This window comes from Lontra canadensis, unplaced genomic scaffold, assembly GCF_010015895.1.
Source record: "Lontra canadensis isolate GAN:19392208 unplaced genomic scaffold, GSC_riverotter_1.0 scaffold112, whole genome shotgun sequence".
Lineage (NCBI taxonomy): Eukaryota > Metazoa > Chordata > Mammalia > Carnivora > Mustelidae > Lontra > Lontra canadensis.
Window position 1 is genome coordinate 4620171 of NW_022631106.1, and position 144179 is coordinate 4764349.

Below are 144179 nucleotides of genomic sequence, written 5' to 3' on the forward strand. Positions count from 1 at the left end.
AGATCTGTGCAAGCATGCCTTTACAGTGACCTTTGGAGAGATAAATTAAACTCAAAAAGCTTTAAGAAGTTAGTTCAGATCAAAGAGCAGTAGGAAGTGGATGAAGATGGTTGGGTGGATATTGGTGTTTTTTTTTAATTAAAGAAATTTTTAGTATATGTGTTGCCGAAGCGAGCACAATTAAAGAAATTTTTTAAAAGATTTTTATTTATTTGACAGAGAGAGAGATAGAGAAAGAGAGAGAGAGCACAAGTAGGCAGAGCAGCAGGCAGAGGGAGATGGAGAAGCTGGCTCTCCGCTGGGCAGGGAGCCTGATGCAGGGCTCCATCCCAGGACCCTGGGATTATGACTGGAGCAGAAGACTGCCGCTTAATTGACTGAGCCACCCAGGAGCCCCAAGATTGGCGTTTTATATGGCACCTCCTTTGTTTCCAGGTTTGAGTTTGGTCACATTTTTATTTCCAGTATGGTAAGTTATTGATTACATTCTAGAATACTCTAGAAAATATACATTTTTTGAGGGTATTCCTCATTTCCAACTGTTTCTAGAAGCATTTTTGCCATGATCCTGAAGAGCAGTGGAATGAACATGCTACCCTCAAGTATGCCACTTGGGTAGATTGATTAGTTTGAGTTGTGGATGTTTGAAAAACAGCAGGTACAGGGAGAGGCTTTCTCCAAACTCCCTTTATCTGCCTAAAGATGGATTCTCCAAAAGGAATTTGGCTGTTGTACATTTTCCCAGGAATTTCATCCACTAGGAAAGACTGACTTGTCATGGGAAAGGAGACTAGACATTGACACCAGACAACTATTATCTCTCATCTATTACTCTAAGAGCCCATTCATCTTTCTTAATCCTTTCCCCTCCCCTTTCCTTTAAAGGTGGTAGTTCATCCTGAATTCTACACCACCTTGGAGAGATACTCACTTAGCTTCCATGTTTGAATGAGGCACCCATGTTAATAAGCTTCTGTTTCTCTCTTGTTAACTTTTTATTATAGGGGTCTCAGCTAAAAACTCAGAAGGGTAGAAAAAAAATGATTTTCCCTCCCCTACAATCCCGTTAAATTCTCTTATTTATTGGGCTCCCAAAGATACAAAGAGACTTTTTGTAGCAGGTGCTTAGCAACTGCCCAGGCTCGCTTTATAAATATTTGTTGAATTGGTGAATGGGTGTGCCTTACATGTAATAATGGGATACTATTCGGAAGTTCCCTGGAGGTTGTCTTTTCGCTTTCTGAGTGCACTGCATATCAGAATTGAGACATCACACAACAGAGTTTAAAGGAAAGGGAGCCTCTCATCCACACCTGATGTCACGGGGCCTGAGGAGGATGACACAGGATATAGGTATGTGTCTCTTCTACACAGATGTGTGGCATTCACATTCTAGATTTTATTTAAGCCTTTAAGAAAGAAACATAAAGTTCATTATCCCAAGTGTTTTCTTTCACACAGGAAAGCCGGGGCTCTGAAAAGCTTCGTGGTTGACTATCTAGAGACAGAATCTTATTTTTAAATATACCAGGAGATTCCAACATTCAAAGTACCACTCTTAATAACCTTCACTTTGCAGAAAGTAGCTTTTCAGACAGCAAAGTATTTCTCCACTGAGACGAAACAAGTGTCTCTGGCTAAAAAGAGAGAGAATTTCATCTCATGCACATAATCAAACACTCACACCACTACATGAGCCCAGTTAGCACAGATCTTTGAGAAGAGGGCTCCAGACTTTGGCTGAGGACTGTCTTTAAAAACAAAACAAAAACGAAGCTACTTTAGACTTGAACACTTCCAAATACGGTAACTTTCAAGTCAAGGGTACTATGAGTGCTGACTTTTCAGAGGCAACGATTTTGACCTGAAATGTCACTACAAAAGTAAGGGTCAGGAGTTGTACAATGCAGATTGCAAAGGAGAAGTTAAAATATGAATCTATTATAAAAATCCGTAAAAAAGACATAGTGCGAAACGTCAGTTCTAACTCTTTTCTATTACGAGGGATTCTGTAGTACCTAACAGTGGAGCCCTTCGAGGCTCCCTCTCTGGAGCAAGCACACGCCGCGACGAGGATCCCCCCAGCTGCTGCGTGTGGGGAGAGGACGGGCGCCACGCTGTGGTGGAGGGGAGCCACTGCAACCTATGGACAACTGCCTCCTCTTGGTCAGCTTCCACGGGACCTCTGTCTGACAAATAGGAGTGATCCACAGCCTGCTGGAGTTGTCTGCTAGGACATGGGGATTCCAGCTTGCTCCTTCACACGCACTTAACAACCTCGTGAAGCTCCCAGTTCTGTGTGGCAATCCACAAAGTTAAATCCCAGATCCTCCAGAGCTTTCCAGGGCAGGAGGCAGAGATTGAAGAACAGCCTTGCACTTGGCCATGATCTTGACCTTCCCAGCAGAGCTCCCGTTTTTATTTTTTAAGGTGCACTTCCCCCTCCTTTTTTTTTTCCGTGCACTTTCTCTTAAGCTTAATTCCCAAGTCCTTCGTGAGTGTTAACGATGCCAGAGGTATTGTCCAGCTTGATGACTGCATGATGAAGGGGTTATTCCCGTAACAGGATTCCATTACATACACTGATACTCCGATATTCCAAGAGACCGCTTCAGATCAGCCAGTAGAGAAAACGATTCACCAGTTTTTTGGATAGGGTTCATAAGATCCTTGTAAGCATAGTCTGTGCTATGATGTGAAGGTCAGTCTCAAATCAGGTAATTATAATGTGTATACTTAGAAATCCTGTCATGTGATTGGATTTTCAAAGTATTTGGGTGGAAAGAAAAAAAGGAGATGTGAGATCCTAAAATATGAACCAGGGATCATTGGAGGGAAGTATTTCAGGTGGAACTCTTCATGTCTGTCCTGCCACTGATTCACCCACCGGAAAGGCCTGTGGCCCATATCCCTAAGGCAGAAGAGCTGTCATCCATACAATACTTACTAAGTGGCATTTATTCTATTCTAGGCGCTGTGCTAGGAACTAAGGGTAAACAAGTGAATCAAATTGATCATCTTTACCTTCACCGAGCTTTCGGTCTAGTGGAGGTAAAGTGGGATGATTAAATGCTAAGACAGAAAAGCATGGACTGATATCAGAGGACATAAAATAGGAAGGCAGGTGCCAGGTAAGACCCTCGAGTCAGTTACCTTTGAGCAGAGAGACCCTAGGAGGAATTAACAAGTTGAAAGGCAGAGAGGAGAAAGAACAGAATGTGCAAAGGTCCTGAGGTGAAAGGGAGCCTGGAGATTTGGTCAGAGTTCATAAAGCATTGGTAGTGGGGGTGGGGGAGTAAAGTAGTGAGAGTGAAAGGCAGAGGTCAAATCAGGTAAGTCACTGTAGGATTTTAATCTTTCCAAATGGCACTGAAAAGTCACTGAAGGACTTTAACCTGATAGAGGCATGATCTTGCCTTCACTCATTTAAGGGGAACAGTAATAGGTGGTGTTATCACTTTCAGGGGATGAGCTCCTAGATATAGGGCCCTTTGAAAAATGGCTCAACCAGGTCCTCCTCAGCATGGGGGTGTAGCTTAATTCTTATTTGGTTAAGGGGAAAGATGAAAAGACTTTTAAAAACTATGTCTTTCATCTTCCATTTATATAAAAGAACACTTTTCTAAATGTAAGAAAAAGTTGCTAATCTTTAACTACATTAACATAGACTTATAAAAGTAGAGTGATACTAGAGTCTATAATTTCTACAGTTACTCTGGGCAGTAAGATCCCAGACATGTAGATTTGTCATTCATCTTCTTGTTTATGATGCACAATCTTCCTTTTTTAAAATTGTTTTTAAAGATTTATTTCAGAGAGGGGAAGAAAGAGAGAGAGAGAGAGCATGAACACAAGCGGACTTATGGGGAGGGACAAATAGAATCTAAAGTTGGCTCTGCGATGAGCTTGATACAGGGCTCAACTTCGTGACCCTGAGATCACCACCCAAGCTGAAACCAAGAGTCAGATACCCACCCGACTGTGCCACCCAGGCACCCCTGATGCACAATCATTCTTGAAAGCATTATGTGTACTCGAACTCCTAGAAATTATTGCCCAAATGTGCGCTTGCCCTACTATTATTCCACCAAACTTGTAGAACTGGCCTGACTTGCTTACTGCAAATAAAACTTTATTTTGCTATGGCTTTTTGGGGGACAATCCCTGAATAATCTTCCACCATTATATTTAAAAGAGCTTGAGAAAATAGCCTGCCATTTATCGGAAACTGGTCCCCAACCAGAGGGTGTGCTGAAACCAGTGTTGGCATGGATAGGCTGATTTAAATTCCTTCTAGACTCTGATTTGATTTGTAAATTTGGATACATCTGTTGGCTGGTTTGTTTGTTTTTAAACATCTCTGCATCTACAATTCTTCAATTACAAAATGGGTATAAGAATGTTTATCTCTTTGGGGCTTTGTGATCATTGACAAAAAATACAGATATAGTGCCTTGCATGGAGCTTCCCATGCACAGCTACACAATTTTACAAAGTTAATTATTTGCTGCTCCTTTCGGGGAATACAAAACACATATCTTTTAAAAAAATTTTTTTTAAAGTTTTTATTTATTTGACACAGCAAGAGAGGGAACACAAGCAGGGGGAGTGGGAGAGGGAGAGATAGGCTTCCCTCTGAGTAGGGAGACCCATGTGGGGCTGGATTCCAGGACCCTGGGATCAGGACCTGATCAGAAGGCAGACCCTTAAGAACTGAGCCACCCATGCTTTGCCCAAACACATATCTTTAATGAAGATTTCCAGTGAATTTAGATAGGGAGGCAGATTTTTGGTTGGCTCAATGATTGTTTTTAAGAAGACAGGACATCTGTACATTAAGTTTTGTTGCACTTTTGAGACACTAATGCTTTATAAAATATTTAGTGAGGTACTCTGTGTCTTCTCCTAGAATCTTCTCATTTGATTCTGAACTCGTCCCTGCATTAATTTCAAAGTCTGAAGATGACCATTTTCCTTTTACGCATCTATTCAGGTGGAGAGTGTTTTCTTTTTTTTTTTTTTTTTTCCTCTTTTCTTCTTTTTTTCTTGTGTCCTCTGCTGACATCTCATGGATTCCCTATGTCAGAACTTTGAAAAAAGAAATCTGCTTGAAATTTTGAAATGCGAGTGCTTAACAGTAGCAGTCGTGTTTTGACATTCAAAAAATTTGAAAAAAAGAGAAGGATTTAATTTCCTAAATATCGAAGGGAAAATTGTTTCAATTATTTGAGTGACAACCGGTCTGCCTTTACGTTCGTTTCAGTTTCTGCTGATAAAGATGCTGGGACTAGAAGACTGCAACCAGGGAAGTCTAAGACTCCCTTTTAAGAAGGCTGCGCCCCGAATGCGGGGGTGGGGTGTGGGGGGAGCGGTTGGCCCTGGAAGCTCCTTCAGATCCAGAAGGAGATTCGCGCTCACTTTCCTTCCCTTTCCTAACCACAAGCCGTCCTGTAATTAGAGGAGCAAGTCAATCTGAGCTAGGCAAATCACTGGCTTTTCACGAAATAATTATATTTCTGTTGCTCTCGGACATGTGCACCTCTAAGCCTGAAAAACAGAGAGAGATTTTTTTTTTTTTCTTTTTCGTGATCGGGGACAGGGGGAAAAAGGGGGAATCGACGGTGGGACAGGGAGTGAGACCCAGGACAAGGTGGAGGGAGAAAGGAAATGATTCCGTGGGACCGTGGGAACACGGAGTCCCGCACAGGCAGTTTCAGCGCGCAGACAGAATGCTCCGTACAGTCCGCGACTTGATAACCCTAAGAAGGGGAACTAAATGAGGCTTTTCTCAACTTTCTGTACCCTCCACACAGCTCCACAGTGTGTCCCGGCTTCCTCAGCTCCCGGGCCGGGAGCTCCCCCACCCCCGCGGGGCCCGGCTTCCCTTCTCGACCCCAAGCCTGCGCCGCCTCCCCGCGTGGCCAGCGCACCCGCCTCCCCTCGGAGGTGCCTGCGGTGGGGTGAGGCCGCGACGCGTGGGTCGCGCCGGCCCCTTCGTTGGAGGGACGCCCGACGCTGCCTCCGGGGCGGGGACAGCTCCGGCCACCTTGCGCGATTCCGCCCAGAGCTGGCTGGTTCCGGGGGTGGGGGGTCTGGGCGCGCGGTGCCGGCGAGAGGGGAGCGCGGCCCCGCGTCGCCCGCGGGCTTGGGCAGGTGCGCGGCGCGTCCGCCCCGTGCTCGCGTCCTCCCGCCCCGCGGCCCGGGCGCCGCGCCCGCCCCGCCCCCGCTCCGGCCCCCGGCCCCCGCCCCCGGGCCGCCCCGGGCAGGGCCTGCAGCTGCGGCCGGCGAGCGGCGCACCGGGCATGGGTCGGCGGCCGTTGGCGGAGGGCGGCTGAGGGTGCGAGCCTGGCCCGGCGGTGTGGCCGTTCGCAAAGGGGACCGAGCCGTCGGCTGCAGAGACCCGGCTGCGCGGCAGGCGGCAGGCGGCGGGCAGAGGATCTCTGCTCCGCACTGTGCGCGGCCGAGCGGGCGGCGCTGCCCGGGGAGCGATGCGCTGAGCGCACGGAGGGCCGAGCGCGGCGTCGCCGGCGGCTCGGGGAGTCGACCCATGGAGCTCACTAGCACCGGGCGGAGCCTGCGGCCGCCGCCGCCGCCGCTACTGCTGCTGCTGCTCCTGCAGGTGGCGGGGCCAGCGGGCACCCTGGCTGAGACCCTGCTGGACGCGTCGAGGGCCATGGGCGCCAGCTCCAGCCCGCCCAGCCCCGCGAGCGTGGTGGCTCCCGGAACGACGCCGTTCGAGGAGAGTCGACTGCCAGTGTTCACCCTGGATTACCCCCACGTGCAGATCCCCTTCGAGATCACCTTGTGGATCCTGTTGGCCTCTCTGGCTAAGATAGGTGAGCGAGCTGGACCCTCCAGCTGGGGTGAGGGCGATCGGGTGGGGAAGTTCGGGTGGGCGTCTGAGTCGAAAGGGACCCGGGGAGGAGCATTTTCAGGCTTTGATTCTGAAGTGGACATTGGCCTTGAAATAGCCCCAGACTATGAGCCCATCCAAACTCAGTGACTTGCTGCTTACTTTTGCCTCAGACGCCAAGTGGTATAGCCCTCTACCAAAGCAGAGATCTGTTTACTGAGGGAGGAGGGCAGTGGGCTGAGGTTTAGTCCTGTCTGTCATTGGGAGAGAGGCGCAGGCTAGTGCAGAGGTTTTAAAAGTCAAAGCCTTGGATGATCTGAGAAGAAAGAGGCGCCTGGGCCAAGACACAGACCCTGCCCTGCACCTGACTAATGAAGTGCCTGGGAGGGGACCTGGGGCAACTGAGAGCCTGCAGCTGTGACAGGAACACCCTGTCTCCTCCCTCCTTTGGGCTAAGGCTGTCACTCTCCAGGAAGCTTTTTCTTAGGCCACTGAGGCCAGTGAAGTGAGATGCATATTTAAAGACCATTAACCCACTTTTGGAGCTATCTCTTTAACTCTCATTTGGAAAGCAGAAGCTCAGAAGGTATTTTCTCATCTTCATTCCCCATTCCCCCCCCCCCCCAATAAACTTTTGCTGTGATCATGGGGCTTTGCATTATTTTGACTTTATATTTTAACTACTTTTTTCATTTTAAAATGTCTCAACTACTGTTGTAAAGATTCAAAGAAGTTATTAGGTCGAGAGAATGTTTGCATTATTGCATATGTCTTCAGTATTTGTCCTGGGAAAAATCCTGTGCTGTGTGGTGAGGCAGGTCTCCACAAAGGATTGAAGACACCTTGTCTGTCATCCTTCAGCTTATTGATTGGTGGGAGAAGGTGCCGCACACACAACAGTGACCTTAGTACAGGAAAGTGCTAAGTAGTGTGACAAACTCTGAAAAGATAATATGGCAGTGTAGGGAGGCAGAAATCACTTCCTCATGCAACAGAAGCATTTAAATGGGATTTTCAAGGATGACCAGGATATAGTTAGTTGGAGAGGAAAGGGAATAATGTTGTAGAGAGGAATAAACAGAGGCATAAATAGGGGGGAAAGCACAAAGCAGTCCAAAGAGCTGGGTTTGTACGATGGTGGAAATTGGGGTACGTAAGCCTGATGTCAGATTAAATTAATTAGATTCTATTAATGATGACCAAAGGAGGCACATAATGTTTAATGACTTTGCAGTCTGCCATTGCCTGGCTTTGACATGGTTGTGCTAGTTGCATGTTTTAATTCCACCTGAGAAATGGAAACAGAGGAAATGGATTTCCCCATCTATCAAGTAGGTATGTGCATTTGCATAAATTCGTTGCCTGTAATAATAAACTCAGGTGCTATGTCCTCCCATGGTCCTCACAACAGCCCTGCTGCATGGGAAGGACAGTTATTAATCCCCCGCCCCACCCCCCACCACACCCTTGGTAGAGGTGGAAGCTGAAGCTCCAGAGAGTTGATGTGAGCTGCCCATAGACACACAAAGTGGGGACCCAAATGCAGGCTCCTGGGCTCTCTCTCTCCCAGCCTCCTTCACTGCCCTGGTGCGTTTGTGCCCTGTTTCCATGACTGCTTCTTGGTTGCCATTTCTATTCAATTACAACTCTTTGTTTTGATCTCTGCTTCTTATTATTTTAATCTAATTAATTACACTAATAACAGCCGCTGGTAGGCTCTTAAGTTCATTATCTCTAATTTTCACAACCATCCTGGGTAGGTATGATTACCCCGTTTCCTATACGGGGAAGCAGAAGTGGAGAGGTTCCCTTGCTGGTGGGTGGGGAGCCAGAATTCCACCCAGGTCTGTCTGATGTCTCATCTTCGTGTCTCTCCTAGAGGCTTGTTTTGTCAGGAGGATTAAATGAGACTGCCTGTGTTTAACATTCTTAGAAAATCCTGGGCATAGGCTAAGTGCAGAGTAGTGTCATCACTAGGAGGAGTGGAAGAGGAACTGCAGTAACCTCATGGGGTGCTCTGGCACTGTGTTTCCTTTTCCACTGCGCTGGGCTACCTCCTGCCTTTCTCTGTTTCTGTTTTAGGATCAGCTTTTTCCAAGTGCTCTTATTCTCTTTCTCACACTTGTTCTTTTTCTATCTTGATCTATTCATCTTGTTGGACTTTACTCTGTTAATTGTATGGTATCTTATTAAAAGGCTCGTTTGAGTTCATAGGTGTATTGATCTGCCCGTGGGCACTATTTTTTTTTTTTTTTTTAAACCCAGATGTATTTACATTCCTTGGCACTTGGTGTTCTCCCAATCTTTTAGGTAATGCGCCCCCCCCCCCCCCAATTCTCAGCTTCACTGGCTACCATCTTCTCTTTCTCTCCTGCATCTGCATGTGACACGGAAATGGAAATAGTGTTCATGTCTCCGAACCAGAAGGGTTTGAGCAGAGAGACCCGAGTAGAGACTGCCATGGGTGGGTTGAAGGATAAAGTTCCTGGAGTGGAAGGTATGGTTTTAGAATCCCCAAAGCTGGTCCTTATGGTGTTTCCTAGGTTCTTCCTATATATAGTCGAGCCCTATCCTCCTGCTGCAGCTCTATCTGTCCTTAGAGGCACCTGGAAATGTGCAGATACCCCCCACCTTCTCCCCCAGGCCCTAAACTTTCTGTTGGCTTTGGGGAAGACTGTCCTTGTACTGAGGATTGCCTTTCAAGCCCATTCAGCAGTTATCTAGTCATTCTAAACTTTTGCACTGGAAAAACTTACTTTGGGGTGACTTATATGATTTAATTTGCTTATATTTGGGGCAGGATAATGAATTGAGCTGTGCCAGGATCTTGAGGTGATGAGATAACAGATGGGTTAACTCATGAGAAATGCCATGGTTTCTCTTTGGGGCACTTTTATGCCCTGAACCAAGTGTACCTGACCTTACCTGCTGCAGAGAACATGGAGACACATTGCTAGTGATTAAACTGAACAAAGGTAACAGGTTGCCCCAAACGGAGGCTCCAAATCACATCCGTGGGAGGTTTAAATCATGCCAGACGGTGAATTCAGCATGGTTTGCTAGATCGCAGCCCAATATAATCTTAGAAATATTGCAGTCAGAAGTGAGCAAGTGCGGGGCGCCTGGATGGCTCAGTCATTAGGCGCCTGCCTTCTGCTCAGGTCATGGTCCCAGGGTCCTGGGATGGAGCCCCCATGTGGGTTGGGCTCCCTGCTCAGTAGGAAGCCTGCTTCTCCCTCTCCCTCTCCCCTTGGTTGTATTCCCTCTCTCACTGTGTCTCTCTCTCTCTGTCAAATAAAATAAAATAAAATAAAATAAAATAAAATAAAATAAAAAAGTGAGCAAGTGAATTTCTGGCAGTGTTGAATGATTCATCTTATTGTTTTTACTTGATTATCAGGGAAACTCAATTTCTGATTTATTTGGTTTAAAAGAAATGATGATAATGTGATTGCACATGTAAAGTAGGTTAAATAAATAAAAGAACATAGAATTTAGTACAACCTTGAATAGTTTTTAAAGTTTTGGCAAGAAACATTCCCTTGTTTTTCACTTAGATCCTTACACATGTGAACCTGTATTGTTCTTTATTTTGAATATTTATATTTCGGGTAACTGTTGATTTTTTTTTTTTTTTACAGCTATAAATGCACACCTTGCTTGGTAAATTCTATACATAGGGATGGAGTTCTGCAGCTTAGAATAATAGGTAGCCAAAGAATTAGAAAGAGAAAAATTTCTTGGAGTGTTCTAAGAGGGTCTTCTCTGATTTCCTTGCCCATGAAGTGGATCAGTGGGATTTGTCCTAAGCTGGGTGAGCTTGGGTATGTGTTCTTCCTCTCTTCAAAGTTAAGGGACAGAGCACTGGGTCCCTGCTGTTTAAAGCAACAGGACTCCCTTCTTTGTCCTCAGTGGTTTCCCAGATGTCCCCTCACTTATCTTGTCATCTTGAGCTGACCTGTTTTCCTCTTCCAGGTGTCAGCATGAATCCTGCCCTTTTCATTTCCTTTATACCTAAACTTGGGGTTAGGATGCAGAATTTTCCACTTCCCTCTACCCTGCTGTCTTGACATTAAATAAGTTGTAGTATTGTTGTAAGGAAAAGGCAAAGCAGTTTGGTCCATGAGGGTTTCTCCTCTGGGCTCCAGTCTATCCTGATTTGAAATATGAAACCAGGTAGTTTCTTCAGTTGGTATCTATCTGTATCACCTGAGATCTCCGTCTCTTAGAAGAACCTACCCTTGCCCTTGATCTGTTTCTCTTTGTTGTGTTCGGTTTTCCTCAAGCAGCAGCTGGTTGGTCAGGGGGCGAAGCTCATGATCTTCACCTGTTTGTGAACATTTCTGAAGCTACGTCTTCCTGATGGCATGTGTTTGTCCTTAAGCTAAGAGTTTTGATCCTTTCTGTCTCATAGTTTCCATCTTTTCCCTTTGGGCTAACCAAAGGGTGAAAGATGACTACAACAGCTTTCTGGAATTCTTTTCAAGATCATTTCAGGTGCCTTCTAGAATTTTATCACTCTAACAGAGGAATATTTTCTTACCTTTTCAAAGAATAACACGTAAGTTTTCACCAAAAATGTTACTTTCTGTGGCAACTTCCACTATGACAATAATTATCATCAATGGGATACTTTTTTTTAAAAAACAGAATTCTTTCACATATTATGAAGCCCTAAAATCATATAAAGAACTTTTTGTATAATGTGTTTGTTCTTTGTAGGGTTGTAAAAATTCACCTGTAAAACCAAGTGAGTTTGATTTGTATGTGGATAGATTTTCATCAGTGATTCAATTGCTTTTAAAGAACATAGTTCTATTTGGCTTATCTATTTCTTCTTCAGTCAACTTTGGTATTTGTGTTTTTATTTTTCTGGGAAATCATCATTTCATCTGAGTTTTTAAATTTATGGGAAGGAAGTTATTTTCTATTTAAAATAATCTACTTTAACTGCATTTATTATTCTGCTTTTTTATTCCTAATACTGTTATTTTTGTTTTTTTTTAACCTTGACCAAATTCTCAGAAGTTTATCAATTTTATACTTTTTCAAAGAATTGGATTTTGATTGGTTTCTAGTTTATCACTTCCTTCTCTTTATTATTTAGTTACTCCTACTTTATTGGTGTGTATTTTGTTATTTTTTTCCATTTCTGAATTTAGAGCTTAGCTCGTTAGTTATTGATTTTACTTGTTTTCTAATATGTCGACTCCCACCTTACAAGTGTAGTTAATCCCTGAAAGAACACTTATAGTTGAAAACATATTTAATATTACTTTCAATAATTTCAATGATGAATATTTTTATGAACTCTGCTCTAAAATTGGCATACCCTTACACTAAAATGACATCAGTCTTATTAAAATGGACAAAACGCTTTCAATAGTTTATTTTAGTTATTATGACTCCTTTATTTATTATGATTATTATTTTTTTAGTTATTATAGCTCCTAAGAAGCCATTTCTCTTCATCAGTTTCTCCTAAATATGGCTATTTCCTTGTTTTCACTAAATTCAAAGCTATGATAAACAGACATTTAAGACTAGTACAATGCATAGTCATGATAATTCTTAGTTTATGTAAATTCATCTTTATTGCAAATTGCAACAATAAAGAACATGACAGAGACTAAAGAATTCAAGGGAGAGATGCAGATGAAATTGTAGTTTCCTACGAAACTGCATGAAATCATTATTGTTATCAATTGACAAACCATTATATTCTGAGAGAAGAACTTAACCCACCAATATCAGTGATAAAGCTAGAAAGAAAACTGATGTATCTCATCAGGGGCCCTCAGTCACTGATGTGTATAAAATCTAATTTAGTCTTCATGGAATCAAAGAAATGCCTCATGAGCTGAAATAGGAATATTAAAAGAAACTCTTCTTAAAGATGGTTTCTTGTGATCCAAATGGGTATATCTTTGAAGGATAGCAATATATGTATTGAAGGCTAGAAATACTATGCTCCGTCCTACTTTAGTTGCATTGTACAGTTTTGATATGTTAAGTTTTCACTATTGTTTAGTTCTCAGTATTTTTAAATTTCCTTGTGATTTTTAGAAAGGATTTTATTTGTTTGTTTGTATGTTTGTTTTTGAGCGAGAGTATATGAGCAGTGGGAGGGGCAGAGGGAGAGGGAAAGAATCTTTCAAGCTGACTCTGAGCTGAGTGTGAAGCCTGATATGGGGCTTAATCTCATGACCTGAGATCAAGACCTGAGCCTAAATCAAGAGTTGGTCCTTTAACCCACTGAGCCACACAGACAACCCCCACCTTGTGATTTTTATTATTCTAGTCCAATAATTATTTACAGTGGTAGTTTATAGTTAGTAAACATATAAAGATATGTGGTTATTTTTTATTTTATTCATATTTTATTACATTTTGTTTAGATAGGCCTGATACTGATTTTTGATATTGATTGGGATGTTCTCTGTGGTTTAATATGTGCTCCTTGTTTATTTTTATTTAAATTTTAGATAGTTAACATACAGTGTAATATTGGTTTTATGAGCAGAATTTAGTGGTGTATCATCTAATTCTATGGTCATTTTTAAACTGCGTTTTCCACACTTGCTTGAAAAAGATTATATATTCTCTGGTGCAGAATTTTATACAGGCACATGTGCACATACACAGACACACACACATACACACGTACTAGATTAAATTTGTAATTATACTGTTCAGATCTTTAATAGAATTGCCAAGTTTTTTGGCTTTTTTATCTATTAGATTATATGGTACATTAAAATCAATCCTAAGATTGTGATACCAATTACGGTTCATAATTTTGTTAATTTTTCTTTGTATATTTTGATACTGTTATTAGGTGCATATGAGTTTATTGTTATGTCTTCTGAGTGAATTTGTCCTTTAATTATTAAGTTATGAACTTCCTTATTTTCAAAAATATTCTTGTGGCTCATAGTCTGTTTTTCTTTTATTACTATTGCTATTCAAAATAAAACTAGATTTTGCATATGTCTTTTTTTCTGTATCTGTTTTCCACATCTGAATTTTCCAGATGTATCTCTTTTTATAACATTACTATTAAATCAGTTAGGTAATTTCCTTTCTATATATTTTATTAAACCATCTATAACTGGATTTTTTTTTCTTTAAATTTTTAAAATGTCTGCAATTTCAAAAGTGCAGTTACATTTATTGTGAGTTATATATGTGGGCTTACTTTGTTCTTTATTTACTGTGCTTTTACTTGGAGTCTTTATAGTTTTCTTGTCAGTTTTTGGTTTAGTATTTTTTTTTTTCATTTATTTTTTATATATTATTATACATTCTGTTTCTCTTCCTTTTGTGGTGACTCTTCAATTTTAATGTGATTACCAGATAGCAGGAGTCATGCCAGGTTGCTTTGGCTCACATCTCAGTTACACGTTCCTACATATTTTGTAGTTGTATAATATTGTGTGCATAACTTAAACTCTCTGTGTTCAGTTGCTTTATTGGTTAAATGGGTAAATAAAAGTACTGATGTCGTAGGCTGTTGTAAAAATTAAATTAGCTAATATATGTAAAATCTTAAAATAACTTTTTGAAATGTGGTGAACACAGTATTTGCTATTTTATTATTGGTTTATCCACTTTTTGAATAATACTTAAACTATAAAACTTTTTGACTGCTGTCTGTTGCAGAATTTTAATTTTTTGTCTTATAGTTCAGACTGGGTCTATATTTAACTTCTTCCAAATCAGATTTTAATTTTTAGACCTTATTTCTATTTAATTTCCTCCAAATTAGTTCTTAATTTTTATAGGCAGTATTTACATTTGCAGACTTGCTTGCCAATTTTTTTTTTTTTTTTATTACTTCTTCTGTCTCCCCTTTTCCCCCAGATTGTTTTCTTTTTACTGAAATATGTTCTTTGGTGGATACTTCAGGGAGGGCCTTTGATTGAGAAATTCTCTTGATCTTTGACAATGTCTTTAGTTTGATTACTCTCTTGAATGATTGTATAGGGGTTGGAATATTACCTCTTAAAAGTTGAAAGACATCATTTCATTACTTTCTGACCCCTTTTGTTCCTAAGGAGAATTACGTTATTTTTCTCATTGTGCTTTGGAATTAATCTGACTTTTCTGTTTACTTGTATTTAAGATTCTTCATTTGGTTATTTCTCATATTCTTCTGTTTCCTCAATGTATCTTGGTATTGATTTATTTTGTTTTTGCTTCTTGGAACTTGTGCTTCCATGTTTCCTACTGCTTTTTTCTTTTTTTCATCTCTTCTATTTCTTAGCAATTTTATCAGATGTTTTTCCTAGTATCCCATTACTCTCAGAGTGTTTCTGATCTGTGCTTAACCTACTCATTGGATTTTTCATTTTAATTATATTTTCATTTATGCTGTTCATCTCTTTGTGAAGTGGATCTCCTTTTTGTGCATACTTTTCCACTATTTAATTAATTTTTATTTCTCCTTCTATTCTTTCATTTATTTAAACTATATTCATTTTATAGTTTTTTTTTCTGTTATTTTTAGCTGTTTCTAATTCTTACGTTTGTCACATTTACTGACTTTCCCTTTTGGATATTTATTTCCTTATATAGATTATATTTTTTGTTGTGAGCCTAGCTTCAGCAGGGGATGTTTACTTGGAAGTGGTTTGTTTCCCTTAAGTTATGAATGGTTCTTACAAAAATGGTTTTGAGTTTTCATGCTGGGACCCAGAGTTTTAGTGGGTGGCTTTTAGTACTAGTTTGGTTTTCTTATATGATTCAAGTGAACTTTATACCTGTACGTGGTATAAACCTGGAATTTTATACTTTGTAGATAAATTTTCTTTCTGCTCAAGGCCGTAAAGAGTTGTATTTCCTTCTATTTTTCCTTGGCTATAGGCATCTTTTAGTATTTATTTATTTGACACAAGGTAGCTCTTTGAGACTCTGGAATTTATGCATGAGTGCTTCCCTTACTGGTCTTATGTCAAATTTCTTGTGTTCATGTAGGTGTTAAAATACTGGGTCCTAGCACATAGGGCAGGTAACTTGTCTGGAATCCTCCTGGTTCACGGTAGCTTGAAATCCTACCGTCATCTCTTGCTTTGACTCCTCTCTTTATTTCTGGCCTTCCAGACATTTTCCTTTATTTTGAATATGGCTTGATACTCATCTTACATGTTTGAAGTAAGAGATGACTTTATCTGTGTTTGTATTGTTGGATGGCTCAGTGACATTTTACTTGGCACTTTTTAAACAAATGCTTGCTATATGATGTTTAAAACCCATGGATATGTTCTGCTTATAGAATATCATAATGGACTCTCTTTAGTAATGTAAGGTGAATATAATAAGTGCTTTCCTAGTTTTTCTATGTGTAGGATGTGAAGATATGACTATTCTGCTTTTATCTTCTATGTTTTCATAGTTGGGTGGGAGAGAAATAACTGATCAGTTGAAGAAGTGTTGGACCTAAGTTTTGGAAAAGATGCCCCCCAGATTCGAAGCAGGAAGACCCTACTACAATTCGAGTTCTACCATCAACTTTATTGTATGGCCCTACCAAGTCTTCAACTACTTGGTTCTCACATTTAATTAGTAGAAGTAGGGATATGTATCTGCCCCATCTGTTTAACATTTCCACAGGGATAATATGAGATACTCTGTAAGGGAGGAAGTAATTTATGACAAAGATTTTACTTTTATATAGCGAAAGAAACTTAAGCCAAGAGAAGCATGTGTTTATTATATTAAAGTGACGTGCAGACATGGGTGTATTGTCATTCCAAATGAGGCATGCACAATTACAGGTTACTGTCTTGCAATTACGTCTTTTAAATGTAATGAATCATAATTGATGTACTTCCTGCAACAATCCTGCACATTGTTTATCACCATCCAAGGGCTTTCTGATCTTGATTTGTAAAATTCATCCCTTGTTTGAAGGTGTATGTGTTCCTTTCCCTGGTCAATAATTCCAGGGGAGGGAATGGGAATTCCTTTGAAGGCTATGTGGCTGTGACATAATTGTATTTTAAAGGTGAGTTTCATGTTATTACTTAGCGTTGGCATAGAAAGGCTCAAAGTCAAATTCACAGCTGTATTTAGAAATTTCAACTGAAAGTGAGATGGATGACACATGCCCACCCTCTCTATGTGAAAGTGCTCTAAAGAAGCTTCAAAAGTTTTGTTATCCATAGAAAGTCTCTTGTGTAGTCACGAGGCAGTGGAACAATTCTTTTGCCATATCCCTGTGACCCTTCCACTGGCGATTCTGCTGCTCCCTATTACGAAGCTTCTTTCCTAGGGATCCTGGGGCTGGGGAATCTGATCTGTGTAATGCAGCAGAGCAGAGTCTTTTGTTGTGGCATGGGAGGGTGGAGATGGGTGGGCCTATGTAATCCCTCTATCGTGGTTTCATGAATAAAATAGCAATAGCTAACAAGATTGAAGCATTATCCCATGCCAGGTATTTGAGCTAAGAGTTTTATACCCATTGTATTATTTAATCTTCACAACAACTCAGGATGGTAGGCACCATTATAATCCCCAGTTTTAAAAAAAATAGATGAGGAAATAGGTTGAGAGAATTTAGGTAACTTGTCCAGGGTATCACAGCTCTTAAGGGGTAGAGGTGGGATCCGTGGCCAGTGTACCCCATCGCTCCACTGTGTTTCGCCCTGGAGAAGGATGTTAATATCTGTCTGTGGTCTCCAGAGCACCTTGATGTGCCTTATTTTAGACACTCTTAACCTTGATCTTGACTGTCAGATTTTCACCATAAAATCAATGATAATTACATCCTGCTTACTTCATAGGATCATGGTATAGACCGACTGAAATAATATAGGCAAGCACATTTGACTCCACAGTTAACATTAGACCAAGCTCACCACAACTCGGTGAACTGGTAGGATGGAGGGAAAGGTGGCAGAACTCATGCATGGTACCAGAGCTGCATCTTGAGTCTAGGATTTCTGAATCTCGGTCTCAATTTTGCCACCATGCACAGCTTAGGGAGTATAGAATTCTAGTGGTTTTGAAATGTAGATTTAACCTGTTAAGATTCACGGGTGAAGTGTTCAACCCATAACAGGGGCTACTCTGTAAATTTTAATAGGCCAAAGTTCAACTTCCACAGGTTGACGGGGAGAAGGTATTAAATCTGTTTTGTGTTGCACGCATATGCACACGTGTTGACTTGCACACACATGTGTGCGCGTGCATCCGGCAGACATACACGTACACGTGAATGACAGTCATTGGGACAGAAGCTCCATGAGGGAAGGGACTTTTCTCTCTGACTCACTGTCTAGAATGGTGCGTGGCGTGTAGCAGGTACTGAATAAGTAAGTACGGAGAAAACAAATAACTAAATAACATTTAGAGACACGTTTGCTTTCACCTCAGCTTAATCATATGGCAATTAAGGTAACCACACATCCTGGTTGTCCGTGATAGCCACGATCTGTGTTAACCAAGCACCTGTATTAATAGTGTTTCCTTCACTCTCACGTACCCTCATTTATATCATCCTTTATCTGGCCACTCTACTTATAATGCCTATACTATCCTTGCACGTACTTTGAGTGATAACCTCAGCTCTGTCATCTAAAATCTGAGCTATCCAGCTCTACCACTTGTTAGGTGTGGAGTTTGGGTGAGTTAGTAAGCCTCTATAACCTCACTTATTTCATCTGTAAAATAAGGTAACGATAGTGGCTTCCTTATTAGGTTGTCGTGAGGGTAGAGTTAATGCAGGTAGAAAACTTGCCACCTTCAGACCTTAGCTATGTGGCTAGCCCTTGCATAAGAACAGAGGTCTTGCTTCCACCTCCGAAGCATAATGGCATTGCACCAAGAAGGTCTGTTCTGTCCAGTTATTAACCTGTAGCAAGTTGTTTGATCACCTGGGTGGTCCTGTCTCCTGCTGTTGGTGTTATGTCTGGGGTTCCCTCTAAATCATGCACATTTCATTTTTCATTGTTGCATAAGTTAAAAAACAAAACAAAACATCTATCTGCTTTTGTAAGTTCATTTTCAATGGAAAAGAAAGACAGTGCACACCTTTGTTTGGTCCCAGGTTCCTGTGTTGGAAACTAAAGGGGGAACAGCCAGGTGTAATGGGCAGGAGGCTGAAGAGGGGACCCTGCACAGAAGGCTCGTTCCAGTGAGACCTTCTCTGAGGAGTGAGCTCTCTTCTTGACCCTCCCCCTAACGCCGTCTGAGCTGCTGGGTATACTCAGTGTCCTTCGGGTCAGTTCACACACAGGCTGGGGTGGAAATGTGCAATTCAGCGGATCTTTTTCAAGTCCCTTTGTACTTTTTTTTTTTTTTTTTTTTACAAACCGTGTTTCTTTAAGAATCAAGGCAGAAAAGAGTTTTAAAGCGCTGCCCGAAGTAATTGTTACTATTTAAAAATGGTCACCTGGCCCTCCTATCAGCAGTATTCTAAGGCAGAATCACACTGGCCGACTCTCCGTTTTCTCAAACAGAAGACCTGGATGGTATGGAGAAAGGAGAATGGGAAATTGTGGCCCCTCCTTTCCATCCGACTGAAACGTGTGGTCTTCACGATTGGTAAGCGTACACCATCCATGTCAACCCATCTTCTTAGGAGAATGGCATCATTCCTTGTGCGTGCTCTGCTGACCGGTCTGGAAGGATGTGAAAATGCTGCCTCTGGCTCAAGGAGCTCCCATCTTTAAGGGAACTAGGAAATGTGCATATGCCTGCGTGAAATAGCTCCTGCCCCAGTCTCTCTGGGTCCTGCTGCGCAGCCTTCTGCCAGCGCCTTGATCATTATCTGACATGTATTTATTTATTCATTAGTTACCTGGGTGTGCTCGCTGTCCCTCCTTCTCAAGTCAAGGCTCTGGGGATGGGGGCCTTGGGTCTTTTGTTTTTGTAGACATCTGTGGAGCTGAGGAAGCATGCACTTTAAACTAATGATGTCTACATTCTCAGTACTCTTTTGTATTCTATATATTTCAGCTCTTTCACATTTAAAGTCTCTTTTGATGCTCTCAAGAATCTTCCTTTGGTTTTGCCTTACTGCCGACAGTCATCACTCATTCACACGCTTACATTCCAAGTTCAGTTGTGAGTGCTAATGGTTTTGCTAAAGTGATTTGGTTGATAAGGTAGCTAATTTATGTATTTAATGGCTTTACTCCTTCTGCTGTGATTTTTATTTTTGTCTTTCTTTTCATTTGGTCTTGATGTTTCAATTCTGGTTTTTTTTAATCTTTTGAAAAGATTATATTTTTATTTGAGAGAGAGAGGGAAAGAGAGAGCATCAGCGGAGGGGCAGAGGGAGAGAGAATTTGAAGCAGACTGTGTGCTGAGCACAGAGCCCAGTGCAGGGCTCGGTCTCATGATGCTGAGATCATGACCTGAGCCAAGACCAAAAGTTGGGCGCCTAACGGACTGTGCCGCTCAGGCACCCCTCAATTTTGTGTTTTGAGGACACTGAAACCAGGGAAGTTACTGCTATTCCTGAATCGCTGAACAAACATGTAATTGGCAGGACTCCAGTCTTTCATTTTTCCACTAAATATGTTAGTAGCATTGATTATTATTTTAATAAAATGTAATGATTACGACGATGGTAGGACCATAGAGTTCTTCAGATATCGACATCTTCAGCATTGGAGCCCCTTTGGTCTTTGCAACAATAAGCAAATGGAAAGACACATGGAGGGGCAGAGACCACCGAGTTGGTAATCAGAAGCTGGAGAGGAGGCACAATGAAGGAAAATAGGATGATTCTGGTAAGTTTAGAAAATAGTATAATTTACCAAATAGAGTAGTTTCTTAATTTAGCTCTAGCCACCCGGGTGCACGCAGACCCCGTCTGTATAAATAACTGGGGACTGCAGCTAAGTGTTAGCAACCACTTAATTGAAAAATGAAATTAGGTAGCAATTACTGGTGATTGTGGGTTCCTCTACTATACTTTGATCTCTTTATTTTAAGCAAGTGGTAAATTTGCTTGGAAGGCAGGCTCTCCCAAGAATAAAAAACCAAACAGAACATAAAACTCCAACGCAAGGTGGTTGCGTGGGTGGGGTAGGCTCCCTGGATAAGCGTGTACAACTTAATGATTGGTGGGCAAACAACAAAACCCAAGTTGGCATAAATCATTTACTCACACAGGGGCTGAAAGAATGACAAAGCTGGGGATTTAACATCTGGCCTGGGGCGATAGAAAAAAAAAAATTGCTTTGTCTGTTGACCTGCATGGAAAGTTTTGACTCTCAGTTACAGTAGACCAGAGTCCTGGATCCTGGTGTCACTTCCCTGTCCCTCTTCCTGATCTGCAGAGGGTCTATTCAGAAACTGTCCATAGATCCTGACTCCCTGGGATTCTGTCATGCTCCCTAAAGAATGGCTACACCCAGGGAAGTCTTTACCCTCAGAACGATCTCTTTCAATCTAACCCTTCCTCCACTGATCCCCTTCATCAAAGGGGGTTGTTAAAATGGAAAAAGGAAAAAAAAAAAAAAAGGGACAAGTGTGGGCCGAGAGCCGCAGGGGCCGGTGAAGCTTGGTGAAGTTAAAGATGTTTGGAATCTGAGGCCGTGAAGTTTGCTTCAGAGCCGCAGCATCTCAACCCGCAGTCCTGACAGATTCAGAAGAGTCCTGTGATGACTCTCTGTGTACTTCTCCAGAAACCCGAGTCGAGGACTTTTCTAAAGAAGAATTCTCTGCGTGTCCAAGGGCCGTGCTCATCATTTTAACAGCCTGGATGTTGTTTCCCACCTGGCTACATTAGAAATTCCCCTGGCACCAGCGGGTTACTGGACTTGGCACGGGGAGGCCCATACTTCACACCCAGACATAAAATATGCGAAAATACTCGAGGCACCCTCCAGGGTTGTCGTTATTTCCTGGTCCAGGGTTGCGGCCTTGGTGGGCCGTGAGGGCACCCTCAGACCGCTTCGTTTCTGGGCTGTGTGGGCGATGCGGCGTGTCTCCTCACCTTGGCAGCAAGGTGTTTGTGGAAAAGATGTTTGTAAAACTCCTAGGACACGATCCGAGCCTGCTGATGGCAAGAACTGATCATCTTTGGAATTCCTCCCCGGCCCATCCCACCTGTAGCTTCAGAAAGGAGACGTGATGCTTTGCAAGGAAGTAATCCAAGAGGGTCTTCTCCAGCCGGAAGACCAAGAAGGTGAAGTATAGAAGTGGTTTTGATCTTCTGAAAGCCCATTAGTGGTACGCTCGCTGATATAAAATCAAAAACCATGAAAAACTCCAAAGAAGAAGTGAGAAACATTATTTACAGGAAAGCACAGTGTTTATTATTTGTTCTTTTCTTCACTGGCTTTCCTCACTCTCCAAGCACAATTTCTTCCTTAATCTTGGAAAGGAGGAAATGGATCCGCTTTTTACAAGATCATTAGGCAAAGTAATTGTGGTAGGTATACTTTGCAGAGATGCTAATTAGCTGGGCTCTAGCATGACAGTCTCTTAAAACTGCTGGAAAAAAAACGTAAGCACTTTTTTTTTTTTTGTCCCATAAGTCACCACCAGGCCGGGGCTTGCGATGGTCGCATTACCCGAATCGCTTTTATAGAAATAAGCTGGCGGACGGTAGACCAGCTGTTAAGGCGGAAGCCGGGGAGCTGCCTCCGTGGAGGTTTTCTATTTTATGGTGTGTGTTGTGTGCTTGCCACTGTGGCTCAGCCTCCTTCCCAGCCAGGAGAACTTCTTTAGTCACTGGCCTGCCCCAAATGGACTGGGGCAGTGAAGCTTGGAGAGACTCTGGGCCTTTTTGCTCACCCTCCCAAGCTCCTGAGAGTGGAGGGATCTGGGGCCAGGAGCATCTTTCCTGGCCACCCCTTCCTGCTCTGGGCATAGTTCCCCTCAAACCCCTCTTCCTGTGGAACCAAAACATTATCATTTGAAGGGATAGCTTGCATTCTTTCAGTTTGCAACTTCCATTGAAATCCAGAGAAAGAATAGCCTTCTCTTGTTTCCACAGCGGATTTCTGAGAGCCCCGCCTCCAGTTGCATCTGCCTTTGGCCCCAGTGTGTAGGTCTTATGTGGGACTTGAAATTCTCAGTCAGCATTGAATACAGTGTCTTCCACGAAGCAGGGCAAGCCAGAAGGACTTATGGTGACTCTTGTGGGCGTGTCTACGTGTGTGACACAGGCCCCCACATGCACGCACACACACACTTTTTTTTTTTAAGATTTATTTATTTATTTATTTGACAGAGATCACAAGTAAGCATAGAAGCAGGCAGAGAGAGAGAGGAGGAAGCAGCTCCCTGCTGAGCAGAGAGCCCTATGCAGACCTTGATCCCAGGACCCTGAGATCATGACCTGAGCTGAAGGCAGAGGCTTTAAACCAACTGAACCACCCAGGCGCCTCACACACACACTTTTTAAGTCAGTTATGAGCCATCACAAAGTTGCTAGTTAAAAACTAAATATGAAATTTCTGTTTGTGGATGTTTGCCTAGTCTACTCAGCAAAAATAACTTTTCCAGCCTCGTGGTGATAGACTAAGTCTTTTGGCCCAACTTGTAGAAAGGAAGCTATAATACTGAAAATTGATCTTATCTTGGCAAGGGCCCAGGAATGCCAATAATGAGTCTGAGCGTGAAGAAAGGGCTTAATGCATTTGGTAGTGAGGCAAGGGCGGGCATGAATCCAGTCCTAGGCCCAGTCCTGGCTTGGGGGTCAGATAGGATTCAGCTGTCTTCATTGGAAAGGAAAGTCCAAGGCCCACAGTGCACCCCAGAAGTTCTCTCAGCTTGCAGAAGCGAAAGTCACCAACTCTCACTATGCTGCTTAGAGCCTGTCAGGGAGCTCACCCATTGACAGAAACCTGCTGTGGGGCCCCAAAACAGGGAGGTACCCTTGAGGAGCTGAGCCCTACGCACTTGCTTAAGAGATGGAAAGCCAGTTCCGTAAGCATGGAATCTCAGTGCTAAGTTGTATTCTCATTGCTCCAGTTCCGAAGTAAGGAGTCTAAAATGAACAGTGAAGAGAAAGACGATGGAAGGTTTCCCACCCTCATCTCCGTTGCAGTTTAGGAGCCTCTGAAGTTTGGCTTTTGGATTTGCAGTCTAGACAGGCGGCAGACAGTGTGGCCTCGTATTGCGCATGCGTGCCCAGGAGGTGGGTGGAGGAGGATGCCAGGGGTGGGGGAATCCGGCTGGCGCACTGGGGAGCTAGCACTTGCCCTAAACGAAACGCCTGCCCAGCTCCAGCCAGCTGCCACCTTGCACAAATTGGGGGACAGAAGGCCCCAGGCTGCTTATTTTTCCGAATACTAAACAGAGGATTTTATGTGTGCAGACTCTCAATCTCCAAAAGTTATTCAATATTCAAAAAAACAAATAAGCAAAACAAGGTAGGCCTATAGGCCACGACTGCCCACAGCCTGCCAGTTTGAACCCCGGTCCGCACTTTTTCACGTTATGTGACATTTTGCTTCCAGTATTCACACCTGCTGACATTTCAGGGAGCTAACGTAGGCACTCAGGATCAGTTGGAGTTTGTGGAGTTAATAACAGTCCAAGTGAACACTGTCCTCAGAATGGGATTATGTTACAAAAAAGAGAAGTAAATAATAGTGGGGACATCCTCTTGCCATTGATAAAAGCAGGGAGGCCATTCTGGAATCCCCACGGAAGAGACATTCCCATTTTACACCTTGAATAAGAAGCATGGGCACGGGAAGCAGCGCTGGGAGGGAGGTCAGGCCTCGCGCAGGCCCCTCTCATGCTGCCTCTGACCTTTAGTGAAGTCCCACAGTAACTTCATTATCTACGAAAGGTAAACTCTGCCGAGAAATCAGATGTTATCCGGACAGTTGTTAAACAATGAAGTGTTGCTTCCCTTCGCTAAAGCGTGTCTTGTCATTCTCAATAACACAATCTGGTCCCAGGGACTCAGTAGATGACCAGGTCCCATATAAGAGGCGCTTTCCTTTAAAAATGTGTCTGTGAATAAAATAAGTGATTTTAACAGTTTTAAAGATAATAAAATGGGGTGCCTGGGTGGCTCAGTGGGTTAAGCCTCTGCCTTCGGCTCAGGTCATGATCTCAGGGTCTTGGGATCGAACCCCACATCAGGCTCTCTGCTCAGCAGGGAGCCTACTTCCCCCTCTCTCTCTGCCTGCATCTCTGTCTACTTGTGATCTCTTTCTCTGTGTCAAATAAATGAAAATCTTAAAAAAAAAAAAAAGATAAAAACAAGTCAGGTTATTGTGCTGTTGTTCACTGAGCATCACTTAGAATAAACCTGTAGGAGTGTTGGCATAATAAACACACGTCCTGTGGCAGATTGGAAAATCATGTCTGCATCAAGTCAGCATGTTAGACCTCATTCAGCCGTGTCTGTTCTTTGATATTTTGCTATGGGCATTTTTTGTAGAAATTTGTTATTTGACACTTTGCATTGCAGAAAATTCTGATTTTTTTTTTCTTTTTATTTTTGGACAGCCCATGCTTTGCATATTTTATGGTTCTTGATCATTTCACCATAAATATGTTTGCCACAAGCATTTTGCCACCTGTCTAATTGGCCTTAAGGCAGTTTTGCCATAAAAGAGAAAATCATGAAAAATAACAGGAACATTCATTAAAGAAGACATAATGATATGTGAAAAAATTAATTAAAGTGCCGTAAGGGTATTTGCCATAAAATCGAAAGCCGTGAAAAATAAAACAGGGATGTTTTAAAGGACATAATTAAACATGAAAAAAATGAATGATAAAATTCATTGTTAATGTCTTCCTTCATTTGGAGAGGTGTCAGTTTTCCAAATATAGGATGCACATTTGTAACTGAATGTTTCTATTGAACTATGAAAGGCTTCTACATTCCTATTCATTCCTGACATATTGTTACATGTCCATTCAAGAGACATTCCAGAGTTCTGTGGGAGATGTGTAAGATATATTAATGCTGTAATGCATTTTTAACAGAGCTTTGTTACCATTGTAACCGATGTATTGTTTTCTAGTATAGTATGCAATCCAGGTTTATATTGTCTTATTTCACACTTCCAGGAGGTTTTATCACCGTATTTTTCTAGTGAGTCGATACATACTAGTTATCATCCACTGTTGAAGACCACCATGACCACTCATCACTGTATAGAACATGATAAGCTCTAGCCAAGAGATCAGTAATGTAAAAATGGGAACTTTGTCAGTGGAGTAATGAAACCAAAGTGCCAATGGGTTCTTCTATGCTTCAGAGCAGAATTGCCTTATGGTTAATTACTTAGCAGTGAAAATGTTTGGAAGTAAAAATGCCTGTGCCCAAGATGTCCACAGTGAAAATCCCAGATACACGTTTCACATCCCCACTCTGAGAGCTGCTTGTCAAAGACCCCGTTCGGAGGCTGTGGATCGGCTGATCAGTTAGTTATTTAGGAATATGTGCATGGTGGCAGTACCTATCAGCAGAGATCAGTTTGAGCCACATCTTTTCATACTTGTTTGCTTAACAGTGTTTATGTAGCTATATCAATATTTCCTTTTGATGTACCATAATCATTTTATAAGAACGAGTAGGAAAGTGAGAAACAAAAGTGAAGATTGTCTTCTATTGTGGGAAAAGATACATAACATAAAATTTACCATATCCACCCTAACAAGTACAATTCGGTGGCTTTAAGTACATTCATAGTGTTGGGCGGTCATCACCCCTCTCTCTCCAGAACTTCTCCATCTTCCCAAACAGAAACTCTACCCAGGAAACAGTAACTCCTGCTCCTCCCAGCCCCTGGAAACCTCTGTTCTTCTTTCTGGCTCTACGAATTCATCTCTAGGTACTTCATGTAAGTCGAATCATACAGCAATTGTTCTTTTGTGTTCGGTGGAAGTAAATATTTTAAGGAGGAACAGCATAGCTCTTACAACATAAGCGAAATTGAGGCAGAGGTAGTAGAAGTCAGCATCAGTGATGAAAACAAAAGCCTTTAGGGTAATCAGATACAGACCAGTTGGCTGGGCATTTAGTGGTAAATAAAATAACAAAACTGAAGATTATAGAAGATGATAGGAAAGTTGGAGCTAAGAATGTGAGCCAAGGCTGTGATAAGAGGTGAGGCCCACGATCTTTGCTTTCAGATGCTTGAACCCTAGCAACAGCACCCACGGGGGCGGGGTGGGGTGCGTTTTCCTGGTGTGCCTATCCAGGGCATGGAGAAAAGCCCTTAAAGGAGAATATCCTGATCAAAGGGAAGGTAAAGAACTTCTCTCTTTCTTGCCATGTTTGTTCCCCTGCTACAAACTCTGGGCCAGTGGGACTGCAGAATTGAGTAAACGCTGCCTCCACTCTAAGAAAATGTTCTAGTAGGTGCTGCAGACCCTCAAGTAGATCTGGGAGCTCTAGTGCAGTAAGTAGTCTGCTAAAGGCATCAGCATGGTATGACTGAGGACAGAGAGCCACGTGAGCCACTTGCTGTCCTCTCAAAACATGTTGTTCATGTCTTGGATGAGGAGCATTCCCTTTTCATCACATCGTTGCCTGCGTTGGGTGGTCCTACTTCCCAATACCTTGAGGTAACTCCAAATTTTGGAGGACAAAGCCTAGGTCATGTTACTCTCCCCCTCTCTTGGGTTTCTTGCAGCACCTCCTAGAAGCCACACTTTGGTGCCTACCTTAGTGAGCTTTGCACACATTGTTCCCTCTGCTTGGAAGCCCCTCCCACACCTCTTGGCTATGACAGTTCCTACCCCTCAGTTCCTTAAGGAACTCCTCTCCAGTGAGACATATCAGAGTAGAGACTTACTGTGGTTCCACTATAACTCACATTTCCCTTTCCATAACAAGCAGGACATTTGTAATGACTTCTTTGACATTTTTCCATGTGGATGGTATAAACTCCATGGAAATGGAGCCATTTTCTTGCTGTGTCTCTAATGCCTTGTACACTTGATAATGGTGGGTGTTTGGAAATACATGTGGGTCAATCAATGGAAGAATAAGTGATCATATAAGTTATTTCTCAGGTTTTAGGAAGGATGAATGTTTTCTTTGCAATGATTTTTCTGTAATACACATGACTTCCACCTAATGATTTACAGGCTTTTCAGTCATTTCTCCTACATTATGTGTCTTGAGTACCAACATGGGGTTTTAAAAGTGAGCAGGCCATCTTTCTGCCATCTAGGCACTTTTTTTTTTTTTTTTTTTGCATGGTAGTTATGACTTGGCATTTTGAATCAGGATTTTATAGATGATCTTTATCAAGTTCAGAAAGTTCCTTCTATTAGTAATTTGCAGAGGGTCTGTATGATGGATGGATGTTGAATTTTTGCTAAACACTCTTTCTGCATCAATCCCATAATTTCTCCTCTTCAGTCTCTTGATATGATGGGTTACACTGATTGGTTTTTTAATATGGATCCCCATTTGTATTCCCCAAGATAAAACTTTGTCACAATGTATAAGTCTTTTCATATATGCTGAATTTTTTGCTAATATTTTGCTAAGGATTTCTGACACCATCTACCAGGAGGTAGTGTCAGCTCCCACAGGTTTTAGGGGCTCTGTGCCAGGAAAGGCGTTGGAAGAACAAATGTGTATTTCTTCTTATAAATTACCATATCACGGTACTCCTAAAGGATATCAGCCTGTTACTTTATTTTTGTACTCTTTGTTTGATTTTGATATCAGGGTAATACTAGCTTCATGAAATCAACTGGGAAGTATTCCTACCGCTTCTGTTTTTTTGGAAGAGATTATGTAGAATTGGTATTATTTCGTAGAATTCACTAGTAAAACCATCTAGGACTAAAGATTTCTTTTTTATTTTTTTAGGAATTTTAAATTACAAATTCAGCTTATTTTGTTTTTTTTGTTGTTGTTTGTTTGTTTTTGCTTATTATGTGGCTGTTTAAATTATCTCCTTCATGTTGGGTAAATTATGGCTATTTGTGTTTTTTGAGGAATCAGTCCATTTCATTGAAGATGTCAAATGTGTGTGTAAAGTTGTTCATAGTATTTCCATACCATCCTTTTGATGTTGGCAGGATCTGTAGGGACAGGTTTCTTTCACTTAGCACAATGTTTTCAAGGTTTATCTATGTTGTAGCATGTATCAATAGGTTGCACCATTTTGTGACCAAATAATACTCCATTTTTTGCCATATTTTGTTTATCCACTCATCAGTTGATGGGCATTTGGGTTGTTTTCACCTTTTTGATGTTATCAATAATGCTGCTCTGACATTTCTGTGCAAGTTTCTATGTGGACAGATTTTCATTTCTTTTGTATATATACCCAAGAATGACATTTCTAGGCCCAAGAAGTCTATGTTTATCTTTCTGAGGCATGGCCAGACTGTTTTCCAGTGTGGCTGTACAGTTTACATTCCGAGCAGCCGTGTAGGAGGACCCCTATTTTTCCACATCCTCGTGAACATTTGTGAGTACCTGCCTTTTTGATGATAGCCATCCTAGTGGGTGTGAAGACCCATAAGTTATTTAGAAGAGTTCCCAAGTTGAGATTTTCCTGTTTTTTTTTTTTTTTTAAATATGTGACTGATTTCTAGTTTAACTCCATTGTGATGAGAGAATATATTCTGTAAGATTTCAGTTCTTTTAAGTCTACTGAGGTTTGTTTTTGTGGCGTGGGATATGTTCTATCTTGGTATATGGTCTGTGGATTCTTAAAAGTGGATTCTGCTGTTGCATTTGGAGTAGGATTGATGGCCTAGTTTTTCTATCAGTTGAGAGTAGAGTATCGAAGTCTTTCTAATTGTGTGCTTGTCTCTTTCTTTTGATTCTGTCACTTTTTGTTTCATGTATTTTGTAGTTCTGTTGTTTGGTGCATGTGCATTTAGGCTTGCCATGTCTTGTTGAATTAGCCCTTTCATCATTTTGTAATGGACTGTCCTGTCCTGCTGGTAACTTTCTTTGCACCGAAGCTTATGTTATCGAGTATTAATAGAACTACTCCTACTTTCTTTAGATTAATGTTTATTGATATAACTTTCTCTATTATTTTACTTTAAACCCAGTCTACTTCCCTGTATTCGAAGTGAGGTTTTTGTAGGCAGCATACAGTTGGGTGATACTTTTTAATCTATTCTACTAACAGCTGTCTTTAATTGATGTATTTGGAACATTTACATTTATGTAATTATTGATATGTTTGTTTTAAATCTGTGACTTTATTTTTTGTTCTCTGTTCCTTATTTCTCTGTTTTCTTTTCCTGCCTTCCTGTGGGTTATTTGAACATTTTTTTGGAACTCTCGTTTTATTTATCTAGTGTTGTGGGGAGTACCTCTTTGTATAAGTCTCTTTAGTTGTTCCTCTAGGAATTATTATATATATGTGTGTGTGTGTGTATATATATATGTATATATATACGTATATATGTATTATCTGTACATATTTTGTGTGTGTATATATAGACATATATTTATACATAAAGATATGTATTATAACTAATAGTTTACTGGTATAGTCATTTACCACTTTGAGTGAAGTATAGACCTTACCTCCTGTTACATCTTTTTATTTTTTCTAACTTGTCATAGAGTTGGCCTAAACATTTTCTCTATATACATTGAGAACCACATCAAGTAGTGTTCTAATTTTGGCTTCAGTGGTCAAACTTAATTTAGAAAATTCAAGAGGAGAAGGAAAAATGCATAGAATTTGTTCATATTTTAATTCTTTCTGTTTTTCTTCCTTCCTGATGTTCTAAGATTCCATTGTTTCCTTTTTTGAGAATTTTCTTTAGCCATTATTTTAGGGCAGGTCTGCTGGCAACAAATTTTCTTAGTTTTCCTCCAGCTGAGAATGTCTTGATTTTCCCTTTATTCCTAAAGGATGTTTTCATTGGATATATAATCTGGGTCAGCAGTTCGTTCGTTCTTTCTTTCTTTCTTTCTTTCTTTCTTTCTTTCTCCTTTTTTCCCGTGTGTGAATAATGTTGTGTTATTTCCTTATAGTCTCCATGGTTTCTGACAAGAAATCTGATGTTCTATTTTCCCTCCTGTAGAGAAGGTGTCCATTCTCTTTGGCTGTTATCAGGACTTTTCCCTTTCCTTTCCTTTCCTTCCCTTCCCTTCCCTTCCCTTCCCTTTCCTTTCCTTTACTTTCTTTCCTTTTTTTTTTTTTTTATGTTTAGAAGTTTGACTGTGGGGTGTCTTGCTATAGGTTTCTTTGGATTAATCATTTGTGGGCTTATTTGCCTTCTTGATTCTATAGGTTTATGTCCTTAGTCTGTTTTCTCCCTGTTGTTCAGAACGAGTAATTTCTACCATTCTATCTTAAGGTTGACTAATTCCTTCCTGTTCACTGTATTCTGCTATTGAGCCTACACAATTCAATTTTTTACTTCAATCATTATATTTTTCAGTTCTAAAATTTCCATAAGGTTCTTCTTTGTATCTTCTATTTTTTTGCTCAGATCTCCTATTTTTTTTTCATATGTTTCAAGTGTGTTTGTAATTGTTCATGAAACATTTTTATCATGGCAGTATTCAAATTTTTTGGCCAGATAAATCTAACATCTCAGTCATCATGATAGTAGTAGCTATTAATTTTCTTTCTTTCTTTCTTTTTATTCATTCAGTTTGATATCTTCTTGATTCTTGGTACAATGAGTGATTTTTTTTTTTTTTTACTGGAACATGAATATTTGGAGTATTAGTTATCAGATTCTGGATATTATTTATGCCTTCTGTTTTAGATGACTTCTTATGACACTAAGTGGGAGAGGGAGGTGCCATATTATTGCCAGTTAGGGGTAGATTTTCAGGTTCCTCACTTTACTTGATTGACTACCTGAGGGGGATGCTTCATTACCATATGGGGGCTGGCAATTCTGTATTCTTACTGGTTCTCTCTTGGTACCTATTTGGCTGAGAGGGGTTAGGAGTACCTCCTTGCTGTTCTTCTGGTGGCCTCCACCGACACTCTAGTGGAGTGGTGGCTTCATATCTGGTGGGTAAAAGAGCAAGTCCTGACTCCACTAGGCCTCCTTTGACTGACCTTGGTGAAGAGGATGTGAGAGGCCTCATTATTGCAGGCTCTGGAAGTCCAGATTCTCCACATAGTCTTACTGGCATCATGGAAGAGAGTTACCACTCAATTGTGAAGAAAGTCCTACTTCTGTGCTTTTTTCTTTCTTAAATCACCCCAATAGAGGGGTTGGGGTTTTCCTTATAGTCTAGTAAACATAAAATCTAGACTCCCCACTCAGATTTCGCTAAGACTGAGACCACGGTTTCTTCTTTGGTGTCTGGCAGGAGTAGAGCAGCTATTACCTAAAAGTTTTCTCTTTTCTATAGATGGAGGAGGCTTTTGTTGGGACTTTTGTTGTCTGTCATCATTGGCATTTCCAGCCTGATGGCTTCTTCAAGTCTGGGATATGAGAGGGAAGAAGAAAACCCAAGAAACTCAAAACTGTGTTGTTTTTCAGATCTCAAGGTCCCTAGCTGGTTTTCCTTCTTCTGGCTACTTTTAGAACCTTCCTTTATTTCTAGATATTGTAGTTTTTTTTTCTTTCCTTAGTGGAAGGGTTAGAGGAAAATGCATATTCCATCTTTCCAGAAGCAGAAGTTGGTTCTTTTTCTTCACTCTTCATTGTCTTACCTCCCCCCCACAACCCCATAATCTTTAAAAGGTACCTAATTCAGGCATCCCTAAGTTCTGTCTTAATATTCTCCACTTTTGGGTCACTGTTTGCAATATGTCAACTCCTTTCAAAGAGAGATGATTGCAGCATAAGATCTCCTGGTGTATTTTATAGATTCTTCTTTCTTTTCTCTAGTGCACTAGAGAAAAGTACACTAGTACACACTCTGACCTATATGTAATTTTCTAAAACTTCTGGATTTGTCTTTGATTCGTCTGTCTCACTGAGAACAAAACATTGATGAAAAGCAATCAGTGTTTTTCTCTCTGCACTTACAGAACAAGTTTGGCTATGAGATGTGTGGGTTTTCCACACCAAGCAATTCTCCAGTTTTCTGAGGACACCAACTGGGTGTGCTATAATTCAATTCTATTCTGACATTATCTACCTGGAGTTAGTGTCAGAGCCTATTAATGAAAGGCTCAGTCTCCTAAGACTGTTCCCATTACAGATGCCAATTGTAAGTCCCTGTACTTCTTACTGACCAGCTATAAATTGAGGTTTCCGTGATGCCCTCCTTGGGTTCAGTCATTTGCTAGAACAGCTTATAGAACTTAGGGGAACAGTTGTGTTGTAAGAATGTGTGACTGACATAAATCAGTCAATTCTGTTTTGTTTACTGAATTCCATTGTGTTTATGTATTTATTTCTTTCCATATTCTTATTGTTTGTTTTTACTTATGTACTCAATTTGATTCTATTTATTTTTTTAAAAGATTTTATTTATTTATGTATCTATTTATTTGAGAAAGAGAGAGATCAGGGAGAGTGGCAGAGGCAGAGGGAGAGGCACAATCCCAGGTAGGCAGGGAGCCCCCACGGGGGGGGGGGGGGGGGGGGCTCAACCCCAGGACCTGCGCTGGAGGCTGATGTTTAAGTAGCTGAGCCACTCAGGTGCCCCTGTATTTATTTTTAGGATTGAATTCTTTCACTCAGTCTTTGTCCACTTAGCATTATCATGCAATGCTAACAGCTTGTTGTTATTTCAGATCAAAATGATGTTTCTCACTACTTCCTGTTTCTCATTACCTATTGCTTACTACAATTCTGTTTTTAAAAAGTGTGTATTTGGTTGCTCTGTGAATTGGGATACACGAATCCAGCATTTTTACCTTTGAATGAACTTGCTTATTTCTCTTAATACTGAAAAACAAATTTAACATACTCTGTAAATATTTACCTTTATTTCCCCCCAGCCAAATAGGCCTGGCTCATTTTTGACTATTCTTTACGTTAAATCCGGTGTTTTCCAGAGTTGCTTCAAGAAGGAGCAGCCTGGGAAGCTAGTTCTGAGTCAGGCTGCCTCTGCTGCCTTTGTTTCCCAGGGTACTCAACACGAGCTTGGAAAATATTGGTGGATCTAATAAACGTCATTATTTTTTCTTTACGCTCTCATAAAATACGGAGCATTAATTGGATGGTTTGTGTTTGTCTGCACCTGGAGGCTGCACTGTCTCTCCAGAGGGCTTTCTTTGCGCCTTGCCTATTTCCCCTTTCCCCCCTGGTAGTGTCACTTATTCATTAGAACTGTATATAATTTTTGAAACTTTGTATGGTTTCTTGTTATCGTTGATGGTGGTGGTGGTTCTCTGTAATTCAGATTCTTACATTGTTGCCCTTTTGTGGATCCTGCTATCTGGAAGCTTCCTGTCTTCTCTTCCCAGCATTTGACAAATAGATTATTTTAAGTATAATGAAAAATTAGAGTGAATCAATTGCTTTGTACTCAGCTACACAGAGCTCTTTAGCTTTCAGCTCAGTTTGTTTCAACACTTGTATGCAAAGAGAAATTAAAATAGATTCAGTCTAAGAGGTTTGTCTTAATGGTGTATTTTGTATGGAACCCTAATCCTGTGCCCCTTCTCACTAAGTGAATTTCTACAAAAGTTTAAATAAAATAAACTTTTTTTAAAAAAGATTTCATTATTTATTCAGAGGGAGACAGCAAGAAAGGGAACACAAGCAGGGGGAGTGGCAGAGGGAGAAGCAGGCTCCCAGCTGAGCAGGGAGTCCAATACAGGCCTTGATCCCAGGACCCCGGATTGCTTAATGACGGAGCCACCCATGCACCTCTAAAATAAAACAAACTTTAAAGTACCCATCCTTGCAGACTTATGTGCTAGTAATAAAAAGTGAATGACACAAGTACAATGCCCCAAATACTACTAAGTAGAACTTAGCAGGAAATATAAAGAAGAGACTAAAATGGGGAGGTAACCCACAGCCTAGGGCCAAAGATGCCCCCCACCCCCCATTTTGTACGATCTGGGGGTAAAAATTGGCTGTTATAATTTTAAGCTGTTAAAATCAAAAGAAGAATGATATTTTGTGACATGTAAACTAGTAGGAAATTCTCATTTCCATGTCCACACATAAAGTTTTATTAGGACATAGCCGCTCATACACTTAGGTATTGTCTCTGGCTCCTTTTGTACTATGACAGCAGAGTAAAATCTGGCCTATGAACTGGAAATATTTACTATGGGGCTTTTGATAGAAAATAGTTAGCTGACCCCCGGACTGAGCAGTAGATTATACTTGTGGTAGCTTACGTTCCGCCTTGTAAAAACTGTAAAAAATTTCATCTTGTTTTTCCTGATAACAGATCTATTTCTCCATAACATTTGATGAGATAATGACCCTGGAGAGCAAATTCTGTCTATTCAAGTTCATTTACCCAAGGAAGAGTCGGGGTTGGGGAGAGCTGTAAGTGAAAGCACATTTGCAAATGTTGATTCCTTTGTTTTATTCTGGGAACGAAGAAATTTAAGAAGACTTTTGTTTTGTTTTCCTGCTACGTTTGACTCTCATCATCCATACACCCTACATGCTTACACACCAAACCTTCCAGCCCGCAGAGAGCGTGTTATAAGATTTGAGGTCTCTGCTTTATGTTCACCAGAAATCACAGAACTAAGATCTTAGTTGACCACCCTTCCTTTAATCCCTCCTTATTCCTGGAATAACTGGGCAGATCCAGTAACTACCTTCCAGTTTCAAGCAAAAGGTCACTCGGGCCAATCTGGGGGGGACCTGAGCTTTCATAGAAGAAAGGAGAGGAGCGTTTTCAAAATGTAAACACAGGATATTGTTAAACAGCACCTGCTGGTTTGTTGCTATTCTTTTCTGATATCTGCTGTTAGTTTATATGTTACTTTTCCGACTAGTGTCTATGTTACGAAGTATCCCTTCAGGGGCCAGACGTCCCCCTCCTTGTCCCCCAGCACCTGTCCCAGTGGCCCTTTTGTCTCGGGCCATCCTGCATGTCTGTTTCTGCTTTTCTCCCATTGACCATGTTTCCAACCCTCCGTCCTTAGGATAAGAACCTCCTTGAAGCCCAGTGACAGGAGACCATATCCCATGGGTCTGTGTGGGTCTGTGTGGCAAGTAAACGAAAGTGAGAGGCCATGTGGAGAAGTGGGAGCCACCAGGGAGAAATGGGAGCCACCATAGTGGCCTGAGTGACACCAGTGAGCCTTGCTCACTCTCTGGTCTGTCTGCAGAAGAACCTATTCCTTGCTTCTGTGCATTTCTTTAGAACTGTTTCCTTGGGGCACCTGGGTGGCTCGGTTGAGTGTCTGCCTTTGACTTGGATCATGATCCCTGGATCCTGGGATCGAGCCCCGCATCAGGGCTCCCTGCTCAGTGGGAAGCCTGCTTCCCTTTCCTTCTGGTCCCCCCATTTGTGCTCTCTCTTTCTCTGTCAAAAAGGTAAATAAAATCTTAAAAAAGAACTCTTTTCTCTTGTGTTCTCATGGGGGGGGACCAAAATGGGGGGGCATTCGTGATGTCCCAGGTACAGTGGTGCCTCATCATGGTTATAGTTCTTGACATACGTCAGTGTGTGTCCCCATTTTGCAAGTGAGCGAACAGGGCCCAGGCCTGGTTGTAACCTCCCCATGGTCACGAGCAGCGTGGGGAACATTGGGTCTGAGGCCAGGGACAGTCATCTTATAGCATCCATCAAGGTCCACGGCACACACGACGCCTTCAGGCTGGGTCTTATTGCCCTATGCTCCTGAGAGGAGCTGATTTCACTTAGACTCAAGGGGGCTGTTAGGGCCAGGCCCATCCTTATTACTCAGGGAATGTTGCCCGGAGAAGCAGGACTCAGTGTGAAGAGAAGTTACAAAGATGAGGTTCTCAGGGGATGTACTTCAACTTCTCTGTTCAGCACAGAGGTCAGCAGGGCAGAGGTCATGGGTGAAGGGTGGCTCAACCGGCTGAACACATTTATTCCCCAACAGTGATTGGAGCCTCCGAGAATATGAATAAGAACTTGATCAGAGTGGGTGGGATGATTTGAATCCCCATGTAAAGGTGTTCACATTATTAATTAGAAATTCTCTAAATCTCTTCAAATTAGCAGGATCGCTTTTTTGTTGTTTTTCACGAGCTGTGCCATGCCGTGTCTTTAGTACAGTGTGTAGAGTTTTAAGGGTTGGTTTATTAAACTTGCTGTGATGCTAAGCTTCTAAGACTCATTCTGTCATTGTAGTATCCTGTTCTTATAGTTCAGATAACTTCTGTTTGCTGATTTAATTCTGAACTGTGTGAGGTGCCTTCAGGATGGCTGGCTGTTGTCTTTTAAATAAGGGCTGTCCTCGTGTAAGCCCTGTCAGGTGACCTTCCTGTGTGAAGTTGCTCCTTAGGTTACCACATGTGCTGGTACAACCCACATTCGGCTCCTCTCCCCCTGCTTCCAGCCCCAAACATGGTCATTGTATTAAAGCCACACTGGGCTCCACCATGAATTAGGAGGTGGGTATTTTCCTCCATTTCTTTACCTCCTCAGAGGCTCTTCATGCCTTCTCTATGCATTTATTTATTTATTTATTTATTTATTTATTTATTTATTTTTAAAAGATTTTATTTATTTATTTGTCAGAGAGAGAGAGAGAGAGCGCGCATACATAAGCAGGCAGAGGCAGAGAGAGAAGCAGGCTCCCTGCCGAGCAAGGAGCCCGATGCAGGACTCAATCCCAGGACCCTGGGATCATGACCTGAGCTGAAGGCAGTGGCTTAACCAACTGAGCCACCCAGGCATCCCTTTCTCTGTGTATTTAATGTCTGTCCTTTCAGGAATCCCTGCCAGATGCTACTTCCTCCATGATGTCCTTGCTGATTTCCTCCTTCTCTAACCCCTAGAGCTTGTCAGGGACCTCATCACACAGTGTCTTATATTAGAGTAGGTCATAAACATCAGTTCCTTCACCTTGATTAGAAACTCTGAGACTGGAGATCATGGTGGTTTACATCTCTTAAGTAATAATTACTAGAAGTGCCTTTGAAGGATTGAGTTGGTTGTTTCTGAAGGAGCAGACCTCTGAAAAATGAAACATACTTAGCATTCCAAGTGCACTCGCCTGAAATTGATAAAAGACTTATTTATTTGAGAGAGAGAGAGCAGGCACATGCATTGGGTGGGTGGGGGGGGGGCAAAAAGAGGAGGAGAGAGAATCTCAAGCAGACTCCCTGCTGAGTGCTGAGCCTGACGTGGGGCTCAATTTTATGATCCTGAGATCATGACCTGAGCCGAGATCAAGAGTTGGAAGCTTAACCCACCAAGCCACCCAGACCGCCCCTGAAAATAAAAATATTAAATAAGTTGCAAACTCTGCTCAATCCCAGAGGGGACAGTGGTAACCCGAAAGCTGGGGTGTGATCCCCCGGCCTTGGCAAGACCCTGTATCTCCTTGAGCCTCAGTTTCCACGGAGATCAATAAATTTTAAAAGATGAAAACAACTTCCCTGCCTTCGTTAAAGTTTTTATGAGGATGAAATGAGACGTCACCTTTGAAAATGTGTTGGAGATCACAAAACTGCCTCAACTATAAAATCATGTGGTCTTATTTAAGAAAACTTCATTGGAGGTAGACAACAGCTGTGCTGTGTAAGTATGGTGTACCCGTATCATTGAGCTCCTGATGTAAAGTTGCATTCATGCCTGACCGTGCTTCCTGAGTAGTTTTAAGATCATTTGATTTTTACGCCATACTCTGTAACCAAAGCCTGGGAGGTTTTGGAATAGAATCTTTTGGTTCTGGCAAAGAGAACCAGTTTATCTTTGCCCTAATTCTTGCATACCCCCAATGCTTTGTCTTTATTTTTTCCTTCACAGGTTTCCATCTGTATCACAAGTTGCCCACGATAGTGCCTGAGAGCTGCCTCCTTATAATGGTTGGCCTGCTGCTAGGAGGGATTATTTTTGGGGTTGATGAAAAGTCCCCCCCTGCAATGAAGACTGATGTGTTTTTCTTGTATCTGCTCCCCCCCATCGTGCTCGACGCGGGCTATTTCATGCCCACTCGCCCCTTCTTTGAGAACATTGGCACCATTTTCTGGTATGCTGTGGTAGGGACCCTCTGGAATTCCATTGGCATTGGGGTGTCTTTGTATGGTATCTGCCAAATTGAAGCCTTTGGCCTGAGTGACATCACTCTGCTCCAGAATCTACTTTTTGGCAGCTTGATCTCAGCCGTGGACCCAGTGGCTGTGCTCGCCGTCTTCGAGAACATTCATGTCAATGAGCAGCTCTACATCCTGGTCTTTGGAGAGTCTCTGCTGAATGATGCAGTGACAGTGGTGAGTAACAGGTTCATGCTGTGTCCTCCCAACACCACCAGCCACCCCAGGTCTGCATCAGCTTTCTGACAGTGACAGCAGAGGGGAGAACCACAGGCACCAACCACGCTTGCACAGTCACGCAGCCCTGCACTTAGATGGGCCCCTCACTTGGTTTAAGGCTCTGTCACTGCTGTCTTGAAGTGCTTTGTAAAATGTTTTTTATTGATTATTTTTGATTGATTATTATACAACAGGCCCCTCACTTTCGTGTTGCACGGGATTGCACAGACTGTGTAGCTGGTCCCTGCTTACAAGGTCCTGCTGGTATCAGAGGATCAAGAAAGTGAGGGTGACCTTTCCTATCTGAGGATTTCTCAGTTGGCATTTTGAAAATGACGGTCTTTGATCAGAATTCAAGGACTTCGGGTCCTTCAGAGTTCTTGGTGAGATGTGATGCTGTCGAGAGTGAACATGCAGAATGGAAGCGAAATGACAATGCCCGCCACGTGCCATTCTGGGTCCGGGGATGGTTTATTAATTCCTTTATGATTTCAGGCCAGTTTTTCATTACACTCTCACTTTCTGTCACTGCTCAGCCAGCTTATTTCTGATCCCCACCGCTTTCCTGTGAGTGGATATTTATTCAGAAAATGCTAATTTATTTTTAATTCTCACTAATTAACACATAATTAGAGTCAGAGGCTGTTGTGATCTTCATGTGAGCAGAATTTAGCTCCGGCCCACTTTCTGAGCTCAGGCAAAGTGTAGGGAAGTGGTAAGGAAGCCTCCCACCCCCACACAAGCCTACAAAATGGTCCTCTCCCAGTGAAAGACACTCCGGTGACCCCATATAGCTAAACCCATGAGGGGGCCCCAGTGATGCTGTTTTATTGTGTTAGCCGCCATTAACCTCTTGTGAGGGCCTCCTGTGTGTTTGGGTCTTTGTGACCACCTACGTGGTCATTATTTTCCCCATTTGGTAGGTAAGAATGTTGAGGCAGAGAAAAATTAAGTAACTTACCTAACTTATATTACTTCGTTTGTTCTTCCCATTAAAATATGATTCCTGATTCATTTAAACGTCAGCGTAGAAACCAACATCACTCCCTATTAGCTTATAAACAAAATAAAATATCATTTTGAAGGTTGTCCCTTAGCTCCATGTGGACGTTATTATGTAGAAAGTAATTTATTGATAAGGAAATCCCATTTTTTAGAATAGCTGCTAAGATAGCTGTTTTGAGGCAGCTAAGGTCCCTCACTCAAGTTAACAAAATACACTTCATTTATTCCATTATTCACTAACAGTGATTAGTCATTAACTTACCAATATTAAATTTTAACTGGGAAAGTACCACAGCAATGAAGACATTTTATAATTTATCCTAATTTCCAGAGGCTTCAACATTTTATTGTGACTTTGTTTGCTATATACATGTTACCCTCATTGAGGTAGATCGAGGACATTTTCATGAGGTTTTCTTGGATTTCCTTCATGTTCAGGAAACTTTATAAAGAAATAATAACACCCTGGCGCACTTCTCCTAGGGCCGTCCAACCAAGCCCGCTCAGTTTTAGAGTGACACGCCCTGCCTTTACGCTGCTTGCTCTTCTCTTAAAGAATTTCTCATTCAGATACCTCAGTGTCCATTCTTTGAGTTCGTCGAGACTCAGATCTGAGCCAACAGTCTGGCTAGACCCCTGTTCAAACTGCGTGAAGGCCCCAGGCTTTCCAGGGTCACATCTGGTGCTTCCTGTCAAGAGGCCCCAAGCCGTCAAGTGTGATTTTATGGACAGACAGGGAGGCCTGACCCAGAGAAGGCAGTGGGCCGGATTGAGGGTGCCATGCAGGAAGGAAGACAAGGACAGAGAAAGGGCTTGGCTGCTCTTTAGATGTGCAATCCCTTGTTATAAGGCCAAAGCCTATAAATCAATGACTAAGGTTTCCCGTGAATGAGCCTTCCTGGAGTTAGATACCCTGGGCTCAGAGCCTGTGGACACTTAAAGCCACACCCATAAGATAGCAAGGCAAGCCCAGGGGTTTTGCCTTCCTAACACTGAAGAAAAGGCCACCAGGTATGATATTCCTTGAATTGGCTCAATAGTGGGCTGAACGGATCAGGTGTTAGGAATAATTAGAATGACATTGTAAAAAGTGATCATTTTGCCTCCCTTGTCAGGTACCCTCAGAGTACAGAGGTGGAGATGCTTTATGGATGATTCTTTGATGTCTAGTCTTATCTGTGGGAGAGATTTAAGGAACCCAAGGATTAAGGAACTCATCATGAAAAGTATGGACCCTGCTGCTCACAGTGAAAATGATGAGTTACTAGGAGTCACAACTAGAAGGGTGAAGATTAAACAGAAAAGATTCGTGTTAAAAAACGTAGTCTAGAGGATGAGTAAAATTATAGGTCTGTGCAATAAATTCTGTCCCCAAATCATGGTAGATTCAGTATGTAGCTAGCAGAGTTAAGGGGAGAAAACCTACCATGAAAATGTCTCTGTGCAAAGAGAAATTGACATTATATAAATGGTGGTCCGACAGTGCCATTATCCAAGGTTACAGTAGATTGGAATCGATTGGAGAAATGACAGCTGAAGGAACAAAGGTCAGATTTTTAAATGGGATTTTTGTGCTTTCCCTTAGCTTAAATATTAGGCAAAGATCGCTCAGGTTCTCACTTATGAGATCAGCGCTGCCCTCTGCAGTAGTCCAGAATCAAATGACTTGTGTTCATATGGTAATTTCCGACATCATTTCTAGAACATGTTAATAATGCAAACATTGAATAATCAAATGCATTTTTCAAGAACACTTAAAGAATTTCTTCAATAGGCTTGGTTACGGAGAGCTGGTTCTTTGGAACCAGGCTAGGGGTGGGGTTTATGGCCCAGGCATTATGTGCTATGCACTGGAATTTAACTTCAGGAAGCTGGAAGGTAAACAGTAACCACTTGGTACTCATTTTTGCTCTTGCAAATTGCAGAATATATTTTAAATTCCTTAGGCAAAAATGTTTCTTGTATTTCATATTTTAAAAAAAGGGTGACCTGAAAACTATTTTTTTCTGGAACAGAGCTTTTCTGATAAAAAACCGGTATTCTTTGCATCATTGTGTTACACAATTTCACTGAGTTCTTGCACCTTTTAAATCAAAGGTCCAAATAGAGAATTTCTAATTCTTACAATACTCTAGTATTTTAGGATCTCATACTCTACCACTTGAGCTATCTGAGTGGTTAATATAAGTATTTTAAAAATCACAATAACGAGTAGAATAACCTGAAAGTGCTTTCCCTTTCCCCTTCCCTCAACTGTTACATTAGCCCACCACAAAACACAGGCAGTGCTGGTATTTCAGTCTTCCAAAAATGCAGTTGTCAAGTTGAGGAAAACTTTGCACAGACCAACTAGAGACATAATTGTAGCCAACATGCCTAGTACACGTGCATATGCATATACATATGTAAATTCTAACTCCAGAAGCACTTTCCTACATAGATACCCTTGCAATACAGTTAAAGTATTTAAGAGGAATGAGTTAACTATGGGTTATAGCCAGTGGTAACTGAAAGAATTTTATCTTGATCACTGGGTATCAGGTTCAGTGTAAAGCAGGTGGGAAGGTATGGAAAGCCTTCTGGTTGTCAAGGCAACGTCTCTACCTAAGACATTGCCCCGTAACATTGCCCTGGCTTCCGAGGCAGTAGAATGATTGAACTGGAGCTCCTGCCCCGTATGCTGAAGGTACAGCGCCTGTGACTCAGCTCTGTTCTGTGCAAAACCTGAAGAGCTGTTGAAACTGGCATGTCCCTTTGATCAATTTGATGGACTGAGTTGCCAGAAGATGCCTCTGGAAAAACTATGACAGCATGACAGTGGGAACGTAGGGACCCAGGCCTGATCCACCTTTGGAGTACTCAAAAATGTTCTTGGTGGGGTGGGGAGGGAGGGAGGAGGAGGAGATCTGGGTCCTGTGGACGAGGACTCTCTAATTTTGCTGGGGTAGATCCCCAAGAGGCAGTGCCCACTGTGGAAGATGGCCTGTCCCCGAAGCCTGACTGGATTAGGAGATCATTTTTGTTGCAGGAGGGCAGAGGTGAAGGTGATCTGTGGGGGCTGTAGGAGTTCAGGAAGGCTCTTGAGAGGAACGGTGGCTTCAGCTGGGCCCTGGAAGATGAATAGAGTTTCCCAGGGCATAGGGGCTGTGTTCCTGCCAAGAGAAACCGCGAGAGGGAAATCAGGGGCAGTGGTGAGTGATGGTATTAGGTTTTGTGGAGCCGAGATAAGACCCTCTCCCAGACTGAAGGGTATTGGAAAGCAGTAAAAATAAAACAAACAAAACAAAACAAAAACTCAAAACAACAACACCACCAATCCACCAGGTGTATTAAGCTTTCCCAAAGTCAAGGATTTTAAACTTGAGAGTGACAAATGGAATGGCAGTATTTAAGGGAAGTGAATCTTGTGTTGGCTGGAGGGGGCAATCGAGCAATGGTGAGCTGAGATTTGCTGGTGTGGGCGGGAGTCAGGGAGGGCAGAAGCCTGGGAGTCCGGGGACAGAACTGCAGTGACCAAGTGGCCTGGGGGGAGGGAGGCTGTCTATGCAGAGACGGCTGGTGAGGAAGCCTGCCTCTCTCTTCTGGCAGCAGGTCCCTCTTCGTCCTTGGCTGTTTGGAGACAAGGGGTATATATAGCCCATCTCTGATCCCGTCTCCGGAAATGACCACAGTGTGTTGATGTGGATGGAATCCCGCCGGCAGCCCGCCTCTGGTTGGAAGTGGGAAGAGGCTGCTATTTGAAGTCCCTTTCTTTTCTGGCAAATGATCCTCTCGACGTTTTTAAATCCTCAGGGGAAGGAGTTGCTCTTTTTGTTCCTTCTTACTCAAGTCATTTCCTGGTGCTACAATACCAACTGCTTTTGAATATCATACTGATGATGATGAGAAAAGAAAAGCTCATTCATTTCTAAGTCCCAGTCCACCACTTTCTTCAACGGCAGCGATCTGTGCTGTCATCTCCCAGGCAGCATGGAAAAAGCCAGTCATTATAAGGAGTGACCATTGACCACGAGGAGTTTATGATCCAGCAGAAAAGAGGGGGAAGATGACATAAAACCTGCCAATGTGGTGGGCTCTGATGGACCTTCAGGGAGGCAAAGAGCAGAACCGACTTTGCCAAATCCCACTCTGGCTAGCAGGCTCAGAACCTGACTTGTTCTCCCATGCGTAAACCTTGAAAAATGTACCTGGAACGTCAGGAGACCAGGATTCTTCTATCGCATCTGATATTTTGTGTGCTCCTGGACAAAGTGCTTCTGGAGTTAGAATTTATATATGTATATGCATATGCACGTGTACAATTTTAGTTTCTCAGAAACCAAATAAGGGCCTAGCATGGCCTGTACCGTCAGAGGCCTTCACCCCAGTGTCCTGACAGCCAACTTTCCTGGATAGTCTGGCTGTCAGTAACCCAGTGAGAAGAAGCAGGGTGCCCGCTGGAGTCCTATTTTCCTTGCTGGCTTTGCGGAAAATGTGGTAGGGCCCCAGCCATCACTTCCTGTCTCAGTTGGGTCCTTGGAAACACGTTTGCGAGTAGATTCGCAGCAGACATGAAGGGCCGAGCATTTTTGGAGCTTACAAACTAAGACTATGTAATGACTGTGTGGCTGTTTCAGAAGCCAAGCAGCTGTGTGGGCTCATTCCTTTAGAAGAGGGACACAAAATGTATGAAATTACAGTACCTATACACACAAACACACACAACACAGGGGGCTGCATCTTTGTTCAAGAAAGTTCCTTCAGGCCTCATGTTATAGCAGATGTATGTGGGTGGGGTGAGGAGAGAGGACTTTGGTGCCCTGGGAGAAAGATAGCTTTAGGTGGGCTACTTGCACTGATGGCTGGGGCCCCTTCTGTGGCACGGCCCCACCAGAAAGCCTCACAAAGTAACTGACTTCACAGCAACACTGACCGTCTTTCTCTGTGACCTGTTCCTTTCCCAGCATCGCTAACACAAGCAGGGCCTGTCGGATGACAACTGAGTCTTTCAAGATTATCTTTTAGATGGTACCTTAAAAATGATACTTTAGGAGTGAGTGGCGTTGTAATTGTGACGTCTCCTCTCCCTCACTTTCAGAACTACCTTTCCAGACAACACACATTTATCTAGCTTTCTGTTCAAAGTTATTCAATATCCTATTAAAACATGAGATGGGGCAATACAGTTTTGCCCCTGGCCATCAACTTGGGGGGCACAGAAGAAATGTCTTTGTTAGGAGGATGGGTGGATTTTTCTGTGGCCACAGTGAAAATGGGGACGTCGGAAGGAGTCTTGACCATGTGTTCTCTTTGTCCCACAGGTCCTGTACAACTTGTTCAAGTCTTTTTGCCAGATGAAAACCATTGAGACCATTGATGTGTTTGCTGGAATTGCAAACTTCTTCGTTGTGGGAATTGGTGGGGTGTTAATTGGCATCTTCCTGGGATTTATAGCGGCGTTTACTACTCGGTTCACGCATAACATCCGAGTGATTGAGCCACTCTTTGTCTTTCTGTACAGTTATTTGTCCTATATAACGGCTGAAATGTTTCACCTCTCAGGTATCATGGCGTAAGTATTCTCCTCTTCGTTAAAAACACTTAATGTCGTGACATTTCATTTAATTTACATATGCTAAGCTAGGATGCTGCGGGTTGCGTAAGTTTCATGAAAGAGGTTTCCTTAAATCCTCTTCAGAAAAATTAAAAATGGATTTTCCTACTCATTGTTTCAAAGAAATGGAGACACCCAGCCAAATTTATACTAAAGTGATCTGGTGCTAGAATGGAAAACTACTTAAGAATTACCTCTAGGGTCTTGTGGGAAATATGACCATAGTCGGTTGGGGTTGATTGTCAGGCCCCAAGAATCTTCTGGGTTTGATGCCCACTCAGGGTAGTCCCTGTAGGCAGCAGCCCTTACACTTACTCCAGCAAGGTCCTCTCACCTAAACTGCATCTGGGATTCTCGACTTGCTTAGGATATTCATTAGAATGACCTTAGTGGTAGGGAACCTTCACTTGGTATGCTAGATTTGATTTGAAATAACGGCATTAAGTCATTCAGAGCAAAATCCAATGAATAAGGCATGTCATCATGTCATTCTGACTTAGCCTTTCAAATAAAGAGGCGTGATTATAAAGCAAGAAATGTATAAAGCAAGACGTATTTTTTTATGGCTACAGTTAGCCGGTCATTCACTAACAAATTCAGAAGGACCTTTTCAAGAAGCGTGGTGGTTGGATCGGATTCTAGCCTTCCGAGGGTCACTTTGAAGGAGGTTCCTCGTGGGGTGCGGATGTTTTTGTAACAGAGCTTCCAAAAACAAGCCTATTTTATGATGGCTACACCCCGTATAGGGTTGGTGAGAAATACTTTAGTAATGGAAAGCTTTATAAGTTTTCATTTGGACAGGTATTTATTTACAGCTCGAAAGATGCTCGGTTCTACGCGAGGAGGGCCTGCGACATGTTAAGTTTTGGTGTGGTCAGCCCAGGTCTGGTTCTTGAGGTTTTCTCGTGTGGCCTGATTTAGGTGTTGCTTTGATTAAGGACTTTTTGTTTTTCTCCTCATGTCCCTGCTTTTGTATCAGAAGCAGATTAGATTTGTGGTAAGAGAGGTCAGGTGCCTCTCCCTGAGGAGAGTGGGACCCATTATAATGCAAGCCAGGAGTTAAAGGTTGTGTGGTTTTCTGTTTCACCGAGAACCTAAATAAAGCAACATATTAATCCACTTTGACCCAGTAATGAAATGTTCTGTATCTTCCTGGTTGCTATTCATATCATCTGTCTGACTTCCAGTTTCCTTACTGTGCTTTGACCAATGTCATTGAAAGTGTGTGATCAGCGAGTTACAAGGTCTCTATAGAAGGATGGGGGTGGGACTCCATGTCTGGTGTTCCAGCAATATGCTAATGGCAGTTTGTGGAAGAACCTTGAATCTATTTTGACCACATGCCTAAGGAGGAGTTCTGGAACGCCCATACAGTTGTCTCCATATGTCTGTCAGCTGGCCTGGTGTTCGGGGGCAGGAACTGTGATGGGAAGATCCAGAGTTGGGGGGGATAGTGAAAGTGTTGGAAGGGGTTGGGGCTATTAGTGCATCTTGCTTAGAAATATCCATGGAGGCCAGAGTCCACAGAGGCTGGAAGGTGGTGCTACATGGAGGCCCTGATCGCCTGTGAAGATGGGATTATGGGTTTACTTGCTCTGGGAATTAGGAAGTAAGGGACAAGTAGGACATCCTATTCCTGGTAAATAGTGCAGGTCATTCTCTGTGTGCTTTGTCAGTGGAAAAAAAACATCACCTCTGTTTTCAACTTCAAAGTGATCATTTCTTTTATAGCTTGGTGCACAGAAATGTCCTTTATTACATTGAAACTACTTTGTCACGGCACAGAGTGTGCTAAAATCATAAATTCACTGTTAAATAGGATGTTACAGGAGGTTTCAACATTTTTGGATCAGGAATCACCACACACACCCGTTACTCTGTGATAGCCAGTGAAGGGACAGACTGATGTCCGAGTGTGTTTGTTCGTGTAAGTGATACCCTGTTTTCTAATGTGAGGTGATCCTTATGCTCCTCAGAACCCACCCGTGGGTGATGCTTCTGTGTGGTGTACATCGTAGATGCGCACGACCCCTCCGCATTTGGAAAGTGCACCCAAGGGAGCACAATGTGCTCCCCACGTTGCAAGTGCCATCCTTTCCTGGCCATGTTGGTCCAGGGGATCCACTATAATGATGTAATTAAAATTCAAGTGCACTTCTCTTATAGAACTAGTAGTTTTTTTTTTTTCCTGCACTTAAATTTGCACTGTGTTTAGGAATTCCTGTCATACCTCATGCTAATTGCACGCTTTTGCCATTTAAAAACCAATTTTAAGGTTAATGGGAGGGAAGGCATGTAACGTGCTGAGCGTGCTCAGTAATCTGTCTTGTTTGCTTAAGAGAAGGGAGCGGCCACACAGAAAGGAAGAGGCACTGAGGGTAGGCAGCCAGGGAGCAGAAAGGTTAAAGCCCCTCTCAGAATCTGTAAAATGGTGTAGCAACGTGACGCTGTCCTGCGTGAGTTTGGCTGGCTCTCCTCCCTGTCTCCCTCTCCTCCTTCCTTCCATCCGACTCTCCTTCCTCTCCCTTCCCCTTCAGATTGCCTTTCAGATCCCACAACCCTCTGTGCCTCAGCTCTTGGGCAGGGTCTGAGGCAGCGTGTCCCCGATTGAGATCACTCCCAAGAGCAGGAAGTTAACACAAAAGTCTGATTAAAAAGAAACATCCTTCCACAGAACAGAAGAGTTGGGTCTGGGTTCGAAATGCAGATCAGTGTTTTCAGTGGAGAAGCTCTGGGCAGGACTTCAGCGTCTTGGTTCCTTTGGAGAGATGTCGGAAGCGATGTACTCTGGACATTCACAAAGCCCCGTGGCAGCTGTTCCTTTGGGGTCAGGGAATTGTGGTGTGAGGTCATTTTCACTGACAACAAGTAAGTGAAATAATGAGAGGTGGCGTTCTATCTGCCTTCTCCTCCTGTCTTATAAAAGCTTTTTGGAGGGGCGCCTGGGTGGCTCAGCTGGTGGAGCATCTGACTGTTTCAGGAAAATGTTCACAGATAAAACACTGAGAAGTCTCCATTGTCCCCTTCCTTTACCCAAAGACACAGATTTCCTTTTCTTTTTTTTTTTTTTTAAGATAATTCCTTAAATCAGATCCATAGTAGGACTTTGTTCCCTCCTTATGAGCAGCAGACACCTTTTCTTGTCCTTACCTTGTACCCCTCACATTCCCCTGTGCTCTAGCCAATGAGGCGCCGAAAATACACGATCATGAAGGAAGGGAGGCTGGGTCTCCACAGAAGCTTGAGGCCTCTCGGGATGTGTAGAATTTCTCTTTCAGGTGCTCCAGGAATTTCAAAAAGTGGCTAAGTCACCCTTTGGATAGAAGAGTAGGCACTCAATATTTCTTATCTCTCTCTCTCTCTTTTTTTAAGATTTTATATATTTATTTATTTGAAAGGGAGAGAGAAAGCATGAGCAAGGGTGGGGGGAGGGGGGTGGTGAGGATCAGAAGGAGAGGGACAAACAGACTCTGTGCTGAGTGCAGGTCCTGACATGGGGCTCGATCCCACAACCCAGAGATCATGACCTGAGTGGAAATCAGGAGTCAAATGCTCACCTGACTGAGTCACCCAGATGCCCCAACTGTTTTTCTTTTCTTTTTTTTCATGGATTTGTAATTCCTTAGTCATCCTTCTCTTGAGGGTATTTAAAATGTTTTCTACTTGCTGTTTCAATTATTCCAGCAGTGTCATGGCAAAGAAAATAGGAAATGGTAAATATTAGTCCTGTCTTATGAATGAGTAAATTGGGGCTCAGATGGGCAAAAAAATATGGCTGTGGGTGAGTCTGTGGAAGTTGGGCCTGGACCTTAGGTCTCTAGTTCTCAGGCCGGCCAGCTTATGTCCCAGCATCCACTTAAAAAATAAAAACAAGCACATTTCAATGAAAATTTTTAAGTGAGACTTTAAACAGGAATTTTCAGAATGATAAGCTCAGGCATGAAGTCTAGGAGGAGGCCAAGCTAGCAGGACAGAGGCAGTTGCCGCTGAAGATGTGGACACCATGATTCTCTCTCTTTCTTGTTTCTCTGTGTATGAGCCGGTGTATTTCACACTTTGAGAAAAATAGGAAAGCATGCCCTTGTTTGCCATTTTGAAGCTTCTGTCCTGGTTCCTCTTGATGGGTCCGCCAATGGTAGTGTTGAGGAGATCACGTCTGTAAGATACAGATGTGAACACACAACACTGTGAGACATTCATAAAACCTTATACAAATCATCTTACATATGTACAGGTATATGTACATTTACATGTATGTATGTGTAGGACAGGCTTCTTTTATTCATTTTTTCCCCAGACTTGTCTCATGTTTACTGAATATTTTTCTTAATGTCATGACGTGACCTGGAGCTTTAACAAATCAGTCTGGGTAATGCAACCTGGATGCATACTTGTTTGCCCACAGACTGTCGGTTATTACACACTCTCCGGCTTGGCCTCCGTGGAAACCCAGTTGTTCTCAAAGCCTGTCCAAACAGAGAGCAAGCCCATCACATCTGCTTACTTTTAGTGTGAACTTCAGACTTCAAATGCACGCCCGTCTGCAACACACATATTTTTCCCCACACGCACGCAAAGAAGCAATGGCCTTTAAGGACTGTGTGTGGTTCCTAACTGGCTTATGCTGAAGCCAGCCCTTGAAGTCAGTCGTTAGCTTCCAGGCAGACCAGCTGGGGGGCTTGAAGCATGACAGGTAAAGAATGGATAGGGGATGCTCTCAGGGAGAGGCCCAGGTCCTGGTGCCATGTGGCTGCCAACACGCGCACATCGCAATCTACGTATACTTCCACATATACGTGTCTCCTGTCTAAGCTCTGTTTTCCTCTAGCTCTTTAGAGCTTGTAATGTCCTAACATTTTGGGGGCGTAGAGATGGACAGAAACTTATTCTAAATAAGGAAGACATAATCTTATTTCTAGCAGCATCAGCCAAATGAACAGAGAGGTACTCTGTTCTATAAAATCTCAACTATTACAAAGATCCAAAGTGTAACTAACAAAGCTTATACCAGTTTCTAAGGCAGATGCCAGCTCTGGTCTCTACGAACAGGCTTTGCTCTGAGTCTCCAAAATGCCTCATTCCCATCAGCACTGTCCCCAGGAATGCTTTGGTGCACTTGACATTGGCTGCACAGTAAGAATGAGGCATTGGTAATGCTGGGCACCACACTTCTTCAACACTAATTTCAGATTCCTACAGGACAACCCAGCGCATCTTAGTTTCTTATGTGATATCAGCTGTTTGACATGTACACATTGGCAGGTTCATGACAGATAGTAACATTTAATACACAATTGATTGTGAATGAGCCTTTAAAAAACAACAACAGAAAACAACTTTTAATTCTGGTCCCAGCGTCCTAATCTATACCTGAGAGTTACACAGAACATCTCTCAGCCGAATAAGCAGGCCTAGGGAACCAATCTTTATAGCACAGGTAACAAGCATCAGTCCTCGGTTAGATTTACCATGTCCTCATTCCAAAAAAACACATCTACCTGTCTAACCTACCGAAGTGAAAATTATTCAGACTTTGATGCTTGGAGTTTCAGTGAACACACTTTCAGGAACAGCCTCCAGCTCTACTATCCTTCATTGCTCCGGGTGACGGGTCCGTTTTCTCAAGAGCAGCACGCGGCGTTTGTAACGGGGGCTCCTTTACTGGGGAACGGAGACAATGGAGTGCGACTGGCGATGACGTGGGAAGAAGCTCAGACCATACTTTTGTCCTGCTCTATTAGTCTGCGCCACATCATGCTCCAGCCCTCAGAAACTGAGCATAATGGTTCTAACACACGTCCAAATACACGGGGCCGCTTGGCCCTCAATGTCAACCCTTTGGATTATGAAGAAGAGCAGGGAGAGTAGAGAGTTTAGAGGGGAGGACAGAGGGGACCACGATGGTAGGCTTAAATCTCTGGTTCTGTGACCTCTGCTCTCTTCATTGGCTCATTATACCTTCTATTGCCTTGGCAAAACAACGCTTTACTGTCGATTTTGGTGTATGCCTTCACTTACGACTCCGGCCAAAACGGACCTCTTTATAATCTTGTATGACCACCTCAAACACAAATGCTAAATGGTGGGGGTTTGGGAGGAGATAGTTAAATGAGGCAGGAAAATTAGTTAAATAATGAGAAAATAAATCATCTCTTCCTTGATTTTCTAGGTGTATTCAGGGAGCAGTTAAAAACAAACAAATGAAAAGCTTATTATTTTTTATTACCACTCACGTGTCTTTTATTTCCTTTTGTACAACTTGGCTTAAATTGCTGGCTGAAACTAGAAAAAGCAGAAGGGAATTTGAAATTAAAAACTTCGCCCCCTGGTTTTATAATTGACATGTGTAAGTTTAAGGCATACAACATGATGGCTTAACATATGTATATACTACAAAATGATTACCATAATTAGATTAGTTAACATATCCATCACTTCACGTAGTGACCCTTGTGTGTGTGTGTGTGTATGTGTGTGTGTGGTGAGAACTGTTAAGATCTATTCTCTTGGGAACTTTTAGGTATGCGATAACGTATTACTAACCATAGTCACCATACTGTACATTAAATCCCATAACTATTCATCTTATAGGGGAAGTTTTACATTTGGCCACATTTACCCATTTCCCTCCCTTTCTCCCCTCCCTCAACCCCCACCCCTGCTCTCTGGCCATGATAACTACCAGTCTACTCTCTGTTTCTATGGCTTTTTTTTTCTTTTTTAAATATTTGATTTACTTTATTTGAGAGAAAGAGCAGGGGGAGGAACAGAAGGAGAAGGACAAGTGGACTCTGTGTTGAGCAGAGAGCCTGATGTAGGGCTCGATCTCATGACCCTGGGATCATAACCTGAGCCAAAACCAGGAGTTGGATGGTTAATCGACAGAGCCACCCAGGTGCCCCTATGACTTTGAGGTGTGTGTGTGTGTGTGTGTGTGTTTAAAGGTTTTATTTATTTATTTGAGCGAGAGCACAAGCAAGGGGGAGCGGCAGGCAGAGGGAGGGGGAGAAGCAGGTTCCCCACTGAGGAAGGAGTCTGATGTGGGACTCGATCCAAGGACCCTGGGATCATGACCTGAGCTCCTGAGCTGAAGGCAGAGACTTAACTGACTGAGCCACCCAGGTACCACATGATTTTGGTTTTTTTTTTTTTTATCTTATTTATTTATTTATTTATTTATTTTAGATCCCTCACATGAGTGAGATCCTGCAGTATTTGTCCAGAATAGTGTAAGTGATTGATGAATTTATTTTTATGGTTTAAACTGTTTAATTAAATAGATTCAACACATGAACTATAGCATTTGCTTGGTTTTTCTGAGAAAAGGAGAAGAATCAGTGGCCTGTCACTTTGTCCCTGGGTGCTGTCCTGCGTGGTGACTATCAGCGACATGTAGCTTTTGAGTACTTAAAATGTGGCTAGTCTAAATTGAGATGTGCTCTAAGTTTAAAATATACATCAGATTTTTGAGATTTAGTAGGAAAAGACTATAGAGACTCCCTGTTGATATGACAATAAATTAGATTTGTTGAGTTTTTAAATGAATACAGTATGAAAATTAAACTCTGCAGTTTCTTTTTACACTTTTAATCATGACTCCCAGGAAGTTCAAAAATACAAGTACGGCTTGCATTATATTTCCATTAGACAACATTGTTCTCCAGCACTCATGGTTAGTTTTTGCTATTTGGATGTTTGAAGGCTTGTTGAAAGATGTTTTCTTCCCTCTGATGAAATAAAAGAAAAAAAAATAAGAGCGCGAAAAGATGGAGAAGAAAACACAACAGAAACGCATTCCCTTCATTGATGTTAATCATGCTGTTTATAAAGAACATTTCTTTGAGACTACAGGAAGTTAGAAAGCGAGAGGAATAACTGAAGGGAGGGGCAGAAGCCACTGAGAACAAAGGAAAAACATTACCCAAGATCCACATTTAGGGGTTTTAATACAAACTCTTCAAAACCTGGCCAAGGGAGGGAATCTCCCTGAGAAAAGTTGTCATAACTATAGGAATGAGCACAGACCATTAAAACAGATTCTTTGGGACTGGCTAGTTTGTATTTTTCACAAACTGATATTACAATTATTCAATGTTCAAAAGAATATATTTTCATGACTCATCTTCTTATAAGTAAAAAAAAAAAAAAACATTAAAAACATTATCAGAATCACCTGTATGGGGAATATCATTCATACAGTCCCTGAATTCTCAACCACATGAGCGGTAATTCAGTTACACAGTTGGTAATTAGGTATTTTCAAGTATGATAAGAATGCAGAAAATACCGTATGGGATATTTTGTAGTAGTTCCCAAAAACAGTATAAAAATGAAAAAGAGCTGACCCAATAAATGCTACCATAAGAGAGTTTCATTTTGGGGTGCCTGGGTGGCTCAGTCAGTTAAGCATCCGACTCTTGATTTCAGCTCAGGTCATGATCTCAGGGTCATAGATCGAACCCTGTGTTAGGCTCTGTGCTGGGTGTGGAGTCCGCTTGGGATTCACTTTCTCCCTTTCCCTCTGCCCCTCCCCCCTAGTCCCTCTCCCTCTCTCTTTCTTTCTTCTCTCTCTCTCTCAGAAAAAGAGTGTTTCATTTTGTGAAATGCATTTTGTGGATTTCTTTTCAAGAACAAATGAATAAAGTGATATAATTTGGGGCCTCTTCACTGAAGGGCTTTGGTGTTGCCCTTAGGTGTGTTATTTTCAAGCACTCTTATTCTAGGGAACATATTCGGTGTTTGCCTGCTAAATTTAAGTTGCATGGAACTTTAACAGTTTGCTCCTGAATTAAGAACCCTTTCCTGAAATCTCTTTGAAGAATGGAGGTTCTAGATAATAACTAGTGGATAATACTGGTTTTGCTCTCATTTTGCTCTTCTGAGTGTTTCTTAACTATTCTTTGTGGGTTTATGTAAAAAATGATGATGTCATTGCATCACTAGTCCCAAGCTTACTATTTAAAGTAGCATTTTCCTCTTTTAGACTTTCAGGTATAAGTAAATTGCAGCAGTATGGCTAAAATTATTTCCTCGTAATACATAGGCCAAAACGTAAAACAACAGGATTATAAATCAGAAATGTCAGTGTTGTGGAATTGCTGAGAAATAATTACCTTTTTTGTTTTAATTAAAATCTTGTCAGAAAACTGGCACTGAAGGATGTATGTGGTTCCCTCCCAGCTAGTACTTCTGAGTAGGAGGCCAGCCTTTGGACGCTGGCAGAAGTCAATGCGCCATTCCCTTTGTTGGGGAGTTCAGTTATGGGAGTCACGGTTTGCTCCTTCAAGAACAGGATAGGTGCCTTAAGGAAAATCTTTTTCTCCTTCACCTCACTTTAATAAACATGAGTGTACTTCTCAGCAGCTGCCTGTTTGGGGCAGTGGGGAGGAAGCTAGCCTTGTGTGACCCCAGAGTCTTGCTCTGTTGGTTTCTTTGGTGCAGAAAAGCCGTGAGTCGCTCCCCTTGATGCTCTACCTTTAATGTGTTCTCCCAATGTGTCTTCTCCCTCTGCTGCCACTCCTCCATCAGTCAGACCTCAGGCCTTTTTTGATGTTCCCAAGGGACCTGGCCAAGTGGTCAAGATTCTGTTTTCCACATGCACCCTCACAATCGAGTCACCTGGGGTCCTTGTACGTAGGAGCCCAGCTCAGTCAGTAGAGGGAGGCTCTGTGTGAGCAAGGGAAACCCAAATCAAACCACATTCATTGGCTCACAACAGTCAACTCTTGATGAGGGCTGGTATAGATCTGGCCTTGGGGCTCTGGGACCCCAGGCCAGAACCACCTTTCTCTCTCTTTCTCTGTGTCTCACCTTCTTCTGTGTGATGGCTTCCTTCTGATAGGACAGGCATCTCTAAAACATCATACAGGGATCACAGACAGATTGGGCTTTATATCGCTGTGACTCTTGTCCCTAAAGAGGACAGGGAGTTCCACTCTCCCAGCTCCTGTCAAAAGAAATTTCAGAGGAAGGATTGCGATTTGCTCAGGGATTTGGAGAGCTGTGATTGGAGCAGACTGTGTCACATGACCAGCCCTGCGGCGTGAGAAGTACCAGAAGAAGGAAGTCTGCGTTGCCTGCAAGTTAACAAGGAACGTTCAGTGCTTTATCATAAAGCAGAGTGAGGGCTGGAGGGTGATAGACTGAGTTGAAGCTTCAGTGAGGAAGAGCACTGTGCATTAAGGGTGGCGGGTCGAAGGTGAAAAGCTCTGCTACCTCTGGGGGACCGAACCTCAGGGTGGTGAGAAAGGGGGGTAGATGCCAGGTCTTGCCCTGTTTTGTTCTGTAGGCAATCGGGAACTCAAAGCTTTGAGCAAAGAGGTGATGCCATTGTATTCCTGTTTCACAGCGAGGACTGGAGTGCCTCCAAAGCTTTCTTATGCCATCCCACAGAAAACTGACAGTGTTTCCATAGCGCTCTGGGGTAACAGCTGATGGTCATGGCCTCGGGCTTATTGGATGCCACCAGGGCTGGGGCAGTCACTGTCTAGGCAGGAGGAGAGAGAAGAGCTGCTGGCAACAGGGCAAGGGTGCCTAGGTGAGGGCTTGCCAGGGAAAGAACGTGTGCGGAGTCCTACATGCGAGTCCAGGCAAGAGAAGATGGAGCCTGTTCCCAGAACCAAGTCATGGAAATTGGGAGAAGGGAAGCAGAAGATCGGTGGCAAAGTATAATTAAGTCCTCACATCTCACACTGACCCTTTTTTTCAGATTTCAGTAAAATTGTCAACATAATCATTCAAGTTTCACCTCTTTTCCCTCATTCATTCTTCCTCCCCTGAACCCTCTGTCTATAACCCCTCTTGCTTTCCTCAACCTTGGAGGTACTTAGGAATCACCTGGAAAGGTGGTTGACATACACAGAACCCGAGGCCCCAGCCAGAGATTCTGATTCCATAGGTCTGGGATGGGTCTCAGGCATTTGCATTTTTCCAAGGATTTCTGGTAGTTCTAGAAAAGCCATACTTTTACAAAAGAAACACAAGGCCTTTGCCAACACTCTGCGCTAGAGTCAGTGGACTCTGTGGGCCCCTTGATGCTTTGAGTTTCATTACTCTAGTGACCGTGAATTGTGATTCTATATGTGTTCTTTCCACAGAATCATGCCTGCTTTAAGTGTCAGTGAATCTCCTATAAACATTAGTTGAATTGAGTTGAAAGCCTATAAAGGAGAAGGGATGAAAAGATGTGGAAAATCCATGAAATGGGCAAGACTATCTCAATAATCAGGCATTTATAATAGTTTAAGTTTATTATTATTATTTTTTTTGGTATATTAAGAAAGGTGGTTCAGTTTTTATGCTTGGATCCTCCCTTAAAAATAAGCCTTGGGGGCCCCTGGGTGACTCAGTCGGTGAAGCGTCCAGCTCTTGATTTTGGCTCAGGTCGTGATCTCAGGGTCAAGTTGTGAGATCAAGCCCCGTGTCAGGCTCTGTGCTAGACGTGGAGCCTCCTTAAGATTCCCTCTCTCCCTCTGCCCCTGCCTCCACCCTGCTCGCATGGTCCTGCTCTCTCAAAAAACAAAACAAAACAAACAAAAATTTTGTTTGTATTTTCTTGTATGTTAAACTCACTCTCCTCTTGGTTGTTAGGTTTTCTAGAAGAGGCAATCCATGATATGGCAAATTCATGCCTTGGAATAATTAATTTATCTCCCCTGAGTGAATACTTTATTCTGAGAGTATCCAATTCACCCTGAGTCCCCCCAAGACCTGACTTTAATCAATACAGAGAAAGCTTTTTAATTGACCTTCGTCACTGCTAATGCTTGCACTGACTAGTGGAGTGTGCTTTCATATCTGGCAAAGTCTTTACCGAGAATATACAGCTACTCTTTGGACTGTGTTTGTCTACATTTGGGTCCGTACTTTCTTCAGTTCACACAGAAGAGGTAGAATGGGAGCAGAAGAATTTTACAACATTCTTTTTATCTGTTTAACTCATATTCCAAACAGTTCAGATTACAGAAAGCGTCGTCTAATCTGGGAATGGAAATTAGAGATTTGACCCCTTCTGAAAAAAAAATGAAAGCACTTGTACTCAGAAACCGAATTCACTGAGACCTGGCATCACCCTATGTACATAAACACAGACAGGATATATATTTTTTATCTTTACACCCAGAGATCTTCTGTCTCCGACCCGCCTCCAGTATCGATGCTGGTCCTTTTGGTTCTACAGATCCCAGCCGTATAAATGAAAGGTTCGGGATCTTCATTAAACTAATCTCAGCCAGTATTATTTGACCATGCATCTTGGTACCATGACGTGTAGACAACCATGGTAAGCATGGCTGAACGCTAGCCCCACACTTTCAGAGCATACATTCTGGTAGAAGGGACTGAATGTGTACAGAAGAGTGGCTTCATGGACCGCCAAGATGGCATCATGCAACAGTAGAGAGAAAAGTCTTTGTTGGAATTTTTCTCTTCAGAAATAGTCAAATGACAGATCCTCTAAAGACAAGGTCTGTTTTTCCCTTGGAAGACTGTGCTGAGATAGTATTAGCTGGCGTGAAGTTCTCGTACGCTGTATTTAGCATGACGTAGTGGTGAAGAAACCTCAATTGCTGGTTTACTGCAAAAACCACTCATTATAGGGCTTTAGCTTCTCGGTCTCTAAATTGGTGATAATCACCATACATTTATGTTAAAACGTAACGTGAGGTAAGGTAATAACAAAGCAGAAAGGACCGGTGAATTCTATACATACCTTACCTCCATGTGGCCCCAGAGAATGGAAGCAGCACCTGTCAAAAACACAGACACGTTTTGGGATACTGTAGGGGCCACATAGGTGCTACCGTGGATTTTGCCAACAAAATGACAGGCCACTACAAGAAATGAGTGGACTCCAGCCTCTAGGTTCATGTCCCTCCAAATCTGTTCTCCATAGTTCCTGCAGAGTTCCCTTTCTAAAACTCAGAAGCTGGCCATACCACACCACTGTCCCTATGAACAGTTCGTCCATATAGTCATTGATTCAAAACAAGCTAATCACCTGCTGGACACTACACTAAACATTGATGATACTTTTTTTTTTTTTCCTCCTGAAACTACCAGTTGGGTTAGGAAAATAGACATTAATTATATGAGCAAAGATATAATCTCTCACATTTTCCCTGCAGCCTATGGAATAAAGTGGAAACTCCTGAAGGTAACATATAACAGCATCATTTGTCATTATCTAGCCACTAACTCCTTTCATCCTTGTCTCTTAATATTATCATCCCTCTCTTCTCTGGCTACCAAAATCATTCCCCATTGCCTGAATATGCCAGCCTGTTTCTTCCTTTCAGACCTTTGCACATGGCCACTTCTTTTTTTGGCTCACTTCTTCCTGCTTCCTGAGCTCTTCACTTAGCTGTGGAGATGTGACTCAAATGGACCCCCTTCTGTGGCAAAGGTCATGATTTCCTTCCCTGCACTCCCAATCCCATTTCTGACCCTTGCGCTGTTTTGCCACGATATCTTTGTGACCCTTTTTCTCTGAGACCTTGAACCCTTGAAAATAGAAGTTGTGTCTTATTTGCCTCTATCTTTCTAGACCCTAGCACAGAACTTGCCCCCGAGTAGATGGTAAGAAAATGTTGGTTGATATTAAATGTCCTTCATAATCATATTAGCCAAATATGGAGACTACGAAAGAGACGTGCATGAGAAGAGGGGGAAGACTTCTATGAACATAGGTTCATAGAAATAAGGTCATATTGCAAATCCTAAAGGCCAGTAGTCCTCTATTTGAAGGCTCTTCAGGGTTAAGAAGTCCAACTAGAGGGTACCAGGGTGGCACAGTTGGTTGAGCATCTGACTTATGGTTTTGGCTCAGGTCGTCATCTCAGGGTCATGAGTTCCAGTTCTGCATTGGGCTCTGTGCTCAGTGCTGAGTCTGCTTCAGATTTTCTCTCCCTTTCTCTTTGCCCCTCCTACTTATGTGCTCTCTCTCTCTCTCAGGTAAATAAACCTTTAAAAAAGAAAAAAAAACCTAGAATTTTCTTAAAATGTGATGAGTCTCTTTAGGTTATTATTTGATGTGGATATTATCTATCGCGTGGGTGTTCAGGCCTGAAATCCTCATGGGTGTCCGTGCTGATGGAAGAGGGAATCTCACTTCTCTGGAAATGCAGCGCTACTGTGATAACATGTGAGCATGAGCTTGTACCCAAGGACACTCCTGGCCAGGCACTTCAGACCCTGTGAGGCTGAGGACAGTCAGACAGCAGCCAACACCATTCTCACCTCATAAGTTTCTTGTGCTTCCTTTCGAATAATGAGGAAGAAGCAAAGTTATGGTGCCAACACCATCAGCTATAGACGATGGTTTATGCAGAGTGAGGAGAGAAGGTTTCTATTCTATTGTATTTCTGGGAGACCGTGTCACATTTGCCTCCCTCGTTGTGTGTACTTGTGATGTTACTGCAGTGAGGGGGTTTGACTTCAGGTCAGAGTATACCATGACAAATAACCTCTTACAGTGAAAACACCTCCTGGTCTTTGCATGAATTTGTAGCGGACAGACCAGAGCAGGGACGTTTGGACCTTCTGTCCCCAGCCCGTAGTGTGCATCAATGTCATAGACATCCCCAGGCTTCTTGAACGGGGCACTACCAGATGCTGAGGCCTCTGGTTCCCACCAGGGGCATTCTTCTCCCTCCAGTGTCTCACTGTGCTGGTAGGAAATAGCTTTAAGTTACAGCGAGGCGTCTGGCAGACATGAGCATCACTGCTGGTGTCACGTTAAGGACACAAAACGAAGGAAATTGATCACGTGGACATTCATGCAAAATTCATTCATTTTTTTTATTCTTACACCAAAGCTATGTTTTTCAATAATTTCCAAGTAAAATTTTTATTGACTTGATCATACAATGAACTGAAGATTCTAGATTATTTACCTTTTGTCCAGAGACTGACAGGAACTCAATCTTAAGAGGGAAATGTTTATCATATTCACAAAACCAATATTCTCCAGCCTTTTAAAAATCTCTTTTTGAATGATTAAAAATAATCTGAAGCCAGGAGAGAGAGAGGGATATGGGGTAGTATGAAAAATGGAGGGATTTCAACTCTGTAGCTGATGTTTTATTAAAAAAAAACAAAGTCATTAGAAAGAACTGGGTAGTGGGTACTTCAGTGTTTATTTTCTATATTTGTCTCTAAGCTTAAATGCTTTATAATAAAATCATTTAGAGGCACATTTTGCATGGCATTAGAGAATTTCAGGAAGTAATAGGACCATTAGAATTTGTTTTTGTTACAAAGTTTTAGCCTGATAACATTTAAGAAAGGCTCATTAGTTTGCGTTGCTGTATATATCTTTTTTTCTTTTTTGATAAAACACATTTTGCTTTAGATTGGTAATCAGTTTAGTTGGGCTTTTGCCTTCATTACTTTGTACCGGGCAACTCTTACTTTTCGAAGTCTGGTTAAAGAAAAACCAAACTATGCAAGATGAATGTGTTCAGAACCATTGTGAACAAATGGTTTTTATGGCAGTGGGGGCTGGCAAGATGCCCTATGAGGCTCACTCAGAAAGGTGCCACTGTTCTCAGTCTCTCTCGTCTGCTGGTGGAGGTTCTGGCCTATGATTCGAGCCAGCAGGACAGTGCGTCTGTCAGCTTCCGTCGCCAAGCACACTTGAGCAACTCTGGCCACGATCATCGGGAGACAGGAACTTGGTTGTGGGCACCAGGCCAGGGAGGGGAATGCCAGCAATGGTATGATCCACAGAACACTGGCTCCCAAAGATTCTCATCCCCAGACCCTCCTTGCAAGTATATTACCTTACATGGCAGAAGGGACTTTGCAGGTGTGATTAGGTTAGTGTCTTGAGACGGGAGACAACACTGGATAAAATCACAAGGATACTGAAAAGAGGACAGTAGGAGGGTCAGCCGTCAGAAGGAGGCATGACCAAGGAGGCAGAGTTTGGGATCATGGGCTCCTGAGTCAAGGCAGGTGAGCAGGCTCCAGACTAGGAAAAGGAAGGAACTATCTCCCTGAGAGCTTCCAGACGGCACAAAGCCCTATCAGCCCCTTGATTTTAGCTCAGTGCAAGTGGTTTTGACCTGCTGACCTCTGCAAGCATACGATGATGAATCTGCGTCGTTGTCACTAAGTTCTGGCTAATTTCTTACCACAGCCATTGGAAACTAATACAAACAGGCTTGTACTTGAGAAAGGCTGAGCAAGGGCTTGGCAGAGGAGTGAGACTTCTTCCCCAGCCGAGGTGACCGTGCTCACAGCGCCAGCTTTGAGTCAGACTGCTTGAGTAAAACTCCTGGCACCACCCTTTATTGGCAGTCCTCTTGGATAAGTGGCCTCTGCCTGCCTTTGTTCTCTCATCTGTAAAATGGGAACACTAACAGAACTTGCTTCAGAGGTTTGTAATGAGGTGAACTGGCATAATCCACACAGAGTGCTTACAGAGAACCTGGCGCAGAGCAGGGGAGCTATAAAGGGCGACTTATTATAGAAGCCCTCTGCTATGCAAAGGCCTTGCCATGTGTTTGTGGCTGTTGAATTTTATTAGCTGACTTAATAAGGCACTCTTTCTTTTGGGAACCACGTGAATTATGCATTCCTCCCTCATATAAATCTCAAAGACGTACCCACTCATTCTGGGGCCAGAGACATTGTGGCTAAATGCAGGGTTCCTGACCTGCCGGGGGTCTTTGTTTTCTTTTAATAGGGGCACACAGATAAAGAGACATGTTGTGTGTGTGTAAGAAACAGGTCTTTTTTTTTTTTTTTTTGCAGTGAAATGGGTTCATGATTATCCGTTTAGGTCTTTACTCAGGGGACTCTTATGTGTGTGTTCTTCTGCCTATCCGTCTGCTCACAGTAGGAAGATTTTCCTAAAAGTAAAGATTTTCCTAAAGTAGCAGAAAACTTCTCAGGGTAAGGAGGACTCCATGCAGTGGTTGGGGGCGGGGTACGTTTAGGGTCACTGTAGCTCTGAAATGAGGAGAATGTGGAAAGCTTCACAGATGGTGACCAGTGGTTGGCTTAGAGCACAGTGATCACTCAGTGGAAGGTGGACAGCTCACTCCAATTCTGTCTTCCTTCATTCTAGAATGCCTTCTGATAATGAAGTCATTTGCTTCCTAGTATACATGTCTCTATTTTTTTTATTTAATTTTTTTCATCATGATACATATACTCTTTAATCCCCTATTTCCCCCATCCCCCTACCCACCTCCCCTCTGGTAACCACCAGTTTGTTCTCTATAGTTAAGAGTCTGTTTCTTGGTTTTTCTCTTTTTCTCTCTTTTTCCCCCTTTTGCTTATGTGTTTCTTAAATTCCACACAGGAGTGAAATTATATAGTATTTGTCTTTCTCTGACTTATTTTGCTTAGCATTCTACTCTCTAGCTCAGTCCATGTTATTGCAAATGGCAAGATTTCATTCTTTTTATGGCTGAATAATATTCTATTGTTTGTATCTACCACATCTTCCTTATCCATTCATCAATTGATGGACACTGGGGCTGCTTCCATATTTTGGCTATTGTAAATAATGCTGCTATAAACATAGGGGAGCATTATCCCTTTGAAATAGTGTTTTTGTATTTTGGGGGTAAATGCCCACTAGTGCAATCCCTGGGTCATAGAGTAGCTCTATTTTTAATGTTTTGAAGAACCTCCATACTATTTTCCAGAGTGACTGCACCAATTTGCGTTCCCACCAACAGTGCATGAGGGTTCCCTGTTCTCCACATCTTCTCCAATAGTAGTTGTTTCTTATGGTTTTAATTTTAACTGGTGTGAGGTGGTATCACTTTGTGGTTTTGATTTGCATTTCCCTGATGATCAGTCAGGTTGAGCATCTTTTCATGTGCCTATTGGCCTTCTGTATGTCATCTTTGGAGAAATGTCTGTTCATGTCTTGCTCACATTTTTTTAAAAGATTTTTTTATTTATCTGACATAAAGAGAGAGTGAAAGAGAGCATGAGAGAGGAGAAGGTCAGAGGGAAGAAGCAGACTCCCCAAGGGCTGGGAGCCCGATGCGGGACTCGATCCCAGGACTCCGGGATCATGACCCGAGCTGAAGGCAGTCACCTAACCAACTGAGCCACCTAGGCGCCCAATTGCTCACATTTTTTAATTGGATTACTTGTTTTCTGGGTATTGAGTTGTATATGTTCGGATACTAACCCTTTATTAGATATGTCATTGGATATGTCATCTTCTCCCACTCAGTAGGTTGTCCTTTGGTTTTGTTGATTGCTTTCTTCATTGTGCAGAGACTTGTTATTTTGATGAAGTCCCAAAGCCTTTCTTTTCTTTCTTTCTTTTTTTTTTTTCTTTTTTTTTCTTTTGCTTGTATTTCCCTTGCCTTAGGACAACTGTCTAGAAAAATGTTACTACAGCTGGTGTCTAGTATCGGTGTCTCTTTAGATGGATCCTAGGATGAGCTGTCACCAAGCTTATACTGACTTTCCCTTTGTAGGTGGCATTTGAGATGGGCAGGGGTAACATTTCAGACAGAGAGGAGTGTATGCCCACAGGAAGGCAAGAAGATAGGAAAGAGCAGGGAAATTACAGACAGGCGAGGCATATGGTATATGCTGGCTAGAGATGGGGTAAGAGATGAAACTGGATTTGTCCACTGAATGAAGAGTATAAAGATTTTCAGACGTCCAACCTAGGAGCACGGACTTGACCCGAGGGCCCTTCCCTTACCAGAGTGTGCACAGGTACTATATTAAAATAGTTTCCGTCAGAGGGGAAATCAGAGCTCTGTGGTCCCAGAGTTTTGAAGATCTTGGGGGAATAGGAAAAAGGGTTTCTGTTCTTTAGGTGACCTCAGAGCCTATAACTATGTTGTGAATTTTCCAGAGGTGGAACTAGGGCGTTGGGATAAAGGAAGAGTAAGTGGGCCCAAGAGATACTCGGGATGAGGAGTAGAAAATAATTGGTGGGGTGGGGGACATGGAGGAGGTGTGGCAAGGAGAGAAGGCCAAGGAGACTACAGTTTCAAGTTTAGCATTTTAGGCACTAACTAGAGCAATAGAGAAGACGAAACTGGTTTTACAGGAGGAGAGCGGGTTTTGAATATATTGCGGACCTCTTTTATTTGTGATGCTGGCAGGTGCCGATGCCCATGGACTACAAAGCTCGTCAGAGCTGAAAAGGTCCACCCATAGGTATTGATGAGGTCCTTCAGAGACAGTGGGGTTCCGATGATGCAGATCACATTCACTTATACCAATCCATCAACGATGTTACAGTAATGGGCAGAAGGGTTGAGCCATGTCTTAGCATTTAAGCGCAGACTCTTCTATTTGGATTAGGGTCATTGTCATGTTTAAATAGAAGCTGTATCTCTCCTTGCAGAATCACTGCTTGTGCAATGACTATGAATAAGTATGTGGAAGAAAACGTATCTCAGAAGTCGTACACCACCATCAAGTATTTCATGAAGATGCTGAGCAGCGTCAGCGAGACCCTGATCTTCATCTTCATGGGCGTGTCCACCGTCGGGAAGAACCATGAGTGGAACTGGGCCTTCGTGTGCTTCACTCTTGCCTTCTGTCTGATCTGGCGAGCGCTGGGTAATGGTGCTTGTTTCCTGAAGGAACACCCGACAACACTCACTAGAAGAACGGGGCTTGCTTCTTCTCGTCCCTCCCCTCGGCTGCTGGCTACTTCATCTGCTGTTGCTGCTGCTTCCTCTCCCTCTCCCTCACCTCTCCCCCACTCCTCATGGATTCTGTTCATCCCCAAGTACCTTCATGACTTTGCTGTAAGTCACACTGACCTCTCTTGGCCTCCCTGAGTTCCCATTTTCCCCTGTTACCCTGGAACAACAAACGCTCGTGAGCAGAGGAAAAGGGGAGAGACTGTGGGGCTCGTTAGACACCTCGCCCTGTCATAGAAGCGCAGAGAATGAGTCTTCCTGGTTTCACATTCTGGCCTCACACACTCTGTTTTCTTTGGTTTTGCTTTTCGTTCTCAGGTGTCTTTGTCCTGACTCAGGTCATTAACTGGTTCCGGACGATTCCCCTGACCTTTAAGGATCAATTCATCATTGCCTACGGCGGGCTCCGAGGTGCCATCTGCTTTGCACTCGTGTTTCTCCTCCCAGCTGCTGTGTTTCCTCGGAAAAAGCTGTTCATTACAGCTGCAATCGTTGTCATATTCTTTACTGTCTTCATCCTGGTGAGTAGGCTTCTCTCTCTCGGCAGAGTCTCTCCGGTTACTGAAAGGAGACAAGATCTTTCAGGCTCTCACAACAAACTCCTTTCACAGGAGGCCAAGTGGCTAACGTGTGTCATGGCTTTGGTAGTCATGGTGTTTGGGAAAATGCTGCTTCCTGGTGTCACCTGATTATGCAAGGGCCCAAGAGAATACAATCTAGTCACTTGGCTCATATGCAGGAATTCTTATTTAAGGAAACTCAGCTTAGTGATCTAAGCTTACTAGTGGAAACTAATGAACCGAGCTTGCTAATCCTTGTCATTTGTGTCACTCCCTGACCTAGTAAATATACTCATTACATGCTACTTGTGTAATGACCTTCCAGCAGCAATTTGACATTAGTTGACGGCATAGCAGTGTGTCCCTTGAAATGGTGGGATGTGTGACTACATGCTTAGCATTGCGAGGCAGGAAGTATGGTGGGAAGAACACGGGTTTGGGTCTTTGCCTATCAGTCTCTTTAAGTGACTAAACCAGCCCTTAGGAGATTCTATTTTGCAGATACCCGTTTAGTAAATACGTATTAGGCTCCCACTATGTGCTGGACCGTGCTCTAGGAGCTTGGGATCCGTGAGTGAACAAAAGGCAGACATATCCCTGTGCTAGCAAACTTACATCCCAGAGGGGATGGCAGATACTGGATACTAGACATGTGAAGTGAGTAAATTATAGAGTATGTAAGGTGAAAGGTGCTGTGTTTCAAGAAGCAGAGTAGTGAGTGGGGGGAGTTGCACTTCTAAATAGAATTGTCATGGAAAGCAATGGAGAAAAAATGACATTTGAGTAAAAACTTGTGGGGGATAGTGAAGGAGTTAGCTAAGCCAAAGAACATTCCAGACTGATAGGACCAAAGGTATGTAGGCAATATGTTCCTGGCCAGTGTGGCTGGAGGGATGGGGATAAACACGGTGAGGGAGACTCTGGGGTCCTCATTAGGATAAGGCCACATGGGCCCATGTAGGGGCTGGCTCTTCAAGTGGAAGGGAAGCCATTGGGTTCTGTGTAGAAGCGTGATGTGTTTTGACTGACTTTTAAAAAGGATCACCTTGGACACTGAAGAACAGTCTGCTAAGAGGACAGGATAGACATGGAAAATGTAGTGCAGAGGCCAGTGTAGCCACCAAGCAAAATGGGTCCTGAGAAGGACTGAGATTCTCAAACCCATTGTGAAGGTGGAACCTACAGGATCCCCAATGGGGTAGACGTGGGTGTGAGGGAAAGAGCCATCCCGGAGGACTCCAAAGCTTCTGGTCCAAGCTGCTGGGAGGACAGACTTCCTCTCACATGAGAAGGGAAGTGTGTGGATGGAGAGGATGGGACTTGGTTCACAAGCATGGCCGGTTAGGCGTGCCGATTAGACCTACAAGCAAAGGGATGAGTGGGAGGCAAGGTACTGGGTCTGGAGTTCAGGAGGAAGTCAAGAACTGGCGTTTGAAGTGCTGAAACTGGACAGGATCGTCAAGGGAGTGAATATACATCCAAGAAGCCAGTACACAGGACCAGGAACTGGTATCTAGGGCAGCCCAAACTTAAGACACTGGGGAGAAGAGGAAGGCAGCCAGGGAGCCTGAGGGCAAGTTTTGATGACAAAGGGGGAAAACTGGGAAGTACTTTTTATTTATTTATTTTTATTTATTTTTAGGGGGTACTTTTTATTTACTTATTCTTTATTTTAAAGATTTATTTATTTTTTTGAGAGAGAGAGAGATGGGGACTGGGGGAGGGACAGAGAGGGTGGGAGAGGGACAGACTCCTCACTGAGCGTAGAACCAGATGCAGGGATCTGTGATCCTGAGATCACAGCTTGAGCCGAACAAAACCAAGAGGCAGGTGATAACTGACTGTGCCACCCAGACACCCCTTTAGGAGGTACTTTTTAAAAAAAAATTTGTTTAATAGTTCATCACAGAATGCTTTCTAGTTGCCTGACTCAGGTCTAAGCTCTTTTTATATTATCTCATTTAATCCTCATAACAACTCTATGGCACAGAACTCTAGGAGTCACTGTTATTATTCCCATATTACAGATGAGGACACTTAGGCCCTGAGCCTGTGCTTCAGTGCCTTTTCCAAGTCTACACAGTGAAACAGGAACCAGTTTGGTGTTAACTGTAAATAAATTGCATAGTAAGAGTTCAATATTGTAACTCACTGTGCTCCTTCTCCTTCCGCTGATCAGTTCCCCAAAAATCAGTTCATCCTTCATCCATTGACACCTCCCAGGGCTGGGGACAGTGGGTTGTCCTGTGTGAGGAATCCAGGAGAAGAACGCCTCGGGAGCCCCTGTCCTAAGTCAAGAAGTGGCCACTTACTATTGTCGTCTTTGTCACCAGCACCTTCCTGCTGCTGGTACTCATCAGTGATGGCTATCTTGTGTCAGGCACTAGGACAAGACCTCTTCTGTATGTGTTATCTCATTTCATCCTCACAACACACCTTTGAGAATTAGCCCCATGAGGCTGAAACAGAGAAAGGAGACAGACCCAAGGGTACACGTAAGTGAGTGACAGAAGCTGAACTTGAGCCTAGGACTCTGACCCACAGACCAGCTGAGACCGACTGACCTCCGTTAACTTCACTCAGAAGACATTGTTGACTAGGTCGTGGTTAGTAATAGCTTCAGTTAAAGTAATACATGCTAGTTTTGGTTCAAATATCCCATGTACTTCTTATACTTTGGGAGATACCTGGGTGTAGAGGAGAAGCGAATGCCCTTGTCTTTATCTTTTTACTAGAGTGTTTATAGGATCCTTGTAAAAAGTCATCCAATTTGCTACTCCCACACTTCACCTGAGGCAAAATGGCACATTGAATCCATTTTGCCTCGAGCCTTTTAATCTCTCAGGAGCATCCTAGGGCATCAGGCTTGAGGGGAAAAGTCAGGTGGGGGTGAGTAACTCAACTGCTTCTCCTAGGCCAGCTGCCCTGTCCTTTAGCACTCCCCACGAGCCCTGCCAAGGTTTAGTCAGTGCCCCGGACTCCTCCGTGCTCTCAGAACTGAAGGTGTCGAATACAAAAATAGAACCATGTCGGTCTAGTGTAACTAGGAACTGGGTCATTTGGAGATGAATATATTAGCGGCCATTATCCACCCAAGGGTATCTGCCAGGCAGAAGTAACCCCCTCCCCCAACCTCATGGACACATGCATTTGTAAAACCCAGTAAAAATGACTAAATAGGAAGATGTAATTCAGGAGAGGACGTACAAAAGACAAGCTCAAATTTTTCAGTTAGTATATTCAACAGACAGAAAATTACGTTTCTACAATCAGATGAAACATAGCATAGGAAAAAGGAAAGTATTGCAGAAAGGTATACTATTACTCAACGAATGTGTGCATAGGTGATTAATACAGAGTCTCTTTATTATACTCCTATCTTGGCTTTTGGGAATTGTAAAGTGACCAAAAGATATAGGTGAAATTTGGATTCCCCATCTTCAAAGCCTACACACCCACTTGGAATGAATAGTGTGTATAGCAATATTTAACAGAATTTTTGATGTGAAAATGAAAAAAGACAGGAGCCGCAAACAGAATAGCTTAGATTTATTGGCTATATTTGGTATTATAAGCATATCATATTAACCCTTCAGAGATTTTGGGGGGGTCAGTATTCAGAGTGTGTTACCATACCCCCCGGGCGGTCTTCTCTTCTGATTAGGTTTAAGGATAACCTGGCGAAGCTCTCTCTGATGCCTGTGGGGAAGAGGAATATCTGTAGTTCCATTCATGCTATAAACTTCTTGTCACTGTTGTCTGTCCCACCCTTTTGTGGGCATAGATCGGAGACTAATCTGGCTCTTATGAGACTCTGGGTTATGAATACACACGTGCACACCCACACAAACGCACACACACACTCCCTTCGGAAAGGATATTTTTTTCCAGAATACATCAATAATTAAGGAATTCAGGGAAAGAAGCCTTAAAGAAAATACTTAATGGGTTATGAACAGAGTAGAAATAATCATAATCTATGCATAACATTTTGTCTTCTGATTAAGGGCTATGCATTCTTTTTCAAGTGACAGCTTTTATGTTGATGGATCTATCATTAAATGTCTAAATGTCTTTTCCCCTTATTTCAGTATTTCTTGTACAATGAACTCTCTTATCCCTAATACTTTTGAGTTAGTACTATCTTCTAAAATAGCATTCCATGTGACACATGGCTTATCATTGGAAACCTAGACTTATAATGAGAATTTTATCATTCCTTGAATCATGCTGATAATTAAGAAAGTAGCCTCTTGATGAAACATATTAACATGTTAGCAGAATATAGTCTTGCTTGTGGAATACTGAATGAGTAAATGATTCTGATTCCTTGGGCATGTGAATTCATTTTCTTTTAGATAAGTTTGGTAATGTTACATAAAACATAAGCTCTCATTTTAAAATTATATTCAAGGGATGCCTGGGTGGCTCAGTTGGTTAAGCGGCTGCCTTCAGCTCAGGTCATGATCCGAGCATCCTGGGATCGAGTCCCACATCAGGCTCCTTGCTCTGCAGGGAGCCCGCTTCTCCCTCTGCCTCTGCCTGCCACTCTGCCTGCCTCTACTCTCTCTATCTCTCTGACAAATAAATAAATAAAATCTTAAAAAAATAAAATAAAATTATATTCAGGATTGGGGGCGAGGTAGAGTACCATAGTAGAAAGCACAGACACTGGAGTAAAGCTGTCCTGGGCTGAGATTCTGGCTGATATTCTGATAGTTATTGTCCAGAACAGCCTCTGTGAGCTTCTGTGGATCCAGAAAATGGTACCTCCCTCCCAGGCAGTAGAGAAGAAATCGGTATGTAAACATAGTATTTGATGATTTAACCTGATGATTTGCTATGTTTTAATTATGACATTAAGTAAAAAGTAGTAGAAGAAAGAAAAACAATGCCCTTCGATGTACGTTTCTTTTCTTTGAAAAGAAAAATGATTGCAGAACAATCTAACAATCCGGTTATTATTTATTATTTATTATAGAGCAGACCCTCTGAATTCTGAAAATCCATTCAGTGGTTATCTAAAGCCCATCAGGTAGCAAGGTTAACTGGAATTCATGACAGGACAATCTCTTTGTGCCTCCACTGCAGATCCGTGTGTCGTGTCTATCGTGAGTCATTGTCCAGAACTGGGAAGCATCTGGGATTTTACCTTATTTGCAAGTTAACAAGTTTAACTTGGCTGTAGAATTTCCAAGGGTGCTTGCAGAAGATACTTGACCCCTGCTTCATGGACAAAGGGCTTTATTACTCATGGCCAAAGTAGTAGCCTGAGCTTCGCGGTCACTTGTGTCAGCATTCCAAGCACCCCAGGTTCCCCCACGGAGGACCCAGGATAGATGTCCATGCATGCAGTGGGTTGCATTCCAGGATATAGGCACTGAGCGGGAGGAGCTCTCTCTCTTTGTCTTGAGGGTGACATTGCCTCATCTCTCGATGCCGCTTGTTGCAAATACAGCCCTGAAAATGGCCTGGGTAAAGGTGGTTGAGGCCCTGCATCATGGGCACCCCCTGGAAGAGTGTGTGGGACCCTCAGGACTCAGGGTGGATTGGCCTTTCCCCATAATCAAATTCCTCTGGGGGCATCTGGGTGGCTCAGTCGGTGAAACATCCGACTCTTGACTTCAGCTCAGGTCATATCTCAAGGTCATGAGTTCGAGCCCTATGTGGGGCTCTGCGCTAAGTGTGGAGCCTGCTTAAGATTCCTCTCTCCCTCTCCTCTGCCCCTCTCCACCAATAAATAATAAAAATTAAAAAAAATAACGTCTGCTGACTCAGCCTGTTGAACTGGGGCGATGATGCCAACTATTTTATAGACATTGTACTTCAGTTTGTTAAAGGAATGGTCATGTTTAAGATACATATATAGTGCAACAATGACACATTCCTATATTTAATTAACATATACCATTACTAAGCAAATGAATTAGCAAAAGTTCATTCTGGTCCTACAATAAAATGAGCAAGATGATTAAGATTTTTAAGATAAAAAAATATAGATGGATAATTTAGAATCTGAGAGAAAGCAATATTTTAGTTGTAAGGGTTTGCGACTGAGCAAGTAGGTAAAAGAAGGTGATGTTTAATTTAGTATTAGGGGAGTATTGGGTTTGAAGGATGGGGAATCAGGTGTTTGGTTTTGGTCACATATATCTTGGACAGGCCTATTGCCTATTAGACATCCACATGGAGATATTGACTAGGCAATTGTATGTATGGGTCTAGAATTTATGGGAGAAGCCAGAATGGGAAGTAGAAATTTGAGCACAGGGAGAGTATAGAGGAGGCATGCCAATACCAAGACGTCCAAGAAGTGTTCAGGATCCAGCCAAGGAGAATGAAAAAGGTGAATAGTAAAATGGGAGAAACATCAAGAGGGGCTCATCCACACAAGTGAAGAAAGTATCGAGGAAGGAGACGGTTCTAGCAACTGTGACAAATGTGGTGCATAGTCAGGCAAGGTGGGAGCAGAGAGCGGACTATTGGATGCAGCAATTCCCTGATGAGTGGACCTACTCACAAGAGCACTGGGTCAGGGGGCATGGGAACTCTAATCACGTGGATTCCAGGGAGAAGGATAGAGACGAGATGGGGAGAAGGAGGCAAGTCTGCTGAGGCCCGTGAGAGGGAAGGGGTGAGAGTGGGAGGGGAATGTGTGCCAGAGGAGGGTTTTTGTTTGTTTTTCAAAGATGGGAGCCATAGCAGCGTGCCCGAATGCTGGTGGGATGGTAGAGAGAAACACTGATAGCACAGTGAAGAGAGAGACGTGATTTAGGGGAAGAGATGGACGTCTGACATCCAGTTGCTGTGCAGTGTGGTTAAGTCTGGAAAGAAAGATACACAGAGCCAGGAGACTGTGGCATGAAGAGGGTGAGCACCTCCGAGAACACTTTTATGGTTCTTGACCACTTACCCATTCAAAGCTATACATCGCACGGGCAGCTGGGCCCATGATCTCTGCTTTCAAGTTTGTAACGGGAGTGAGGCCTTACAGAGGATATGGGATAACAGAGCAATGAGAGTGACAATTTTTTTTCTTGTTGTTGTTAGTGAGTTTCTATACATTTTTCTGGACATTGCCTACTTAATCAGCAGAGAAATGTAAAGCAGCTCCTCCCATCTGTGTGTGTGTGTGTGTGTGTGTGTGTGTGTGTCTAAATTTTAATTAAAAAAAAAACAAACAAGAAATAATTTTCTTCCAAAAGCTCAAACCAAAAGAACGCTCATGACTTTGTCAGACAGCAGTTGTTTTTTTTTGGTGCTTCATGCTCCTGGGAGCAAAAGCACGCAGGGCAGGTGGAGACAGAGGTGGCACAAGGTGGAAAAAACAGAGCTCGCCTGGCTGTCCTCCTGTTCATGCCTGCTGTTAAACCATTCCTTTCCATCAGGTCTGGCCCCGAGGTATTGTGCGCATCGTGCCAAAGCCAAAGTGAATGGGTGAACCTGTCGCTTGTCCTTTGCAAACATGGTTTTCGGTGGTTTGTTGGAAAACCAAGGCATTTCTTTATTGTTTTAACCTACACAGATGGTAACAAGCTATTTTTCTAAGGCTTATCAGGTTGCTTTCCCTTTCCTTTTAGTGACCTAAACTGGAAATTTTGCAATGTGGTTAAATTAAGGTGCCTTCTCAAAGGTTAGCTGTTGTTTTTTTGTTTTTGTTTGTGTTTTTCCTTTATTTCTCCCAACCCAAGACCCAGGGCTCCTAGAGGATAGCGTCCAGCTTGGGGAACTTAATATGACATTCGCCACGTACTCTGTCTCCAAAATAGACGGATTGAGGAAGGAAGGAAGAAGGGAGGGAGAGGAACCCATCAGATCATTCCTGTTGACATGACATGACAACTGCAAATGCTTCAAAGAGCAAGTAGGGGACTCTGAAGGCAGCTGTTTAAGTAGAGGTTGTTCAAAGACAGTGTCCATGACCTGTTGCATATAACCAATACATTTTATTAGTTATAAACTACACTATGCGGTATTTTTAGAAACGGGAGTCGCGCTAGGAACCAGGCCATGCTCGCTTCTGTAGCTGATCAGTTTTTATTTATGACAGTGCACTAGCTTCTAGATTATCTGTCCAGGGGAAGCAGTCAACATCTGTACTAGGGCATGTGTCCTGTCTTTATTTTAAGTCCTGTATTTACAACTGCTGGGCCCTCACATTTTTGTTCTTACTAAAGGATACTGATAGGGAAAAAAAAATGCAAAACAACAGTTAGCATCCTTAGAACATTGCACTGATTTTGTTGCCTTTTTTTTTTTTCCCTGGAGCGCTTGTTAAATCTGAGGCTTCATGGAATCTGGAGTTCAGTGGAATCACCCATCACCATAAACAATGTTTACACCCATTTTCATTTACATAAATCAAAAACTACAGGATACATGTTGATTAGAAAACTGTTTATTACCTCCTGTGTGATTTCAAAGTGACGGACTAAAAGGCCCATAGGACATAAGGTGTGTCTTCTGCCAAATTTGGTCAAAATAGGTTCACACTCAGAAAGTTGAAGTTAAGCTTAAAAAATCCCCAAAGCCAGATTGATGGAACAGTGAATGACCACCTTTAAAAAGTGAATGTGTGTGTCACAGTTTATATTATCAAAAGCATTTTCAAATAAAGGCATGCAGAAAAGCGAGACGAAATCAAATGCGTGGCAGGGAACATATCTCAGTATACCCATCCCTTCCCCACTGCCCCCAATCCTCTTACCACCCCCACGCATGTGCTCCCCACGCCAAGAAGGGCCAGCCATCTGCCTGCCATGCAGGACTATCGGGATCTTCTTGGCCCCATGTTCTCACCCCCTCCTCCCTTGGCCTATTTTAGTGCTCGTGTCTCGTAACTTTAAGTATATTAGTTGATTGATTGTTTTGATATCTAAGTTCTACTATAATTCTTCTTTTTCTAAATTTTCCTGACTAATATAGAGCTGACCTCTCAAGTTCTGTTAATAAAAATCCTTTTGGAATATGGTATTAAAATTGTATTGCGTGTACTGAGATAAAATTGTCAACATAATATTGTTATGGAATCCCATTATAGTTCTTCTTGTGAAGGTTTTATGCATTTCATGATAGGATTATATATTATATATTGTGCATTATGTGAGTTATATATATGTGTATTATTGTATATTATATATACATGGATAGAGTGTATAAGTTTATTGTATATTATATATTGTATATCATATATACTATATATCATATATCATATATCATATATTATATATACATGGATTATATATTATATATATACATGGATAGAGTATATAAGTATATATATTTAATGTGTGTATAGTATATATATTTTATATATTATTATATATTAGTACACACTAATATATTTTTCCTCTCATGTAGGTGTTTATTCTCTTTCTTTTTTAAAATTAAGTTGACATCTAATCACTTTATTAAACTTTCTTGGTATTTTTAAATGAAAAAGGGATTATCTTAGATATTTTAGTACAAAAACTAGATCACTCATGAGCAACAAAAATCTCATTATTTAAATTTTAGTATCTACACTTCCACCTCTCCGTCTCTTATTTAACTGATTGGGACATGCAGAACTGTGTCATATAGCAGATAAAGAGTATCCTTGTGTTATTTCCAGTTCTAATGGAAAGGCTTTTAATGTTTAATTATTAAGTCAGATGTTCACTGTTCACTGTAGATTTCTGGCAGATGTCTTTTTTATCATGTTAAGGAAATTTTCCTTCTTAGGTTACTAAATAGCTAAGGTTCTCCATTTTCCAAGTTGACAAATATGCCCAAAACCCTCCGTACCCTTTCTCACTGCTGGTTCTTTACTCGTGGTTGATCCCTGCTATGATATGCTTCCGCCATGTTCATTGCTCCCTCTCTATGAGGCCTTTCTGGGCTGACTTCCTGTGTATCTCTCATTCTTCCTTTCGTGTATTCTGTAACTGTTTTTGGCCTATCCTTCTCCCTTTAAAACTACAAAGTCCTACCACTGAGGGTTTTAACTATTTATCTTTGTATCACAAATGCCAAGACCCTAACATGTGTGCCACAAAAGTTCCATGAAAATGGTTTTAATAAATCAACGAATGTAAGAATTATTGAAAAGTTTCCTGTGGATAATGCAAGTAGGTGGTTCTTTTGACTTGGATAATACTTTATTAATTCTTGGAATTTCTTTCTTTCTCTCTATCTTAGAATTATTTAGAATTAGTTTGCAATTTCTTGAACACTATCCATTGTTTGGTTTCTAATAGCACGTGTTGGGACATGGCCCTCTGAAAATATGCCAGTTATTGGAGAGGAGGAAAAATGAATGAAATATTATATATACTGTATTATATCTTGAGAGGAGGATATCTTTTGTTGGTTATCAAAGCTTGGAAGAATAAAAGTTATTCTTAAATTTTTCACTTAACTTTATAAGAAGATACACTTTTTTTCCTCCCTGTGCAGGGAATTACTATCCGACCACTGGTGGAATTTCTCGATGTTAAGAGGTCTAATAAGAAACAACAAGCTGTCAGTGAAGAAATCCATTGCAGGGTAAGTGTTAGTGTAGTAATCATGATTTAAATGATAAAAGAAAAACTTGGGTTCAGTCGACAACTTGGCATTCTGGTGCTCATTTCTTGGAAGGACAGAGAAATGGCAGAGGGTAAAAGGGAGAGAGGGCCAAAGAGGGCATGAGTTGGGGGTGTGAGCACAGCCCCATAGTGGCTTCTCCAAATTAACCTGCTAGACCTCCTGGGAATGGGAGAACAAGGAATCCCTCTTTTTTTTTTTTTTTTTTTAAGAATTTATTTTAGAGAGAGAACCAGACAGCATGACCAGGAGGAGGGGCAAAAGGGCAGGGATAGAGAGAATCCCAAAGCACACTCTGCACTGAGTGCAGAGCCCAGCTTGGGGCTTGATCCATGACCCTGAGATCACGACCTAATCAGACCTGAGTGGAAACCAAGAGCTGAATGCTCAACCAATTAAGTCACCCAAGTGCCTCAGCAGCAAGGAATCCCTCTTGTTACTTCTTTCAGTCTGAAAATGTTTCTATTCGAAAATTATCACCATATTTCATATTTTCAAAAATTATGAACAGACTATTATGATGATAAAAATAACCCGAGAATTGCCTATTATTGATATAGTAAAATCAATGTATTTGCAGAGGAATCATTGTTTCATTGCTTCTCATGAAAACAAAACAGAACAAACAAACAAAAACCCAAGAACAGAAGAAAAACAAAAACGGTCAGGGTCTTTGAAGTTTAGGCGTGATATAAGTAGAGTGTAAATTAGTCATTTCAGGTAAAAATCAGTAGCCTACTTTTTCTGTTTCAGTTTTTCGATCATGTGAAGACGGGGATTGAAGATGTTTGTGGACACTGGGGTCACAACTTCTGGAGAGACAAGTAAGAAGGACTTACGCCATTATATTATGAAGGGGCTCTAGCTCACTCTGGAGGCAGGACTTACTGACCTGTGTTATTTTTCAGAGCTGTGAGTCTTTCCTGCATTGTGCCAAAGTATGTCCTTTGAGATAAAGTTCAGCAATCACAGAAACCCAGAGCTTGCTCTTCTGTAAAAAGCCAGACCTCTGTAGGCAATGTAGGTGTAATAGGTGAGCTCTGCTCCACGTACTTCTCAGCGTCCCAGGATGCTTCTGTCCTGGTGAATCTGCAAACATTTTCCATTTTCAAGGTTGCCTCTTGGACCAGAATGGCGGCTCCAGAGTTAGCCATCATGCACACATTCCAGGCTGCATGTAGGAAGAAAGATAACGAAGAGACAAAGAATATGTACTACTGCTTTCCTCCTAACTGGAGTTACTGGAAGCTTTCACACAATTCTTCCAGTTACACACATGGCCTGGCCCTTATGTGGCAGGCACTCAGTCATGCGGGCATTTCTCACCACAAGGGAGGCTGGGATATACAGCCTATTTGGTGAAAAACTGAGGGTTCCGTTACTGTTTGTGGTCCTGCATATGTTGAGGGGCTTTGTCAAATGCAGAGCCTCGGAACACCTGATGATATAATTAGACTAACATGTATTTTACAAACACACTTTAAGTACAGGTATTGTAACAAATAGAAGTGACAAATTTTTTTTTTAGAAGTAAATATTTTTAAAGCTGCACTTCTATGAAAGATTATGTGTGCTTATATAAATGTGTCTATTTCTGGTTTTTTTCCCTTTAACTTTTAAAGGTTTTGTGATGTCTCCCTTCAAATTTCTTTTTTTTTTTTTTAAAGATTTTATTTCTTAGAGAGAGAGAGAGAATACACGAGTGAGCATGGGGAGGGGCAGAGGGAGAGAGAAAGAATCTCAGGCAGACTCTGCACTGAGCACAGAGCTCCATGTGGGGCTCAATCCCAAGACCACAAGATCCTGACCTGAGCCAAAACCAAGAGTCAGATGCTTAACCCACTGCACCACCCAGGCACCCCTCTTCAAGGATCCTGTAGTTGAAATGGACAAGGTACACTAGCCAGGCAGAATTTGGCACATGCTTTCGTATAAACTGAAAAACAGACTTCCGGGATTAATTCCGACAGCAGAGTTGGGGACACGGAACCAGAGTTGGGAACTCAGGAACCAGCTCACCCGACCACCAGAAGCTGACCGTGTCCTGCTCCTCCTGACTTCACATTCAGTGCCATCCACACAGGTAGCCTGAGTCAGCCCCGGCGGTCATATGCAGAGGAACTGACAAATACTATAAACCAGGGCCCATTTTTCCCCCCATAAAACGATATGTGAACATTTATCCTCACATCACTGGTGAGGAAAGCTTTTTGAAGGAGACAGACAACAGCTTTAAACTATATTTTGGTAGATTCCTCTTACCTTCTTGCCTTTGCTTTCCCAACTTACGAATAGATGCCCTCTCCCACCCCCCGCTAATTTACGTGAAATTAACCAAGCTGCCAATTTATGTAATTTAACATCAGGGAGTTTTTGAGTGCTTATTGTTTGTTCACATGTTCTGACATGATACCGGATTATAGCAGAAGTATAAACCATGAACTCAGGACTTTAAAATTTTGCGATATAATAAAGGCAACAAAACAGTCACACAGCAAATGGGTGTGTGTGTGAGTGAGTGCTGTCATTAAGTAGTATGATGAGTTACAGAGACTCTAAGTGCTAAAACACCCTTGACAAACCTGACCACACTGGTTACTAATGGAGAAAAGCCTCATAGACTGAGCCTTACTCTGTAAGCAAAGTAAACATAGTTTATTTGTATGGAGAGAACAGCCAGTTAACTATGAGGGGGCACAAAGTACTAAAGCAAACTACAATCTCCACTTTTAAAATATGGGGGGTGGGGAATGACCATTTGTCTTGGTCAGGAGTTACATTTTTGCAGGCAGGGGGTAGATGAGAGAACCCTACCCATCGGTGCTGTGACTTTCTATGCACTACCCTGCTTTATGTGCCTGGGACCTTCCTAACAAAGACGGATCCTTGTCTTTGCCAGGCCAGCAAATCAGACTTTTCTGCTTCTCTTCCTCTGTTTTTTTTTTTTTTTTTTTTTTTTTTTTTTTTTGTTTTTGTTTTTGTTTTTTCTTCCTCAGCCAGGTCTGTTTTCCACCTGCCTCCTCCCTTTGCACCCAATCACTTGATCACTTTTTCCACTCCTCCAGCATCCCATGTCCTTCCCTGGAGGAGCAGGAGAAAGTCGTCACCCAGGACAGTTGGTTCCTTTCCAAAGGGAAAATTAGGGTAAGGATGTATTCCACACCTCTGCCTCCCGAATGGGGACAAAGACGTGAGCAGGAATCAGGTCAACATCCCTGGGGCAGTGTTAGGAGGAAGCGGTGGACCCTGTGGTCATGGAGATTTGGTCTGGAACCTCAGGTAAAGGAACGTCAGAGAAAGTCTGGCTGCATCCTTTCTTTCAGGCAGAGATACTCTGTCTCTGGTGTACGTGAGTCTGTTCCAGGCCAACATCTACAGGCTGCCAGGCTAATTAGACTATAAATACTAAAGATGGCAGAGCCAACTCTGATTTCATGTCTGAAAGGTACTATAGCTCCATGTCTCCAGGTTTCCTCTGCAGTGTACGTCTTTCTTTTAACCCCTGTATATTTCCGTGCACGACAGTCTCCAGGTAAATTTCAGCATAATTCCCTGGATTTGTCAAGTGTACTAGATGTCACAGGTAGAGCAGGGAAATGTGTGTGGGTATGGAGGAATCTGGTGCTGACGCAGGTCATTCTCAAAATCAGCTCTGCTCAGATCCTATCTCTGGTATGTACATAATTGTTGATGTTACTAAAAGTCATATATAAAGAAGTGGATTGTTTTAGGTATGTTGGGTATCTTTCCATTTCCTCTGGAATCCTTAAGGCTGTGGATTTCTAGTCGTCTTGCCAGAGAATTTGTGAGGCAGCTGATCCTTTGAGAAAGGGCAAGTCTTAAACCTTTGAGGAGGGAAGTTTCTCAGACTCAGTAAAAGGAGTCTAATGACGGCGAGAGAGAGCACCTAGGTGTAGGTTGGCAGAGAACTGAAAGGTGTGAAAATAAAGCAAAGAAAGCACACAGTTCCTATGTTAAATCAGATGCCTTTGCCCTTAATGCTTATTCTCCCTTTTGTTTCTCTCTAGTGAAAAGCTAAAATAATAATAAGAGTAACCGAAGTTTAAAAAGATGTGTTGTGGGCAGGAGTCCTGGCCCAATGAGCCTCACATGAAATTTAGAATAAACATAGAAGAAAAAACTTGGTCCCTGTTACATGCAGTAGCCAGTGAAAAGGATGACCCCTTAATTATTTATTGCCCTCCAATGTAGAACAAAGGGCCAGTACCAAGAATGTGGGTTCACATTGTTCCTATCGTAGTAGCACAGGTGTACCTATAAACCTCCTTGGGCTTATGGTAATCACCGTAATGCATTTCTTTCTTTCTCAACAAATATTCATTGCATGCAGTTTTGCTTACCTATTGGCATAATAATGTTACATAACAAACCACCCTTTTACTCAGCTGCTCAAACAACAGTCACGTTATTAAAGCACATGAGTCATGAGTCTGGGAGTCCAGGCTCTGGGCTGTGCTGGGCTGCTGTGGACTGGGCTGGCTCATGCTTCAGGGGGTTGGTTGGTTTTGTCAGCTGATCCCAGCTGGCCTTCTGTGGTGTGACTGGAGGGATTGAACTCTACATCGTGTAGCATTCACCTTTGTCCTGGGACTGAGTCACTCCAATCATATCCTTCTCATGGTAATTGTGGAAACCAAAGAGGTAATCCTCAGTACAAGCCCATTTTAAGCCGCCGCCCCAGTTGTTATGTCTGGTACAGCCCACTGACCAGAGCAGGGAACATTATTAAGGCCAGTGACAGGAAACAGGATAGCACAGGTCACCTAGGCCATGGTGCAAGGACATGGCCAAGTAATAGGGCAGAGGGCGTGGATAGAGGGAGGAATTGAGACCAAATGATCCATTCCACCGTCTGTGCTTACAGTGTGCCAGATATTGGTGATAAAGGAAAAAAATGGAAAACAAAACAAAACAAATCTCTGCCCATATGTATCATTTTAGTGCTAGGGGACAGAAAGTAAGAGGAATTATATAGCATATTTGAAAATGATAACTGCTATGGCGAAAAATATATGTGGCAGGTAGAATAGAAAGTTCAGGGGGTGGGAGATGGCATGTGGTTCTAATGGGTTGGAAGGGAAAGGCTCTTCTGATAAATGACTTGTGAGGAAGGACTTAAAGGAGGGTCTGCAACTGAGCCATGCAGGTGTGTGGGGTTAGGGTGTTCGTGGTGGAAGGAATACTGGGTCTAAAGGACAAGGGGAGATGGAGAGGAGAAGGGAGTTGAGGGAAATTGGAAGGGGAGGTGAACCATGAGAGACTATGGACTCTGAAAAACAATCTGAGGGTTTTGAAGGGACGGGGGGGTGGGAGATTGGGGGATCCAGATGGTGGGTATTGGAGAGGGCACGGATTGCATGGAGTACTGGGTGTGGTACAAAAATAATGAATACTGTTACGCTGAAAAAATAAAAAATAAAAAAATAATAATAATAAAAAAATAAAGGCCCATGGGTGGGAGCAGAGCTGGCAAGTTTCCAGGGCAGAAAGGACACCAGTGAGGCTGGACATGAGAATAGTGCTAGGAGATGCAGCTCTAAATTATGGAGGGCCCCCTAGGTCATTGTGCATTTAGTCAAGGGAGACGCAGAGTTTTTTTTATTTGACTTGTATTTTATCCAGATCACTCGGCTTCTGTGTCAAGGGTAGTCTGTAGGAATGCAGTGGTGGAAGCAGGGAGACCAGTTGGTGCCTGTTGCAAGAATCTGTTGAGAGATAATGATGTCTTGGACCAGTGTAGATCCAAGAGATAGGAGTGTAGAAGTGGTGAGGCATGGTTGGGTTGGGTTTGTGTTTTGATGGTGGAACTAACAGAAATTGCCAACAGAGTGGATAATGGAGTATGAGTTTGCTAGAGTTGCTATAACAAAGTAGCACAGACTGGGTGGTTTAAACAACAGAAATTTATTTTCTCACAGTCCTGGGGACTAGAAGTCCAAGATCAAAGTGTCAGCAGATTTGGCTCTTTCTGGGGGCCACGAGGGGAAGCATCTGTACAGGCCTCTCTCTTTGGCTTGCAGCTGGCCTCCTTCCTGCCTCTTTACGTGTCTGTGTCCAAATTTGCTTTAGTCACAGAGATGCCAGTCATATTGGATTGAGACCCGCCCTCATGATCTCATTTTCACTCAATTGCCATGTAAAGACCCTGTCTCCAAATAACATTCTGAGGTCTTAGGAGTGAGAACTTCAATCTGTGAATTTTTAGGGGGACACAATTCAGGCCTTAACATGGAATGTGAAAGAAGGAGAAGAATCAAAGTTGACATCAGGGGTTTTGGCCTGGTAGAGTGGTCATTAACTGAAATGGTGAAGACTGTAGGAGAAAATGCGTTCAATCTTGGAACATCAAATTTGACAACTAGATATCTAAGTGGGGACTGGCTTAGGACTTGACTAGGCAGCTGAATAGTCCTTTCCAGGGCTTAGGGCGAGACTGGAGCAGGAAACACAAATGTGGGAGTTGGTGGCATAGAAATGCCATTAAAATCAGGAGACTGGGCAAGATGGCCTGAGAGCAAGCGGAGGTAAGGAGGACCAAGAGGGAACCTTGGGTCCTACATCAAGAGGCCAGAAAGAAGAAAAAGACCCAATGAAAGAGGTTGAGAAAGAGGTAGGAGGTGACCCAAGGGTGTGTTTTTTTCTAGAAGACCATGTGTTAAGCAGGAGAAGTCAGGAAAGGTGATGGCTAATGATTGGCCATTGGATTTATATTCTGGGGTCATTGACGACCTCAATACGAGTAGCTTCAGCAGAGTTTTGGGGGCAAAAGCAGTGAATGTTCTAAAGAAAAGCAGATAAAGAGGAATTGGAGGAAGTATTAACACTTCTTTTTTTAAAGATTTTATTTATTTATCTGACAGACAGTGAGAGAGGGAACACAAGCAAGGGGTAGTGGGAGAGGGATAAGCAGGCTTCCTGCTGGGCAGAGAGCCCAATGCGGGGCTCGACTCTAGGACTCTGGGATCATGACCTGAGCCAAAGGCAGATGCTTAACAACTGAGCCACCCAGGTACCCCAAATATTAACACTTTTGAGTAGTGTCGCTGAAAGGAAAAGCAGGAAAATTACAAATGTTAAAAATATACATATTTTAATCTATAATTAGTAGATATTAGATATATGTATATCATGGCTCTATACAAAAATGTACCGAAAGTAACATTTATATATACATATATTTTATATACACATATATCCAGGTATGCACATATAAAAATACATATTAATCAGACAGGCTAAACATGGCTACTCAATTTTTTCCCGAGTGTGGTAGAAATGATGGTAAAAACAGGCTTGTGTTTGGGGTTTTTTTTTTTTGGGGGGGGGGTTGTCAATGTAGTACTAATTAATTGAAGCTTGGATTTTCTTTATTTCCAGGTTTAAGAAGTTCGATGACAAATACCTGCGGAAGCTTTTGATTCGCGAAAACCAACCCAAGTCAAGCATTGTGTCTTTATATAAAAAGCTTGAAATAAAACACGCCATCGAGATGGCAGAGACGGGGATGATAAGTACGGTTCCTTCTTTTGCATCTCTGAAGTAAGTACGGTCTTGCAAATAAAAGTACTACTAAGTGCGTCTTTATAGTTTTTTTAAAGCAGTCACGGTAACAAATTTCCTCTATGCCCTAGACATCCCAGAAGGACGAGATTCTGGTTAAAAAGTGAAGCCTAGAAACGTACCTTCTGTTATGTTACATCAGGTCCCATCATGTTGTGTTATTTTACAATTGGCTGGCCAGAAAATACCTTGTCATGTTTAGAGCAATTACGCCTTTGTTATATTTTCTTGCGGTAATTCATTGCTTTTGCAAAGTGCCTCTTCAGCAAGCATTTTGAAATGGAATATCTTAAGGTGTGTGATTGTAAGTATGCATGTAATTATATAGCTGTTTCCTCATAGATTATTTATCCAGTCATAGTTGAAGGCTTGCAAAGAACAGTCGTGATCACCTGGTACAGCGGTTCTCAACTGAGGCTGCACATTAAAAGTATCTTAGGAGCATTTAAATAATACAGATGTCCAGGCCCCGCCAACAGCAATAAACCCCAAATCTCTGGGGGCAAAGCCCAGGTATGGGTATATTTTCTTTCTAAGTTCTTCAGCTATTTCCAGTATGCAGTCAGGATTGGGAGCCATTGTTTTTTTCTGTCTCCCTAGTTTTAAAAATGAGGAAATGGAGATTCAGGGTAGTAAAGTGACTTATCCAAAATTTTAGAGCAAATCCATAGCAGGACAGTAACTGCTCAGTTAACCATAGGTCATTTTACCATGTAAACATCAATCCTTCCCTACCACAAAATGACAGAAATTATTGGTTCTGCTGATTTCTTCTTTCACTGATAAGCTTGAAGTACCTTTAAAATACATGTCACCTAATTAAAATACGATCTGTGGGAGAGCCGAAATGAGACATGAAATTCCAAATCACACCCAACCATATAAACTAGGCTTTTTACTAAGACTGTAAATCCCCTATTAAAAATATAGGAGTTTACACGATCCAGAAGAAAAAGAAACATGGTTAGGAGGGCTTGGAGGTACAGGCATTATACTGCCCTAAAAACAGTAGTGGTGTGAGCAGATTGACTGATTTATAGTCCCACCCTGCCATAATTCACCCTGTGACCTTAAGCTGGTTCATCTATTTCCCTGAGATCAAGTTTCTTCCAAGTGGAAAATGGGACTAGACTTGATCTTTGTTTCCCTCTAACTTTACAAGTTAACGATCTTTCTTATGCACTATTCTGTTTGCAGTTGTAACAAGGGATAATTCAATTATTCAGCTTCACAAAAGAGAGCCAATGTCCTTGTGATCACAGGAGAAAAAAAATCTTAGTTTTACTCCCTGTTTATACTTCATTTAGAAACTGGTAATAAGCAGAGCAAAGGTAAAGGTTATGGAAGTGGGAAGCAGAATTAATGGTCAGCTGCACAGTTAGATAAATGAGTACCATATTGAGTACCATATTCCACATCTCCTGAAATGTTTTCTTTAAAGGAAATTAGAAGCAAAAAGGGAGGTAATAAAGAATTGTATTTCTGGCAGTAATGCACTAAGTGTTTTAGACAGACTATCTTAGGAAAACAACTAGGAAAAAAAGAACCAAATATATTTTAAAAATTTGCTTAAAAGCTGGAAAGTACCAGGACAATGAGGAATTTCTTGGCTTAGAGTCAAAAGAAAAGGGAAGTCCAAGAAGATGGAACTGGCATTTGATGCCCTTTTCCCCCTGGATCACAGAGACATGATCTAAGAGTCTAAAAGGCTAAAACAGAAGTTTTGACAGACTGATTGGTCTTTGAGAATAAAATTGGAATTTAGGACCTACCAAGAAAGAAGAGCTCTTATGCTCAGCTATAGGTTGTTACTTTAGGATTCTACACCTTAACCCTCAATGGAAAGAAGTCTGACCTAGAATTATCTCAATCCATGATTGTTTACATCATCTGAGATCGATATTACTTTTATCCCAGCTGACTGAGAGAAATAAATTTAAATCTTCTCTGGAGGAAAATAAGATTATAAAGAGTCTTAAACTATCTCCATGATTTTTCATATATAATGTCTAGCAACCAATCAAAAACATATAAGTAGATAAGGAAATGCTATTGGAACCTTTGAGAAAAAGATAAACAAAAACAGTAGTAACAGACACACAAGTGGGTTTCAGATAGTTGAGTTAGGGACTTTAAAATTAAAAGTATGTTTAAGGATGGAAAATGGCATCAACAATTTTGACATTGTCATGGAGATGATATAAATAAAAAAGACCTAAATGGAATATATGAGCTAAAAATTAACTAAATTTGGGATCTCATTCAATAGTGTAAAAGATATGACACAGCTGTAGAGAGAATTGATTGATTGGAAGATAGGACAGAAGGAATAATCAGAATGAAGCATATAGTGAAAAAGACAATATGGAAACTATGGGAAACAAAGTAAGAAATATATGGGATATTATGAAATGTTCTGAAAGGAAATGAGAGATAAATTAGTAGGAATAGATTTTAAGAGATCATGACTGAACATTTTCCCAAACAGATAAAAGACATGAACTATGACAAGCCCCAAGCAGATTAAGTAAGAAGAAAACCAAAACCAAAGTCTAGTAAAATTGCTACAAGTCAAAAACACAAAGAGAAAATTTTAAACATAATCAGAGGAAAAAAGAGACCTATTTTCTTCAAAAGAGAAAAAAAAATACCTGACAACTTATTTTTCAACAAAAGCCATGGAAACCATTGGCATCCTCCAAATTCTGAAAGAAAGTGACTGATGACTTAGGAGTCCATATCCTGCTAAAATATTCTTAAAAAAAAAAAAAGGTAGAATAAAAATATTTTTAGATAGATAAAAAGCCATCATACTACATTGAATGATAAAATGTTTCAGACAGAAGGAAGAATCACCTAGAAGCTTTGAGATTAAGGAAGGAATTAAAATAATGGAAAAGATAAATATTTATAAAACCTAAATGAATAGTAATTGCATAAAATAATAATGTATGTGGGGTTTTGAGTGTAAATAGAATTAAAATTAACAACAAAAATAGCTTATAAATTGGAGGGAGGTGACTGGTGTTGTTGTATTCTAATATTGTAATCCCACATAACCACTGAAAAAGCAGTAAAAGAATGTAACAAGCTAACAGACCAGGGAAATAAAACAGCCAAATAAAATAAAATTTAAAAAGGCAACAGAGTAGAAAAAGCAAGTATAGAATAGAACAAATAGAATGCAAATATTAAGATGATAGCTTTAAACGCAAAGGTAATTACATTAAATATAAATTTATTCCATTTAAAAAGATGGGTGATCAGAATGGATGAAAATATACAACTCACTAGATGTTGCTTATAAGAGCTAGTGCTGTTATCTCAGGGTACAGAAAGTTTACAGGTGAAAGACTGATAAAAAGGTATCTTGTTGAAGCACTAAACAATAGAAAGTTTGTGTAATTATTTTCATAAAATGTAAACATTATGGGAAAATATTGCTAGGCATAAAGAGATTCATTTCATAATGATAAAAGGCTCAATTCTAAAAGTAGATAGAAAAGTCTAAATTAGCATACAAATAATAACATAACCTCAAAATATATAAACCCAAACTCAACAGAGCCATAAGCAGAAATACACAAACTCATAATCATAGTGGAAAATTGTATAGCTCTTCTCCTAGAAACTGACAGTACAAGTAGACAAACTTTCAGTAAAAATATAGAAGATTTCAACCACATAATAAACAACCAAGTCTTTAAAAGTTTCACACATATGTTCCCTTACCAGAAAGGAATCAAAAACAAAATAAAATCTAAAACAGTATAAAATCTAAAACAGTATAAAAAGTCAAATATCCCTTTACTTAGAAGTTAAATGAAAACTGAATCAAATAAATTATGATGTAAATCAGAAAATATTTTGAAAAGTATGACATATGAAAATATGTGTAAAACATTGTTTAAAGGGAATTTTTTTAACATTTAATAAAAAAACATTTTTTAAACACTTAATGTCACTTAATGTTAAAAAAAGAGTCAGGCTGAAAATCAGTAATCCATTCTAGGAACTTAGAAAAAGGAACAATAAATTAAACCCATAAAAGACCAGAAAATTTGAATAGTACTCAAGTATTAAGTTAATAAATCTGAGTTGAAATTGTTTCCACAAAGTAACCCCCAAGGCCATCTGGCTTTATTTGTAAATTCTACCAAACATTTAAGGAGGAGGTAAAACCAATCTTGCACAGACTTCTTCAGAAAGTAAGGAAAGATGGAAATCTTCCCAAATTGCCTTATGGGACTAGCATAATTTTGATCTTAAACCTGATATAGACACTTATACAGAAATAAAATTATATACAATATTTCTGTAAAAATTCCAAACATAATATTAGCAAACCCAATCCAGAGATATGTAAAAAGATATATATCAGAATAATTTTGACTTAGTCCAGGAATATAATGGTGGGTTAAAAGTAAAAAATCAATCAGTTGTTTGCCACTTTTACAGAATAAGAGAAGAGAAATCAAGGGTCATTATTTATCTGTAATCAAGGCAGAAAAATAATATGATAAAATTCGATATCTATTCTTGATTTTTAAAAAAAGTATTTTATTTATTTATGAGAGAGCGAGTGCGTGTGCAAGCAGGGGGAGGAGCAGAGGGAGAGGGACAAGCAGAGTCTGCACTGAGCTCAGAGCCTGACACAGGGCTCGATCTCACAACACTGAGATCATGCCTTGAGCCAAAATCAAATTGGACACTTAACCAACTGAGCCAGCCAGGTGCCCCTCTGTTCCTGATTAAAAAAATATATATATATACATAAATAGACTAGAATAGAAGAAATCCTTTCTCAAGCTGATAAAGTTTATTCATGAATTATCTGTGGCGAATAGTATTTTTAATGTTGAAATGTTGAGGGGTTTACCTTAAGATTGGAACACAGTTGCATATCATTATGATTTCTATGAATATTGTACCACTGTTAAGCAAAAAAAAAAAAATTGAAGATTAAAGATAGGAAAAGAAGGCTGTCATTATTTCCAAATACCTTGATTGTTTTCACAGAAAATCCAGAAGAATCTATGGATAAATAATTAGACATAATAAATTAATTTATCCAGGTTTCTTAATACATGGTAAAAAAAAAAATCAGTGGTAGTTTTCCTAAGTATCAACAAATAGAAAGTGACATTTAAAAAAATGCTTGAGGAGCACCTGGGTGTTTCAGTAGGTTAAGCCTCTGCCTTCAGCTCAGGTCATGATCTCAGGGTCCTCACATGGGGCTCTCTCTGCTGAGTGAGGAGCCTGTTTCCCCCTCTCTCTCTGCCTGCCTCTCTGCCTACTTGTGATCTCTCTCTGTCAAATAAATAAAACATTTAAAAAGAATAATAAAAATTAAAAAATGTTTGATTCAGAATAGTATCATGAAACATATATATCGGTATCAAACATCAAAATGTAATTTAGCGAATATGTGTGAAGCCTCTCCTCAGAAAGTCCAAAACAGATAAAGACTTTATTAATAAAAAGAAAGACTCAATATTATAAGATTTTCAGTTCTTCTCAAATTGATGTATGGATCCAAAGCAATTTTATTAAAAATCCCGTGTTTGTGTGTATCTGTGTCATTAGACAGTCTGGTCCTAAAATTTCTGTGGAAATGTAAAGGGCCCAAATTAACCAAGACAAAATTGTCTTCAAAGCTGAAGAACAAATTTGGAGGATTTATACTATTAGGTAGCAAGACTTTCTATAAAGCTCCTGTGACTGAGACAGTGGGATACTGAACAAAGACAAAATGACAAATAGACCAGTGGAACAAAGTAAGAGTTTGGAAGAGACCCACACATATATGAATAATTATTAATGTCAAAGTTTATAGCACAAAGCTGTAGGGAAAAGATGGCCTTAAAATAATGGCCCTGGGTCAGTTAAGGATCCATATGGAGATTAAGTGGAATTGAATACAACTTCACAGTATATCAAGCCAATGAGTATCATAGGTATGCATGGGAGTGGGGAAACAATAAAGCTTTTATTATATGAGAGAATTATATTATATATCTCATATATAAAATCTCATATATATATTAGGTATTTTATCTCATATATATTATATATCTCAAATATAATTTATAAATATAAATTATATATTTCATATATATTATATAGCTCATATATATTATATGTCTTATATATAAAATCTCATATATATTATATATCTCATATATAAAGCTGTATTATATTATATATCTCATATACAAAATTATATGAGAGAATATCCTGTTACTGTTGTGATAGGAAAATATTTCATTAAAGGAATGAAAACACAAACCATGAAATGGAAGATGATACTTGCCTCACAGAAAACTAAGAAAGATCTAAAAAAAAAAAAAAAAAAGATAGTCCCATGGAAAAATGGACAAGAGATTTGTTCAGGCAGTTTACAAAATAGGATATCCAAATAGCCAATAATCATATGTGTTCCAAAATATGGGATAATACAGAGGAATCTCTAACATGATGCCAAACAAAAGAAGCGAAATTTAAATGATTACTTACTCTAAAAAAATAAATACATACCTACATAAATAAATAAATAAATAAATAAATAAGATTACCTATTGTAGTAGTAGGTACTCTCCATTTATATAGTTAAGACTCCATTTATGTAGAGTTCAAATTCAGGTACAACTATTCTGTCAGCTCAGAAGTTAGGATGGTGGTTGTTTTGTCAAAGAACAGGGAGGTAGAGATGGTTGGGGGGTGAAATATGATGTGGTTTCTGGGGTTTTAGTCCATGTTCTGTTTTTTGACTTGGGTAGCAGTACATTCGCTTTGTGATAGTTCATTGAGCCCCACATGTAAGATTCATGTACTTTTCTCTTTTGAATTATATTCCAGTAAAATATATTTTAAGTATAAACAAGGGAGGTATTTGTGCACTTATCGCTAGAGTTATACAAACATTTGTTGGATAAAACCAGAATATCAGATCCCTAAAAGTTGGTCCTCTTGACCTTCTAGTCCTTCTAAAATTCTGTGAATTAACTTAGCTGATCAAAAAACCCTATTAGAAACCTGGACAGCTGTCCAAACAACAATGCCTCCGTCTAAGAAGATGCTTCCTAAAAACTCATCCATGCAATTGAGGTTGAGGCAAAAATGAATCATGTATAGTTAGTTAGGCAAGTCTGTTCTGCTGAAGCCTTAGATTTCTGCATTCATTCCTTTGTGTTTCTCCATTACCCTTTGGGCATAGGTAATTAATATTATACTTGTTTTTCAGTAACAAGTTTGCTTTAAAACAAAAAATAAGAGAACTGTGCTCTTCAATTGGTATGTCCTTAGCCCATCGTCCTTAAGACCTGCATTAATGTATATTAACCTTCTCAGCTTTAATTTTTCTTCTTATCTATGTATTTTATTGTACTACATATTTTTGTAGGTCCCCTCAAAGCCTTTTTGAAGCAGTTAGAATAGAACTGTATAAATACAGTTGGCTCTCATTGTTGGCAGTAGTTATGTTCTATAAAATTGCCATGAATGCAGATTTGTGAATACCAAATGCTTGCTCCTAGGAGAAATGCAGGTTTAAGTCCTTAAGAGCCTCTGGCCCTGAAGACATTTTCCTCAACCAGCTGATACATAACTTGTTTTATGTATGTTTCCATTTAAAGACACACCCTATTATTTATATTTTTATATATATATACGTATATATGTATATATACATATATACGTATATATATACACATGTATACTAAGCAGAGATATCTATATATATATATAGATATATATATCTATATATATATATATATCTGACATGGCTTTTCTCTGGAAGGCACATTACAGCTTTTGCTTGGGAATGTTTGACAACACTTCAGACCTACACTTCAGGGCCATTTTAAGCAGTGAAGTCACCAAACGAAGCACAACCGTTTGGAAAATGTGTCATTAAATAGACCATGGAAAAGACATTTGTTTATAGTACAGGAGCTGAAACAAGAAGGCAGAACATCGCCATGTTCAGCCTCATCTAGGAACCTGTGTTTTGTGGAACTCAAATTTTCCCCCACTTTGCACATGTGTATGAAAAAGTGTTCTGAGTATTGGCACTGTGTTTATAAATAAATTTTAGCAAGTAGGTGACTTTGACTTTGCAAATATGAAATCCTTGAATAATGATGATTGATTGTATATACCTACCTATTATAAACAGTGTCTTTGCAGATACTTTTAATGAAGTGTTTAAAAGAGTAGGCCTAAATAGCAGAATGTAGAAAATTAAGTTTCTGTTGGAACAAAACCCAATTGTGTATTACCATCTTAAGGAGTATTAAAAATAATAAAGTGATAGCATTATAAGTTACTACAGTTTTTCTTCCTTAAAAAATACTTGTGTGAAAAAAAATAATTTCATGAACAGACTGAAAACTTGGGCACAATTAAACTCATTTTGAATAATTTTGACACTGAAAAGTTTTAGAGTTTAGAGTTATTTTAAAATATTGAATATTCCTTAAGTGTATTCTTTAGCTAGGATTCTTAATCTTAAATGATATTCTTCTTAAATGATATCATATCTCCAAAAAGGAAAATTTAGGATTCCAATGTTTGTTGCATAGTAAAAGATACTCTTTTTCTAACTTTTCATAGTGATTGTCGTGAAGAAAAAATAAGGAAGCTCACGCCTGGTGAAATGGATGAAATTCGAGAAATATTATCCAGAAATCTCTATCAAATCCGTCAGCGAGTAAGAATAATCTATTTATTTATTTATTTATTTATTTATTTATTTATTTATTAAGGATTTTATTTATTTATTTGACAGACAGATCACAAGTAGGCAGAGAGGCAGGCAGAGAGAGAGGGGGAAGCAGGCTCCCTGCTGAGCAAAGAGCACGATGTGGAACTCAATCCCAGGACCCTGAGATCATGACCTGAGCAGAAGGCAAAGGCTTAACCCACTGACCCACCCAGGCACCCAAGAATAATTTATTTAGAAAACTATTTCCTTGCCTTTGGCTAAAAATATGCTTCCAATTGTCTGCTACTCAGTTGTAGCAGAGATTTCCCAACAGTGACAACAACCTTTTTGCACGTCCTGCACGAGGCATCTTCTCTTCTCTGAGAGTCCTATCCTGTTAAGCCCTCTCAGACGCTATGGGGAAAGGATAAGAGTCTTCCAGGAGTTCTGCTTCTATGGATTTGGAGATAAAAGCATCTGAGTTAACTAATTGTGGCTCTCTTTTAATTTTTTTTTTGAATGAAATAGCTTTATAACTTACAGAAAACTTACAGCTTTAAGAAAACTTTAAAAATGTATTTAATCTTCCTTGTTATTCATTAAGTGCTATAGTTTCTTCCTTTAATGTATCTCCCGAGTGACTTCTTTCATTGCTGTTCCATTGTTTTCTTTTTTTTTTTAAATAAAGATTTTATTTATTTATTTGAGAGAGAGAGAGAGATAGAAAGTACAAGCTGGGGGCAGAGGAAGAGGGAGAGACAGACTCCCCCCTGAGCAGGGAATCCTATGAGAGCCTCGATCCCAGTACCCCAAGATCATGGCCTGAGCCTTAACTGACTGAGCTACCCAGGTGCCCCTGCCGTTCCATTACTAACACTTCATTCTACCAATTGGCTAATAATATAGCTAACATTTCGAGAATACATACAGTTGGCCGTGCCCCATTGCAACATGTATTAACTCAATCCTCCAAGGGGTGTTACTCTTGTTTCCATTTTATAGATGAATAACTTAAGATACAGTGTTGGGGGAAGGTGTCACACAGTCCACATGGTCTGTCAGGAGCCTTCCTCACTCATGTTGGGGTCATTTCTGTACTTTCTTGCTGGTCTCCCCAAAGACTGTCCTCATGCCATCACTCATTACTCTTGCTCTGCCTTTTTCCCCAGAGCATGTTTAATGGCAGCATTCTCCTACTTAAAATGAAACAAACAACAGTTATCGCTTATAGGCTAAACTCTTCTTACAGAATTTGGGGTCTCTGATTCCCAGTTCCACTGTGGCCAACCTTACATCTCCCTCTTGTCCCCCAAATACCCAAGTTCTGTCTTTCTTCCTTGGCCTGTTCCTCTCTTCTCTGTCTCCACTTGGAACGGCCCACGGGTTCCTGTCAGCTGCCCCATATCCTGCACGTTTTCAGGTTTCCTCAAAACCTCCATATTATTCCAAGCCCTTTCAATGGGATAGCACTTGGAGCTCATCCCATGCCACACAGTTTTAGCATTTCAGGATTTATATTATTATGTTAGCCTTTGATGTCCAACTAGCGAACACATTTCTCAAGGCGGGTTTTGAGCCTTATTCTCTGTCCCTTTCACGGTTTCTTCAAGATTTAATATAGTTCAGGACACAGGGATATTTCCAAGAAATACATATTTATTCTATCAGAAATTGAACTTGATGACTAATTGCAATTCATTTTAGGAAACTTATAAAACTAAAAATGCATACCATGCACAGCCCTGGTCTAGAAATTTTTTTTTTTAAGATTTTATTTATTTGATAGAGATCACAAGTAGATGGAGAGGCAGACAGAGAGAGAGAGGGGAAGCAGGCTCCCCGCTGAGCAGAAAGCCTGATATGGGGCTCAATCCCAGGACCCTGGGATCATGACCCGAGCCGAAGGCAGAGGCTTTAACCCACTGAGCCACCCAGGTGCCTCCTGGTCTAGAAATTTTACTGCTCTAAATACCAGCACATGGTTATCCCTAATTCTAGCAGCAGCTTTTTTCAGTTTGACTACCTAGTTGAAAAGAAGGGTTTGGAAGTTAATCAAAAGGACATGGCACCACCAAGTGGCCCAAAGTGGTTTGTCTTTATACCAGTAATTCCTATTCAATAGAGAATGTATAAAGATGAATTCTGTTCTTTCCCCAGCTGTTAATGATGGCTACATACATACAAAGTAGTTCAAGGTAGACAGAAGTACTTGATGAATTCCATCATTCTTCTGATTTATGAAGATCACACTTCTCAGTGAAAAATAACTTACAAACTTTTATTAGAAGACAAGAGCTTTCAAATTTTGAACAAATGTTAACTTTTTTCCCCATGTGTGTTAACTCTTGTGCTTTTTATTTATTTTTCTGCTCTGCACATTCATTAAGTGCCTCACTCAGGTGCAAAATCAAAGCAACCTAGTAACGTTTTGGAATCTCTGGGGTAGTAATCTGTTTTTCTTGTAAAATGTCTCCTGTGTTTTCGTTTCAGACTCTGTCCTACAACAGACACAATCTGACGGCTGACACAAGCGAGCGACAGGCCAAGGAGATTCTAATCCGACGGAGGCACAGTTTGCGAGAAAGTATCAGGAAAGACAGCAGCTTGAACCAGGAGCGCAGGGTAACTGTTGTTTGTTACCATTTGTCTGGGACCAGGAAGGCTTCCAAGAATAGAACCAACCAACTGCCGTTCTGGAGGTCCTACTGACAGAATGGCCGGCTGAGGGTTGATTCACAGGAATTCTGGGATGGAGTTAATTGTGTGAAGTTTTTCTAGATGTTTCTAGAACACCTATTGTGTTCCAGGCACTGTTGTAGGCACTTGTGGGTGAATGAAACAGACAAGGCTACCTATGTGTAGGCCCAGCAATGGAATGTGTTATCTGTTAAGTTAGTAGGCAGTGAGTGCTTGAGGAGGGAGATGGGGAGGACAGGAGGACAGAAAGAGGACAGGGAGGTCAGTCAAGTTACAAATTTAAGCAGCATGGCTGGACCAAGCTACATTTGGAAAGTCCTATTTGATCTCCTCAGGGAGAGGTTGCAAGCCGCTTGTGCTGGAACTGCAGAATCACAGCAGCTGGGGGTGCAAGTGTCCACCTTTTCATTTGGCCCAGGGCACTGTCAACAAATAAGGAAAATCATTTTTAAATGACATTATGATTGATTGATTTCACAAAGCAGACATTGCATCTTAGCATTTTTTTTTAATTTGAGTATAATTGACACACAATGTTGCATTAGTTTTAGGATTGCATCTCATTTTTAATAATATTCACTATTGGGTCATCAGAGACCAAAATGGTAATATGTGAACAAGAAGATTATCTTTTTTTTTTTTATGTGAAAATGTGGAAGCACTGATTAAGTTAAAGAAAGTAGAGATTGTGGCATTTGAATTGTGGGCTAATCAGCTATGGTAATATTTTTCATTCTATCATTTTCAAGACTTACTAAATTAAAACAAATATGCTACATTTTTCATATATTTTCTTCCCATATATGTAGGTTCTACTTTTTTTTTTAGTAATGCTCTTATAAATAAGTGTCTCTGTAGCTTCTCTTTAAGAAGACTCGATGGTTTTCCTTATTATTTCATTATTCTTATTTCTAATGGTCCCACTTTACTTTCATTTTCATTAATATTGATTTCTATTTTATTTTTAGAAGAGAGTTAGTTTTTTGAAGGGAAATAATTATTACTTGGAACTTTATTCACCATTCCCACAGCCCCTCACAAAGTGATTTTGGAATAGAGAAGTACAAATTTAATTTTTAACATCAGGGTTTGATATAAGATTTTAAATTTCTGGTACATAATAAATGGTAACTGCAGAGTCTAAGTAAGATTTTCCATGTTTTCCACAGGCGTCCACTTCAACTTCTCGATACTTATCCTTACCAAAAAATACAAAGCTTCCAGAAAAGCTTCAAAAGAAAAAGAATATTTCTAATGCAGGTAATGAATTTAGTTGGAGCAGAATGATTAAATTTATTAACTAATGTTCATAAAATAGAGAATTTCCCCATCCTTTTTCTTCATGAAGGACAATGAGCTTAATGATTTGCAAGCCTAAAATAATAATATGGTGACTTATTATTAGCATCATAAGCTTTTTGGATGGAGCTTCTGTACACATTATAAATAACTGAGTCCATTATTTACCATAATGATTCTATTGGATATAGCAAAAGCAAGTGTTGTCACCTGTGATCAGTGAACAGGTAAACAGAAATAATTTATAAATTTATAAATTTGCAAAGGTATATTTAAATTTTTACAATTTTCATCTATTTTCATAAAGGGAGCCATAAATTTTACTTCTGCCCCAAATCATTAAAGCTTTGACATATAAAGTCTAAATATCTCTTTATTTAATGATAATCTTTATGTAGACGCCAAGCCATTTTCTGTGAACCCCAGGAGCAGTATATTAGGATACCATGTTATTAAAATGTAGGATGTTAGGGTAACCCCCTTTTATTTTTGGTTGTTTATTTAATTAACCAAGAAGAGGAAAGTCTAATGTCTAACCTGGTGGTGACAGGTGAGATGAGAAATGAGAAGGGAGGCCAGGCAGCATGCATCCACCAAAACACTCTTTCGTCCCAAGAATCTCAGCTCCCATCTGCTGTCCTCCCCACAGTTCTCTAGGACCTGAATTTTGACAACCAGCTAGTTCTGATCACGTGTCTTCCCCCTGTTTGGAAAGTGTGCATTGGTATTTCGGCCCTTATGAAAACATAAAGGAGAGAAAGAAGGTTGTCTCTGAGATTCCAGATCAAGACACGAATTTTCAGAATAGCAGCTAATTGCTGGTCTGCTTTCTGTGTGCCAGACATAGACCAGAGCCCTCCTGGGGTTGTTCTGATGGGGCAGGTGGGAGCACAGCGGCTGCTGCCCGAGAGTCTCACTTTGAGAGCCAGTTCCACTGCTTACTAATCTCCTGAACTCCAGTTACTTCCTCTGGCAAATGGGTGATTACGAGGATTGAATAGGTAAATGCATTTAAAAGAGCTTATCGTGACAGTTGCCTGGTACACATTAAGCCCTTCACTGTGGGTGTGCACATTCAACATGAACGTCCACAGAGACTGTTACGTCCAGGTCTGTGGGCTATAGGTAGTGAGCCCTCTGATCCCCGCCCCCCCACCCAGCCCCCCAGGGCCTGAGGGCACAGCAGGTGCTGGATCGGCTCATGCATTGCTGAGTCACTTCCAATCCCTTCTCTCTGACACACTTGCCCACGTTGTCCTTCTTCTGCTCTGTGGTAGGCGGCAACAGCAGTGACTCGGACACAGATGCTGGGACCACCGTCCTCAATCTGCAGCCCCGAGCAAGGCGCTTCTTGCCAGAACAGTTCTCAAAGAAAGGCCCCCAGCCCTATAAGATGGAATGGAAGAATGAGGTAGACGTTGATTCCGGACAGGGGCAGCCTTGTGCCCCCCCAACTCCCCACAGCAAAGAGGGGGGCACCCAGACCCCAGGCATGCTACGGCAGCCCCTTCTCTCCAAAGGCCAGTTTGGCCCCGTGAAGGAAGACAGTGGGACTGAAGGCGTCCTACCTAAGCCACCACCCAGGCTGGTCCGAAGGGCATCAGAACCTGGCAACCGGAAAGCCCGATTTGGAAGTGAGAAGCCTTAATGGAAATGGCCAAAGCAGAACTGGGATGACTGACCCAGCGCGGCTGGGATTTGTTACTCTGAAATCTGACACAACAGTGGGATCCATTTAATACCCTCTATGCATCTAAATACTTTCATTGGGTAGTAGAGTCATGCCATTGACTGGCGGGATGAATGCTTAACCCAAGAAGAGGAAAATCAAAGAAAAAAAGCCTCATAAAATGCCTTTTATGACTTCTTGCTAGCACTTATATTCTTCGCAATCCTAAAGAAAAAAATTGTGTGCCTTTATTGAACTTGAACGACAGAACTTGAAGTTTTTAACACACCCATGTTGGTGAAAATTTTAATATATACATATATGCCTCAAATTTTATTTATGAAAACCTATGTATATCTGTAATCAGTTTGTAAGCGAAGGGCGTTAAAAATACTCTACATCTTTCCAAGGCGTAAAGGGCAGCTCTGGGAGGACCATGGACCATCTGCTCAGAGCCAAGGTGTTTTCCCATCCTGAGCTGATGAGTGATGGGTAAAGGAAGAGCACAGCATGGAGAAGGGATGCCTGGTGAACTCAGACTGGGGAGGCAGTCAGAACGTTTGGGCAGATGAGAAGGCCTGGCTCCCACAATGCAGATTCCCATGAAATAATGAGTCAGCTGGATTTAATTTGTTCCTCATGCTACCGGAGTTTGAGGGTGACCTAGAGATTCCATCTCTTGTGTGTGTTTGAATGGTGCAAAGAGAAAGGCTGTGTGGGTGACACGGTGTATGACAGACGTGGTGGCAGCTTTGGATGAAGTTCCAGCGTGTGGGCCTTATGGTGTATGTGGGGAGACAAGGCAGCCGCTTACAACTTGGCAGGTTTTACATTGTGCAATACTGGGAGGAGGATGCAGGAGATTCCCTTTCATGCCCATCTATGACTACCTGCTATAGAATTTTTCTGTAGAACATTCTATAACTTTGAAAACAGATCAGAGGCTCCAAGCAGTCATTTTTTATAGACAGTATTCCAATGTTTAACAAATTGGTGAGAGTTCAGGTTTTGAAATTTATTCAGGAAGCACTTTGGAGACAACAGGAGTTGTATTTTTTTTCTTTTTTGCACTACTCTATAATTTATCTTTTCGCCCCTCAATAAAGTAGTGACTGAAATTCTTTATATAAAAATGGATGCTACTCATCTGAGTACTTTTTAAAAGTACAGCAGAAAGACAAGAAGTGGAATATAATCATTAAAGATTAATATTTGAATTTCCATCTTAAACTGTAGATTTTATTGGCCTTTTCTTCCTCCCTGAAAATTCCTCTTTAAAACTGAACTGGAGGGATGCCTGGGTGGCTCAGTCATTAAGCATTTGCCTTCAGCTCATGTCATGATCTCAGGGTCCTGGGATCAAGCCCCACATCGGGCTCCCTGCTTGGCAGGAAGCCTGCTTCTTCCTCTCCCTCTCCCCCTGCTTCTGTTCCCTCTCTTGCTGTTTCTCTGTGTGTCAAAAAAATAAATTTAATCTTAAAAAAACAAAAACAAAAACAAAAACTGGACTGGAACAAGACCCTAAATGTCTGGGTTTAAATACAAGTGAGGCCATGCATACAGTCCCCTCGTTGTGCATTGGAGATGCAACCAAGGATACAAACAACCACAGTATTGTTAGTGGGAAAACATTAATGAATTTGACTATACCCAGAAATCCCCAGGGCTGTTTGTCCTATTCTCTCCCTTTAACCCCACCAATGTGGAGAAATAAATCTACCCTTTCTCTTATCTTCCACAGTCTTGGGATACTGCTACGTTGGGCGTGAGGCAGAGGGAAAGATAAACGCACAAGGTACAAGTGTATGAAGAGCACAATTTCCTTCCCAAACTCTTCCATGTTGATCAGTGAAGGCAGGACAGACACCATTTGAAAACTGTAAGCTTAGGACTCTGTGCCAAGTATCTTAATTTTAAATGAAAATATTTATATAAATAAATATATATAATATTATATCTATTTCCGCCTGAAAGAAATTAAAACTGACTTTTAACTTAGAATTTTATTATAGGAGTGTGATTCATCAAGAGATGGGATATATATTTTTGAGAATGCCGAGAGTAAATTTTTATAACTTAATGAAAAGAAAGTTTAAAGTGGAAATTGACCTTAAAAATACATTTCCTGATTTTTTCTGGTATCCTAGAATAATAAATATTATAATAGATATTATAATTTTCTGGAACCAAAGGAGAAAACATGGAAGTTTTTATTGAATTTCTTCTTGTTAAGCAGGTAGACCAAATTCAGCTTGCACTGATTAAAAGTCATAAAGAATTTGGTTGACACTGTATGAACTAAAAAAAAAAAAAGAGTACTTACGTCATCTTATTATCAGTTTAATTTTCATATTTGTTAGATGACAAAAGCAATGAAAAATAAATTTGACTTCATTTTGCTTTTTCTCTATACTTTTTTCAAATAAAATTATTAAGTTCTAGACATTATAGGAGAAAATATGAAACCCTTTAAATATCAAAAGTCCAAATTTCCTGTCCTACAGAAAATCCCCAACCCTTTGTAAATGACTCCCCTGATTCAAGTAATACTTGATCCAACCAAAGTTCCAGTGTGACTATAAAATTTTGATGGGTCTTTGGTATTTGTTGTAACAAATTTGACTTGAACTACCTATAAACGCAAAGTCTAGGCTTATTTCTTTACCTGTAATGCTACGGGCTGACTGTTGGGAACAGGACAGTTAGTGAGCAACTAGAAATTGGCTCCAAAGTTCATAAGTTTAAAAAAATGTGCATTTTGTGTACAAGCTCCCAGAATATCTGGGACGAAATTCCCTTTGGCATTTACTAAGCTTTGTAGTGGGGGAGGGGAGTGTTTATTTATATAAAGAGCATAGAGAAGTTATTTATTACATGTCTCAGTATGTTTTCCATTTGTCGTACTGCCCAAATCATGTTTATGTTAAAACTGGCATTTTATAAACAAATGTAAGAACTGTAATATTGTTAGTTTGAAGTTCACACTTACTTTCCTCTCCAAAGAGTGATTAAAGAGATTTCTTTGGTGGAAGTAGGTGTTGGCATGATCTGCCCAAGCCTGAACATTGTATGTTGATTCCCTTTGTTAAGATGAACGAGGAACGCTCAGGACTCAACTGTTGGATGATCTGAGAGAGAGAGAGAGAGAGTGTGTGTGTGTGTGTGTGTGTATAACTTTGAGAGCAAAATGTGTAGCTTGCTGGTACTTTATATCCAACGTCTTCACCAGGCCCTTTCTTGAATCTGCTTGTAAGGCATAGAGAACCCCCATCGGGGTAAGTGCTGCCTGGCTGTGACCACAGCACTTTGTTCAAGAGAAAAGACACCTTCCTTTAGATTTTTTCCAATGTCATTCACTCTACATGTGGCTGACCCCCTCAAATGTGGTCACCCCCTGCAGATGTGCGGCCGAAGCACCCACATGGTTAGTTTTGAACATCTTCTTTAATGTTGCAATGGTACATAGTTTTTTGATCCCTTCTATCTTCTAACTTCCTACAATTTTTTCAAAGAAAATTCTATTTTACTACCTCTAAAAATAGTCAAGAAATACCGGTCAGTTCTCTTACCTGTCTCGTCAGAGAAATAGGTGTTTCTTTGTCTAGAGTTAATATATCTGCTGTCAATGGATTATCAAATTTTTGATCTGCATAGCGTATTGATGATTTTGAAAGGCTGAGAACCGACTTCAGGGGTTTCATGTTACAGATGTTTCATGGGGATCTGTTATCCTTGTGTTGTGCAGTATGGAAATGCCCTGTCCAGTAGACAGAATGCCAACAAAACACCCTGAATTAAATATGCAAATGTTTTTCTTCTCCCTCTTTTTTAATTTCACTGGGTCCTGTTATGTCATCACTACACGTGGTAAAAAAAATTTGCAATTTAAAATGAGGGCTCTCTGCATCCAGCATTTGGTAATTATGCTTGCCAAACAGAAATTTTATGTATGTATACCAACAAAGAATTTCTCTTGGTTTCTGTGAAATGTACAAAAATTTAAGTGTTGAATCAGTATGGAGTGGAAACATTTAATGGAATAAAGATAAAGATATTTAATCACTATTGATAAAATAATGCATCACGAGAAATAAGGACAGCACCCCAATTTCGATTTTTGCATTTATATATCAAAACCATTTTCATGTGTGCTAAAATGGAGTCATGATACCTGGAATTTGTGAAAGTAAGAATTTAAGAGTATTACAAATATCAGTTGCTTTAGCTTCAAATATACATCATATCTCCAAACAGGGATAACATTGTTAACTGTGTTAAAGAAACTCAAATGATGATTATAACTGGCCCATTAATTTTCTCTATGTAAGCAGACCCTTGTAAAGGGTTCAAAAATAATGCATGCCTTGGAACATTCATGCTGCCTTCCCAAGCAAGACAAATTAGGTGGATGCCATCAACTGTCCTACCAAACTTATGGTAAAATTTACAAGAGTATGCAGGGTTCTGTACCAACACATCAAATTTTTAGGTTTTCACTAACATATAGTTTTTGGCACCTACTCAACACCGTTTACTGTATTTGCTACCATAATTATGTACCCCTGTCGGGCATCCAGGTCAAGTCCTTACCTTTAGCTGGAGAATGAGTTTGAAAGTGTTACAATTTGACATACTTTCTTGTTTTGTTCATTCCTAGAAGATGGCACAGTGAAGGTGCTCTGAAGGTAACCAGGAGAAAATGCTCGCTCTTCTCCATGTCATGACCGCCTGGCACTGTCAGAAGTTGGCTTATGATGCCAGGGCCTATGTTCCAGCCCAGCCCACAACACAGACCAGGGCAAGCCCGGGTCATGTACCCATTCATGTGCACTCAGATCCGAGGGCCAGGCTCCATAGACAGCAGCAAACGCGTTTATTACATCAGGTTCATTCTGGAGAGTTCATGTGGTTTCAGTTTCATTAGGCAAACTCAGGATAGGTTTAGGGGTAAGGTATCCCACGGGGGAAAAAAAAAAATTCTCAGTCTGGGTAAGCACCTGAGTCCCAGTGATTCAAAATAGAAGAGATTCTTTGATAAGCCTAAAGAAAGGTCATCTCCTATTCAATGTTGTAAACTGCAACTATTCATAGGTATTTTAACTATTTTTCCCTCCACAGTGTATGCTTTGGAAAAAAAAAAAAGCAGATTTTTATTTATCAGGATGTAGTATAGTTTACAACAAGGCTGATCAAAATACAGTATTTTTAATTCAAACAAGGTCCTTAGTCCCCTTTTATGCTATAGTTTATGCTATGTAATTATGGGTAATAATTAACACCTCCTTCCTTAATGTTTATAATTATCTTTTCCCCTTGAGGAACAGTGCAAGCTGTTTGAGAGTATCCAATTCCAAATTAAAATCAGTATTATCTCTTACAATGTACTGAATCAGGAAAACAGAAATAGTCTATATTGTGTTCGTACACAGCTGTCTGTGAAGTGGTGAGTTTAGGTGATCTGTTTGGGAGAAATGAGAAATCTTACCGTAAAATATTGTGTTAAAATAAGTTAGTATTTGTGTATCTGATTAAGTAAAAATAAATCCTACTGATGAGATGTCATCTTAAAACAATTTCCTTGCCAAAGATGTGCAATAAATTTCAGATTATGTATACATTTGGTATTAGCATATGGTTTGAAAAGCCAAATGCTTGTTGTTCTTACTACTAGGACGCGTTTTAGCATAACTGGAGGTTAACATTTCCCAGTGCTTCTGGACCCCGACTTTACATATACAGTCAGGATGCAGCAACAGCTCCTAAAAATTACACTCAGAATAAATGATAACACTTTGTTATAATTTTAAAGGGACTGTATTATTAAAGAAAATTATTACCACATAACTGGCAAAGTTCTTTGGGAAAATACAATTTTAGGACAGAAAAACTATTTTTCTCAGTCGATCACCCTGTTCTGAGAAGAGCTACATTATACATCATCCTGGCTAGATCTGTGGGAATCTTATTTCAGAGACTTCTGGAAGGCTAAGGTTTCCAGAGGGAATAGGACATGGGAAATCACCATGCTGGCTTTTACTATACATTCCAAATAAAAAGCTATCCCTTCTAGCAGGTGCCCCAAAGCCGGAAATTTCCCCTAAGCGGATCGACTCCCCTGGGGCTCCCCCACGGCTCCCCCACAGGTGTCTAAACTTCTTATAAAAGTGTCCCACAGAAAAGATGTCTCCTAATATTCAGGACATGCAGAGAACAATCTCTCATAATTGCCCACACATGTTCTCTTACAGCTAACGGAGGACGGGGCAGAATGTCTCAACACTCATTACTAGCTAACCTTGTCTAAGCTCTACCACCCAGTGCCTCCCCAGAGGTCACAAGCTGACGGTCCCCAGGCCTTTCAGATTTCGTGCCCTACCTGATTCCCTCAGTGCCTGTGACTTCTCCCTCCCATTCCTCTTGGATGACTGCCCTCGAGGGATCTTTAACATCAAGTGCACAGAGCATTCACCAGCATGAATTCTTCAGTGGCTCCCCCTCAGCTGTGGGAATAAAAGCTCACTCCTGAGCATGGTCCATGAACTCCTTCACGATCTAACTCAGGGACTCTCACCTCTGGGGCACTCTGGAGTCTGGTTCTAGAGGTCTAGGGCAGGCTCTGGGCTTCAGGTGACTCTACTATGAAGCCAGAACCACTGATTCTTGCCCCTTCTGTTTGCTGCAGGCATAACTTTTGACCCACACACTTGGGCTTTAGAGCCTTGCCCATGTTACTGCCCTGGCCAAACATGCCTCACTCCCTTTCTGATTTCTGCTAACCTCTCTGGACATGAGGGCAGAGGTATACCATCCTTCCAAAGTCTTCTAGAACCCAAAACCCTGAGGCTCATTCAAAAAACTTAGCAGTTGGGGCTAGTATAATGCTGAAAGGATGCCATATCCTTTATAATCTTCTGAGGCAAGTTCAATGCCCGTAAAATAAGATTCCATATATTATGAAGTTGAACTATGTGAAACTGCAGGTAATTTTGACCTAGAAAAGTAGCAATTTCATGTGGCTCAACCTAAATACTTTGGACATTATTATGGAAGTTGCTCAGGGACTCAAAAACAAAACAACACAAACTTTAGTGGATCAGATTTAATTTCCCTGAGATCATAGTCCATAAATTATACAAAAACTGTCTGCAGACCAGTGGTTTTCAAAGTTTACTGTGCACACAGAGCAGCTGGGGATTTTGTTGAGAATGGTTCCCAGCAGGTCCGTGCTGGGGTGTGAGTGCATGTTTAACAAGCTCCAGGGGAATGTGGACGCTGCTGGTTCTGGAACACACTTCAGAATATCCACACATCAGACATTTTAAGAAGAGGTATAAGGCATACATCAGAGATACTGTGGCCAGGTTCCCGACCACCGCGATAAAGTTAAATATTGCAATGAAGTGAGTCAAATGAATTTTCTGGCTTCCTAGTGTACATTAAAAATTATGTTTATACTATACTATAGTCTATTAAATTTATAGTAGCATTATGTCTAAAAAACAATGTACATACCTTAATTAAAAAGACTTTATTGCTAAAAAATGCCAACCACCATCTGAGCTTTCAGCAACTGGCAATCTTTTTGCTGGTGGAGGGTCTTTTCTCAGGGTTGAGCAGGGTGGTGGTTGGTGAAGGCTGGGGTGGCTGTGGCAATTTTTAAAAATAAGACAACAAGGAAGTTTGCCACATCGGCTGACATTTCCTTTCACTTGAACACTTAAGAGGCCACTGTAGGGTTGTTAACCAGCCTGACTTCAATATTTTTGCATTTCAAGAAACAGAGAGAGGGCCAAGGTGAGGGCAAGAGGTGGGTGACCAGCCAGTTGGTGGGGCTCTTGGAACACATACGCTTATGGATTAAATTCACCCCCTTATAAGGGTGCGGTTCATGGCACCCCAAAACAATTCTAACAGTAACATCAAAGATCACTGATCACACATCACCATAGCAAATATAATGAAAAAGTTTGAAATATTGTGAGAATTACCAAAATGTGACACAGACGCAGAGGGAGCAAATGCTGGTGGAAAAACGGTGCCAATAAACTTCTCAACACATGGTTGCCACAAGCCTTCAACTGGTTAAAAAAATAATAATAATGCAGTATCTGCGATGCACAATAAAATGAAATGCAATGGAATGAGGTATGCCTGCATAATATTTATCTAAAAAAACCCGAGATGAGTATGGACAATAGCAAAAATGTTTCTCCTCTCTCTATATGAAGATCAACCCTGGTTTTCATTCCCATTTATCTGGTAACTGTAAAGCCTTAATAAATTTATAGGCATTATTTAACCTCAAAAATAAAGTGCTAGGATTTCAAAAATTTAATAATGACTACATTAAAGAATGTCTAAGAAACTTGCCTGTTTCTGAGTGCACAGAAAAGATAATCTTCAGAGAAATTCGACTTCATTGCATAAACACTTGATTACTTCTTGTCCTTTGAGTCTAAGCTCTATGTGGATTTGGTGTGCTCCTTAAGGGCCACATCATTTTGTATTATATTTTGCTTTCCTCAAAAGCACTTAGCGCTTCACAATCACAACACTTCTTAACACAATCACAACACTTCATAAAAAGTTAGTATTTTCCTTGTAGCTAGAAAGGAGAAAGGACAATCTTCAAACATCCAATTATATTAAACATTTGGGTTTAACCCATACACAACTTCTAAAACTAGAGAAACTTTTTTTTTTTCCTGCTTTACGTACAATACATTTACAATTATACGTGTGTTGGTTGAAAACAGGAGTAATTTCCCAGTGGACCAATGAAAAAGAATGAGAGGAATGTGAACTTCGGTAGTTTGCATGAGGAAAAGAGAGGGGGCTCCAATATAATTACTATTAATTGGTGACATCATCCAAGTAGCAAGAATCACACAAATGTGTCCCTGTGTTTTTGTGCTAACTCTCACTCTGAGCCTCCCAGTTGGACCCTGGCACGCTACTTTTGGAATGACCATTAAGCCTAGGCCTAGGAAAAGGCATTTCCCTGTAGATCAGTGTGTAGCTCTTTTGTTCTCAGGTATGATATTAAAGTGAGAGAAAAGAAATGACTTTCACCATAAGACACTGTAGTTAAGTCTGTCTCATGAGGCATGGCAACTGACTCTCTTACCTGCACGAGATGTTCCTCTTAAAGGCATTCCTGTACTTTGTCTTCTCCACTGTCCTCTACCATCATCCAACCCATGCAGCCCAATGAAGCCCTGGCTTCTGGGAGCAGTTCATGCCTGATATCTAGGGAAAACTAGCCACACTGACAACCTCAGCTCTCTGCAGAGCACAGGGCCTCTGAAGCAATAGACACAGGGGACAGGCTCCATGAACCTGCTTCTCCTATTATGGAGCGTGACTGCCAAGAACTGGGGAGAAGGTAACATTTCGGGATCACATAATCTTAATACTTCAAACTGAGTTAGCTATCAATAAACACAATCAAGTCTCTGGCTTTGACTTGAATCCAAACCTGTATGTCTCTGAATGATCCTTTTTCTATCTCCATGAGGAAGTGCAAGTGTTGCTTATTAAATATAGGTTTCTGGGCGTCCCCTGGGCCCCCAGAACCAGTGTCTGGGGGCTGAGGCAGCCGTGTGATCTTTCCCCAGCTTCCCAGGTAGAACCTTGTTAGGACTTGAGAAAGGTACAAGCTAATTTCAATCAAGTGGCTTATTCAATCTCTAGGCTTCTGATAGCACAAAAAACCCTTGGTTTATGCAGTGTGACATGAAGCCTGTGTCCCAGCAGGTCACTTTATTAATGGGTTACCCTGTTTTTACTTAGCGGGGGGCCTATCACCTTCTGTTATCTCACCACCACCTTCCCGTCCTGAAGCTGGTAGTGTTTCCCCCTGGAAAAATCTGAACCCCACCGGCAGGGTTTGAAGAGGAGACTTCTACAAAAGGTTTAATACTTTCCCATTTGACAAGGCTCTGACTTCTGATCACCCCACAGGCTGGACCTGGGAGTCTCCCAAAGAAGCACACCTGCTGGGAAACCGCCCTTCCTGGCCGCTGTCCCTTCCTCATGGCCTCAGAGTTGGTTTCTTCTATCCAGTTCTACTCTACTCACGTTTTAATTTGTCATTCCCACCACCGGCACCACCATAGCGAGCTCTGTTGAGTGACATTAGGAAAATCGCCACAAGGGCCAGGACAGCCCCCAGGCTGGGGGGCCCGCACGGACTCACCTCCTGCGCCAGCCCGGAGAGGAGTGGGGCGATGATCCGGCCCACGGCCGTCACGGACTGCCCCACGCCGATGACCGTGCCGCTGGCCTGCGCCCCGCCCGCGGCCAGCTGCAGGTCGGTGATGCAGGTCCTGCCCACCGCGGTGGACACGGCCAGCAGCGAGGAGCAGAGCACCGCCACGGGCACGGAGCGGGCGGAGGCGTGCAGCAGCAGCAGCAGGCAGGTGAGCGCGCTCGAGTGCAGCAGGAGGGCGTGGCCATCGTGCCGGTACAGCCGCAGCAGGGGCCCCAGCGCCAGGCCGGCCAGGGCGCCCAGAGCGCTGCCATAGCTGATGAGGTAGCCGGCCACCCGCGGCCGCACCCCGAAGCGCTCCTCCAGCGCCAGCACGAAGTTACTGTAGTAGAGCATGACCGCCACTGCCATCAGCAAGCGCACGGCGAAGATGTCCCACATCTCGGAAAATATCAGGCTCTTCATGTCGCGCAGTGTGGATGCGAACTCCAGCCAGGGCGGCCTGGCAGGTCTGCTGCGGACTGTGCTCCGGGGAGGGGTGGCGGTTTCCTGCCCGTGACCATCTCTCCTCCCCCAGGGTGCAGAGTTCCTCCTCGCTGGCTGGCCTTTCTCTGCACTGGAGAGCTTCGCTTCACACCAGGGAAACAGCCAAACCAGACCTGGTAGGATGGCATGGGATCTGTCGGCTGCACGCCCGGACTCTCAGGGTGCCCCCAATCCCGGGGGAGGAGCACGTGTGTGCACGAGATTTCTATTCTGTAGTTTTGTATTAGTACATTTACTAACCTCTGTCTTTGAATCCAGTTTTTAACCATGCCCACAGCTACTTCTACTCCATTTTGATGGTAGAATTCCACTCTTCACCTTAGAAAAATTCTATACCTACAAAATGTTCACTTTTTTCGCCGGCTCAAGAGCCCATGATGGTTTCCTGTATCATGGGGTATTGAAATTCTCATGCTGTATATTTAAATTCACTACCTTTCTAACTGTGTGCCTTTCCACCATCCTGCCTCCCCATCCATCCACCCTCCCATCCATTCCCCACCCACACTTCATCACATTCTGAACAGTTATGCTTCCTAAATGCTAAGGCCTGTAATAAACAGTAGGAATATATTAACAAGACAAGACCTAGAACATCCCTGTCCTCAAGGAATTTAAGTCTAAAAGGGGGTTTGGACAAGTAAAACACAGCAACTGGATTACAGGGTGGGTACTGTGTTGGGGGACGCTCACTCTGTAAGCAGAGGCAGCTGGGCTGGGCTTGCGGGAAGAGGGGCCGCTTGACACCAGTGACCTGTCAGGAAGTACCTGCTTGGTTCTGTCCCCTGTCAGGGCCCACCATGTGCTTTTGCAAGTCACACCTCAAAATCTTTGGGGGTACCATTCTCACAGACCACGATGTATGACCTTACAGAGCAGCCCAATTCCTACTCAGAGAATCCTACTTCCACCCTTATGACTGGTGCATTCCTGCCTCGGTCGTTTTATGTATCCCATGCCCTCCAAGTAGAAGGACCTACTGCCAACCAATGCCCCCAAATTTCTTGAAGCTGAATTCCAGCTTGCCATTCTAGGACATTTTTTCCAAACTCATCCGTGGAGTTTTCAGTCCTTCCACACTTAAATTCAACTGGACCATGGCCAATCAGACCGCTTCATGCTGTTTTCAGCAACCACATCTGTGTATGTGGTTTCTCCACAGCCTAGGGGGACTACTCATCAGGGACTAATTTATGACAGAAAACTTAACCACATGAGAATGCAGGCCTGGCCTTTCTACCACTTCTTATCTTTAAAAGGGCCCTTAGACGTCTTACACAATCTTGATAAAAATATGGAAGGGCTATCGCCAGTGGACTGAGACAAAGAGTGTAATTAAAATAATAAAAATGATAATGATGACAGCAACTGATGTTTACTGAGCATGCAGTATTCTTGACGCAGTGGGGTGAACGCATGCAAGACCTCCAGGGCTCGCCCTAGTAAGACTGGGAGTGTTGTTATCCCATTTTATGGATGAGTAAACGGAGGCAACTCACTCAAGGCCCACACTAAAAAGTGGCACAGCGGGAATCTGAATCCAAGTTTGTCAAACTCCAGAGTCTAAGTTCTTAACCATGAAATCAGAAATCATGCCACAAAAGACATAAAAGAGGCCCTTCTCAGGCAAAGTGGCCTATCAGAATGAGGATATGAGAAGCTGAAGGGGTAAAAGAGGTTTAGGAAAACAGCCGAAGTCACTGAGGGGAAAAAACGCAGTACACTGATCACTGCCCTGGACGGCAAAACCTGGTGTGAGACACTGTCCGTTGGCCTGCCCCTATCACTCTCCCCTGCTATTCTCTGCATCAGCTCGGCCTGCTGACCTCTAAATTTCTTAAGAATGCACAAGAAATCCCTATTACTATTTTTAGCCATTGCGGTTGAGAACACTTGTGGCTGAACTATCCCTGACTGACTCAGATCCATTCACAGGCTTAGGTGAGGGCATGATATTCAACAGCATCATCGCTGGAGAATCCCAAACAGAACCCCATAATCACGGTCTTCGTTTATACACTGACTTCTGACTTCGAGAGCTATCACATTCATCACATTCCTTCATGTGGGAAGGTACCTGGCCACACCAGCCAGTCATGGGCTTCAGGTATTTTATCTAGATTTGCACTAATCCGTCAGACCTCACCTCCCAGCAGAGGTTACAGGTTAAACTTCTGGCAGGAGATCATAAAGTATTCCTATGACAATTGACATTGAACTCCTGAGCTCTGTTTCCTGAATGTGATATCCTAGCTCAACATGGAATCCATCATGCAACCTGAAGCCTTGAATACAAAGACTAAAAAAGATGCAGTAGAGAAGGCTATCATTAAATTTAAGGAAAACTGAGTAACATGAACCAATCCTCTTGTTTCTGAAGTTGTTTATCTAAGGCTCAGGAAGGTACCAGTCTCTAGACAAAGAGGTTTATCCCCTTGGCTTTAGGCGACTGGCCCTGCTTCCAAGGAGTTCATAGTCCAGTAAGTGTTCTTTTATTCATCAAATGTTATTGAACATTGGCTTTATGCCTGGCCAGTTCTGGGCAGGAGTGACAACGGTGAGAAAATTTCTATCCTGTGGCATTTAGTTTCTAACAGAATGTGTGGGGAGGTAGGGAGGAGAGAATATAAGCAAGAAAACAAATAGATAATATAATTTCAGAAGTGCTGTGAAGAAACCAGAATTATGTGTAATAGAATCATCAGGAAAAGCCTTTCCAAGGAAGCAATATTTGACACTCGAATGGTAAGAAAGACTCAGTAGGGTGGCTCAGTGGGTTAAGCCTCTGCCTTCAGCTCAGGTCATAATCTCAAAGTCTTGGGATCGAGCCTCACATCGGGCTCTCTGCTCAGTGGGAAGCCTGCTTCCCCTTCTCTCTCTGCCTGCCTCTCTGCCTACTTGTGATCCCTGTCTCTCTGTCAAATAAATAAATAAAATTTTAAAAAAATTAAAAAAAAGAAAGAAAGACCAGTAAAGGCATGTGGGAAGAATGTTGTAGGTGGGGAAAAGAGCAAATTGCAGTGCCCTCCTGTGGGAATGAGCCTGACGTGTGTGAGGCTGACCAGGAAGCCAGTGTGGCTGGAGCACATGGAAGGGTGGGGGGCAGGGCTTGCCCATCCACATGCTATGTGAGACACATACATGCTTTAAGCATGATGGGAAGACATGGGCAGGTGGTCTGCAGCAGGAGACAAGGTGTCCAACTTTGAAAAATAAGTCTGCCTATTCGAATGTGAAGGGGATTAAGATACACATATCAGGATGAGCCCTGAGTGATGTACAGAATTGCTGACCCACTAAATTGCACACCTGAAACTAACATAGCAGTGTAACAACAACAAAAAGTCTGCCTGTTTTAAGAACAACAAAGTGTAAGGAGATAAAAGTAAAGCAGGTAGATGGGTCAGTATGAATGCATAAACCAAACAGCCTTCTTAGGATGAAACGTCAACTTACCAGCATTGAGGATGAAGACAGAGAAACAGATGAAGGCTGTCAGATAAAATCCACCTTCTAGCTCCGTAAGATATCCACCAACCATGGGGCCCAAGATGAAGCCCACACTAGATGCCGCATTGAATTGTCCAATTACTAATGGCCGTTCTTTCTCTGCAACCAGATCAGAAAGCAGAGCCCTTGAAATGGAGAGGGTATGTTTAAAAATACCTGCAAGGGGATAAGAAACATGCTCTGTAACATTTTTCAGACCAAAAGAATCTTGGATGTGATCTTGCATTTCATCCCTATCACAGATGGAGTTCTGGTCTCCATTCTCTTTGAACCTCTAAGGTTTGTACTTTCATCCCACTGTGACTGGACTCCTGATCTAGCCCCACAGTCCTAGTTGGCTACCTTATTCCTGGCAGTCAAGCCCTGCATCCCCTGCTTTCCCACCGTCCACCCTGACATCCCAGTATCTCCAATTTTCTGTTAGCCAAGTGCAATTCGTGGTGGCTTCTCTGCAGAGATGTATCATTCTTCATTCATTCACTCAGTGAGTAAACATTCATTGCATGCCTACTGTATGTTCAGCATTAACCCTGACCCTGACTCTGAGAATAATGCAAGGATCAGAGAGCAAAAAACCCCACAAACGTACCTCTCTTCACAGAGCGTGTGTATGTGTGTACATGGGTACAGGTGATAACTGCTAGAGAGGAAGAGAGCAGGGAAGAAGGATAGGGAGTGAGGAAGGATATAAAAACATGATGACATAGTCATCTAAACACTACCAACTGATTTTCTCCTAGCAAGAGGTTTATGAATTGGTTGACTAAACAAATTGAAAGGTGGGACATGACTTAATAAGAGATTTAAGTGTATATAGCAGCTTTATATTCCTCATACTTCTGCTGATGTATTTGACTTGCCTGCACCCATACACCCATATGTTGAATAAACAGACTGAGGGGTTCTGGTAACATGCGCTGCCCGCCACACTGATCAATACATGGCAGCAGCTCAGTCAGTGCTGCTGGCGGGTCGGCCTGCCGTGCTCCTAACTGTGATGCAACACAACGGTTTCCAGTGATTTCCTTGAAAGAAGCATCACTCTATACATCTCTCGGCTTGCACCCTGATCCTGGGTTCTATATCCAACTCCGTGTAAACATTAGAGCGGATATTTGCCTGATAACCAGCCTCTATGGGAAGCAAACTTACAAATCTGTCTAGATCTATTTGCTTAAATGTGAGAAAGGACCAGGCTGGAAGATGATTTCTAAAAGGCCTAGCAGGGATCCTGTAATTATTTCTGAAATGATACCGATGTTGAGTTCACTTTACATACCCGGGGAAGGAGGACTGTGGTGAAGGTGACCCAGACTAGCTTCCTGTTACCTTCTAGAGGCTGGGCTAGGGGATAGAGAGAAGAGGGGAAAACCATGTGTCTACCTCTGGTACTTCAACCTCTGTCAGGCTCACCTTCAGATCCAAGGACCTGAACCTACATGACATTGTACAGCATAACCCTTGCAAGGCTCCCCAGGTCTCCCTCATATTCCTGGGCCAACCGAATACTGTAGAAGTTCCCATAGCAGGAGAGAATTTTATGTGTAGCTCTCCTGTTAGCCAGGAGTAAGATATATGTCAGTGGAACTACCACTACTCAAAGCAGGCTCATTTCATATTAAATAAAAACATTTTAATCTTCTCTATAAATTTCAACCTATTGTATACAGGGTCGATTAATCTGTATTTCTTTAGAATTACAAACAGCCTTACTGCTGAATGGTGGAATGTATTATATTTACACACTGCAACCCAAACTGAGCATGTACAATAACTTTGACTCCGAATGCACATAGAGCAGCCATCAGTTGGATTTTGTGTGGTGGGGGGGAGAGTTAGGATGATAGCTCATATTTAAAGTGAAGACCTTTGTAAGTATTTTCGGGTTTTTGAGTCAACAGAAAGGCAAAGAATGAATTTTCAAGGGTGAACTCAAAAGACTTGGAGAGTAAGTATGTATGTCACAGAAATGGTGTGAAAATCCCAAATGAGCTGATCATCAACCATATGTTAAAAGGACTTATTTTATGCTCTGTTCCTTTGGGGCATTGGGTGAAAAGGAGCAGCTTAACTGACTAGGGGCAGAGGTCCAGGGCTGCAATCTTGTCCACCAGGGCAGCTGAGTCTATCAATACTCTATTGAATCAGGGGAGAAAGAAACACTGAAACTCCAGGGTTCTAACAACTGAGAAAGGCAAAGAGAGAACAAAGAGCTTCCACAGGGCCTGCCTACCCGCTACACTAGGATAGCAGTCAACAGCGGCAGCTCAAAGAATGGACAAAATAAAAGCCATTTCGAAAATATCAGGAACATTCAAGATCAGTTTGGAAATAGAAACTAACCCATGAGCCACGCCATCTTCATCCTAGTATCTCCCCCAACCAACAGCTGGATTTACAGGAGGCTGCCAGAAAGCTACAGTGGGAGATCTCCATCTGAAGTCAGGAAGCCCGATTTTAAAACTAGAAGTTGGCCAAGGGGAAGAATAATAACCACAGTGCTGGCCAAAGACATTTAACAAATTCTTACTGACTGAATGTAGAGAGAACGATGGGAAGGAGCCAGGTCTGTGCAGTGGTATAATGATTCATACTGACAGGGAAGGCTCCAGGCCCCATCGTGGACAAGCTCTGTGGCTGTGCTCATCTGAGCAGAGCCTGACTGATACCAAGTCCTCCATCAACAGCAGCGTCTGATGTTCCAGTTATAATCGCTCTTGCCATTATTCTCTCTTGACATAAGCTGTAACCAAGAAGGGACCAACAGGAGAGCCTGGGCGGCTCAGTCGGTTAAGCATCCAACTCTTGGTTTCAGCTCAGGTCACAATCCCAGGGTCCTGGAATCCAGGGATTCCATGGGGCTCTGTGGCTCAGTGCACAATGTGCTGGAAATTATCTCCCTCTCCCTCTGCTCTTCCTGCTGCTCACACAGACTCACTCTCTCTAAAATAAATAAATAAAATCTTAAAAAAAAAAAAAAAGGAATAAAGAAAGAAAAAGAAGGCACTGACAGGTAAGATTGTCTCTCTTTATACATTTACAGACAATTGGTTTATTTTGAATGAGAACACACCCAAGGGCAGGAACATACCCACAGGGACTCTAGCCAGGGCAAACAGGAACACATTGGTGGATGCTCCAAGAATCAGATAACCCAGGGCGCTGAACAGAATGCACACCAGCAAGGAAGACCATCTTCCAACCACATCACTCCAGCAGCCCTGAGGAAAGCAAGGAACAGAGAAAGTCCTCTGACCCCCCACCTTTAACCACCACCACCGTGGAGATGCCCCAAAGGTGACCGAGATGTGATGCCCGGATGGGAGACAACTTACCACCAGTGTGCTGGAAAAGAGCTGCAGAATGCCATAGGAGGAGCCTACAAAAAACATCAGTAACATCAAGAAAATCAGCTGGACCCATCATGAAAATGGATCAATGTGTTAATAATTACATAGATATTAACAGGAAAACATTAGGGGAAAAGAAGACCATTTTTAAAAAGGAGATATCCCCCCTTTTTTTTTCAGTTGGAAGGGTAAAGCAATACAATTTTTATTAAAAGACCTTCAGGGGCGCCTGCATGGCTCAGTTGGTTAAGTGTCTGCCTTCAGCGCAGGTCATGATCTCAGAGTCCTGGGATCGAGCCCCGCACCAGACTCCCTGCTCAGTGGGGAGTTTGCTTCTCCCTCTGCCTGCCGCTCCCCCTGCTTGTGCTCTTTCTCTCCTCCCTCTCAAATAAATTAATCTTTAAAAAAAACAAAAACAAAAAAAAAAAAACCCTCAAAAACTGAAGGAAGTAGGAGAGAGACTACAGCAAGGGCTGCCCGCGGTCTCTGAGAGAGGCTTCTCCTGCTCTGTAAGGATGCATACCCCCGACTGAGAAGACGGAATAGAGAGTACTCAGGGAATAGAAATCCAAATTCTACAAAAATTCTACTAAGTCTAAAAGTTTCTGTATCCTCTTATACGCCTCTAACATTCTGGTTTTACAAACTGCTTTAGTTTTATAAAGAACTGACAAAATTTTACAGAGTGCCTTTACCTCCATTATATCACATAACATGTCCCTTCTGCTCTTCACAAAAACCCTCGGGCCACTGTGGGGGCCGGTATAATTCTACTTCCCCAGGGAAATACAAGTCATGGCATGCAGGACTTACTAAATACTGTGTCCACCACAGTCTCCCAACATCTGCTTATCCAGCTTGCGAATAGTCAAGGGCTGTTAGTCTTTTAACAATTCCTTGTTAATTAGCATAGTCCTAAGCCCTGCTATGCCCTGTCTCTTTGGTAAATCAGGGACTTTCAGATGGAGGTTCTATCCTGCACAGGCAGACAAACCCTACAACCCCCTAAGATGCACCGGTGGTGGTCAAGGCTCACCCTGAGTCCCTTTGCTGTGTGAACTGATTTCTGTAGATTACATTTCTCTGGTTCCCGCAGGCAGGAGTCTGTACCTACCCTCTGACACACACAGCCAGCTCCTTGGAGATGCTCAGGGAGGAACTGTGATGTCACTGGTGGTGAGGGCAAAGGAATGATGCTAACCCTCAACACCTCTCTGAACACAGGTAGTCTAGGAAAAGATGAACAATATTCGCTCCAGGGTAACATTCCTAAGTATTCTAAAAATTCCTTTTAGCCCACTTTGAATTTAGCTTTGGATGATATTCAGCTATCAAGACTGATTTGGTTTTAGGTTCTTAGTCCAGATGATTGAAAATTTGGTGCTCTGAAATGTACAATATTAACTACTTACCTACTATTCCAGCAACTGTTGGACTTGCTCCAAGAGACTTGACATGAAGGCTCAGTAAAGGGACGACCATGCTGACACCAAACAAATCCTAGACAACAAAACACTGATTAACTCAAATTAGAAACTGATGCTTTGGTGTTCTTAAAGTGGTGATCCTAATAACAAACTGATTAAAAACATAAACCAATATCTAATTTTGAGGAAACAGGAAATCGTAATTCTACAGTATGCTATACCCATCAGATTAAACTTATCAAAGAATCAAAATACAATGTTATAACAGTTGCTACCTATAAAGCCTGACCACCATGACCGAGAATCATTTCGACCTTAGCTTCCTTGTGATTGATCCTTAATACTCAAGGAGGATGTGCTATAGAAGTTATTCAAATAAAAAACAAAAACAAAAAATGTCTGTGTGTAATGAAGTGGGAAAGGAGGCAGGGATAATGCCTATTTCTTTCTTTTTTTTTTTTTTTAAAGATTTTATTTATTTGACAGACAGAGATCACAAGTAGGCAGAGAGGCAGGCAGAGAGCGGAGGAAGCACGCTCCCTGCTAGGCAGGGAGCCCGATGTGGGGCTCGATCCCAGGACCCTAGGATCATGACCTGAGTCGAAGGCAGAGGCTTTAACCCACTGAGCCACCCAGGCGCCCCAATACCTATTTCTTGACAAAGCAGCACTTGCTTCCTAATATGAATTTCCTCCTGGAACTAGGGAAGGCGACTAATCTGTGGCTTATAGCCTTAAAAATAATACCTGAAAAGAAGGTCTCAGCAAAGCAGGAAGGAGAGAGAAGGATGGAGTACTGGGGAAAGCCAGTGTTCTATAGCTAAGTCAGTGAAAGTGCAGGCACTGGGGTTACACAGACAGTTCTAAGTTCCGGCTTCATTACTTACTAAGCATGTGTGCTTGGAAAGTTACTCAATGTCACCAAGCATCAGTGCTGTCATCTGCAAAAAATGGGAATAATAACACCTGTCTGGTAGAAATATGAAGTCCATTAAAAGATGTAATGATTGAGACAGGTCTAACACACGAGAGCAGTTCAAATATATTTTTGCTTTTTTTTCAGTCCTGGGGATAAGTACTGATCCTTTTTGCAAGGTATTCTGAGTTAACAGAAGGATTGTTAATTTTTCCTTTAAGTTTTGTTCTCATCCCTACTTCACTTGGATACTTGCAACAACTGGAGTAGAAGAAGGAAACCACATTGCACACACATGGGTTTCTTTATATTCAACTAGAATTACTTTCCTTATAATCAATCTGGTTTAAATAGAAAGAAATGCATGAAAAATATTTTTTCTTTGGGCCCACAGTTAATCTTTTGCTTGTCCCTTCTCCTGGTGGCTGTGCATTCACCTAAATTTTAGAAACAGGAACCTCTAAATGTACTTTTCAGTGGCTCTTTTCCATGGTCACATCTTTAGATGGCCATATACTTACTATCTAGTGTTCTCAAGTAGTTCATAAATTTATACTACCTCAACTACAGCTTATTTTGATTTTAAGATTACTTAAATCTTTTGGGCTCTCAGCCTTCTTTCATCAGCCTACTGATGTACGATATCACTTAAAAGACCCCAAATACATCAGCTACCTACTGAATATTCTGCATCTTTCAGAAAAGGAAACTCAATTGTCCAAAAAAATTTCTTTTCCAAAAAATTCCCAGTACGACTTGTTATTTAACATTCAAGTAAAGGATGGGAGATAAATAATTAAGTAGGCTGCGATTTACGGTAGGTAATAAGAAAACAGACTCATAAGTAATAACTGATGATCAGTATTATTTTAATGCTTTGTGAGCCTGAAAAGTATTAGCTATTTCCACGGATGCTGGTGTTCTAGAATTGTCTTTCAGGAAGTTGTGCTCTAAAATCGTCTTCCCCTTACAAGAGAAGGCAATTCCTCTCTTGCTGTGAATCTGCAGTTTCTTCAAAACCACCGGCTTTGAATGTATTTTGAATGTGGCAACTGGTCATGTGCTTGTAACTGTTTATAAGGAAATCAGGCGAGAGGGGACACTTAAACCTTTCATGGAACATCTACATCTCTCAACAAAAACTGATGAACACACTAAAAAGTTTCAGGATCTTTTTCAGGGTAGGAACCTAAATATTTCTTGATCAACAAACTGCCTCAGTAACAATGAATGAGACCTCACTACAGCTGATGAAATAAAATATGAATCTCTGTATCTGGAGGAAAGAAAGGATTGAAATCATAGGTCTTAGCACCATCTTACAATGCTAACCAAAAGGGGCCTCGAGGGCCATCTTCATCTTCCTTCTTAAACAAATTAAAACCTGGAAGCTCAGATGAGAACTAAAAACAGAACATTTTGGCAAATGACTTCTTTAATCCTGTTCCCTTCCTCTCTTATTAATCTGAAACCATTTTCCCAAAAGTCTTAGGAGGTCTTTATCTCTCTCTATATATAAAAAAGTAATAACTAAGTTATGTATAATATTCCTTAGATGTTACCTAACAAAAAGCCATTAGATCCTACAAGGATATCCAAAGCGGCACATATTTTAATTGCTTACATTTCCCATTTTTAAAAAATCCCTACTCTAACTTTTGGGAAATCTTACATTTTACCCTGAACATATTAGAGACCTAATAACTCTCTTGAACAAATTATTACAATTTTATATCAGGCTTGCTAAATTAGACTTGCTGTGTGCACAGTTCATACACAACACAGGAGACGTTCTGAATATTCTAATCTGTACTGGAAGGCCAACTATAATGAATGGCCTGTGGATTCATTTAAAACATTCAAACTATTTTGAATTTTAGGTCATATTGGTTTCTCTGAAGTCCCAATCTGGACTTTCCAGGTGAGGGTTCAAATTCTTCTCATCTGGCAGAATCAGATAGTAGTACTGTCTGAGGGAGGGAGGCAGTAGCTAATGGACAGTCCCCAGCTTCTACCAGAGGGTGGAGGGCAGCCAACTCCCTTCGGAAATGTCAAGGACTACTCACCATCAATAGTTTTGAATTGTGGATGGCTAGAATAGAACGTGGAAGAGGCATCTGCATGCACCCTGAGACTGAACTAAGATTAAGGAATGGCAGGCTCTGACCTGAAGCATTAACCCTGGGGGCTAAGCGAAGCAAGGTTAACCGGAGCCCCCCTGAGTGCCTCACCGTGCGGTGTTTACAGTGATTTGGAAAATGCTTTCATCATTGTCTTAACAACTATTAAGTCAACATTAAACCTTTACAGAAGGATGGTTACAGACTGATGGTTTAGTACCCAAACTGTGAGGCTAATATACTGGAGAGTAGTGATCCTAACCTGCATCTAGGCAGAAAATAGTAATTTCTCTTTGCCATGACCTAGTGCCTTTGCAGACTATTCAAGGCCCCCAAAGGCAGTCTTTGCCCAGTGACACTTAACCTGACCAGTTCCTTTTGTCCTCAAGATATAGTCTCAGTCTCAGCAAAGAGGAAATCCTACTGAGTCATCTTCCCAGTTCTCTCCTAACCTGGACCAGCTCACAACCAGGGCAACTGAACCAGATCTAGACTTGGAAGGAGAAGAGTGAGGACTTGGATCTAGGGTTCCTGCAGATAATGGCCCATGAAGTACCAACACAGCGTTCTGGTAAGATTTTAAGTTCTTCCTGGCAGGGACTGTGTATTACAGGGACTGGAGCTCTGCAGCCCTGGCAACATAAAATGTTTTCAGAAATTCTATGAATAATAAATGGATGGATGTATGGATGACTTCTCCTATCATACACTCATCTTTCTAAGCTTTCCATTCTAAGTGGGAAATTCATAATTAATTGTCTTTATTAAACCAGGACACACACACACATCATGAAAAAAACCAAATCTGCTTAGCCCAATAAACAGTTTGTTGAAAGGCAGAAATGGGTATAATTCACTATGGTTTGCATTTTTAAATATTCCAGTCTATCAGGAGCCCTAATGAAAATGTGTCTAATTCTGCCCAAGTGAGGTCATCAACAGTGACTTCGCTGACCGGGCCTGGCAAAAAGGCCTGTGTATTCCTACCACATCTACAGCCCTCAAACTTGCTCAGGAGCCCAGCTATCCACTCTGCGTGCTCTGTACCTTTCACAGCACCTAACACCTGGGGTCACCCTTGAGCCCGGCTCAATCACACAAGACGCTGGTGCTGGGGGCGCCTTAAACCGCAGGAGGGGCAGAGGAGCCGCGGACTGGGCCCCGCAAGGGAGCAATGTGACCTGGCGCAGAGTGAAAGAGGTTTGGGGGCAAAAAGAGGCTTGAAAGGTATAAGGAGTCACCACCAGGCAGATCGCAGTTTCCCAGTCCTCGCTGAGACTTACGACCACTCGGGCTTCAAGAAAAAAGCCACCCCCAATCGGGTTCCAGGTCCAGGACGCAGTCGCCCTTCGCTCCCAGCCCCGGCACTCACCAAGAAGCCCACCAGGTAAAGACAGAGCAGGAAGCGGCGGGCTCCGACGGCACCGGGGCCGCGAGCCCGCGCCTCAGCCCCGGCCCCCAATTCGTGCCTTGGCATCGGGGTCGCCGAGGCCAGTCCCCCCGCGGTAGCCAGGCCGCGGCGCACCCCCGACTCCATGCGGACGGGTCGGGGGCGCGGACCTCCGCAGCCGCTGCCGGGCTGCCCACGCGCGCTAGCCCCGCCCCAAGCGGAAGTGAGAGGCGTGCGCCTGCGTAGAGGGGAGCGCGACCGGACTGCGGGGCGGTGGCTGCGCGGGAACGTGGCGGCCTACAGGCGCAAAGGAGTTAGCGCTGGCCAGTTTTGTGATGGTAATGATGAAGCTGTCCATTTCCTTGGAGGGAAGACTGCTTCTGGTGTTGGAGGGCGGAAGGGAACTGTGCTGAGCTTCACCACAGAATATGGGGCCGCCTGGGGTGGCGGCCAGCCCCGCCTTCGGGAGACCCACAGACTCAGGCCCTACTTGGCTCTGCGTGACCTGGAGGGGTGCCTGTGACCCCTTCAAACTTCATTCTGTCTGTTGGAAAAGCAGGCAGAAATAAGGTAGACTAATCTTAGAGAGCTGTGAGAATCCTGCAAATGCTTCTGGCGCCCAAGGGGAGGTTACAGTTTCCTGGAGTAATAATACTAAGCGCACAGTAAATAAACATGGTAAGTTAAATAATACACATGCAGTACACAAGAGAAGAACACGATAAATAAAACAATATGGTGGCAAATGGTAGAAGAAGAGCACTGTCTCCGGGGTCAGGGTGGGGGGGAAGATTAAGGGGGGGGTACTGGTGTCCTTTGGTAGCTTGGAAGAGGGGACATGTAGGCTGAAAAGATTGAGGAGGTATATGTGGCTGAAACTTTCTGAACAAACTTGAGTCATCAGATAAACAGGCAGGAGGCAGGATCATTCAGCACTTAAAAATGCCCTGGTAGAGTTTTAGGGTTTAATTGTGAGTGCAGTGAGAGGAGGTAAGCAGTGCATGACACCAGATGGTGTGTTATCAGTCATGTAACATAGTGACTTGACACATGGTAAGTACTTAATATTACCTATGGTGACAAGCCCCTCTTTTATTCAGGAACTTTTTTCAGCACTCATTCCTTTCTTGCTTTGTTATAAAGAGTCTGAGATTTTCAAGAAAATCTCATTTTAATTGTGCAGGTTGCTAAATGACTACATCTGTAGGATTCGATCTTGCAGAGTTTATCATGTGAAAGTTAGGGTACAGTTTAGGAAAGAATGAGATACTGAAATTTAGAGTGGAGATACGTGGTTGGAGCCAGATGAAGCTGACAATCTTGAACCCCCCCCAAGTCACTCTGAACCTCCTTTGCCACCAGAAGTAGTGTGTCCTCTTGTGTCAGGAAATTAGCCTTCCTGTGCTTAAAATTTTTGTGATTAGCCCATCTGAGATAGGTTCCTTAAGAGGGGAATGCTCATGTTTTTCAAGACCCATTGAAACTACTCACTGTGTCGGCTCAGGTCATGGTCTCAAGGTCCTGGGATGGAGCCTGGCATCAGGCTCTCTGCTCAGCAGGGAGCCTGCTTCCCTCTCTGTCTCAGCCTGCCTCTCTGTCTGCTTGTGATGTATCTCTCTCTGTCAAATAAATAAATAAACAAAAAAAAAAAAGAGAAAAAAAGAAAGAAAAAGAAACTACTCACTGTTCACTAGATAAATAGCTAGGGTAAAAATCTTTTCATGTTCCAGGGGGCAGGTAGACATTATGGCCTCTGAGGAAATTGTTTACACACCAAAAGAATTGAAAGACTCCGCTAATGTATAATCAGCATACCTTGGAAATGTATGGGGTAGAGAATTTAGGTGTGTCAGATTAAGGAGGGAAAAATATAACACTAGATTAGGCAGAATTCACTGATAAAGGTGCACTTGCTAGAGATTCCAGATGTAATGCCTTAGGTTGGAGAGCTAGAGGTGACTCTTCATAGTTTACTTGGTTGGTTGACTGATAACGTGGACTCAAAGGTGACTTACATTTAAGTCTTGGGATGCCAGATGTTTTTTGGCATAATATGAAAAAGGGGATCCAAAGCTTTGAGAGAGAAGAATGTTAGAGTGGATTTACAGAGTATGACCTGCATGCATATCCCCCGAATATATTCCATTAAAAGGCCTAGAAGGCACTACCTTAATAAGGCATTGAGGACTATGTTAGTGGGAAGAACTCTTACATTCTTGTAAAGGCTTGTGATTGCTCTCTGTTTAGGCTGGGTGTAGCTATGGGTGATAGTGCTTTTGAGGTGAGCTCTCTGGTTTAAATGGAGGTAATAAGATTCCAGATTATTAGAGGCCAGATGGTAGCACTTTGACATCAAAAATGAGGTGGGCGCATTTATTGTAAAAGGTAGTATGTATCAGTAATCAGAACGCCTTTGCTTTCAAGGATTTTTGACTATGGATAATTGACCATAATATCCGTAGGAATGAAATAGTCTACTAGAATGTTGTTGGAGCTATATAACAGAAAAAAAAAAAAAAACAACCTCTAGATTGGGTACCCAGAATCCTGACTTGACTTGCCACAGGAGAATTAAAACCTCTCACTCACTACTAGACAAAAACCAATTCACAAACAGCCTCTTGACTCAAGGGGAGTCTAGGTAACCTTAGAATGAATCTTGATGCGTTTACATGAGTATGTACCATAAATCTTCCTCTATACTTTCCACTACGTATCCTGCAGCTGTTACTTGAGTGGGCATTATGAAAAAGGAAATAGCCAGATCTTTGGAGAATTACTAGATACTGGCTCCAGAATGACACTAATCATTAGGGGCTCAAAATGCACTATGCCCCACCAGTAAAAATGGAGCTGAACTGGTTATTCTCAAGACCAAGTCTAAGATTCAGTGATTTGCTAGGAGTACTCACACGACTCAGCATATAGACATAGCTAAGATTTATTACAGGAAAATGACACAAAGCAAAATCAGCAAAGTGACTTGCATGGAATGAAGTCTGAAGAAAAATAGGTACAAGCTTCCAAGAGTCCTATTCCAGTGGAGTCACACAAGACATCATTAATTCTTCCAGCTATAAGTTGTGACACATGTGAAATGTTGTCTACCAGGGGAAATTGACAGAGACTCGGTGCCTGTCTATCACGTAACTACCCTAAGCTACTGTGCAGAAAGGAGTTAACATAACAGACCTAACTATTATCCTTGGAAAAAGTCTGCCTAAAACGTTTTTGCTTGGGACAGCTACATGCAAAAGAATGAAACAGGACCACATTCTAATATTTCACACAAAAATAAACTCAAAATGGATTAAGGATCTAGATGTGAGAGATGCAACCATGAAATACTTCTAACAGAGGCAGTAGTTTTGACATTGACCTTAGCAAGATTTTCTAGATATGTCTCCTTAGGCAGGGGAAACAAAAGCCTACTGTATTCACCTAGACATAAGGTTGTATGTGCACATCATGAAATGGAAATCAATATTGGGCTCTTCCAAAAATTACAAATTGCATGAGCTGGTGGCCTGACTCAGGAGTCCTTCAATACTGACACTTTTTGCATTGTCTCCTCCATCCCCCCATGGCCTTTTGGGAGCTTCTTACAACCAACTGACTGAGGAAGAAAAGTCCTCAGGCAGGTTTGTAAATGATAAGCATGATATTCTGGTACCACCTCAAAGTAGTCAGCTGTAGCACTACAGTACTACACAGGAGTGACTCAAGTAGAGTGGTGAAGGAAAATCTTAACATTAGTTGGAACTTCAAGTGGCACTTTGGTTGGTCACTTTGTCTGGAGTGAGAGATGGCCAAAAATAAAATACACTATTTGTGGGCAATTTCTAATAGGCTAGATGGAATAGACTTGGAAGATAAATGGCAAATAATTCTACAGAAGAGCTATATGGCTGGATGCCTAAAGGGGCACAGGATGTAGAAGATATTTTTCTCCTCTGTGAATGCCTACCATTGGATATCTACTGCAGAGGGCTTTAATAATCAGGCAGATAAAGGTATTGATTGGTTGATATCAGTTCCAAATACACATATAATTGCCCTGCTATGTGATACTGGAGAAGAACCCTATCAAAATTTCTCTTTACTAGCTGGTATAATGTTAAACTTTTTTAGTAGAAGGTGCTAAGGGGAAACTTCATGAGGAAGGAGCTTCTCTTCCAGATGAATGTGTTTTCTCTCTTCTTGCTCCTTGGTGTATGGCATCCAGAAGAGTGTGAAATACCCAGTGGTGCTTAGCTTCCAGCAAGTTTCAGTGGCATCCATGAATGCTGCAAATTCCTTTGGCATCCTAGCTGGTCTCCAAGTGAACCTGTCAGGTGCCCTAGCAAATAATTTCCCAGCCATTTCCACAGACACCCCGGCTGGTGACTTTCCAGTGAGTTTCATGAGTGTTCCAGCTGAGGGCAAGTTACAAAGACATCCAGATTTGACAGGAAGAAAATAAAACTGTCTATATTCGTAGACCACATGGTCATCTATATAAGAAATACTAAGGGATCTACAGGAAATCTACTAGAACCAAGAGTTTAATGAGGTTGCAAAATACAAGATCATTGTACAAATAACAATTTTATTCACATATCCTAACAACAGTTAGAAACTGGAGTTTAGGAAGAAAACCATTAAGAAAACATTAAATATGGGGGCGCCTGGGTAGCTCAGTGGGTTAAAGCCTCTGCCTTCGGCTCAGGTCATGATCCCGGGGTTCTGGGATCAAGCCCCGCATTGGGCTCTCTGCTCAGCAGGGAGTCTGCTTCCCTTCCTCTCTCTCTGCCTGCCTCTCTGCCTACTTGTGATCTCTGTCTGTCAAATAAATAAATAAAATCTTAAAAAAAAAGAAAGCATTAAATATGAAATGCAGATAAATTTGATTAAAAAATGTGCAGAGAGATGATCCATTTTGGACCTATTGAATTCCAATGCTTTTTACTGGGCACAGCAAGATGGTAAGCCTCTAACCATTATTTTAGTTACATCATTTTCACAGACCTGATTATACAGCTGGTAACCTTGAAAGGTGAGGTAATGTCCTTCCACTGCTCAAAGATAAAGCTGACTTTCTGGTTGCAAACAAGCTCAGTGTTCATCAGTTGTGTGTAAAAACCACTACATGTACAGAATCAGAATCCATGTGGGTCTGCTGCATCACTTCCATGGAACATGGAGGCAAGAGAAACTGGTGCAAACATGCTGATGTTTATGCTGCTTGTCATGTCATGAGTAATAAAGTCTTTTGTCTCTGATACAGAGGTCCATGTCTTCTGTTGGCATCTGTGAAACAGTGTAATAGGCTAACTTAATTTTTACATGGCATAAGATTAAATTAAACACCGAGCAAAGACCTGTACACTGAGAGATAGGAAAAAACAAACAAACAAACAAACAAACAAAACAACTGAATAAGTGGAGAGATATACTATGATCATGGACTAGAAGACTGAATATTAATTTATTATTCTCATTTGTCATTAGAATGACTACAGATGAAAAGACTATACAAAGTGTTGGTGGGATATGGAATAATAATTCTAGTGGGAATGTGAAATGCCATATCCATTTTGGAAAAGAGATTGGAAATTTCTTTAAAAAGTTGATCAGCTAAACATACACCTACCACATATACCTCAGCAGTTACACTCTGAGGTATTTGCCCAATGTATATGAGAACATATATCCAAAAAAGGTTTGTACAGAGATGTCCATATAAGCTGTATTTGTAGTAGCCGCAGACTAGAAGCTATCCATCAGAAGGTGACTTGCTAAACAAATTGTGGTAAATCCATACAATGGAGTACTACTTAGCAATAAAGTCTGTGAATTCATACTACAACATGGATGAATCTCAAAATAATTAAGCTGACTGAAGAAATCAGATAAAAATAAATACATGTTGTAGGATTCCATATACGTGAAGATTTCACAGAACTCTGTTCTCATCTCCAATATATAAAAAGCTTGGAAGTTGCAACTCTCATTCTTACAATAAGTAAAAAAGACAGAGAAACTGGAAACCAACAACTTTTAATAGATCCATCTGAAAATTGAGGTCACAGGATAAGCCATTACCTGGAAATCTGGAGAGAGCCTAATACAGACGATTACTGTGAGGGTCAACTTATTGGGAACAGAAATTGCTGGTACTGGCAACCAGTAGGAACACTTCCATGGTAATTTTAATGCATTGCTGGAGGCTGAGAGTGGACTAAACTCTAAGAATCTAAGGATTCTTAGAGTTTAGTCTTTAGGGATCCCCATACTCATGGTATTTGTCAACAGAAGCTTCACACCAGATTTTCATGGTGAAGATTTGAGAAAAGTAAACATTTAAAAGTATACCCATGAGAAAATTAACAGTTTTGGGATACACCAACTTCATTTTCTATGACAAAGGTTTACTCTTAAAGAGAAACTACCAGAGTCTTATCTGACCTGAAAAAAGACAATTAATTCCAGCACCCTCTAATGTTTTTATTTCACACAAAGGAAAAAAAAAAAAAAGCTAAGGAATCTAAAAGTCACAATCCAAGGACTTCGAACTCACTAAAACACTGAGATTTAATCATGAGGTTATAGAATTTCCCCCCTTCCCTACAACTGAAGAAAATATCAACAGAGCTCCAGTATAGTAACAGTGCATTACAACTGAGAAAGATGTAAAACAATAGACTCTATTTAAGAAGGACTTTCTAAAGAAAGCAGGGAAAGAGAAACAAGGGAACTGGAGGAAACTGAAGCTATAAAAATATTAAATGTAACCTATAGCTATAAAAATGTTAAATGTAACCTAACTCCTAACAATATTAATGTAAAACCTCACGTTAAACGCCTAATTACTTGTGTTTCTGTTCCCCAATACATACATGTTTGGCTTTGAGCAAACATTTTACAACCCAGTAAAGGGCAAAAATGAATATTCTGAAAAGATAAGCATCAGAACCAGACTCAGAACAGGTCTTGTAATTATAAAAGGATTTAAAGTAACTACGATTAGTATGCTAGGGCTATTATGGAAAGTAGACAACATGCAGGGACAGAGAGACAATGCAAGCAGGGATGAAAACTCTAAGAAGGAATCAAAAGGAAATCATAGAAATTAAGAACATTGTAATAGAAATGAAGATTGCCTTTGATGTGCTTATCAGTAAACTGGACTCAGCGCAGAAAAGAATCATTGAGTTTGAAAATAGGTCAGAAGAAAATTCCCAAAGTGAAAAGCAAAGATAAAATATAATGAATGTTTTTTTAAAAAATGTCAAAATATTGAAGATCTGTGGACAGTTTCCAAAAGTATGTGATATACATAATTGAAATACCAGAAGAAGAAAGAGAATTATTTGAAGTAACAATGATCTAGAATTTCCCAAAATTAATGACAGAAACCATACCATAGGAAGCTCAGAGAATACCAAGCAGGATAAATACCAAAAACCCTACAATGACCTGTATATTCAAAATACAGAAAACCAAAGAACAGCACCAATATTCAACTGGATCTAATTGACATTTATGAAATACCTCATCTAGCATCAGCAGAATATCCATTCATCTCAAATTCACTTTGACATTCACTAAGAGAGGCCACATTCTGGGCCTTAAAATAGACCTTAACAAATTTAGAAAAATAGGAAAAGTAGGCATAATGGAAAAACTAGAAATTGATAACAGAAAATTATCAGATTTTCAACACCCTTGAAGTTTAACAACAAACTGAAATAACATGAGGCTCAAAGATGAAGTATTACAAATTTAAAAAATGTTTTTGGGCTACCTGGGTGGCTCAAGCAGTAAAGCAGCCCGACTCTTGATTTTGGCTCAGATCGTGATCTCTCAGATTGGCTGAGTCTGGTGATGGGCTCCCCACTCACTGGGGAGTCTGCTTGAAGATTATCCCTCCCCCTCTGACCCTTCTGCTTGTGGTCTCTCTCTCTCTCTCTTATAAAAACAAATTTTTTTTTCAACTAAATGAATTGTGAAATGCAACAGTTGCGGCACTCAGAGGGAAATTTATTACATTGAGTGCACATATCTGAAAGAAGAAAGATCTGAAATCGGTAATCTAAACCTATGTTTGAGGAAACTAAAGGAAGATCAATTTTAATTTCTTTCTTTGGGACCAAGTTTTCTAATATGTATCACGGTCCTTCTTACCAAAGAACTTCCTTTAACAATTCTTAAAGTGTAGATCTGCTGGCAGTGAATTCTCTCTTTTTATTGTATGACTAGCCTTGATTTTCCTTCATTTTAAAGGATATAGAATTCTGGAATGGCATGTGGGTTTTACTTTTTCCAGCACTTAAAACATTTCACTCCATCATCTTCTGTCATGTTATCTAATGAAAAGTCTTGCTATAACTCTTATTCCTCTATGGGTAATTTGACTTCTTTTCCCTGGCTGCCTTTAAGATTTTTATCTTTGTCTTTGGTGTTCAGCAGTTTGCATATGATAGACCTACTTTTTTTTCTTCCTATTTTGGTATTAGTATTACTTAATATTTTCTGAGTTACTTGGTTCTGTTTGGTATATTCCATAGCCATATTTCTGAAAGTATTTCTTCTGCCCCATTTTCTGTCTTCTGTAGGGACTCCAGTGATACATACTTTACCCCATTTATTACTGCCGATCCGATTTTGAATGGTGTGTTCTGTTTATTTTTACCCCCTCTTTTTTCTTTTTGCATTTCACCTTTGGTAATCTCTATTGATCTATCTTCAAGTTCACTGATTCTTTCCTTGGCTTTGTTTAGTTTGCTGATGAATTTGATAAAGGCCCTCTTCATCTCTATTACTGTGTTTTCGTGTCCAGAATTTGCATTTGATTCTTATTGTTTACATATCTCTGCTGAAGATACATATCAAGTCTTAAATGTTGTCTACCTTTTCCATTATGGTCTTTAACATTTATTAGTTATTTTAACTCTGTATTATGATAGCTTCAATACAGTCTCTTTAGACTCTGCTTTTTCTTTCTTTTTTATTTTTTCAAGTTTTATTCAATTAGGTAATCTCTATCCTTAATGTGGGACTCAAACTTGCAATCCCAAGATCAAGAGTAACATTCTCTTCCAACTGAGCCAGCCAGGCACCCCTCTTTTTTTTCTTTAAACAACATTGTTGAGGTGTGATTTACATATTATACCATTCACCTATTTAAAATATACAATTCATGAGTTTTTAGAATACTCATGGGGTTGTGCAGCCATAACCACAATCAATTTTAGAATATTTTAGTCACTTGAAAAAGATAGCCTGAACATTTAGCTATCACCCAGCAGCCCCCCAACCCTCCTAAGCCCTAGGAAGTCAGTAATCTTTTTTCTGTCTCTATATTTGCCTATTCTGGACATTTCATAATAAATGGAATTGTGCAATACGTGTTCCTTTGTGACCAATATTCATTGCCATATTGATGTCAAAGTTCAACGTATTGTAACATGGATGCCAATAACATTCATTGTGAGGATATTTCCTATTTTATTTATCCATTCATTCATTGGTTAATAGACATTTGGGTTATTTCCAATTTGGGGATATTGTGGGTATAATACTGCTATGAACATTTGTATACAAATTTTTGTGCAGATATATTTTCCATTTTTCTTTTTTTTAAGATTTCATTTTTTATTTGAAAGAGAGCAAAATAGCGAGAGAGAGAGCACAAGCAGGGGGGAAGGGAGAAGCAGGCTCCCCACTGAGCAGGGAGCCCAATGTGGGGCTAGATCCCAAGACCCTGGGCTCATGACCTGAGCCCAAGGCAGACGCTTTAACCGACTGAGCCACCTAGGCGCCTCTGAATAGTTGTTAATGGGAACAGTAGAGACAGTGGTGGGCCATGCTCAGTCAGAAGGCTTAGGGGGATAGAGACCATCAGAAAGCACATGAAGATTTTTGCCAGCAGGTCAGAAAGTCATCCACCTGGTGACCATAGAGGAGTTCATTAATACCTGATGGTTTCTGGGGCACCTGGGTGGCTCAGTTGGTTAACTGTCTGCCTTCAGCTCAGATCATGATCAAACTGTTTTCAAAAGTAGCTATACAATTTTATATTCCCACCAGCAGGGGATGTGTGTTCTAATTTCTCCATATCCTCATCAATACTTATTATCTAATGGTAGTTGTGTGGATTTACTTTGGCTGATGGCTAATACTATTGAGCATCTTTTATGTGCATATTTGCCATTTGCAATGCATGTATTCTTTGGAGAATTGTCTGTTCAGATACTTTACCCATTTTTAAATTGAGTTGTCTTTTTGTTATCAAGTTATAAAAATTATTAATATATTCTAGATGCAAATCTCTAAGCAGATATGCAAATTACTAATATCTCTCCCATTCTGCAGGTTATCTTTTCACTTTCTTATAGTATTCTTTAATGAACAATAGTTTTAACTTTGAGGATGTCCAGTCTGTTTTTGTTTTTTTTTTCTCTTGTTTGCTTGTGTTTTGTTGTGATATCCAAAAACACATTGCCTAATCCATAGTCATATGCCCATGTTTTTTTCTAAAAATTTTATAGTTTAGCTCTTAAATTTTTGTCTTTGATCCATAGTGAATTACTTTTTCTATATTTCGTGAGAAAGGGGTAGGGAGAGAGTGGGCCATGGCTTAAATGTCAAGGACGCTTGCTGTTTTTAATCAAATTTTTAGTAGACTTTTTGGCTCAATGTTTCTACATTTTGTGTATGCCTTTAGGGCAATTTCCTTAGACTTTAAATGGTTGGGTGTTTGAAATAGCTTTTACCTTTATGCTCTCTCTCTATCAAATAAATAAATGAAATCTTAAAAAAAGGGGGGGACACCTGGGTGGCTCAGTTGGTTAGGCCTCTGCCTTCAGCTCAGGTGACAATCTCAGCATCCTGGGATCAGGGCCCCGCATCAGGCTCCCTGCTCTGCAGAGAGCCTGCTTCTCCCTCTCCCTCTACCTGCTGCTCTGCCTACTTGTGCTATCTATCTCTCTGTCAAATAAATAAGTAAAATATTTTTTTTAAAGTAAATAATAGATTTTACCAGTTACGCTTGTGTTATTAGGGAACGTGTCCATGAAGCTCTGCAAGCTGCCATTCTTGAAGTAAAACTCAGCCTCTATTTTTTTTTTAATATTTTATTTATTTATTTGACAGACGGAGATCACAAGTCAGGCTCTATTTTTTTCTTGCTTCTCACATGTTCTGTAATAGTTTGTCGAAAACTTGGCATATTCTATAGAACACTAGTTAGATAAATAAAAATATATATGTACATTTTGCTTATATATTTAGAGGTGGGCATAACTTTCCTTCTGCTGATCCTTCAGCACGAGGGTATGTGTTAATCTAGTCAGGAGTTGGACTGAGCTTGAAATTTGTTGTTGCCCAGTTACCCTCAGTGATTACCATGATGGTTATTCTCAGTGCACCACAGGCTTGATGTTTCTAGAGTGCAGGGGTTCTCCGCTGAGGGTGATTTTGCCCCTTGGGGGACATTTGAGACTGCCTGGCATACTTCTGATTGCCATAACTGGGAGTGTGCTACTAGCATCTCTGGTGAGTAGAGAACAGAGATACTGCTAAATATCCTGCACCTCACAGGAGAGCATCCGTAAGAGAATTATCCAGTACATAATGTCAGTAGTGCCCAAATAGGAAACACTGCTCTAGAGACGCTTTATGTTTCAGGTGGTTTGCTAGAGTGTTTTCCATAATATCTGCTTCTCTCTTGGCTGGCTTCGCACTGCCCTTCAGAGACAGTCTTTCTCTTGCAGTTCCGAGGTGTAGTCCACCATTATTTCTATTGGACTCACGTCGGTATATTGGTGGCTGGCATGTATATTGACACGTAGACTGTCAGTATACTGGTGCCGAGTATGTCTTAGCCAGGTACTATGAATCTGAGGCTTGGTGGTAGGGCCTTTCAGAAGTGTTCACATTCTCATCCAGTTGTAGTACTGGGCCTGGCACCACATGTTCTGGTTGCCAACTTAGGAAGAGTTATTTTTGTTTTGCTTTGTATTTTGAGAGAGAGAGAGAGAGAAGACACATGATCAGGAATGGGAGGGGCAGAGAGAGAGAGAGAGAATCTTTAGCAGGCTCCATCCTCAGTGTGGAGCCCATTGTGGGGCTTGATCTCATAACCCTGAGACAACGACCTGAGCTGAGATCAAGAGTTGGACACTTGACAGACTGAGCCACCCAGGTGCTCTGGGAGAGAGGTTTTTATGAATAGACTTTATTTTTCAGATTGGTTTTAGATTCACAGGAAAAAATAAGTGGAAAGCGTAAAGTTCCTATATATCCCCTGACTCCATACATGCACAGTTTCCCTGATTATCAACATCCTGTGCCATAGTGGTATATTTGTTATAATCGGTTAACTTAAATTGAGCCATCACTGTCACAAAGACTGTGGTTTCGTTTTGTGTTGTACAGTCAGTGGGTTTGGACAAATACGTAGTGGCATCTATCTACCACTAGAGTATCGTACAGAATAGCCTCACTGCTCTAACAATTCTTCATGCTGTGTGATTATTCCTGTTTCTCTTGGGGAAAAGTTCCTTGCTTCCTTCCTTTTTCCCTCCCTTTCTTTCTTGCCTTTTTTTTTTTTTTTTTTTTTAAAGAAAAAATCCTTTTGTCTTTGTCAGCTACAAAGGGTTTTCACCAATGAGTGCCCTAGTGGACATTGTGCTTTTCTTCTCCGTGCAGATTAAGGCTTTTGTTCCAGAGGGGATGCAGTTCAGTAGAGTTTGGCAGTGGCTACTTTTCTATTCATGCAGGCATTATTGAGGTCAGAGGTGGTCAAGATTCTCGCCAGTCTATGTAAATACCTAGTAGGGTTTGTTGATGTGGATAAGTTGGTGCAGATGTGTGGGACCTGTAGGATTCATCCTAGCCACACTTGGCCGATAGCAATTCATAAGGAATTTTTAGTTGAATATTCTTAGGAGCTTGTATGTCACTCAGCCTCATCCGCTATAGGTTAGCAAATGCTTGGGTCCTTTTTCTTCCTACAGGCACTTGTTTTTCCCCAGAGACCCAAACTGGTTGGTTGTTTAACTTACACCTCAATTCTCCCATGTGTTCAAGAAGAGTCATTCATGTGAAGTTTGTCTAACCTTTCATTTGAGGAAAAGGTGGACAGAAAATTCTTTCCAGTGCTCTACACTTCCAAGGTGAAAAGGGAACTTATTACTTTTTTTTTTTTTAATATTGCTGTAATTTTTTGACAACGGATGTTGAACTGAAATCTTCACAGAGCATCTATTTCCTGTTCTAGAGTAAAACATTAGGGTCCCACCTAAGCTTATGACCTAATTTTATCTTAATTAAGTCCTAATAGGCCCTGTGTCCAAATATAGCCACAGTGGGGGTTAGGGATTCAATGTATGAATTTGGTGGAGGTGGGGCACACAAATCACCATAATAAGAAACCATGCCACAGAGAGATACAGAATTACCTTAGTTTCCTTATTGATAAAATAGGGGAAATTGTAGACTTATTGTAGTGGGTTATTGTGAAGCAAAGCACTTAGAGGAGTGCTTAGAGCAAAGTGAGTGCTATGTACTGCTGGGTGTTATTATTTTGTTTCTGTTGTCATTTTTGTTATTTAGCTGTTGTGTTATTTGAGTATCCTGATATGTCCTGATTTTCAAGTGCTTACTCCATACTGTATATGTAATTAAATTAATAGAACTTAGAAATTAGAAGACTTGGCTGAGGGAAAACATGAAGAGAATTTGTGGAGCCCTCTCTGTAGAAACTACCAACATGTTCAACAGTCTTGCAGACAGTGGCCACTCTGGACAGCTTCTGACTGGATTTTTCACACCAGCGCAATACCAACTATTTTCTCCTCTTGGAGGCATGGTGGCATGAAGGTCACATGGATGTGTCTCCTCACATTACACTCCAACCTGTGGATTAGATTGTCTTTCCTTTGGGGTACATAACCAGAACTGGCTTGCAGACACTGAGTCTATTTGAGCATCTTGCTTTGGGAAAGTATCTGAGATGGGACTTAAAAGTCCATCTTCATCTTTACTGATAAAGAAGACCCAGTGGCAAAGGTATGTAAAGAAAAGGTAACACATCCCAGAGGCAAGAGTAAAAATATCTTTCTCTCTGTTAAAATTCAGGTTATGACATACAAGATTCATGAAAAGCACTTTCACAACCAAGGGACAGGAGAGGGGAATGTTTGCATTCACATGTTTCTGGCACATGGAGTGTAGCATGTACCTTCAAGAGAGAATTGCAACTAACAAAGTGGTGAATGAATTAAATCAAAATAGCAATCCTTTAAGATGTGTATTTGTATGATAGATAGCTTCTGCTAAGTTACATCTCTTTGATTTCTAGTTTTATGTATCATAAATACTTTGGTGGTGTCATCTTGATTTGCTGCATCAAATACTGTGAAAACAGCAAACCTTTGCACTCCAATATTGGTGTTGTATAAAAATCCTAACCACCGACCATGGTGTACCGTAGTATGCAACTTTTACCTGTAGCCAGCAGATGGCAGTGTTCAACCCAATTCAGTTCAACTTCATAAGATTACTTACTTATCAGCTAAAATTTTCCTGCCCACCTACCTCAAGTTCTGGTAGGTGTTAGGGATGTGGCAGTAAACAAAAACAGAACCACTAATCACCCACATAGAGTTTGTTGTTCTGTACTACCTATAAGATGAGAAAGCCCTTAAATAATCTACAAAAAGAGAAAGCCTTTAAATCTAAACCTTTAAAACTATAGGATGTGGTCCTGTTGTCATATTGGTGGATGCAGAAGGTAGTGGGGATGAACACACACAAGAACCAAGAACCAGCATAAAAAAATAAAATTTAAAAAGGTTAGTAGAGTGGTGCTCGGGTAGCTCAGTACATTAAGCGTCCCACTCTTGATTGATTGATTGATTGATTGATTTCTTTCTTTTTTTAAAAGATTTTATTTATTTACTTGACAGAGGGAGAGAGGGAGAGAGAACAAGCAGGGGGAGCATCAGGCAAAGGGAGAAGCAGACTTCCTGTTGAGCAGGGAGCCTGATGTGGGTCTTGATCCCAGGACCCCAGGATCATGACCTAACCTGAAGGCAGATGCTTAACCAACTGAGCCACCTAGGCACCCCCCAACTCTTGATTTCTGCTCACGTCATGATCTCAGTGTCCTGAGATTGAGCCCATCAGGCTCCGCACTGGGCATGGAGCTTGCCTAGGATTCTTTCTCTCCCTCTATCCTTCCCCTACCACTCCTTCTCTATATCTCCCCCCACCAAAAAAAAAAGAAGTCAGTAGAGTCACAGAGACAGATGACAGTGTTTCATTGGCAGTAAAAAACTTGTTTCAATAATGATCATAGGGAAGCAACCAATGTTTAGGGTCATGATGCAGTCTATTGTCTTATATTTAAGACTATGAGCTCAGAGTCTCTTACTTATAACCCCAGGTCAGATGTGTTTAGAGTCAGAATCTTGGGGATTTTGGAAAAGCAATATGCTATATTATGTAACACCCCCAATGTAATCTGGGGGAGCCCTCTAATCAAATGCATTCATACTTACACAATAAAATACAAGAAAATTCACACTAAAATTTATATACACCACCCCTATGCCAATTAGGTTTGTTTTGCCAACAGCTTTTGGTTTTCAGAGATTTTGGAATGGCAGATAAGTATTTTGGATCTATGATATATTATTACATGACAAAAAAGAATCCAACCCAAAAAAAATCTCCAAAAAAAAAAATTCTAGTTTTCTGGAAAATGGATTTTCAGTCTATAGAAGCTTATGAGAGTTTGATTCTATATAGGCATACCTCGTTTTATTGCAGGACACTGTGTTGTGCTTCACAGATACTGCAGGGGTTTGTTGGTTGGTTGGTCTGTTTGTTTTTTACAAATTGGCACTTTGTGGCAGCCTTACATTGAGCAAATCTGTTGGTTCCATTTTCCCAACTGTATTTGCTCACTCATGTCTTTGTATCAGATTTTGATAATTCTTACAGTAGTTCAAAGTTTTTCATTATTATTATACTTGAATTGCTGCAATCTAGTGATAAAACTCTGACGGATGAGGAGTTACTTCTTATGGATGAGCAAAGAAGTGGTTTTGTGAGATGGAATCCACTCCTGGTGAAGACGCTGTGAAGATTGTTGAAATGACAGCAAAGGATTTAGGATATAACATATACTTAGTTGATAAAGCAATAGCCACAGGTGGAGAAGATGGACTCCAATTTTGAAAGAAGTTCTACAGTGAGTAAAACACTGTCAAACACCATCACTTGCTACAGAGAAATCATTTGTGAGAGGAAGAATCAACCCAGGTTGCAAACTTCATTGCTGTCTTATTTTAAGAAATTGCCTTTAGCAACCACCACCCTGATCAGTTTGTATCCATCAACATGGAGGCAAGACTCTCCAATCACTAAAAAGATAACCACTCATTGAAGCTCAGATAATGGTTCACATTTTTTAGTAATAAAATACTTTAATTAAGATATACCCATTGTATTTTTAGACATGATGCTTTTGTACACTTACAAGACTACAGTATAGTGTAAAAGAGAAGCACTTTCAGTGTTGTGAGAATATAAACTCATGATTTCATATGCACTAGGAAACCAAAAAGTTCACTTGACTGGCTTTATTGTGATATTTGTTTGCTTCATTGCTGTGCTCTGGAACCAAACTTACAATATTTCTGACATATGCCTATGTTTGTTTATAAATTTGTTCAGTACTGTTAGGTCCTGGATATTGTTATTCCTGAATTTTTAAAAACTGAAATAAATTAAAATTAATTTCATTTTGAGAATGTTTAGTTTAATGTGGTATTTTGAGAGAATTAAGACTATTGCAGTATCAGGATTGGAAATTATGACTTTGGTAAAACGAATGTTTTGCTCATTATTACTCACAAATTAAACATGACTTGGGATTTCTGCTAAGTTTCAGTGTATTTACAAATTAAAAAACACAGTTAACCAAAAAAAAAAAAGACATTGGATTAAAATAATCAAAGCCTTTCATTGTTTATGGTCATGAAGACTTTGGTTGTCAAGTTTTATTTAACTTGAAGAAAACATGAAGGAAATTTACCACACTATCTTGGTGGTAATATGGTGCTAATGATCTTCATATAATCTAGGTTTTAGAAGATTGATTTTTAAACTTTTTTTTTAATTAAAAAAAAAACATTTTTGTCACAATTTCTCTAAGTGACAAAAGATTCTAAAAACAAAGTTATTTCCTGGAAGTCAGGAGGATCTCCAAATGAAATTATGATAGTAGAAATGATCAGGATGAGAGGAGAACAGCAGGGATGACCAAAGAGTTCATGGAGCTTTCAGAAGGGAACAAAACCGGACCAGCTTTCTTACCTTGGTGTGTTATGCCTTCTACTACCTGATTTCACAACGCGTCTATGTTTGTTTGCTTCATTGTTAAGTCTTTTGTTTTCAAAAGTACTTGGAGCAGCTTACATAAACATACGTAAAATAAAAGGTTAAACAAGTATATGTGGGAGAGAAAACCAGGGTCACACAGGAAGAAAACTAAGGAAGGAAGGTAGGGGAAGGAGTGGGAAGCTGGGACATCACCTTTGTACATCTTGGCTTTGAGCTTTATAAGTACCCAGGTTAGAAGAGAAGCACTCTCAGTGCCATGAGAATATAAGCTCACTGAGGTTAGAGAGCACCGTTTATTCATTGTCACCATTCTGGGACATAGCGATATGTCTTAGAACAGGCATGTGATAAATATGTATTAAATGAATAAAGATTTATAGTGTCTCTAAGGTTAAAAAATAACAGTATTGGTCTGTGAAAACAGAACTTCTTTTAGCATTCAGAAATTTCCTCTTGGTCTTCATAAAAAGACACTGTGGTTGCAGGGACCAACATTCTTGATAACGTTTAGAAGAACAGTGCGGCAAACTTTATATGGAGGTTTCATTTAGTTGCTTATATATGATTTTTTAAAAAGATTTTGTTTATTTATTTGACAGAAACACAGCGAGAGTGGGAACACAAGCAGGGGGGTGGCAGAGGGAGAGGGAGAAGCAGGCTCCCCGATGAGCAGGGAGTCTGATGTGGGGCTCTGATCCCAGGATCTGGGATCATGACCTGAGCCGAAGGCAGACGCTGAATGACTGAGCCACTCAGGCACCCCTTGATTATATATTATTAATTTGTTCATCGAGCATACATTTCTTGATCCAAGTTTTCCCAAGACACAGGGCTTCAAAAAGTATCTATAGAAGAGCAAGAGTGTAATTAAACAAATAGGAAAAAGTGTTAGAGGTTGTATAATACAGTCTCCTTGGGGATTGCTGCTGGTACTCAACTCCTAGAAGAACATGTAGCACATAGAAGGGACTTGGTACCTATTTGTTGAGTGGGTTAGTGAAGAGTTCATCAGACAGATGGAAGAGAAGAGACTTCTAATGAGAAGGGAGCAGAATAGGAAAGGACTGGGAGAAATGTTGCTGGTGGCCAAAGAAGGAGGACAATGTATGTGGGCATGGGGAATACTGGAGGCACTTGGTGAGAGGTTAGTCTGTTGAAATAAATCCGAGTCCTACCTGGAATGCTATCACAGGGAGTTTTATTTTATATTAATTGTTTGTTAATCTTTTTCCATCAAAAACTGATCTTCAGCTGAAGGCAAGATAGAAGAGAAACCTAATGTATATTATATCCCAACACATTTCACACACATCCTCTTACCTAATACCCCCATTATCCTCTCAAGTATTGTTCCTGTTTTCCGTATGAGAAACTGAAGCTTAGAGATTTGAATGATTTGCCCATAATCTCTATCTATGAAAGGAAATTCTTACTCTTCTTAATTCAATGAAATTCTCTCATTATAAAAGACTGGCAGTTGGGGAGAACTCAGGGAACGGAGCTGTCCTTGCAGGTCCTGTCCTTGTGCCCAAGTTTATTGTATTTGGAGAACAAGTCCGAAGTCTTCACTCAGCTGCCTTGCCTCCTCATTTAGTCTTTGGGACACAGAGAACACCTGAAAGTTGTAACAAAGCTATGGGCTAATGTTTAGAAACATAGAAACATCACCCATGAATTATTGTGGATTGCCTTTGGTGGTGAGACTGCATGCAGATCTCTTTTGGCTTACCTCTGGCCATGTTCATGTGAACGAGAGCATCTTTACTTCCTGCCACCAAGAACACTTTTAGATGCTAAGACCCTTGCCCAAGAGCGTGAATGCCCACAGAGAAAGTGGTTATTTCATATTTTGCCTATTGAAGACTAACTCATAGTCAAGATATTTAATGTGCTTAGGTTTGTGTCTGCCACTTGGTAGATGCTCATGAATATCAGCTTCGCATATTTGACAGTCAAGCTCTCCCACGTGCTTATGCTTGTGGCCTTGCAGACTCAGTGTGATAATCATATCAACATAAAAATAGATTCAATATTCACAGAAAAGATAGGCAATGGAGATGCTTTATTACAGGATTATTATGAGTTGAGGTTGGTGCCTCAGTATGTCTGTCTCTCCTCATCTCATGGCCTTTCACTAGAAAGGAGTGTGAAGGGATAAAGAGACCCTCTGCTCAAATCCGTACAGATGATAAGAACCCTGCAGCTTTTTAGCCATCTTCCTGGTGCATGGGTAATTGTTCAGGCTGCTGAGAGAATCCGAGGAAGAGATGCTGAATAGCTGTTAGAAATATTTTAGGAATCGTGCAAAATTAGAGGAGTTGCAAACAACAGGCACAGGGTCTGGTTTTCTAAAAAAGAGAGACACTTTTTGACCCTTGGATGGTAAATTCCATTTCATTTCTCGGAGTCTGATGGGGATTCTCAAAAAGGTGGTGTGTGAGCATCTGCAGAGGAAGCACACACACCACCCCCCGCCCGCCAAATCCATTCTTCCAAGTTTCACAAAGAACGGGCCATGCCAGACCAGGGTCATTTCTTCTGGGATGGATTGCCAGTTGGATAGCTCAGAAGGTCATGTATTTGCATCTCAGCCAAGAGTCCTAATACAAATTGATTTTATTTATTTATTTATTTTTTAGTGCCTATTGTGTGTCAAGCACTGTGATAAGCACTGGGGATAATGGAGCTAAAGGAGTTCAGTTTCATGATGTCAGAACTACTCTATGTTATCAAATTAATGTGTACAAATGAGTGGTGGAATTAATTAGGTTTGTTATTTAATAAATGACTTAATAAACATTTTTGTAACGATGTTTATACAATTTTTGGATAAACCATAAATGGTAAGAAAATGTTATTCATTGACGGACCTAGTCAGAAAGATTATTTTTTGTGCATGACAAAGACCAAAATTGGGATGAATTATAATAATAACAAAATTCTATGTTCCTTTCTGCTTATTTTAAAAATCTAATTGTTTGTATGTTTGTGAATTTGTGTGTTAAAGATTTAGTGATAATGCATGGATCTTTACTTATAAACCTTTGTGATTAAATAAAATAAAACCTTCCTGAAAAAATCCCTCCTCCTCTCCAAAGAACAGTGTCGGTGCCTATAACCACAACCACAACCACACAGCCACACCAGTGTTGGGAGAAGGGTAGGTGGGGAGCAGGAGAATGTGTCTAGGTCGGCCAGAAGCTCATTATTACAATCTCTGTGTGCTTCATTCTAATGAATCATTTTTTCCCACTGGGACATGAACTCTTCCAGGTCAGGGCCTGTGTACTATAACCTTAATATCTTGCAAAATGCCTGGACCCTCACAAGTTCTCAATAAGCACTTCTTCAAGAGTATTTCCTTCTTCAACCTCCCAAAACCCCTTAATTTGATCTGATATTGCATTAATTATGGAATACATCTGTATTCGTTTGTCACTGTTGCTGTAACAAATTGATAAAAAGCTAGTGGCTTGTAACAATACAAATTTATTGTCATTACAGTCCCAGAGGTCAGCAAACCCCAAAATCAAGGTGTTGGTAATGCTTTGTTTTTTCCTCAGGGAGGCTTTCAAGAGAATCTGTGTTCTTTTCCTCTTCCAGGAACTAGAAGCCATCCACATTACTTGGCTTGTGGCCCCTTCAACATGGGAACTTTCTGACCCTTTTTCTTGTCACATTTCTTCCTTTGACCATTCTGTTAGAAGAGATTCTCTACTTTTCTTATAAAGATTGATATGGTTAGATTGGATCTACCTGTATCATCCAAGATACTGCCATAAAGAGTAACCTATTCACAGATTATGTGATTACAGTTAGGACTAGGGTGTGGCCATTTTGGGGAGACCATTACTCTGCATATCATAGCCTCCAAATCAGAAAGGTGATAGTAATAAGGTGTTAAACTCTATGCAGAATATTTTACTATGCCTCACTTAAACTTAATACTTGAAAATTGTAGCAAAGAACCAGAACAGTAAGGAGATTTGGAGTTGTGCCAGTCTAAGGGATATTTAAAGGAATAGGAAGTTTAGCTTAGAAAAGACAAGACCTAGATGTAGGGGTCCAGTGGCAGTTGTGGTTTGAGGAGGCATGAAATGACCGCTTCTTCAAAATATCAGAAAATTCTGTGGCATGACAGGATTGTACACTTGTGCTGTGCAATCTCAGAGGACTGAATAGGATTAATCTTGGAAACTTTAGGGAAACAGATTTTGGCAGAAATTAAGGCTGGGTTGTATGAACATTAATGATGTCCTTCAATACAGCAAGCTAGAAATGGCATGACTTGATGTCATGGGGGTCTTACAAAAGAGATTTGAACATTAGGACAGCTCAGGTGGACTGTTAAATTCCATTTAACCCTCACAGCCACCAATTCTGTGACTTAGAATTCCATTCGTGACCTTTGGGCCCCTCCACTGTGTTTAGTTGGAACTGAAGAGTCATTTCTTGCCTTCGCCAAATCCATATTTAAGGACCAGCAGAAGACCAGCAGAAGAATTGGTGAAGGAAGTTGGTAGAGCTGATGCCTCTTCAGAAGGTGCAGTAACTCATGTTATTGTTGAGAATATATATTAAAAAAAAAAAAAAAACCAGTAGCCATAGAGATAGTACAAATTTTAAAATGCTACATCAGTACTTAAACATACTGTCTGACATATTCAGACATGAAAAAACAATTGTAGAAGACAAAGCATGAAGAAAGTGTCGATTCATTAGGTGGTCTGTATAAGAATCAAGTATGACACATGAGGAAATCAGCTGTTTAAAACGAAGGGAACAAAAGAAAGGGTAGACTAGCTTCTTTCATCTTAATCCATAAAACAATGTATTTTGAGCCTTTTTTTTTTAAACCTGTCCACGTTGGGGACGGTTATTTAAGCGAGTTGTACAAGATCTGGGAGCTGTGGTAGAAAATGCT

The 144179-nt window shown here is 41.2% G+C and overlaps 2 protein-coding genes and 1 long non-coding RNA gene across 7 annotated transcripts; 2 read left to right on the forward strand and 1 right to left on the reverse strand.

The window, feature by feature from the left end:
- The first annotated feature begins 6379 nt into the window (after window positions 1–6379).
- Window positions 6380–100699, forward strand: SLC9A2 (solute carrier family 9 member A2). 2 transcript variants are annotated; one of them, XM_032840436.1, is made up of 12 exons: window positions 6380–6836; window positions 38571–39034; window positions 45382–45632; window positions 65011–65228; window positions 65633–65835; window positions 76312–76401; window positions 77194–77264; window positions 83839–84000; window positions 92635–92731; window positions 95216–95347; window positions 96592–96682; window positions 100132–100699. In XM_032840436.1, the coding sequence occupies exons 1-12, from the start codon at window positions 6548–6550 to the stop codon at window positions 100197–100199; spliced, it is 2136 nt and encodes a 711-aa protein (XP_032696327.1). In that variant the 5' UTR covers window positions 6380–6547; the 3' UTR covers window positions 100200–100699. The 2 variants fall into 2 exon arrangements, with proteins under 2 accessions (XP_032696327.1, XP_032696326.1); XM_032840435.1 differs by lacking the exon at window positions 100132–100699 and adding an exon at window positions 97999–98427.
- Window positions 100700–105589: 4890 nt separating this feature from the next.
- Window positions 105590–122047, reverse strand: MFSD9 (major facilitator superfamily domain containing 9). 4 transcript variants are annotated; one of them, XM_032840438.1, is made up of 6 exons: window positions 121841–122047; window positions 117419–117506; window positions 115992–116035; window positions 115748–115877; window positions 112603–112755; window positions 105590–109259 (listed from the first exon to the last, which is right to left on the reverse strand). In XM_032840438.1, exons 1-6 carry the CDS (start codon window positions 122003–122005, stop codon window positions 108463–108465), a joined length of 1377 nt encoding a protein of 458 aa, XP_032696329.1. In that variant the 5' UTR covers window positions 122006–122047; the 3' UTR covers window positions 105590–108462. The 4 variants fall into 4 exon arrangements, with proteins under 4 accessions (XP_032696329.1, XP_032696328.1, XP_032696330.1 ...); XM_032840437.1 differs by having other exon boundaries at window positions 112603–112812; XM_032840439.1 differs by lacking the exon at window positions 121841–122047 and adding an exon at window positions 118320–118382 and having other exon boundaries at window positions 112603–112812.
- A 153-nt stretch (window positions 122048–122200) lies between these two features.
- Window positions 122201–127123, forward strand: LOC116856816. The gene is made up of 2 exons (XR_004380630.1): window positions 122201–122536; window positions 126864–127123. It is a non-coding gene; the product is annotated as an uncharacterized LOC116856816 (long non-coding RNA).
- Window positions 127124–144179: the final 17056 nt, after the last annotated feature.

Coding starts and splice junctions, on each gene's coding strand:
- MFSD9 (XM_032840437.1), bottom strand. CDS start 122,005: ATGGAGTCGGGGGTGCGCCGCGGCCTGGCTACCGCGGGGGGACTGGCC. Junction 112,813..115,747: donor CCTGGCTAGAGTCCCTGTGG/GTATGTTCCTGC, acceptor ATCCCCTTGCAG/GTATTTTTAAACATACCCTC. Junction 109,260..112,602: donor TGTCTTCATCCTCAATGCTG/GTAAGTTGACGT, acceptor CCATCCTACCAG/GTCTGGTTTGGCTGTTTCCC.
- SLC9A2 (XM_032840435.1), top strand. CDS start 6,548: ATGGAGCTCACTAGCACCGGGCGGAGCCTGCGGCCGCCGCCGCCGCCG. Junction 6,837..38,570: donor GGCCTCTCTGGCTAAGATAG/GTGAGCGAGCTG, acceptor TTTCCTTCACAG/GTTTCCATCTGTATCACAAG. Junction 76,402..77,193: donor GTGAAGAAATCCATTGCAGG/GTAAGTGTTAGT, acceptor TTTCTGTTTCAG/TTTTTCGATCATGTGAAGAC.